The sequence below is a fragment of the Diabrotica undecimpunctata genome, chromosome 2 (assembly GCF_040954645.1).
Source record: "Diabrotica undecimpunctata isolate CICGRU chromosome 2, icDiaUnde3, whole genome shotgun sequence".
NCBI classification, from domain to species: domain Eukaryota; kingdom Metazoa; phylum Arthropoda; class Insecta; order Coleoptera; family Chrysomelidae; genus Diabrotica; species Diabrotica undecimpunctata.
In genome coordinates, this window is record NC_092804.1 from 68,523,165 (window position 1) to 68,667,343 (window position 144,179).

Genomic DNA, 144,179 nt, shown 5'->3' on the forward strand with positions numbered 1-144,179 from the left:
TACTGCGTTGGATGGACCTGCCATTTTCGTTAAACTTTCACAAACACTGCGGTGGTACCAAAATGACCCATTTTAAACTTTACAGTTATAAACTCAATACCACACTACTGTAGAACTACTGTAAAATTTCCCCGTCAGTAGTAGAAGGTTAACAAAATAATAAATCTTCAAACAATTATGTTCTAACATATCTAACATAACAGAATAAATATGCACCTATATCGCCATCTGCTGTCCTATCTAGCTGAATAGTAAAATATTGGCCTTACCGAGCATTTAAAAGTTCATAGATAATATCTATAACTATGTCGCAAATTCTTTAACAGGTAAAATCTGGTACACGTAAACTCATCAGAAATTAGCATAATGGCACTCGTATATGCTATAAACTCATCACCGCAATAAAACCAGCGATTTTAAAATATACTAGGAGAGATTTGCAAACTGACCACTGGCCTACCTGCACCCCGTGGCAAGTAAATGGTTGCAAACCGCTAAGGTTTGATAATTTGAAGGAAGAATCCAACTCCGAATGCAAATAAAATAACGAAGTTGAGGACTATTTTCGATATAAAAGGAAATGGCATATGCTCAAAAATACTTTCATTAAAAAGTTTACTATCAAAAACCTATGCAACTAAATTTTCAGATCTCAAATCCGATTCTGAATTTAATAGATTACCGTGTAAAAAGGAAGTATAACAGGTAATAGGCAATCTTCCGCATTAGAAACTAGCGGCTTGTGGTAAAAATGCTGGTGATGAGTTTACCTATCTGCGGTGATAAGCTTAGGAATCTCCAAAGGATGCCGGTGATCAGTTTACTACATCTCGGAGAGTCTAATAATTTTATGGAGGCTATAAGGTCATGAGTGCATACACGTCCGTAAAATAAAATTTTCTTCAAATTTCATGATGCTTTTTACGCTGTATAGATTGTCTGGGAAATGTCTGGGAGAAAAATATCTGGGAATTGAAGACTTTTTTTGTATTCTGCTGGTAATTTTCTTGCGAAAAAGTCCTTCGGTTTACCAACCTTACTCGGGTGAAGAGCACCTTCATGCAAAGTGCATGTTGAATATGTTCTTTATCATTTACATCCAAACAAATCTAAATATTTTTCGTCATAATTTTTATATTTTTGCTTTGGCAACCTTTTGCCTATACTTAGACTTTTCGCTCATTCTATATTCACATTTTAGACCTGTGAACAAACAAAGACGGTTCGGATACCTTTTGTACATTTTATGGCTGGTTACAGAATTAATTTAATGTATTAAAAGTGTATTGCATAAAGCCTAATAAATACGAATATTATGATTAGGTTTTCAAATTTTGCTTAAAATTTAGAATATTACCAAACAGTTTTAAACATCTGTTTAACCAAAGTCTACATAAAACATTTTCTACTTAAAAAACTGACGAGGTAGTCGCTACTTCTTTTAATTATTAAACGTTCCTACATAACGATTTATCATCTTCTTCCAAAGACATATTTATCACCTACATAAACAATCTCGCCTCCTAAAGTAATAAACATTTTTCAAAATCCTCTGGAGACACCATTACGAACAAGTGTTTCAAGACCGGACACCGAGCATTTCTTACTCCGATTCCGAGAATTCTACATAAAGACAGGTAGAAAAGAAACCAAAAGAATCTCATTAATTGTTTAATTAACATAAAATATATAAAAGTAAACAAACGGTATAATAAATTGGAAGAAAATTATCACATCGTTAAGTCAAAAGCACCTGAAATTTCAAAATGAAAAATAATCATTTTTTTCCGGTCGAACGACGTTTTTCAACCGATATAAATGTCGGCCTTAAGACACATAGATTTTTTATGTTTTCAACATATCGTTAAATGTTCAATCTGATTTTGTGAGCATCAAATCACACGCCCACTCCAATAATATGCTGGATGTTATGTGCAGCTACCATGTATGCGTACAAAAACATACGTATGAAGAAATATGCATACAAATAAATCATGTTTTTTTTTAATAGGATTTATTTAGCAACATCTAACTGGTTAACTGAGTATCACTAACTAGAGATAGAGAAGTAACACCTGTATAAAAACTAAGGTTCAGCTGGCCCAGCTGATAGCACCTTTTAAGGGCTTCTTCTTTAGCCGATTAAGGTTACAACGACTATGAAAGAGAATTCATTCAAAAGAAGTGAGAACATTCAAAACGGCAAATTCAGCGGAAATATCAGCCATTATTTTAGGCATAGTAGAGAAGCATGGGATTGTCGTAATTATATTCCAACTATTTCTGATATAAGCAATAGCCAGTTAATGCCTGTCTATGCTAGAAGAGCTAGCGCATTGTAGGACAATCGTTTGTTCTAAAGTCGAGAAATCGGCTCCGAAGAAGAACGGATCATAAAATAGTCAACGGTATAAGGATGCAACAGGGAGACACTGCGTTAAAGACTCCTAAAGTACTCCTAGGTATATCATCATTGCAGAAATGAATAAACTTACTATTACTGATCATGGAAGTCGGAAGCCAAGATCCGTCAGAGAAAGAACATTTTAAGACAATAAGGTTTTTTCAGTCGTAACTTCAAGAAATGCTTGTATCAGGAACAAGAAAAACACTTGTAATGAAGTAAAAAGTTCTGACGTATAATGGTAAATATTTAATATAAAATTTAAATTATCCAAAAGAATTAAAATTTTTGGAACGTTTTCAGTTTTATCAGACCATCATCACTGAAAACATCTTAATAGTAATTAAAACTAAGACCCAAAGACCCAAAGAGCCGTGGGAAGGCAAATGCTGAACATCAGGCTATCAGACAAGAAAAGAAATACTTGGATCCGCAACAAAACAAAAGTGACCGATATATTAACGCAGATAGTAAAACTTAAGTGGAAGTTCGCTGGACATACCATAAGACAGAAAGACGATAGATGGAATAAGATGATTATACACTGGATACCATATAGTTACAAACGCAAAGGAGGAAGGCCACAAACGAGATGGTCAGATGAGTTGAAGAAACACGCAGGCCCGAAGTGGATACAAACTGCCTACAATAGAGAGACGTGGAAAAAGGAAGAGGAGGCCTATGTCCAAAATTGGACAGCAAGGGCTGTATAGGTATATATATATATATATATATATATATATATATATATATATATATATATATATATATATACATATATATATATATATATATATATATATATATATATATATATATATATAGTAATTGAAACAAGCCATATAGCAAGGACTAATAACCCTTACTAGAAAATATGGAATGTGTAATATATACAGACGGATGCTAAGAATTTCAAGGTTACAAAAAGTTACTAATGGTGAGGTACTTCGGCGCATGAGTAAACAAATAGAATTACTCAGCATATTCAAAGAGAGAAAAATACAATACTTGTGTTATGTGTTGAGGGGTGAAAGATATGAATTACTCCAAATCATATTGGAAGGTAAAATGCAGAGACGGCGCAATAAGAAGAAGAAAATATGGATAAGGCATGCAGTAGTTACGGTATATATATTATTATTATTATTACAATTCACTATTTTTTTCGGAATTAACCATAACTTTAGTTTAATTAATACCTTTAGGGCACGAGTAATTACGCCAAAATTTTTAAAAAATAAAATCAATACTCCTCTATCGATTCATAAAATGACATAATGGAAAAAATCGTGTAACCAAACAAATTTTTTGTAATAAGGAAAATTCGATTTTCAGAGAAACGCACCCTGGTTCAACTCTAAATTTCTTTTTTTCTGCTTTTCTCGTATGACATTTTTAGTACATAAAAATGCATAAGGGACAAAATCATGGATGAAATGTAGCTGAGTTAATTTTGAATAAAAATATTATTTATTAGTACTTTTTCTGTAGAATGAACCGTTCTCTTGAAAACAACGCTTGAAGCGGACAGCGATTTGGAATGTCAGTTACACGCGTGAAATTTGTATCAACTCAGCAGTAAAAATTCGATATCTTTTGATCAGAGTGTAATATCCACAAAAATTAAAATGGGTTTTAAATCTGATGAGTGCAGTTTTTGTATGCAATTTTTGTATTTTGTCACAAATAAAGTCAGTTTCTACAAAGCTGTTAAATAAATAAACGTTGCTCGATTTTTGCCATTTTTTATGATTCACATGAGATCAGAAAAATTTATGACTCCCATTGATTGCTCAATATGGAATTTCCATTGTTAGAACATATAACATGAAATAAAAATTTTGAGTTTTTGCAACAAATATAAGGCACTTGAAATGTGCCTAAAAAACGCTGAATTTAAACTTTCACATTACAAACAAGCTAAAACATTTAAAACTTCTTCTTTTTAATAGTACAGGTATGCTTTTTAGAACTACACAACATCAGCTACAAACTTCACTTAATGCCGTCTTTGTGGAAGCATTTTTTGTGACATGAGATAGTTTGTAATATAAAAGTTTAAATTCAGCGTTTGTAGGCCTATCTACAATGGCTTATATTTGTTGCCAAAACTCAAAATTTAAATTTTATGACCTAAGTTTCGAAGACTCTGCTCTAACAATGGAGATTACATAGTGACCGACAACTGAAAATGATAAATTTATTGATTTTTGTCGATAGGACACTTTGATCAAAAGATATCGAATTTTTACCGTAGAGTTGATACAAATTTTATTCAAAAAATTTTCACCCATACAACTGATATTGTAAATCGCCGGTCGCTTCGAGCGTTGTTTTCGAGAGAACGGAAACGGAATTTCTTTCTACGGCGTACAGATTCTTGGTAAATCGATGTTTTCTGTCCCCCTTTTGCGAGGGGGGTTTTAGGGAGAAGCCCGTTAATAGGAGTGGTAAACTTTTTTGCATCTTTTTTAGGGTCCTTGTAGGGCGTGCGTAGCGCAAGCGGTGGGATGCTTGCCTCGCACGCCGGTGGTTCGGAGTTCGAATCCTACCGCCGGCAAGAACAACTAGACATTTTTAAAAATGTCTATAGGCCCCAGGTCGACTCAGCCTGAATAAAATGAGTACCTTGGGTAAAACCAGGGGTAATAATAGGCGGTTGAAGCGTAGCACTGGCCATGTTACCTTCCTTGTATACCGTAGGCCCTAGATATAGCAGACTACCCTGCTATACTCCCAAAGCCGCGAAGCGTTATAAAAACGGGAGACTATTATTATTTTTAGGGTCCCAAAATTAAGATTCTGTGTAAAATTTAGCTTGTTCCTATGATTTTTAGAGATCACATCTCTGACAATTAGACTAATAGTTGAATGATAAAAATATTTATACTGAAATCTCCATTGTTAAAAATACAAACTGCATGTTTTATCGTTTTCTCCGATAATCGAAACAATTTAGTGTACATGATACGTTCTTAGTAAGGTTTCACGCGGGACAACGTGACGCGGGACAGGATCTTGCCCCGTCCCGTGTCACGCACTTTTCCATCTGTCCCGTCCCGCGTAGCGTCCCGCAGCTATTTTCGCTGTGCCAGAGCAAACTTAAATTATGTTTCCTAAATAAGTAAATGTATTTTCAAGTAAAAAATTACTGTTATATTTTAACTCACGATAACAGAAATTTCAACCAAACACATAACCGTTATAGCAAGCGAGCAAGAGAATATAACCCATCCGTGGAGACTTGTACAGCCCTTAGAATGACATTCGGGCGATACAATTCATTGGGGCGAGGAGGATTAATTCGTGTAACCAGGAATCACTCCACCCCTCCCCCATATTTTAGACCATCCCCTACCCGACCCTTCCCGTCGATAGTACTCTGAAGCGCTATAGGGGTTCTCTATCAGCAAAGTGCTTGTCGTGTGGAAGTTCTGGGTACAAGGACCCCTAGAACTTAGTATATTTTTTTTTATTGCTCCTTTTGTTAATATTTTATTAATTTCTTTGTGGCCGAAACCGTTTTTTGGGTTTTCGTGTTTTTTAGGGCTGTCTGAATTGCCCCAGTGCCATAAATGCCGGGTTGTCTTCTGTTGATCGAGCTACGATTATCTAATCTAGCTTCGGGCTCTAGCTCAGCTAATTTCGTTCTGGATTTTTCTTCCATTGTGTCTTTTATTCATATTTGTTTTAGTTCTCTGAACAGGAATCGTTCAGCACGTATCGGGGCACATTTGCTGAAGCTGTTGTGCGCTGCTTGTATTTTTTTTGTTGGTATGACTTATGTGTCCCCATGCGAGAGATGCATATGTAATTATGGGCAGTATGATGCTGTTGATCAATTTTAATTTGGTTTTCATTCTTAATTTGCTTCTTCTACCTATGAGTTCTCTGATTGCTCTGGCCATTTTTGTTTTTTGGATTGTTGCGACATACTGCGTGAATTTCAATCCTTTAGACTCCTGGGTATTCCTTTTTTTTCCCATTGAATAGGGCCGTTTTGCACTGTCAGCTGTTTTTCTCGGTTATCTTTTTTTTTGAAGATAACTGCTTATGTTTTCTCTGGGTATTTTTCAATAGATACTCCATTCTTCTATGGTATCCAGTACCGTCTGTAAATTGTTTACCGCTATATCTAGATTTCTATTTTTTGCCGCAATTGCGTATTCATAAGGGGTGACAAGACCGCTCTGCGATACTCCGGCGATACTTCCGGGGCCCCGTGCTCACACAGCACTTGTTCTATCTGGACCCTGAACCTCCGGTTGTCCAAGTACGAAGAGATTAGTTTCATCATGGCCCAATTGAATCCGTAATAACCTTTATATCTCAAAAACGAAATCTTTTATATATATATATATATATATATATATATATATATATATATATATATATATATATATATATATATAGAAATCAGGGATTTATTTTAATAAACTAAAATGTGTGTTCGTTAAACATTCCTATATTAATAGTAATCTTACAAAAATAACTACCCTACATTTTTTATGACCTACTTGGGTTGGATGAAGTGTTGGATATATATATATATATATATATATATATATATATATATATATATATATATATATATATACATATATATATCCAACACTTCATCCAACCCAAGCAGGTCATAAAAAATGTAGGGTAGTTATTTTTGTAAGATTACTATTAATATAGGAATGTTTAACGAACACACATTTTAGTTTATTAAAATAAATCCCTGATTTCTTTTTATTTATCACGTTCACGGTTAGATTCAAGGGTATCATCATCTGGTGGTGTCGCCATAATGTCGGGTGGCGGTTTATTAGAAAGACCTAAACAAAAACAAGGTTTTGCATATCAGGCGTGCATCTTAATAAATCAAAAAGAATTGTCGAAAACACTTTAAAATTTTCTGTTATTCCTAATCTATTAATTATGTTTCATCAACATGACTTTTAAAACATAAAACAAATTTTTATAAATATTTTTACGTTGCAAACATAATGCAGATACTTGTATAACTTTAATTACCAAATCATTCCGATAATAAATAAAGTGCAGTTTTTGCGGGACATGCGGGACGTCCTGCAGGTCAAAGCGCCAGTATCGTCCAGCAGAAAAATCGTTGTACTATCCCGCGCCCTGTCCCGTGTCCCGTCCGCCCCGAGGGACAAAGTGCGGGACGGGGTGTCCCGCGTGCATCTCTAGTTCGTTTACAATTCAATTAATTAATAAGGTGACTACTGGAGATAGTATCGAGAGTCAAAAAGTAAAAATCATTAGAACAAAATTACAAAAAGTTGTTACCGTATCGAAAAAAGAAATATTATTTTTATAAATTGATATAATTGCAGGTTTACAGTTGGTTTTTAATTCTGATCATTTTTCTTATTGTAATATTTAGTAATTATAATAGCATTACCGTGCAGATTTTTTATTAATATATTGATAACTTAAATATCAATGTTGCAAAATCATTGTTGGTTAAATTAAAGTTTTTAATCAATATTGAAACCTTTTGTAAATCAAGACTTTTAAAGTTATACTTAGACTTGCAAGTTATACTTAGGTTAGTATAACTTGCAAGTCGGTTTCTAAAGAAAATGTTAACAAATGTTTTGTTATAAATCCCAAAAGAGAAAATATGTATCAGAAATTTATTGCATCATCTCTCTTGTTTAGATCTTGTTTATCTCTATTTCAATAAAATTAAAAGAATAAAACTTAAAACTTTTCATTCTAATATGGAATAGTTCCCTTCCGAAAGCAATGTCGTTGGTCTAACATGCTGTTTTTTATAATGTTCTTCGAATCATAAAACAATCCATAAAGAGCAAATAGAAAATACATAGTTTATGGGTAGAAGGCAACGTTATTCATCACAAGGATATATTTCTAATCAAAAGTAGATAAAAAAGCTGTAAAAAGTAGAAAGGTATGCGGGATACAAGATAGCTAAAAAATATTAATTCCGTTTTGTGGCGGTATTGGCCCAACAGTGGCAGCATTCTCGCACACAAACGATCACTCTCAGCACGCTTGATCTTATCAAGTCTCGAATTAGATTTAAGTGGTGTCGTAAAATAGTGGATTTGATAACCTGAACCCGAAACTTTCAACGCTTATGTGGCCTTTTTTTGGCTTCTTCTCGACGACCGTTATTTACACGGGAAAGGGCTTCTGTGTAATAAATGCCAATTAGAGGAAAATTATGTACATTGATTTTTATTATCTTAACGAAAAGACTGAAAATGTTAGCTGGATTGCCGTATGAAGCATGCAGGAATTACATCAAATAATTATTCTCTTATAGAACTGAAGGTAAAAAAATATTTATAGAACTATTAATAGATATTCGTATTTATGGAATACCTTTGTAAAATATTTATAAAGGGTGTCCCAAAATTTTTACGAAAGATTTGAATTTAATAAAAAACACTGTACTCTAATTACACACTGTAACTTTTTTAATGAATCATAAAGTACCTAGGATAGAGTTAGGTACGGTATAGTATATCAGGCAAATGGACTCTTTTACCGAAATTTTCCATGATTATTTTGATTAAATGTGGCTGAATTTCGATGGTGCAGCGTTGAATTTATACTCCTTTAATGCCTGGTTAGTTGTATGCTTGTTGGCATAGACCTTTGATTTAAAATAACGCCATAAAAAAATCTAATGGTAATAAATTACACGATCTAGCAAACTAATAAGGCACTTTTGACGATTAACAAAGCCACCAAGGTGAAAATGTGCTTCATCGCTTAGGATGATTTTGCTAGAAAAATCAGCATGCACTTGTTGATGTTCAATAATCCATTCAACGAACTCTATTTGCTGTGTATGGTCATTAGACTTCAGTTCTTGTGTCAATTGAACTTTGTAAGCATGAAGATGCAGATCTTCTGTGTGTATACTCCGTCGAGAGCTTTTTGAAATTTGTAATTTGTGCCCACGAAGCCGAATTGATGTTCCTGGACTTTCACCAACACTCTCACGCACTGCTTCGATATTAACATTTGAGCAGCTTGTTTTTGGACGGCCAATGTATTTAGCGTCACCAAATGATCCAGTTTCTCTGAATTTTTTAATTACTTTCTTCAGAGTTAATCAATATTCTGACCATATTTTGTACGAATTATTATGTCATATTATGTCATAATTTTTAAAACATTGACATCTCTGTAACTCTTCTCAGTACTCTCATCTCTGCCGTTTCCAGTAGCCTTCGTGTTGTGGCTGTGTCAGGTCTTGTTTCTGAGGCATATGTCATTATTGGTCTTACACTGGCTTTATATGAATTGTTGACCATCTCACTATTAATGTGTTTATTTCTCTATATAGTGTTATTAAGGCATTCTGCCAGTCTATTTGCTTTTTGTACCTGATCTCTCACTTCTTTGACCAGGTCTCCATAGCTGGACAGCGTAAGTCCAAGGCATTGTATTTCCATTACTTGTTCAATACTGATGCCATTAATTTATATTTTACATCTGGTTGGTTCTTTGGTGATTACTGTTGTTTTAGTTTTCTGAGATGAGATTCTCATATTCAATTCTTTTGCTCTTAAGTTAAATCTATGGACTAGTCTTTGCAGACTATCTTCATCTTGGGCTATCAACATTGCATCGTGTGCGTAACAGAGTATTTTTAGAGAGCAAACAATATGAAGAAGAAGAATATCTGGAATGTATTGTTTAAATAGAAAGATATTCGAAAAATAAAAAAAAGTTGTCAAAAGGTATAATTATTCCTATTTCGTTCGCAATAGGCTAATAAAACTGAATATTCCTATCTCTTATCCTTATTATATTCAGCTATACTGCAAATAACTTTACATAAATAGTTATGTAAATAAACAATTAGCTGAACAATGGTAGATCCATTTTGTAAATAAATATAATCTGCCTAAAATAAACAAGCGAAGGAGCGTGCTTGCAATTGTTTGTAGATGCGATTCTCATAAGTCACCTGTGATCTCAGAATTCGAATCGTGAGATAGAAATGGACAAGAAACAATGGCGTAGAATCGGGTTACAAAATAGAAGGATATGCGTAGGTTACTTAATGAGAACTGATAAATTTGCTGGCTTATATTATATATTGCTTAAGCTCTAAAAGTAGACAGAATGATGCCTCAAAGAACCTCAATTTTACATTTGTTTAAAAGATCCGTATCTCTCTTTTGTAATGTCGTTAATGATGGATAATGAAGATAGGGTGACTTTATGATTATATGGTTTTCTTAATTTCTGGCACACTACACTTCATCTTAAGTAAGGATATTGTGAATTTATGAACATATTGCTTCCAAAACGATTGAAAAATTTAGAGATTTTACGCGATATCAATTAAAATAAATGAAACCACAAAATTCCATACCTTATTCTGCCTCTTTTAAAAAGATATCTGCACAGATATCAAGTGATTCATTCAGAAAAGATCGTAGGGCGTACCAATCTCTGGGCCAATATGTGTTAAGTAAGCGGATATTTTTTTACGAACACTTGACAATAAAAAAAAATTTAATGCATCCAGTAGTTAGTTACATCTAGAAAACGTCACGGGATTCGTGAGCTTACTATTCAAGGCGAAAAGATCACGGACAAGCAATGGTATAAATTTGATATGAACTGCACACCATAATTATAGGAAATAATCTACAACTTTCTCATACTTATAATGTTGACAAAACAGGGTTATAATGGCGTGTAATATCTACAAAAAACCTTAGCTGATAGAAAAAGTAAAGACCGGTTAACTGTGTTGTGTTGTGCTAATGTGTATGGCATTCACAGACTGTAGCTAGACTGAAAGTCAAAAAATCCTCGCGCTTTTAAAAACATGAAACTGTAGAATCTCCCAGTTTACTATTACATCAGCAGCTATCTGCTGATGGAAAACTTTTGACTTGGTTCCATAAAAAGTTCATTGCTGAAGTAAAGTCTTATTTGAAGAAGGACAAGTAACCACAAAAGCTTTTTTCAGCAAATATTACATTCATTGCTCAACCAAGATGTCAGGTTGTAGTTTATACAGTGGTAAATGCATGGAACGGAGTAAAAGAACAAACTTCCAAAAAAGCTTTTTACAAAATAATGATGCTAGACAAATATGAAAGCATTATGTAGTTAAAATAATACCACAGCTGAACTAACTGCATTAATTCGCAATGCTGATGAGTTTAAAGAAATTGATGACACAGACCAACTATTTTTGAATCAGCTTGATACGTCATAACTTGACTCTGTTACAACAAAACGACCACCTTCCGACCAAGAATACCGGTAGGTATATCCAATACAATAAATTTTCGGTATTTGACCTATTTTATAGTTTGTTCAATAGTTTAATTCTCGTTAAAAAATTAATTTGTTCGTTTATTAAGAGTTGTCTATTTTCAGTATTAACTTGGTCTGGTCGCGGTGTTTTCTTTTTGTTTTTGTTTTTGAGTTTTTAGTTGTGATTATGTTGTTTCAGGTTATACCTTTAAGTATTGTAATTTCAGGGTTTGTTGTGACTTATTTATTGTTGATCGGAAAACAATTCTTCTACGTAAACACTAATGTTTGTATTTTGAGAACGATTTCCGAAGTGGAAATTGAAACGTCAATAAACGTATTTTAACCTTTAATTGTGGCTTATTCCCATTTAAATAGTGGTATTTCATATTTTGCTCCTCTCAATATGTGCCCAAGGTAACTGTTACGTAAAAATATGAGTCATAGTTTTAACCTGTAAACATGTTTTTATTCACATGCTTATGTTTTAGATTTTACGAGAGGCTTCTATTTACCTGAACGACCTTCCAGAAAAAGGTCGAACCGATGCGGGAAATCCAGTTTGCCATTACCGTTTCGCCGTCTACTCAAGAATGTTTTGGACTTTTCGAGATAACGGCGATTTATGTATAAAAATAAAACATTTTTATATGGAGGAACAGTTAAGTCTGAAGACTCGCGGTCGCGAATTTAATTGTACCGTTCGGATACATAAATTATGTAATTATTAATCAAATAAATTGTTGATATAAATTATCGTGCTTTTCAATAAATTAAAATAAGGACCTTTTGATAAAGACATTATAAATTAAATAGACATAAATAAATATCATTTCAATGGTGTCGGAAGTGAAATAAAAGTAAATTAGACTTATAGTAATCATAACAAGTATTGTTCCGAAGTGAATATAAAATAAATTGTGAAAATGGCTACGATTTATGAGCTGACAGTGACTAATTTAAGAAGACATCTTGAAGACAGAGAATTAGCTTCTACCGGAAAAAAGGCTGAGTTAGTCCAACGACTAAAGAACGCTTTGCTAGAAGAAGGACTAGATCCAGAGACTTATATATTTGAAGATGCTGTCCTCTCGTCGATTTCGAAAGTTTCTGGTGACATCGCATCATTAGAGAATAAAGTTTCTGACGATATTTCGAAAGTTTCTTCTGATGTAGCCAAAGTTTCTGGTGACATCGCGTTATTAGAAAACAAAGTTTCTAACGAGATTTCCTCCCTGGAAAGCAAAGTTTCTGCTAACATCTCTTCGGAAATCTCTAAAGTCACTTCTGAGATGTCTGCCCTCGACGATAGAATATCTTCGTTAAAAAACCAAGTTGCTGCCGATATGTCGGCCTTCGAAGAAAAGATGAAAGAGATGGAAAAGAAGCTGGAGGAAACAGGGACAGCAGAGAGAGGAAACAATCCAATTACAGCAGAGACAAAAGAAGACGAAACAAAATGTAAGTTGGAGATACGGCCGAAATTTGAAGGAAGTGGAGGTTCTATTCATGTTAAAGTCCCAACTTTCGACGGAAAATCATCATGGAACAACTACATGAAACAGTTTGAATCAGCTGCAAGAGCAAACGGATGGTCTAAAAAAGAAAAGGCTGTAAACCTGACTATCGCTCTTCGAGGAGATGCCTTAGATGTACTGCAGACCATAGCCGTAGAGGAGACCGATGATTTCGAACAACTCAAGAAGAGGCTAAATATGCGATATGGCCACGAACATTTGGAGCATGTATATCAGTCACAGCTTAAAAATCGTAGACAGAAGAAAGATGAGGCTCTTCAAGAATACGAGGTAGATATTGCCAGATTAGTACGATATGCTTATCCAACAGCTCCCGAAGATATGATGGAAAAGTTGGCCGTTCAAACGTTTATTGATGGTCTTCGTGATCATGAAATGCAGAGAACACTACGATTAGCTCGTCACAAGACGCTGGTTGATGTCTTATCCGCCGCCCTCGAATACGAGTCAGCTACGCAGGCCTCTGGAGGATACAGTAAAGTTAGGACTGTAAAAGAGGAAGGAGATGAAGATAAACTTGACCAGCTCGTTAATATGATGAAAATTATTACATGCAAGAAAACGAAGACCATAAAATCAAGAAACTCACCATCAGGAAAACCAGAACGAGTCGGCTTTAGGGGAGCAGCTTCGACCCGGAACTTTTCCAAAGACCCTCTTATACTAATAGCTTCTTTGAAATGTCGTGAAGATAGTGTATATGTAGATGGAGAAATAAATGGTAAAAGACATACGTTGTTGGTGGATACCGGAGCAACCAGAACCATTATACGCCCGACAGTTATAAACAACCGAAAGAAACTGTTACCAATGAGGTTGCGACTTCGGACCGCTACAGGTGAAAATACCAACATTCATGGAGAAATCCAGGTACAATTGGGAATTGGAGCAGAAAAGTTTGTCCATACTGTTATAGTTGCTGACATCGAAGAGGATGTTATATTAGGAATGGACGTAATGAATATGCATGGATTCCAATTGGATTTTAAGAATAAGGTAATCAAAGTTGGCAACGAGGAAGTATTTCTCCATCCACATAATGACAACACTGTGCAAGCAGCCATTAAAGAAGATACAGTCGTGCCTGCGAGAAGCGAAACGATCATAGTAGCGCGGCTACAGGGAATTGTGGACGACGCGCTATCTCAGAGTATGAGGTTGGCCGTGGAATCATAATTGGAAAGGGATTGGTGACTTTGGCTAAGGAAATTCCTGTGAGGCTTATCAATGTCAATGACTACCCAGTGACCATCAAGAAAGAGACAAAGGTAGGAACTTTGTGTACGCATGTGACATCCATAATCCGTCAGGCGACAACATCTGATAATGCCAAACGACAAATTCGACCAAATGGTTGCAGTTGCAGGACAGTCTCTAAATCAGACGGAGAAAAGGAAATTAAGGGAATTTCTTCGGCAGTATCGTGATATTTTCGTACCGAAAGGAGGAAAGACGGGAAGAGACTACCGTTGTTAAGCATAAAATTGATACTGGTAATGCTAAGCCAATTCGTCAAACAGCTCGACGATTACCACAGGCGAAAAGAGAGGAAGCTGAAACGATTGTTCAGGAAATGAAGAAAGACGGGGTGATAGAACCTTCTACAAGCCCATGGGTCTCTCCGGTGGTCCTGGTTAAGAAGAAAGACGGAACGACGAGGTTCTGTGTAGATTACCGTTTGCTGAACAACTTTACCAAGAAAGATAGTTATCCTCTGCCTCGGATCGATGACACATTGGACACATTGGCTGGAAGTAAAATATTTTCTACTTTGGATTTGAAGTCTGGATACTGGCAGGTAGAAATGGACCCAGTAGATAAAGAAAAGACAGCCTTCACCACAGGATCTGGATTGTGGCAATTCAACGTTATGCCATTTGGACTCTGTAATGCTCCAGCGACATTTGAGAGGCTTATGGAAAATGTGTTGAGAGGGTTATCTTGGAAAACATGCCTGGTTTATTTAGATGACATAATCGTCTTGGGAGAGACATTCGTAAGAACATTTGAAGAATTTAGAAAACGTTTTTAATCGACTTAAAGCTGCCCAATTGATGCTAAACCCCAAGAAGTGCCAGCTATTACAGGGTAGTCAATTATCTGGGTCATATAGTCAGTAAAGAAGGAGAGGCCGTGGATAAGGGAAAAATCGATTCCATTAAGGAATGGCCAAAACCAACTGACAAACATCAAGTGAGAAGTTTTCTTGGACTATGTACTTACTACCGGAGGTTTATTAAGAAGTTTGCAGATATCGCTAAGCCATTAACGCGACTTACAGAGGAAGCAAGAGAATACCGCTGGGATACAGACTGCAAAATGCCTTTGAGACCTTAAAAAACATCTAATAACAGCACAAATTTTAGGGTATCCACTGCCAGAAGGAGAGTTCATCTTAGATACGGATGCAAGTAATGTGGGAATTGGAGGAGTGCTGTCTCAGATTCAAGAGGACAGGAACGAGTCCTCGGATATTTTAGTAAAGTTCTGTTCAAAACCTGAGCGGAATTATTGCGTCACGAGAAGAGAACTTCTAGCAGTAGTTAAATCAGTAGAGCACTTCTATCATACCTCTATGACAGGAAAGTTTCTAATCCGAACCGACCATGCCGCCCTTAAGTGGTTGATGCAGTTTAAGAATCCAGAGGGTCAGATAGGCCAGGTGGATCGAGACTACTCCAAGAATACGATTTTAAGATTGAGCACCGGGCCGGAGTTAGCCACAGAAACGCTGATTCTCTTTCCAGAAGGCCATGCCCAGCAGAGTGTCTAACTGCAACAAAACGGAATCCAAGGAAGCAGCACTGCTAAGAACGACGATTGTCAACGACGACTGGACGCCTACTAAGATCAGGAAGAACAAGAGAGAGATCCAGTTATACAGAATATCCGAAAATGGAAAGAGGAAAACCGTCGACCACCTTGGCAGGAAATATCAAACCTAGTGCTCAGTAGTTAAGACGTATTGGCCCAGTGGGACTCATTTATCATCGAAGATGGCTTGCTCAAACGAGTCTGAAAATGAAGACGGTTCCGAGAATTGAAGACAGTTGGTGATCCCAAAGAGCAGAATAGCCGAAGTACTTCGTCAGTTACACGACAGTCCATCGGGAGGCATTTTGGTGTAAGGAAAACCCTTCAGCGAATTCGGGAACGGTTTTATTGGATGAAACAGTTTCGACGACGTAAAAAGACTGGTGTAAGAAGTGTACTATTTGTGCTACGAGTAACGGGCCTCACCGAAAAAGGAAGAGCTCCTATGAGACAATATAATGTTTGGAAGCCCGTTTGAAAGAATAGCTTTGGACATTGCAGGGCATTTCCAGAAAGTGAAAATGGGGGCAGAGTACATGTTGGTAGTAATGGATTTACTTCACTAAGTGGGTCGAGATTTACGCACTTCCAGACCAGAAGGCCGCCACCGTTGCAGATAAGTTGATCCAAGATATATTTGGATGCCGATTTGGAGTGCCTTTGGAGATACATAGTGACCAAGGCAGGGAACTTCGAAAGCGATCTATTCCAAGGAATATGTGATAGACTAGGCATGAAGAAAACAAGAACTACCGCATATCATCTGCAATCGGATGGTATGGTAGAACGAATGAATAGGACATTTGCAAGTATTTGACAAAGATGGTGTCCGATCATCAGCGAGACTGGGACCAATACCTTCCGTTCTTCACAATGGCCTACAGATCTGCTGTTAACGAATCAACAGGCCAGACACCAGCCAAAGTCCTATTCGGACGCGAAATGCGACTACCTTGTGATCTCGAGTTTGGATGTCGACCTGGAGAAGATGTAGCAGGTGAAGATTATGTGATCGAATTACGAAGAAGAATGGACGAGGTACATGAGTTGGTCCGTTCCCACCTTCAGATCGCTAGCGACCGAATGAAGAATTTGGTACACTAACACAAGCCGGAAAGGTTGCTTTAAGAAGAACGACAAAGTATGGCTGTATAATCCCAAGAAGCGAAAAGGTTGTTCTCCCAAATTGCAGCAGTTTTGGGAAGGTCCATACCTCATCATGGAGAAGATCAACGATGTCATCTACCGAATAAGCAAGATTCCGAGGGGAAAGCCGATGATAGTACACCATAACCGGTTGGCATCTTTCGAAGGTGACCACGACGTAGATGGAGAAGTGGAAGTAAACCAAGTCCACGATGTGTCTGACCTCACGTTTGAGGAATTCATGGGTGCCGTATGGAGGTACCGGTAAAGCGAGACATGGTGTTACCACAGAAGAAAAGCAAGATCTACTCGCGCTCCCGATGACTACTCGCTGGCCCGCTTACCATCCCGGCCAGTATCAAAGACGCACCAGGGTTGGCATCCGTCTTCGAAGGAAGTTTGGTCGAGTTGCAGAACTTCATACCAGGTGCCGAGCTCCGGTAAAACCTTGAAACCTCCAAGATGTATCACGTTACCTTTTCTACCTGGTAACAAAAGACACTGCCGCGTGACCAACCTACCTACCGAGATGTATGGGAAGCCTTACTTCAATTGAGAGAGCACGTACTAGAGTCCGACGTGCAAAAGTTAGCCATGCCAAAGTTGGAGTGCCGCCAATTAGATTGGAGGGGTTATCCGAAATATGGTGGAGGAGATCTTTAAAGACACGAAGTCCAGGACACCGAAGTCCAGGTGTTAGTCTGTTGCAATCCGCATAGTTACTGGTGCGGAGAGAAAACCGTCCCTTGTCATTTTTATACAACTGGAAGTTGTAAAAAAGGGTCCAGTTGCCGATACCAGCATACCGTTCCAGTTCTAGTCCCGACAAGGTTCCAGGAGGAACCATCTTTTGAGAGGGGGGCAATGTTACGTAAAAATATGAGTCATAGTTTTAACCTGTAAACATGTTTTTATTCACATGCTTATGTTTTAGATTTTACGAGAGGCTTCTATTTACCTGAACGACCTTCCAGAAAAAGGTCGAACCGATGCGGGAAATCCAGTTTGCCTTTACCGTTTCGCCGTCTACTCAAGAATGTTTTGGACTTTTCGAGATAACGGCGATTTATGTATACAAATAAAACATTTTTATATAGAGGAACAGTTAAGTCTGAAGACTCACGGTCGCGAATTTAATTGTACCGTTCGGATTCATAAATTATGTAATTATTAATCAAATAAATTGTTGATATAAATTATCGTGCTTTTCAATAAATTAAAATAAGGACCTTTTGATAAAGACATTATAAATTAAATAGACATAAATAAATATCATTTCATAACCAATCTTGCGTTTTTTAATTAATTCAAAGAGTTCTCAATTCAACGCCGGCTCTCTTAAGGACGTCATCGTTTCGAACTCTATTCACCTAAGGTATGCGCATCATTCTTCTCAGTGACCACATTTCAAATGCTTCAAGTTTGTTGATAGATGTTTTTTTCAAAGTCCACGTTTCCATGCCATAAAGCAAGATGGACCATATGTAGCACTTGACCATTCTGTAGCCTATTTCGAAATTTAGGTTTTGATTACATAGGAGCGGTCTGAATGTCACAAAAGCTTGTCTTGCCATTTGTATTCGGGTTTTGATCTCTTGTTGTGGATCCGATTGGTCATTGATTGTGGTGCCAAGGTATTTAAAAGTTTTCACGCGTTTTATGCGATCGTCACCTATGCATATTATCGGGTTTTCTGGAGGGTTTCTGCTAATGACCATATATTTCGTTTTCAAAATGTTGATTTTGAGGCCATATTTTTTATCTATGCTATTCACCCTATCAAGTAATAACTGCTGATCTTCCAAATTATCAGTTATAATCACTGTGTCGTCCGCATAGCGTAGGTTGCTAATTGGTATGCCGTTCACCTTAATGCCTAATTCCGTGTCTTCTAATGCTTCCGCAAATATATTTTCAACATATAAATTAAAAAGCATCGGAGAGAGTGTGCAGCCTTGGCGGATACCTTTCCGGATTTCAAATTTATCCGTATATTGGTCTTGATCAATCCTCACAGACTTTTTTAAAATATGAACTCTCTTGGCAAAAACTGATCGGTGTATGTACAGATGGCGCGCTTTCGGTGCTTGTTTCTCGCTCAGGCTTTGTGCAATTAGTAAAAACGAAAAATGCTGATGTGAATATTTATTTAGAAAATATAATTTAAGTTAGTTCTAACTTTTAAGACATTAAATTTTGATTATTTTGTGTAATTCTCTATTATTTGTTTGTGCATTATTAATTTTGTATGTATCTTCGTCTATTTTGTGTTCCATATATATTATGTATAAAAATTGTGTACGATATTTGTCCAAATTTCTTAATCCGCTATTGTTGGTAATTCTTATTGTTGACTTTTTTTTTTAGTATATATTAACATCCAAAGCCCGCTACATTCTGCTCATGGATTTGCTAAATATGTTTCTTTATTAAATAGGATGAGAGCTGCTTCTCTGATAATTGATGCATCTTTATATTGTACTCTGTGCTCATTGTGCCAAGTATGTTTGCATGTATGTGATTTATTGCATATCTGTGGTTTGCAAAACATGAAAGAAACAGACCTGAAAAAGAGAAAAATCAAATAAGCAATTCTACCAATCCTACTGTTCAACACAAAAGACGCAAACATGATACAAACATAATACAAGAACTTACTTACGCACACGCACAATATAATAAAAATAATAGGGAAACACACAAAATAATCAGAAGTTGATGTCCCGCCGTCACAAGCACTGGCTGTTGCTTTCAAAACGGTGGTGAAGTAAGTCAATTTTGAAAAGACATAATCTCTATAACAACTTCGCGGTTATATTCTTTTCACATAATTCTTAAATCATATTTTTTTGAAATGAATTTCGGAGTCAAGATCGAAACGTCAAACGTTAGTTAAAAACGTACTTAATTTTCATTACAATCAATTGTGACTTCAATCAATGCCATACAAATACAATATTAACCTTAGGTGTGCCACAAGAAAACAGTTTCAGAACTTTATTTGCCAAATTATTTTGAATAAAAATGTTGTAGTATCCAAATAGCTTATCATTACTCATTAAATTTAGTGTTAGTTGCAGTTTTTGAGTTTTTTCCATGATTTTTTTATTAACCATAAGAATTTAAATATTTCTAAGCAATTAACGTTAATTGATTACTATTTAAAATCCATATATTGTAACTATGACGCTTCCAAAATATAAGACGAAGTTGTATCACGCAAATTGTTAGAACTTCAGTCGACTTGTGATTAGTTTCATAAAATATATTAAAAATGGATGTCTAATATCCTTGTTCTGTAAAACATGCACCAAAACCATTAAAGCAATTCACAATCTTGTTTTATTTTGTCGAATGAAATTCTTGGCACGCCTCTGCCGGTATACCTGCACCGGTTGACATTTTTTGTGTGACTTTTTGTCCGTTGTTAAAACATATAGGCAGCGTCAGCAATAGATTTTGTTTCGTGTTCAAAACATTTTCAACTGTTTGGGAGGGAATATGGGATTCTCGGAATCGAAACTACTTGTTAGCGATTGTTTTATGACACAAAATGCAAGGACGAAGGACGATAAATTATCCAGGATGGTTGCGTCTGCCAGTTTTATTTTCACTGTCCTCGGTTTTCTTGGTTTTATTTGTAGCAGAATGTTTTAATTAAAGACATTTAATTAGATTGTTTTACAAATAAAAGAGCATAACAGTAGAAATATGCACTTTTATGCATTCTGCTTCTTCTTGCGACCAAAAGTTAAAAGATTATTTGAGTTCTTGCAGGAATTTCACTAAAAATGGAATTCATATTAAAGTTATGTTTTACTTTAATTTAAACAAAATAGAATACTAAAATCTATCTCTAAATACCTGTAAACTTTACAGTACAAATGAAAAGAATGTTAGCCAGCTGTCTTGTTTCACAATTCACTAATAAATACTTCAGTCACTCGGGGTATTCAACTCCCAATTTTTTCGGACTAAAGCGATTCACTTGAAATCAAATAAAGTTATATAACGCCGACATGTGCTTCCTCCCCAAGGATGGTTGCCACCTCTTCTCGGAGGTGGAAATTCTTTTGCTCAAAATAATCACGGGAATCGATAGAGGATTGAATCCTAACCGACTTTTGCCTAATAGAGTTGTTTCAGAAAGTTAACCCTTAACTGGAGAGACCCTATTTTAATACACTCAGAGAGACATGCCATCTCACAGACTACAATGTAGGAAGGGAATAAGAACTCAACTTACAAATTTTTTTAATATATTTAATAGTACTCTAAAAGCTGTTTGTATTTGCAATTGAACACAGTAAAGAAACTCAAAATATTGTCAGAGAATAAAAAAATAACTACGACTTTCTAACAGCTAATCATTTACAGTTCGTGACAGTCACATTTTTTACTTTTCATTACAGTGAAAAAATAAATATACATCAAGTAAGTTTTTTACTGGATTACGTAAAAATTAACTCGCAAAATTATTTTGATGTTGAAAAAAATGTCCAGCAACTGTAAAAGTTACATACAATTGGTAAAAATGATTTCGTACACTGAAGACACACAGGTTTTCTACATCGGCCATAAAGGTATTTTGTTATACGGTTCTTCTTGCGACGGCACAAATAAAATATTTTTCGCTTCTCTAGTACTAATGGCTCGTTATCATCTACGTGGTTATTCTCAGGAATTCCAAGAATACTCGCTATACTAGCACGAATTAGCCGCGGTACATGAAAATTACCCTTTTTTGCTTCATATGATCTTCTTCTAATTGTTTTGCTAATATTTTAGCAAAAGCAGATTTTTCTTGAATTTTGGAATTGTTTTGGTAACTTTGGTGCAGTATGTATGCATTTACAAGAGCAATATCTATTATAGGAAAGAGATCAGCATGAGTCCATCCGCGAGTTCTTCGACTACACGAACTTTTAGCACATTTTTCGTCCATGCAGTCTACACCTTATTTGTTGGCATAATAATATGAAATTATTTCTGGTTTTTCTATTGAAGAATCATTACAAGCTCTATCATGCATTGATGATATTAAAATTGTAGCTTTGTTTTTTCTGGCCACATAAGATACCATTGTACACTCTTCTCTAAATCCATAAACACTAGAACCAGGTTCTCTGGTTTTATTGGCCAAAAATGACGGAGGTATTTTACGTTTCTTCTTTTTCAAAGTTCCTACTTACGTAAGATTATTTTTCTGCAAAACATCTATTAGCTCTAATGACGAAAACCAGTTGTCCGCAGTAATGTCTCTGTTGCTGCTCATTAAAGGTTTAGTTAACCGCAAGACTGCTTGTGTTGGTTTTGAGTATTTTTTTTCTTCGGGTAAAAGACTTAAGCCGTCCGAGTCTTTGCCACAGTATATATACCCGTTATAGAAATAACTGGTTCTTGCATCAGTAAGAGCCATTATTTTGATGCCATACTTACATGGATTATTAGGCGTATACATTTTAAAACGGCACCTTCCCCTAAAACTGACAAGCATTTCATCAACAGTTGCCGATTGACCTAGACCATATGCGTTTTAACAATTTTCAATAAAAGAATTGAATATATAAGAAACTGCTGTTACTGGATCATGTTTTTTTCTTTCTTCTCGATCACCTGAATTATCAAAACGAAGAGCTGATAAAATGACTGCAAAACGCTTTTGATTCATGACAGTTCTAAAAATTTTCCTGCCAGTTCCATCTGTTGCAAAAAGCGTTTTTATGTTCTCATGGTTCGATTTGAATACCGCAGAATGTACGAAGAGACTATGAAAGCTTTCATCTCCGTTATATCAATATCCTTGAGGTCATGTTTATTTGGATCATTACACTTTATTTTCATTAAATTCAACTTATGATTGCTCCACTGAATAACACATTATAACATATTTACGTCAATCAATAACTGCCATACCATTAGAGGATCAGCTTTCTCTCCAAGACTTCGTGCTTTTGTTTTTAGGACGGGAATTTTTGTTACTAAATTATGTTTCCTTGTACGAGATACTGGCCGAACTTCAGATTTACACCACCTGAATCGGTTTTTTTCCGTAGAAATATATTTTATTATTAGTCTCAACTATATTTTCTTCCAAAATATTTTCTTCATCACTTTTCGTACAAATGTCTGAATCCGTCTGGCTATCAGATTCGAAATAAACATCACCTTGTACTTGATCAACATCACTAGCGTCACTATCTAAGTCGTCAAACCACTTCAAAGCTGTATCTTCAAAATCAGCTTTATAAAAGGAATTTTTTTTATGGACCGGCCATGATTGTAACAAATATGCGACGTTTTCAATGAAACAAAATGTAACCTGAACCGAGACGTGCCGTCTAACAGACTAACTAAAACTAATTTTCGGTTACAACTATTGCAAATATGCGTATTTCTTCACCTAAGTCGGGTCACTATCACTAATAGTCAACTAATAATATAAAGAATAGATGAAGTGATGTGCCGATGGGCGGAATTATTTGTACAGGGTGTTAAAAATTCTTTATGCTGTAGTCTGTCAGACGGCACGTCTCCAGTTAAGGATTAATACTGTTTGAGCTATTTATGGTTGAAAAACGCGAATTTTCATTGAAAAAGTTATGTTTTCTCACGAATAACTCAAAAAATATACCTTTGATCGAAATAGTATGCAAAATAAAAATGATGCTTATGAAAGAAAAATGAGATTCATTTTTACTAGTTATTCTAAATAAAATACAAACTAAGATATGGTCGATGAAAGTAGACATTTTTTGCGAATAGTTAGATCAATATATTCAACTCATATATTCAATTGTAAGAAAACGATTAATTTTTCGGGGGTAATGATATTAAAATTTTTATAATTCATGAAAAGACCTTTAAAATGAGCACTACAAAAAAGCATTTTAATGTAAACTGAGTAAGTTACAAATCGTTAAAGATGGACTCTTCGCATATTCTTCGAAGAAAAAAGGGCAGTATAAATAACCTAATATTTACCAAAATCAAAATTAATCATTATATTTTAGTGTTCTTTATTAGATTCAGGAATCTGACTGGTTTAAAACGCATTATTTTACAAAAAAAATTGTATTAAATTGTATCGTCTGTTTTGAAAATTTCTAAAAATTGTTTTTTTCTTTTAATAACTTAAAAACTATAATATATACGTGAAAAATAATACAGCACAAAAATATGTGCACTCTTTTCAATAAATATTCTCGTTTTTTATAATCTTTTGTACCGTAAAAAACAATGGAAATATCTTCGAATAAAATGCAGGTCTTGGTGTAAACACCCCTGTTTCGAATGCTTCAAACCTTAATGTTTCAAAATTGAAAGGTAGTTTGGCTTTGTAATGAACCTAGCTTTATACTACTTAAAATTACCTTTCAAATGGCTATGTATACATATATCAAAGCTTAAAAATGAACTGACTTATTGAAGAAAAACCAATGATATTTTTGGGAGGGAGCGAGGAAAATATACGTATAATGGAGCTCTCACATATCCAAAGTACGCATAATAGTTTTGTAGATGAATATCTCGGCACCAACAAATAATATTGAGCTTCGTACTGTTATTAGCATAGAAAGTAGTTTCTTAAACAAGTTGAAACAAAAGAAATAATGGTTCATAAAAAAGGAACAAATTTTGATTGATTTAAATAAATAAGTTTAGAATTTTAATGTCTACAAAACTATTTTTAACGTTGTAGTGGTCTTTAGTAGTGATTTTTAGGAGTTGAAGAGTTTAAACTAAAGAAATATCATTTCATACGCAAAAAATGAATATTTAGTTATGTAAATGGAAAATTAAAACATTTTAAACTATAAATAGGTATTTGGATAAAGAGATGCTTTCTAGAGGTTAAAAACTTGAAACCAATGAAGCATAATTTCACAAGCGATGAATGAATTTTTATTGATTTTAATTCATAAGTTAAGCATTTTGCATCGTAAAAAAATATTTTTTAATGTTATTTACATCATAAGCAGTAGTGTCTAAGGGTTTAAAATTTGTATTAACTACAAATAATTATTAAATATGTTTAATTTACCTAGTTTAATAAGATTTTAATGAATAAAACGCTTAAATACATGTTTTCCTATTTTTTACACTTAGGGGTAGTTTTAACCTCTTGAAAACAAAAAGCGCACTTCGCCCATATATAACTTTTGCAAAGGAAGGTAAGACAAGCTTATATCTAAATTTTAAACTAAATCCATGCAGTCCGATAGAATCGGGAGGTAAAGTCCTATTTTCCGCCCGAGTTATTGGACTATTAGTCGTACTGTTATTTTTTTCATGACTCAAATCTACTCAATTTTACCCACTAGTGTTTATCAACTGTAGGTACATCAAAACTCAATAAATCATTCAAGCATTCAGTGAAAATAATTAGAGCATGTTCTAAGCCCAAATTTTTTTGATTTATACTTTACACAATAACAATGCGTAAATCTTCTCTTCTATAAACAAACATTACACTTTTCCCCGCTTGTTGATCTTTCCGTTTCAGCAACATGATCCTGAACACCCTGTATCCTTTATATAAAATTGTGTATATCTTTAAGACATAGCTGTTTGTAACTCAAACCCTAATATAATCTTTAATAAACTGGAAGATCAATTTTTCTAAAAACTTTTGCTGTCAAATATTGTAAAACGACTGTACATTTCCCTTATTTGTTACTATAGATAGATAGATACATAGATAGATAGTTTATTTGACTGTAAGTTACAATAAGGTTTACAGCAATTCAAAACTAAAATTATAAATATTAAACATTACAAAAAAATGGAAACAATACATTAAAAATATTTAAAACATTAAAATACATAAAAACGTACAATATAGACATATAATTAAAATAATATTAAATTTGGTTATGTTGCAGCTTGGGCATTCACACATACACTCTCGTAATATTCACCTAATGTATAAGGACACATTAGGTACTCTTTGACTTGGTTTTTAAAAGCTGAAGTTGAATTAATATTTTTAAATTTTTGAGGAAGTTGATTATACAGTAATAAACTACAGACAGTAGATGAAGGCTATTTATTTCAGCCACATATAGTAAATCACTACAATAACAACTATTGGCCAGTGTTTTATATGTGTGCCATAGTTATACCTAGATGGAACATTTCTATTACATCGTTGCCATCTTTTATGCTGTTGTAAAATGTCATAATATCTGGCTTATTTTGATCACTAGAAGAAGGATCTATACTTCCTAGTAGATAAATACATACTAGAAACTAAAAGAACCAGTTTTTTCTTTCTCAGGTATGTAGGATACCAGAGTACAGCATGGATAAAAACAAACATAATGGAACTCGACTAGTGCAATCTAAAAATTTGGTGATAGTAAAGTTTGTAATAAGACTGTAGCATTTTTTGTTCCACTCCGTATAAAAGTTTAAATTTTCGTCTTACAAAAATTCGAAAAGAGAAACCCACAAAATCTTCGAATGTGAAGGAGTAATCTAGATGTCAAAAAAGATGGTTATTTATACAGTCTAAATTGCATTAGTGTCAATATATATTAGAAAGGATTGTAACAGCAAAGATAAGAATGCAGAAGGAAGACCTGAACATCATCGGAGTATACGGCGCAGAAAATAACAAGCCTTTAACAAGGGAAACGTTTTATGACGAATTACAGCAAGTAGTAGATTAAGGGAAGATGATAATATTGGGGGATTTTAAGAAAATTTTAACGCTCGAATTGGCAATCAAGTAGTACCCGAAATTAAGCAAAAACATGAGCTTACGAGAATGTTAAAAACGAAAACAGAGAACTGATGATAAACGTCTGTACGAATAACGAACTAAAAAAAAAACAACACATTTTTGCACACAAAGACAATACAAATATACATTCAATAACACCCGTGGATAAAGATCTATGACAGATTATGTTATATTCCACAGAGATATACATCCATCAAAAATAATCAACGTAAGATGCCTCAACTCAGCAGATGTAGGTAGCGATCATAACCTAAGGAATCATTATAAATACTTCAAACCCAAGAGAACGGCGCCAACACAAACAAAAATCAGAGTCAAAGGTTTAAATGTGGAATCCACGGAATACATATCCAGAAAAAGAATATCAGAGAAGATTGCTGAGAATGAAATATTAGAAAACGATAATATTGGGAAAGTTGGAAAAAAGTGAGTTCTGCGCAACCGCGAGAGAAAGAGGTGGAGGTTAAGATATCTCGTAACAAGAAAACCTAAAACAAGAATTCCCAGTTGAGACCTTGAAGGATTTAGATCAAATTTAACGAGTCAAGCTGTACTTGCATTGCGCCGGTACGTGCGATGTTTGGGTGTTTGAATCACCTTTGGAAATCAAGTGTATCTTGGACAGTTTTTGTGATTTAATTTTAAGAAATCTGTTATGGTTTCCTTGTTGTGCTACCTCTCAGTTTCCATGGATTCCTATTTTGGTCCAAAACGAGTCCTGGGATGCAGTTTAGCCTTGCTGAAAAAATCCGCATTGGTGCAGAGAACCAAACAAAATGCGGTGCTTAGAACTAAACAAACTCACAATTTCCTGTAAGTTTTTAAGTTTTATTATATCCTGCTACAGCGGATTGAATAGCTGTTTTGTGTAAAACTTAAGAGGTAGCTGGTTAAATGAAATTTAGAATAATAATCGAAGAAAAAAATGCAATATTTGGCCTGTAAATAAATTAGCTAAAATAGCAAATAATAATTGTGAATAAATTACGAAAATTAGCTGGCTTTAACTCATTACTCTTATCTGTGGAAAGAATAGGCTTACCTTTTGAAATATTGCTGTATTCGTAGCCAGTGAAGTAGCGTTGGTACCATATCGCGACACCCGGGACGCCGATGCTCGATAGAACGAGACCGATAAACTCGATATGCTTACTGTACGCTGTCTCGGTAAAGAGTGTATTTCTTCCTGTATAAAAGAGTCCGAAACTCTCTGGCCATATTTCTAGGTAGTTCCTAGGGTAAGATAGTCAAGTGCACGCCAATAAATCACTCTATTGTATTGCGATTTGGAATGGCAATAATTTTAACTAAATGATCACAGAAATATGATACTTAACAACCGTTTCTGTGTTTGCGACGTATTTCCAAAATAACAAAGAAAGTCGAATCTTCGAACTTAAAAACAGAGCAATAATAATAATTAATGCAATAGGAAAAACACCTGTTGTTATTTTTATTTTCTTCAATATATTATGTACCTTGAGTCAGTGCAGTATTACAGTGTTTTTTTGAAGGGGGTATACGCCCTTAATTTTGTTTACATGTTTTAATAAATATTATTTTTCTATACACGACACTAAATTTGTATGTAGATTTTAACAAGATATTAAACGAGGAGATAGTCTCAACCCTTTGCTATTCATTATAGTAATGAACGAATTGATAAGAAATACTAGACTAAGAACCAACCAACTACACAACAATAATAGGATACCATAGATTACAACCGATAACAATAGAGTCCTTAATGTATGCCGACGACATAGGACTAATAGCAGATCCCGAGAATAAAATGCAGAAAATAATGGATGCATGGGTAGCACAAATAGAAGAAATTAAAATGGAAATAAACGAGAAAAAAGTAAGATAATGATAATTAGCGGTAAAAAGGATAAGGAAGATAATAAAATAAAGATAAAATGTAAAAACTCAGAGTTGGAAATAGTTACAATTTAACAAATATCTGTGAAGTATAAGTACTAACGATAGAAAAATAGACTGGGCAATAACAAATAGATCAAAGGAATCAAACAAGTTATACTATACGCTAGCCCTAATACTGGGAATAAGAGAACTTACACGAGAGACTGTGCTCTATGCAAGTGAAAACTGGACAATTCTGAAAAATCATAAGAGCATGGATAAATGCAATGGCGATAAGACACCTCAGAAGAATAGTTAGAAAGACAAAATGGGATAGATTAAGCAACAAGACTATTAGGAGAATGGCCAATCAAGAACCAATAATGAATAAAATAACAAAAAGACAAATGAATTGGTAAGAAAAAGAGGCAGACCAAGAAAAAAATGGATACAGCAAGTAGTAGAGGCGGGAAAATTTAAACAAAAATCACTCGAGGAATTAAAAGTAATGGCAGGAAATAAAAAAGAATTGAGGAGATGGGTGAATGGAAATTAAAATAGCCATCCCAATCCATAAGGTAAAAGTAAGGGGAGAAAGAAAAACAAAACTATGTATCTGTTCTATATTTTAATTGTTATTTCTATTCTATATTTTAGTTCTTATTTCGATATATATTCATCTTAAAAATTATTTAAAAAGGTCTGTTTTGCCTCAGTTTTTATTTCCTATTGTCGTTATGTATCAACAACCTGTCATGGTATCTTGTCACTGCTGAAAATTTGATAATAAATCATGGCTCCGTTACATTCAGCATTCTACTGCTATTCAACAATGTCAACTTGTTCGTAATAATACGACTTTTCGAGCATTGTGTTGTCACATCAAAAAATTATAATAGGAAGATAATTAGTTGAATAAACAAATGATGGGCCGTGATTTGGATATAAATAATTGAGGTATGCTGTGTTACTAAGAAAAAAGGAGGAGCAAAATAATGTGGCATTGAAAAACATTTGGTAATTTGATGGCGTATTGAATTAGCTTCATAAATATTAATAAAATTTATAATTTAATTGCAATAAAATTATATCTTTAATATGTTAATTTCCCACATGGTGTACACATATAGAAAATATATACAGTGGACCCCCGGTAACACAACAAACATTTTGAAGGGTGATGTCGAACTCTCTAATTTGTCGGAATATAGAATACTGCCAAAGACACTTTATAGTCGGAATTTTTTTTGAAAAATACTATTCTGTACTCCGACAAATTACAAATAAAAGTTATATATAAATGCATTATATTAATAAAGAGTTGCTGAATTTTTTATGCACAATGACAAAGTGATAGGCCTGTCGGATTACAGGGGCGGATTAGACAGGATCCGGATTATCGGACGTTCACTGTATCTTTTTTATATAAAAGGTCGTATTAAGAATAGCTTCTTTAGATTTCCTCATAATCTTAATCATAAAAGTTTTTACCTATTTGAAATGTACTCACACAGGCAACACAATTATGATTTTCATATTCTATTTGTTGTACAGAAATCCAGGATGCAATGAGAGTTTACATTATTTGCATAGAAGTGGTGCAATTCAACGAATCTGTTATTTGCACTTGAACAATTTGTACCAATACCACTCCATATGATAACAGGACCCTGCTTACTATAAACCTTTTCAATGCCATTATATAGTAATTGCGGCCTTGCGCAATTTTGAAGTTTGTGACAAAAAATGACCAGGATAGTCAATACTGACTTTAGAGAAAATGGTCTACAGATTTGAACTGGGCCTTTGTGCATATCAGTCATCATTTGAGTAGAAAATTTCAAAAGGTTGAATATACTACTCTGGATTTTCTTCCAGGAAATTTGTTTTTATTCAAATTAATTGACACAGTTATAAATCAGAATGCCGTAGTCAACTATTCAACAGAGTTTTTGAATTCATTGGAATTACCTGGACTCCCACCTAAAAATTTAAAGTAGGATCAGTTATCACTATGCTGCGTAACACTAATCAACTTTGACTATGCAATGAAATGTGACTGACTGTGAAAAGGCTAAAGAATAATATCATTTTGACAACGATCGTCAAGGAAAAATACAAAGGAGTGTTTTGATGAATTACTCGTGCTTTAGGTTTTAAGTTTTTGCAATGGCAATAAACAAATAAATAAAGTTGGAAGTATGCGGAATTAACTAAGAGTTTCCATGTTTCGCGCATCGTTGTATATTTAGTTAACGCAAAAAAATTAAAATATTTTTATCAGAAAGCAATAAATTGATTAAACTTTTTTCATGCGTAATATGTTTGAGCGTTTTTTATTTGGTTTTATTTTCTGTTAATTTTTGATGATACATCATTTAATTCTAAGGCGGTATGAAGTTGGCCGGCCAGCTAGTTTATAAATAAATAAAAGTATATATGTATATATATATATATATATATATATATATATATATATATATATATATATATATTGTCATACTTTTTCTTTACCAACCAAAGAAAAAAATAAATAAAAAGATCCATCGGAATAAAATTTTAAGATATCATTAAAAACAAAAATGTATATAGTAATTTAAGATAAGATTTAGTGTAGATAAGAATAGAAATTTGTTTGGCAAACGACCTTTTTCCGTTTCAAACAAAATTATCAAAAAAAAACCTTTGTTTAGAATTAGAAGACATTTTACCTGTAAGTTAATCTTTTCATTGTTTGTATAGTCGAGTATTAAATGACCATATTCTAATCTTTTGAAATATGTATAAATGGTGTATTGACAAAACCAATTTTAAAGTAAGCTATTTAGTTTTTCTCTGAAACCGAAATTAGGCTTTTCCAAAATCATGGTAAACACAATTTGAGCTTTTGATTGGACGGTCGTTTTTAAATGGGAATTTTGTGAGCCGATCATGAGACCGGAAGGAGTTATAATTTGGTCATTGACAGAAACAGTCGTTTGTCTCAAGATAGAGTGTGGTTCGTGAGTTTGGATACCGGCGTAACGAAAAAAGTGAATAGTTCTGCAGAAGGAGATAACAAGTAGATTAAAAGAGGTCCTTTGTATCTACCGTGGGCATTTTGTAAAGTATATGTGAAAGTATTCTTACGGCATCAAGTTGACAAAAGGAGGTCCTTGTGTCATAAATAAGTAGCTGAGTTTGGAGAAGTGAATCAGGTGTTTTTGTGTAGTCTGCAGGAGGTTTGCAGAGACGTTAGGAAGGAGCCGAGGTGCCAAAGAGGAGAGATCACATCGTGAAGGAGACTGGACTTTTCTGGGTATGTTCCAACATACAACTCAACAAGAAAATAAGCTGTAAGTGTTTGTACAATTAAATTTTATATCTGTGAAGGATCGGTTTGACATCATGGTCATTAGCATTCAAATTTAAGAACTGAGGGTTTGTTAGGCTAATCAAAAGTTTAAAGTTTTGTTGTTTCTTGTTTCAAGTAAAGAAAATTTTAAGTAAAATTGGTTTTCACGTAATATAAATGTATGTAGCTTTATAATCTTATAATTATAAAAATTTGATTTATTTTCTTGTATGCTGATTGATAAGATAACGACAGAATTTAATAATTGTTTTATTCGTTCATATAAAATAAAGAAACGTAAATCTTTGTAATATAATATATTTGTATTCTTATCCTTTCTTCTCTATCCCGATAAAAGACAACTAGAAAATCTTTTGAATCCATCGAACACAGGTAATATAAGGATTATTTTACTTTTGATAACAAATAAGTTATAATTCTTTCTTATTGGCTCAATAAACTAAGATTAAAGTCAAAATAAACAATCATAACAATATATATATATATATATATATATATATATATATATATATATATATATATATATATATATATATATATATATATATATATATTATTGTGATATTTAAAGTCTTGGTGCGCCAAGCAATAATTAGCTAATTAATTTTTTTTGATTAATTAAAATTATTTAAATGATATGATTATGACTCTATCACAATTTTTAATTCTTTTATCTCAGGGTTAAATTCGTGCTTCAATATCTATGCTATTACATGTGAAAGGTAAGGTCCAGAGAATACCGGAATAATAAAAAACACATATGATCTAACACTATATATTGAAATAAAAATAATGAAATAATTCACACTCAAAAGTTTTCAATAAACAAATCTCATATAAGGATTCTCAAAATTTTGTTCTCCGTACGTGAACAATCAAAATTAATGGTACAAACAATATTAATTGAAAACTCAAAATCCCAAACTATTCTAACTCTCCTAATCAAAATATTTATATCCTTTCTAAATTACGTGTAAAAATTGTGTTATCAATAAAAGAAAAAAAAAACTGCAGAAAACAAAAATATCTCTCTCTGATGATGAGTGGTCCAAATCCTTGTTCCTTGTAGACTGTATTATCTCCTCTCAACCGCTCCCTATGTAATCAGCAATCTTACAACAGATTGTTGCAAGTATATCGTCCTTAATGATCTCCTTCAAAAGCAACAATCATTCAAATTATGATAGCCTTTCTCCTCTCGATAAACTGAATCTCTCGTTGGCCCGAGTGAAAAATGACTCTTGGAATATCTTCTCTTTACGATAAATTGAATCTCTCGTTGGCCTGAACAGTGACTCTTGGAATATAAGTAGGAAAATATGACTTACAATATTTTGCTGCTTCAGCTTCTGTCAGATACACTAACTCCACAAAAACTCACTAACATTCAACACTACTGCTTGCTACTTCTTGGGAACCACCAGAGAACAATCACTGTTCGTCTTACAGACTTGGAAAACCAACTGATTATCTTTTCTCTCTCGTCAATCTCGCTAAACTTTTTCCTACATACTTATCCCACCTTTTTCAATCTCCGCCAATCAAAACTCGTCACAATTCCCCCATTTTTTCATTTCGATAACAAACAAATTTTTACCTATAATTATAAAATTTCCTAAAACTTATTTACAAATAATATTTTCTATAATTCTTAAAAACTAACAAAAACCTCTTTCTAAAATCTCTTCTATTTGTCTCTAATCACTGCATTAATGTATTTTGGAAAACCCCGTTCAATTGTCTTTGGATTTCACTTAAAATTATGCGGGTCACTCAAGTATAACAAAGAAATAATTTATGCAAAGCTTACATTTTGTTTAGTACAGGTAATCCAAGAATTTAATAACTTTCCTTCTTCGAAATGTTTGTTGGATATTATCCTACTTATCTGAATTATTTTAATGTTTTTGAACTTTGAAATATTTTTAAACAAACCAATATTTTTCTCGATTTTACATATCCTAACAATATATATATATATATATATATATATATATATATATATATATATATATATATATATATATATATATATATATATATATATATATATATATATATATCTACGGCATTAAGTGAACTCCGCCCATGTTAAAATTCAGGTTCAATTGAGCTCCGTGGTCAAGTGGATACCGATATACGGAGCTCACTTGACAATTCCGTAATATTGGTTCAGTCGATTCATCAACATGTAGAGTTTAATAATTTATAAAAATTTTTTGGAGCCCGTAAATACCCCTGTATCATAAATGTATATCGCTTAGTTCACGTGTATATATTATAGGGGTCGTTCAGATCTTCTTCATTGTATATTTGAACCATACGTTTATCGGTTTAAGTAAGCTCTGAGAGTTTGGCAACTGTGCGATTATACCGTATGTTTTCAACATATACCCTGAACGGTTTATATGGGCTCCTTATTTTTATCTACTGTTTGTAGACAGTGGAATGTCATACGCATTACACTGTGTAACAGAGGATATTATATTACCTGGTATAACTAAGTACTAAAATGTAACTGGTTCTTTAAAAAACAGGTATGTAGATACAAAAGGATTTGGGCTTATTATTGAATGGAATGTTCGCTTGCATCGAAAATTTTATTTTTTCTGTATTTTTAAAGATGTTGTTTTTTTATTTAATATAATTTTATTAGTTCAATTAGTTCAAGAAATTTCGTAATATATTTTGTTTACGTGAGTATGTCTTTGTACATTTTATGTAAGCATCTGAATAATAAAAACTACTTTTATTTTATCCAATCTTCTGCGATATATTGTATAAAGCTTTTTTAATATTTTAGTTCTGGTCTTATTTGTGTACTACATATGATATCTTGATAGAAGGTTATCTCAAAATAAATATGGTTAAGTGCTACAATAGATATTTTTGTGTTAAAATTAATAGACAGAATGGTTAATTTGTCTAACAAGGTATATTCGGCAGCAGAAGCATATAGTACAAGCGTCTATGTTTTAAGGGCGGAAGGACGTGCGCCTCATTTTTAGCTGACAAGCTTGCGAAGAATATTATTTCTGGTCCTCAATTTACCTTTTAGTTTTAAACAATAATCTGTGACTGACCCGGTGTAATACAAACTATTTTCAAGGAATTTATAGGAAGTCTACAGTTCAATGATTTTATGACAAGATTGGATGTTCAGTTTTGTGAAAACGTCTATGTCGAGGAAATTGAAGGAGCACCCACGAGTTTTTCAGGGGTTTTGGCTGAAAATTGATTCATAGTTTATTTTTATTGTGCAATAATAGGTGTCTCGTCTATATAATAGAAGTCCTAGTATCTACCGGTATGGATCGTTTGTTTGTGTAAATGTTATACAGTGTAGGTGCCTTTATGCTACCCCAAGCGAGACCGTTCTTCATCTGCTATTCTTAACATTGAGTGATACAAAAAATATTCTCTTGTGTAGGCATACGCAAATAATATAAGTGAGTTTGTTATCTAAGGGGATATCGTATAGTTTTTCGAGAAATATTTTGTAATTTAAGGTGTCGTAAGCGGCATTTGGATTGAAAAATACCACCCCTGATACCCGATATTTTTCGTACCCGTCTTTGATGTGTTGGGTAAGATTTAGCATTTGTAATGTACCTGATCTTCCCTATCTATAGCCACTTTTGTCTTTTAATTTGAGCTTTTCTTCAAATATCGGTGAAATCATATTAACGATCTTGTGCAAAAGTATTTTAAATAGCTGACAAAATAAAGATATTGGCCGATAGTTTTTGTGGTCGTTGGAGTTTTTGCCAGGTTTAAGCAAGGTAACAACTTTGGCTTGTCTCTAGATTTTGGGTGTTTCCATAATTTGAATACAGTTGTTCATCATCCGGATAAGCCATTGTGGTGTTTTTGGTCCAGATTTCGTAATAAGCTTTGTGCTCAGATCCTCAATGTCGGTAGTTGTATTATTTTTCATTAAATATGTAGATGGTGGATCCAAGCTCAACATCGTTGAAAGTTTCTCTGAAAGCTGACTGGTTTTGTCCTTTCTTACTTTGAGTTATTCTTTGCTTTTTTTCCGACAGAGATAGCATGTCTATATCTATAATGTGGTTTTCAGCGATAAGCTTTATTCCAAATACCCTACGTTAGGCCCTATATGTGTTTCCTGCACTAGAAATAAGTCAGATTCGTGTTTAGCGCATATGTCTGATAAGTTTAAGTAAAGTAAAATTTCTTGATCTCTAGATATACCCTTAACAGTTATAAACATTATGTTATTAGAATAGTTGGTCCTAAAAAGGACCAATTTGACAAAATCATATTAAAGGGGTGACTGAAGAATTAGCCGATTAATTATTTAATCATTACCCTGGGTATATCCGATTGTGGTGGTTTTCTTAGTACTTAAATTTTCGTAAAGGCTCGTTATTTGAACCCCATAAGTAATGCCTAATATTTTACTTTTTATTGAAAATTTAAATTTTACATGCCGTGTATTACTTTTTGACGATATTTCGAATCAGATTTGTATAGTAATAATTTAAGGTATTAAAGAGCCTGTTTGTGGAAAATAAATAAGTTTGTGATATCGTTCGCAACTCATATATAGATAATAAAAAAATAAAAACAGTTAAAATAGGTGTAAAAAATTTCAACTTCATACATCGGCGTCATTTTTCAGGTGATGGGTTTATCACAGATATCAAAGGTTACATTTTAATTCAAGGTTCTATTTGCGTATTTTCAATATTAAAAGAGTAGGAAAAGACACGTTTATGCTTTTTTTTAAATCTATTCTATTTTCTTTCTAGAGTTCCGTCTTTTTTGAACGACCTGTGGTCTTTTTTCAATTGGACACTTGTCCAAGGCTATGACAAATACTTTGTCCTCTGCTATTCTAAATTAATATGACTGATTCATTATTTTCTCTAAACATTCTGTCCTCTGCTATTCTACATTAATATGACTGATTCATTTTCTCTTTCTTGTAGCTATTTTAATGTTTATCCTGTGTATCTTTTTCTACTTCTTCTTCTTCTTCTTCTTTTTATATAGCCATGACTCTGTCTGTTTTTCAATGTGCCTCCAGTAAGTTGCCGTTCCATGGTTTTCGTGGTCTTCCTACTGATCGTCTTCCTATTGGGTAACCGTCTCTTGCCGTGTCTACTACTCTATTTGTTGTCATTTGGCTTATATGATCGTTCCATTCTACTCTTCTATTTCTTAACCAGTTCTTGATGTTCTTCACCTTGCATCTACATCGTATATCTGTACTTCTAGCTCTGTCCCATAGTGTCTTACCATCAATTTTTCTAAGTGTTTATATCTCTGTTGTTTCTAACATCCTTTTTGTCCTGTTTATGTCAGGTCTTGTTTCTGCTGCGTATGTCATTATTGTAAATTTTGTAAATTCTGCCTTTGGTTTCTTTCCCGATATTTTTATTTCTTCATATTGTTTCATTTAGGCAGCCTGCGGCTCTGTTTGCTCTATTCAGTGGATCTTCCACTTAAGTTTCGAGCTTTCCGTAGCTAGATAATGTGATACCTAGATATTTAAACTTCATCACTTGTTCTATTATCTGACCTTCCAGCTCCAATTAACATATTAGTAAACTTGCTGTTGTAACCATGCATTTTGTCTCTTTTGAGGAAATTAACATGTTAAATTTTCCGGCGGTTATATGAAATTGGTGTAGCATACGTTGTAAATCATCTTTACTTTGAAAGAATAGTACTGCGTAGTCTGCATAGCAGATTATTTTAATTTGTTTTTCTCCCATTTGGTATCCTCTTTTATTTCTTACTTTTTATTATTTCATCCATAATCCGGTTGAACAATAGAGGACTCAGGAAATCTCCCTGTCTTATCCCATTACCAGCTTCAATAGGGTCGGTTAGTTCTTCTTCTACTTTTACTTTTATTGTGTTGTTTTGGTATATTTTATATTTTCGATTGTTTTGATTATTCAATGAAATTGACATTAATTTGATAGTTTCCATTTTATTAGTACTGATGGTATATAACTAGCATCTGTTGGTACTATATATCAATTTGAACATGTGGAAGTAAGAGCACTCTCTTGTTAGTAATTTCAGTGTAAATTATGACGAAACCAGAAATAACCCATAATATTATCCCACACCTCAAAGGTCTGCCTCGCTGTATCTGGGAGACGCAATAATTCGCTTTTGATAGATATAAACAAAAACCCACTAAGACGAACACAACATAAATCAAAAAAATCCGTCAACCTGTCAATAGGGACATACAATATTAGATCGATGTCTACGGATGAATAAGTACATGAACTGAAAGAAGAATTAACAACCATAAAATGAGATATCATAGGCCTATCAGAAACTCGACGAAAAGAAGAAACCCGAATACAGCCTATGTCATACTTAAAATAAGAAGAACATTAATTAAAATTATCTAGGTATATGCCCCCACGACAGCTTATGATGACGGAAGATATCGAACTATTTTATGAAGATATATCAAAGACTATGGAAGAACATAAAAATCGTCTTATACTAGTAATTGGAGATTTCAATGCCAAACTGGGTAGAAAACTAAACAATGAAGAAACTAAAATAGGAGATTTCGGCTATGGTCAGAGAAATGATAGAGGTGCTACTTTGATGAACTACCTAGAAGAAAAGCATCTATACGCAATGAACTCCTTTTACAAAAAGAAGCCCCAACGAAAGTGGACATGGGTCAGCCCTAATGGATCCACAAAAAATGAGATCGACTACATACTGTCCACGGAACGATATATCATTAAAGATGTAACAGTTCTTAACAGATTCACAACAGGTAGCGATCACTGGATGGTCAGAGCAAAAATTAGTGTTGACGATAACTATGAAATGAAAAGAAAAATAATTAAAAACTAGGATCTAGTAGATAGAAACAAACTAGGGCAATATAAAGAGATATACAAAGACCTATTAAAAGAACAACTTACTTAAAAATTAGACAGTGATGACAAAGATATAGATGAAATAGACAACATACTTACAGCAACGATGATTACATCAGGAAAAGAAATAGCAAAAAAGGATCTAAAAAAGAACAATTATATATCAACAGAAACAAAGAAGCTTATGGATAAAAGAAGGAAGCTATAGAATATGTAGAAATCAATAAAACAATAAGCAGAATAATAAGAAAAAATAAGAGAAAAGAACAAGAAATAAAAAGAGAAAAAGTAATACAAAACAACAAAAATATAAAATGCTTAAGACCGAAATTAGGTAAGTGTGAAATAAACAAAAAAAAAGATGAAAACGGACTAGAAACAAACGTTAAAGATGACATTATAAATATTATCCACCATTTCTACTCAGAACTATATAAAACAAAAAAGGAACCACCAGAAACAATTAAAAACCAACTTAAGGCTAAAGTAAAAAATGTCAACTCAGAGCTACAGCCAGAAATAAGCAAATCAGAAATAAAGAAGGCATTGAAAGAAATGAAAAACAACAAATCGCCAGTAAAAGATGGAATAACTGCAGATATGCTGAAATATGGTGGAAAAGTGGTAATTAACAATCTACATTCCGTTTTTACCAAGATATTAAAAGAAAAAAGAATCCCAAACAACTGGAAGGAATCCGTAACCATTATCCTACACAAGAAAGGGGATAAAGCAGATATAAAAAACTACCGTCCTATAACACTCCTCAATGTAATGTATAAACTCCTAACAAAAATTTTAACCAATAGATTGACGACAAAATTCGATGGATACCAGTCAAAAGAACAAGCTGGTTTTAGAAAGGGATTCAGCACAAGTGACCATTTACTAAGTATGAAAATACTTATAGAACGAGCAAATGAATAATGAAAAATGAATAAGAAAATGAATTGACCACAGATATACGGAACTAATAGCCAATATATATAAGGAAGCCAAAACAATAATTAAAGTATATGAATAAACAAAATCAATACAAATAAATAGAGGCGTGAGACAGGGTGACACAATATCACCGAAACTTTTCAATCAGGCTCTGGAAGATATTTTTAAAAGATCAGAATGGGAAGAAAAAGGTATAAAAATTTATGGACAACGCTTGAACCATCTAATATACGCTGATGACATCGCATTAATAACAGATAAATGAGAATAATTATTTGAAATGATGAAAGAACTGGACGTAGAAGCTGGAAAGATAGGCCTTAATATGAATTACAGCAAGACCAAAATTATAACAAATACAGATGAAAACATCACAATGAGGATCGGACAAGATGAAGTAGAACAAGTTCAGGATTATATATATCTGGGTCAAACTATAAAACGTAACAAAGAAAACCAAACAGCAGAGATAAAAAGACGAGTTAGACTGGCATGGGCGGCATTTGGCAAACTAAGCTACATTCTTAAAAACAAAAGATATCCACAGCATCTTAAGACCAAAGTATACAATCAATGCGTACTCCCTGTTCTAACTTATGGTTCCCAAACGTGGACATTTACAAAAGTAAACATGGACATAACCATAAAAACCCAAATAGCAATGGAAAGACAAATGTTGCACATAAGACTAATGGATAAAAAGGGAAACGAGTGGATAAGAGAGAAAACAAAAGTGAGGGATGTTAGATAAGAAGTTGCAAAATTGAAATGGAGATTTGCCGGTCACAATATAAGACAAAAAGAAGACCGATGAAACAAAATTCTTATAAGTTGGAGACCGTGGGAATATAAACGAAGCAGAGGAAGGCCCCAAATGAGATGGGCAGATGATATCAAGAAGCACGTGGGCTCTAGGTAGATGACTATACCGACAGACAGAGAAGAATGGAAAAGGATTGGGAAGGCCTATGTCCAAAGATGGACCGAAAAAGGCTAATTAGATAGAGATAGATTCTTGTGATCTTAGTATTTCCGTTGATTGTATAGTATAGGGTATCCAATATTTTAATTAACGGTATGTCAGAGTTTTATTAATTTTTATATATATTTGCAAAATGAAGAAGAAAGTTCAGTACAGGCAGTTAAACAGCTCATCTGTCAATTTAGAAGTAAGAGCAAGTACCAACTTGCTGAAAAGCATACCATACACAAAAGGGATAATAAAATGTACTGCACAAACTATAGCGATATAAGCTATATATAAGCTATATATCTATTAATTATTAGGATATACAGTATTTTTTCTAATACACCTGGAACGATTGAGTGAATAGGTGAACTATCAAATAGGAGACTATTAGTGTGGAATTAGAAAGACTAATAAATCGTTGATCAATTATTCACTATTAGGCAGTTAATGAGAAATGTTGGGAATACAAAAAAAAAACATTAAACTAGTTATTTATAGATTTTAAACAAACACTGATATAATCATAAGAATAAAACTATGAAATACCATGGCAGAACTAGGCTTACCTAATAAACTAATTTAACAAGGAGTAATCTACAAGTAAAGTATCTTACTGTCGACTTATTTTCAAATGTACTGCAAAGAGCTCTAAAAAATGTGAACGAATTATTAACAGCTGTTTTGAAAACTAAATATTATGAGACGAATTGGGGATATTATATTACACAAACTAAACCGCTTGCCTACAAAAAATATTAGGAAAATATGATACGACGGAAAAGACTAATGACTTTACAGCTAATTGCCACATAAGTATCAATGTAACTATAGCTCACAAAATGGGTTCAATTACATTGCAATTTTTAAATTTTTCGTGATAAAATGAAGTGATTCATTGTTGTTTTGAAAAGGTAAGTTGTTTTTTATTTTTGTATTCCTATCATCTGATATTGTAATATCAACAACATTTTTCATAATATATTCTGAAATGCGCTTTCTATTACTGATAACGAACAAAAGTTTTTTTAACTTCTCGTTAATATAATTATGTAGGAATTTAAATTTTTATCTTGTTCTTACTATAGTGCTAAAGCACAAATGAATTTATAGTCTACCGTATTTTTTCCTAGTGGTCATAGTTTTTAATTGTAGTATAGCTTATGTGTTTATAATAACTGGCACATAGAAAATAATAAAATTTTGTACCCTGTGCTTTATGTTTATTATCCTTTATTGTATTGGAACATCTAGAAGTATAGTAATACATTTTAATTGTTGAACAAAAGAGAAAATAAAAACACTTTTTGTGGTGTGCCACTTAACCATACACAAAATCGTACACAAATAGTCAAATGGTAGTAAAAGTTTCCGATATAGGCCGCCAGACGGCAAAGGCATCGCCGCGCTCGATGTCTATACTATGAAATGTTTTTCAGATAGTCTTCGAATCAGATTTTTTCAAAACATTAAATTACATCTTTTTGTCTTTCTTTATTTAGGCTAACCGCTACTGTTTTTTTTCTTCAGCGTTTCTTCTTAAATTACATTAATGTTATATTTACAATTCTTTCTGGAACGAGCTATAATTTTTCGCAAATAACCATTTTGTGTGGTTTAGTCACCTTACGGTTTAGCGTGCTTTGGCTCTTTAAAGTCCCTTTTAATATTAATATCGTTTGAGAGATTTTTCCCAGATGACTAAATAAATTTCTTTAACATACAAGAGAGAGGACGTAGAGTAGGGCATAACGTAACTTAGATGTTGAATGAAAACTGCAAATTGCTGCTTAGATTGACAAATACCACTCCTCATACCTAATATCTTTTGTACCCATCTTTGCTGTGTTGGGCAAGATTTAGTATTGGTGACGTACATGATCTTTCCTGTCTATAGCAACTTTTGTCTTTTAATTTGAGTTTTTCTTCTGTTTTACCTCTTGAGAAGTATTTTGTAAAGCTGACAAAATAAATATATTGACCGATAGCTTTTGTGGTCGTTGGAGTTTTTGCCAGGTTTAAGCAAGGCAACAACTTTGTCTTTGCTTGGTTTGTCTGAAGACTTTGGATATCAGTAACTGTTGTATTTTTGGTCCAAATTTTATAATAAGCTTTGTGCTCAGATCTTCAGTCAGTGCCGTACTATTCTTCATTATATACGTAGATAGTGGATCCAAGCTCAACATCGTTAAAAGGTTCCTTCAGCTGATGGTTTTGTCCTCTCTCATTTTAAGTTTTTCTTTGCTTCTTTGCCGGCAGAGATAGCACTTTTACATTTATTATGTGATTTTCAGCGATCAGCTTAATTCCAAATACACTATTTTTTGCCTTCTATGTATTTTCTGCACTAGAAATGCGTCACATTTGTGCTAAGCGCATATGTCTGATAAGGTTAAGTAAAGTAAAGTGTCTTTATCTTTAGATATGCCCTTAATATTTATAGACATTATTAGAATAATTGATCCTAAAAAGGACCGATTTGACAAAAATCATATTGACCGGGTGATTCTGATTAGCCGATTAATTAATTATTCATTACCCAGGGTACAACTGATTACGGTGGTCTTATTTGTACTCAAATTTTCGTAAAGGCTTTTCTTTTGAACCCCATAAGAAATGGCTAATTAACTTTTCATTAAAAATAATTTTACACACTGTTACTTTTCGACGATATTTCGAATCAGATTTGTATAGTAATAAGTATAGTTAATATGAAGTCTCTTTGTGAAAAGTAAATGAGTTTGTAATATCGGTCACAACTCATATATGAATGATAAGGACATAAACGGTTAAAATAAGTGCACAGAATTTTAACTAAATATATCGGCGCCATTGTTTAGGAGATGGATTTATCCCAGAGATTAAAGGTTAAATGTATATTCCAGGTTCTATCTACGTATTTTCATTACTAAAAAAGTATATTTAAAATAAAGGCCTTAAGATATATTTAGATTCTATGGAAATTAGAATCTATGGAAATTAGCAAATTAAAAAATACAGACATAATTATTCTGAATGACAAAATTGAGACAAACAGTTGCCTCAAGTATTGTTTATATTGTAAAGGTTATCGTCATAGTATAGTCAGAACGCAACAAGGTTCTATTGGCTTTTCTGCTTTTTGTCTCCTCATTCCTATTGAAAACTTAGCCACGTAAATAACGTTTTAAAAATATGTATCAATATTTCTTTAGTGCCTTTCCTAAGATAACTTTTTTTAAGCCTACTTCGTTTGACTACATGTAATGGATTTGATAGTTCCCAACAGATAAGTATTGATTGTAGGTTGGATAGCAGTTGGTTGTACAGGCATGTGTTGATAAATATGATGGGTCGGTAGGTAGTTCCATTATTCCTAAATCTGACCATATGTTACCTCCCCTGTTGATTCGTGGACGTCCTAAGGGCATTTTTTCTCTCGGGGCATTCTCCCAGTTTAACTTGGCAATGCAGTTATTAGAAAGCCTTTGGATGTAGCCAGCGTAACTTTGGCGTTGAGATTTAGTCTCTTGTATGACGTTGCTATCTTTATATATCTGTTAGACCTTGGCATTAGTTCCGGTTCGGTATTGGTTAGTATTCGGACCTTTGTAAGTTTGAAAATAATTCTGATGGCTTTTCTAGTAATCCTGATCTAATTAATACCTAAGTTTTACTTACATTGTTTTGTCAGCGTTCTCGTCACATTTAAGTCAATAGCACTGGTTTAATCACTGTTTTATATATCCTGATTTTAGGGATTTGTATTAGACTTCTGGATTTAAAAGTGTTATGTGGGTTATATTTACATCAGTTAGCTACCTGAATATTCCATTTTATTTCTTATGTGACAGCGTTATCTACGATACCTAAAACGCTGCAATCTTTCAAAATTATATGGGTTTATTGTTACGTTATGCCCTACCCTACGTCCTCTCTCTTGTATGTTAAAGAAATTTATTTAGTTTTCTCATTACTTACTATCAGACCGTTTTTTGCTGCTAATAGCATTATTTTGTAGCATTCTAATATTTAATCTATGAATTAAATCCGGATAGCAAATAGATATTTTTCACTTTCTCGGAGAAATAATATTCTAACATACAAAATCCTATTAAATTGCCAAAACCTTTCTTGCATATTATATTTACTTATGAGGGACAGCAGCAATATCAGTACCATAATAAGACGTATAGTCCTGGACTGGCTAATCGTTGGATAATTGAAAGCATGAGTGTAGCAGTTATAATGTTTTCGGAACTGCTACCTGGTATCGGGGAGCAGAGATATCAGTACCAAGTTAGTGCATATAGGAATTGTTGCTTGAACTTTATTATTATTAAACAGCACTATATTTCCTAGTAAAATCCTCATGACTTTACAGTAAGACAAATTTTCGAACGTTGGTTATGGAAACATCATGTACATACCACCGGATTCCCTAGATCGACATTCAGCAAAATTCTTTTAATAATGATGCGGGAGTAAAAATATAAATATCTGGGAGCTTACATCAACAAAGAATTAGATTCAGACTAAGAAATCAGGGTACGAATAGAAATGGCAAGGGCAGCGTTCTTAAAATTCAAGCAATTGTTCTGTGACAAAAATCTTAATACTGCGCTGAGACTGAGGTTTGTTGAATGTTACGTCTGGTCTCAACTATTGTACGGAGTAGAAATATGGACGGTAAAAGCGCAAATAGTTAGGAAGCTTCAAGCCTTTGAATTTTAGATATACCGGAGAATGTTGAGAATTCCATGGACTGCCAGGGTCACCAATGAGGAAGTGCTGAGAAGGATGGGTCGAGACAAAAAATTGTTGAGAACAATAAAAGTACGCAGGACTGCATACCTGGAACACATACTAAGGAATATAAAGTCTTCTGCAGACCATCATGCAGGGTAGAGTCGATGGCAAAAAGGGAATAGGTAGAAAGAGGAAGTCATGGCTGCGAAATATTCGTGACTGGACAAAGATGACTGTAGACGAATTATTCCACGTTGTAAAAGACAGAGATACTTTTAGAAATGTGGTCGCCAACCTCCGTTAATGGGGACGGCATAGGAAGAAAAATAATGATACGCTAAACAAAAAAAAACAGAGATGAAGATAGGCGCCAAGAAACTCTGTGTTATAAAACAGTTGAATAAAATACAGATTCTCGATTCAAATATTCAAAAATTTAATGAAGAGCTTACCAAAATAGAAATAACGTCTATTTAAAATGCAATTCATTAATGGCTCAAGGTACAAAGCAGTCCTAGCATCTGCTAATGATATTGATCTTATAAGAAACTCTCTCCGCAAACGACATCTTCAACAAAGTGAAGAGAGCACGAAAAATGTTTTACTTAAAATCAACAAAATAAAAACCAAATACAAGCGAATCAACAGAAGAAAGCAATTCAATACAGAGCATAATTCACTTAAGACCTATTTTAATACATGAATGCGAATCATGGACAATGACTAAAACAAATAAGGAAGAACTCCGAATATTTGAAAGAAAAATAATAAGAAAACTTTTTTAACCTCATTATCATATTGCTACAAATCCGTATAGAATAAGAACACGTACTAAATAAAGAAAGCTCTTATAAATATATTGTTTAGGAAAATAAATCGCTTAAGGTAGATCGGACACATGCATAGACGCCAAGATGTCAAACTTGGTTAAAAAACGTAAACTAATTTTTGAAACCAAATTCAGTATTTTGCTTTAATCTGTGCCTTCTAAGAATTGCAAGGAAAAACAGACGTTGATAAAACTGTTATTAGAGACATGGGGAATCTAAAAATTGCATTCCACAACATGTCTCCTCAACTAAGCAAAAATCCTTAACGAATTGATTTCTAGTACTCGTACAGAGTATATCGGAATAAAAGGAAAAAGACAGTTAAGCAAGAAGAAAAGTGCAAGCATTTACGTTTTAAGGGTGAAAGGATGTGCGCCCCATTTTTAGCTGACAAGCTTGCGGAGCATACTATTTCTGGTCCTTAGTTTGCCTTTTAGTTTTAAACAAGATTCTGTGATTGACAACGTGCGATATAAACTATCTACAAGGTATTTATAGGAAATTCCGAGTTCAAGGATTTCATCACACTATTGGATGTTCAGTTTTGTGAAAGCGCCTGTGTTGGGAAAATTGAAGGAGCGTTCCTAAGATTTTCGGGGTTTGGCTTAAAATTAAATCGTAGTTCATTTTTATTATATTTAAGGCATCTATTAGATTTTTCTCCACTCCAGCAACAAAAGTTTTTGGTTGTGCAATGTATGGTCTACATGAAAATCCTAGTATCTACTGGTATCTGTTGATCATTTGTGTAAATGTAATACAGTGTAGGTGCCATTACGCTACGCCAAGCGAGACCGTTTGTCTGCGTTCTCCATATTACCATTGAATGATATGAAAAATCTTCTGTTCTGTAGATATACGCGGATAAAACGATGTTTACAGTTTGTCATACAGTTTTTGAAGAAATGTCCTCTAATTTAATGTGTCGTAGGCGGCATTTAGATTGACAAATACCACCCCTGATACCTGATATCTTTCGTACCCGTTGTTGCTTTTTGCAACAACGGGTACGTTATTACGTACGTTATAAGTATTACGAATAAAAATAAATAAGCAAGAAGAATATAAGTGAACCATATTTAAAATAAGTGACAGAAAAAAGAATATTATATATACATTTACTTCTAAATTAAAAATAAAATACTCGTATGCCTGATCACGAAAGATACAAAATTTACAAGCTAAAAAGTATTTTTTAAAACAACCGATCATATTATATGTAATAATTGTAATAGATATGTTGGCTATAATCAAATTACCATAAAGTCACCGAAATATTTTATCTGAGTAATGATTCACTACTGATTGCTACGTTACGTTATACGATACATTTATAGTTAAAGCGAAATTAGGTCTTATGCCTACTTATTATTTTAGTATCTGTTACAAGTTACATACTAAAGTATTATAGTAAGATATTGAATTCCCTACATTTAAAAATTGAAATATTGAAATTAGACAGTAGAAAATTGTAATTTTAAGATTGATTTACAAATTATTATAATTTAAATTTTACTACTTTATGAAACAAATATTGTACATCATAAAACGTAGCAATCGAAACATCGGAACGTACATTTATATAATAAATTTTTCAGTGTCAATGCATTAAAAAAATACTAATACATAAAAATTGCCTTTTCCAAGCTTATAACAGACACTAACTTTAGTTTAAAAATAATTAAAGCAAGTAATATAAATTACCACCATAAAATATTTAACTACATTAACCAAGTATTTGTGGAATTTCAGAATGAATAAATTGATTGATATTTAAATAAATTTCAAGTTCCAAAACGTACCTGCTATAAAATTTAAAAATCTACGACTAATCAAATTATTGGCAACATCGGAGGAGTTTAGTTGTGTACGGGGAAGAATACATACGGATCCCAAAAGTGTTTTACCCTATTACGGAGTTCATTTAATCCTACGTGTTGGTCGGAGTGTACATAAAGCGCTACCCAGATAATAATATACACGGTGTATATTCTCCTGGAGTTAGTATAATACCGTTTTAGTACGGGGCCCACATTAACCGCTAGATCTATATATATATATATATATATATATATATATATATATATATATATATTATATATATATATATATATATATATATATATATATATATATATATATATTGTATATATATATATATAATATATATACAGGGTGTCCCAGACTAATTTACCCACCCTGTATCTCTTAAACTAATAGAGATTTTCGAATAAAACAAAAAGTGATCTATTCTACTTGTAATACACTTTAATATGGCGTAGAAAAAAATCATCCCCTAAATATTCATCCTTTAGATCAGTTTTTGTCCCTTTAAAAAATCTCTATTTTGTTAAGAAATATAGCCTGGATAATTTAGTCTAGGACACTTAATTGACAAAAATAAAAAATAAATTGATTTCTTGATTATTTACAAACCGATTTTATTATTAATAAATCTGTTGAATTGACGATAGAAGACCACATCCAAAACTATAAAAAAATATACAGGGTGCCATTAAAAAAAATTCAAATTAGGGGTTGTAACTAAGGGATGAATATTTAGGGAATGATTTTTTTCTAAGCCATATTAAAGAATATTACAAGTAGAATAGATCACTTTTTGTCCCATTCGAAAATCTTTATTCGTTTAAGAGATATAGCGTGGGCAAATTGGTCTGGGACACCCTGTATATGTATATATATATACATATAATATAATATATATATATATATATAATATATATATATATATATATATATATATATATATATATATATATGTATATAAAATATAGAAATATTTTTGGATGACAAAAAAAATAAAAGTATCCTGTTTCGTAATAAAGGAAGTAGTTTGATATACTTTTCAATATTAATTATTTTCACCGTTGTATCAAGTACTCTAATAGCATATCGTCTAATTGTTGGTTCCCATTTAATAAATAACTTTCTTTTCTTCTCATATGATATGATTAACACCTTCGTAGTCAAGACTGTAATAACTTGAGACTCGTGATCCGTGTAAAAAAGTACTATCGATTCATTAACAAAAAAACAATATTAGCCATTTGGGAGATGATCGAAACCGATTAAAAACGTACCTTCTAAACTATGGAGTATACCAATTACTATAATTTATTAGATTACGGTATATCTTGTGCAGAGACGTATCTTCAGGGTGGAGGACGTTAAGTAAACTATATACTTAATAAAATAATGTAGATCGTCACTAGAACTTGATAAAAAAATAAATATTTAAAAAAAAACAATAAGATATGGTACCATACCAGAGGAATGGAGAAGTATAACAATACCAATATACAAAACAACAACAAACAACAACAATATACAAAAAGGACAAAAAAAACGACACATAAGGAATAACGTTTTTCTATTCTTTATTTAAATTGCCAAAAAAAATCTTGACACAGAAGTAAATTAACACCGTAGGTATATCAGAAGAACAACAAGGATTCAGGACTAATAGATCTACAACCGACCTTTATATTACGATAAATAGTAGAGAAGTCTATAGAGTTTCACACACCCATTTTCCTATGCTTTGTAGATCTCACAAAAGCGTTTGACAGAGTCCAACTGACGTAATCCAAATCATGAAGCAGAAAAATGGTAATAAAAAACATATAACAATAATCAAGGAACTTAACAGTAGCAATAAAACAAGAATAAAAAAGGAATAAAAAAGAACAGAATTAAATATTTAGCGCGGCGATAAACAACTTTGACTGGAATGCGCAATTCACTGCACTTAAATTTTATTTTTAGCGAAAGTTTTCTAATAAAAGCGAGATTTCACTTGTAGATAAATTGGTTTGACTGGTTCCTCATCCGTCTCAAAGTGACCAACAAAAGTGGCAGAAATAAAAGGAAGATTTGCTCCACAAATTAGGATGGCGATCTTACTACCGTTTAGAGCGTACTAAGTAAGGTCATTAATTCCAACTTAAAGGACCACCCACTAACGTGGAAAATAAGAACAAAAGCATTAAACAATACGTAATTTAATGATTAACTTTGTTACTAAAACTAAGTTAAGATCTAGCCAAAGTTTCTGAGCAAAGTTTTTATATCTTAACCGCCGATCACTGTTCAATTTACACGAGTCCGCGAAACACCACACGAGAGCACTGTTACAGTTTAAATATGTTACTAATAAAATTGTCGCATGAACCAAGGATGTTTTCTTCAGTACTAATATACTTGACTAATAATGAGCGTTTTTGAAACATGTATCCTTTAAACTATAAGCTATATAACAATAACTAGGTATACTCAATACGCGAGAGTCTAAAATTCTTAAACCAGAAATGCGTCGATCCCTTTGATCGAATACTAAACTGACACCAACTAATATTCTAGAGTTGAAAACTCTAACCAAGACGGGACCAGCTAAACTGGGATACAACTTAACACTGACTAATATGCGGGAGTTGAAAACTAACCAAGACGCTACCAGCTAAGCTGGGATACAATGTGACACTGACTACCTGACTATTTTCAAATTATTACTGCTTCACCTATCAGGGGTCAGGAGAAATTTCTTCTAAATTTCTATTAGGTAATTAAAACCCCCTTTTGAATGATTGCTAACCGGGGATTTTCTAGGTACCATTTCAATGGTTAAAAACAGCTTTTGAATTCTTTATACCAGCTATTTCTTTGGAATTTGTTCGGAAAAAGTTAACTCGGTAGATCTTATGAAATTAGAAATTGCTTGCTACAGAAATTTCTTACAGACTGACTGACAATGGACTTACCGAAGAAATAAACTGCAGGAATCAAGCAAAAGGATAGTCTCAGTCCAAATCTCTTTAAGATGATTATGGACAAGATACTGGAAAGCGTAAGAAAAACCAACATTTGTTACAAATGGGAAACTGAGATTTGAGTATCATCTGTTTTGCATATGATGCAGTAATTACGGTAGAAAATGAAGATGACTTCCAGCACCTACTTTATAGATTCAACAAAATAACTAAAAGATACACAAGTTAAACATGTTATTGTCTTACGAAAAGATCCATTCAACGGTTATAGCCAAAAAAACCATCAGATCTAAACTAATGATTAGTGATATCGTATAAAGGAACAAATATATGAGCATAGAGAACAAAATCTGGATAAATAATACGCAGCGGAAAAAAGAGCTGAAACGTAGCTTACAAAAAGATTGATGAGAAGTATAGAAATGATAGTGTTAGAAATGAAAAAAGTTATAAGAACCATAAGAGGAATTTTTCTCAAAGATAGAAAAAGAAATAGGGATACATTAAGAGAAACTGGAATTCAGGATGTGGTAAGATGAAGACGAGTAAGACGAACGACGAAAATAGAGAGATCATATCGACAAAATGGATCTTGCCTTTTACTATGTGTAAAAGATTATACCTGTCCAAATGCCTCATTATATGGCCGAAATATTTTAAGTTTAAAATTTTTTTTGTTTTCGATATTTCTGTGCTCTTTTTCATTCAGTGTAAAACTGTTTTATTTCTTGTTCGATCACATAAAACTTATCCGTAATATTCGTAGGTAAGGGTCTCTGTAAGGGTCCAGCTCTCCATGTCATAGAGCAATATGGAGAATATGTAGCAGCCTATCAATCTGATTCTAAGTAAACATCCTGTTAGTTTTGGGTTCCTAACCGGATTGAGAGAATTGAGATCTGACCCATTAGTTTGGCCCGATGCGGGCCTCACCGCTCTTCCACGCCTTCCAAGCTCTCTCACTACAAGCAACGAAACGGGAGAATCCACTTTGGACATTGGACATTTGGAAAGTGTGGAAAGCACTTCCGTTATATCCATTCACTTCAAATTCTCAATCGTGCAACACAACAAATAACCAGTGGCCTCCAGCAACTGTCACTGTCTGTCAGTGACTGTCATGTCGCCAGTTAGCGCCCTAATCTATACATCTTATACAACTTTTCACTACCTGTCACCCAATACCGTTCTCTTCACTGGATACCCCACAGACTCGAATCCCATCTCACATTCTCCCTCAAACTTTTTCCTTTTACTTGCCGTCTGATACATTTCCGTATTGTGTGAATCACACTATCTGAATAGTAAAGGTATATGGTAGATTCTGCCTTCCCGAACTATTGAAGATAATTCTACGAAAGCCAACATGATCGAAAATAGCTTGCGTCAGATAATTATCTACATGCCTGTGCTCACAGTCCATCCAGCTTTCCAGGTCCGGGATCAACGACTTCGTTCACTCGTCATTTCCAATTTGGCCAACCACATCGTTTCACGCGTCCGAACATGCAACCAGTAATCACCCACAGAACCCTAGTTGATAGAGTCCTGAAAGCACAAGTTACTCGCAGCACACTAACTGTGTATACGAGCAGCATGGTCCTCGTAGTGCCCCACACAAGACTTGGACCGCGTAAAGAACAATTGACTGCACAACCAAGGAAGAGCCTTCTTCTTCTTCTTTTCAGATTTGGGTCCCCCAACATTAAATTAAAATGTTTCCTAGCGCAGCTGATTTCTAAGTACAGCTGCAAACGTTTACTTCTGCTGCCATTCTTATGCAAAATCGCTTTCAAGTGTTTCACTGTTTTCTTAGAGCAAACTGCATTCATCTAATCCTAAACAAAGACGTTCGCACTCTATGCTCGATGCATAAGTTCGTCCTTTTCCCGATGCTGCACCAGCTAGCGAAATGACCCGCAAATGCGAAGGGGATATTACCTTTGCCATATTTACAGTTCATAACCCCATCATATGCTAGATTCCATATCGTTGGACTAAAGACAGACCCCTGAGGCATCTCAGCCATAACATCCACAACCACACCCTTTTTAACCAAATTATTTCTCTTGGCGAGATAATCCGAGAAATTATTCTCAAGTGACCCGCCACGCATCTCCATTACAATGTTTTAAAACTCCCCCCACCGACTTTCGAAATACCTACATTAACTCACTGACCTTACATTTATCTTTAAAGGAATCATACTGTCTGTGGGATAAACCGATAAACCCTCTAATCTCTCAATCACCTTCTTGATATTACTACGCAACATTCTCTCATAGAGTCTACTCATGCATGACAGAAAGCAAATCGCAAAAGGGCCGATACTTCCCCGTCCCTTTGTGAAGTAGAGCTTCAGTCTTCAGTCTTCAGTCTTCAGTAGAGCTTCAGAAGGTCTTCATCCTTACAGCATCCTTATTTTTACCGGGAGAGAGGTTGAGGCTCTTGAAGAAGGCCCCCATTCAGTTGAAAGTAAATCTAACTTTTCCGATGCGCGCTTTTATCTCCTGATTGTTGGTCAATTCATTATTTATTATTTTGCCCGGGTAGTTTTTACGTTTATATTGGGTCCATTGACTATTGTTGACTGTAATACATGATTTTTTTCATAAGGACTTGTGGGTCTTCTAGGTTGTCCGGAAATACTCTGGTGCCATATGCATATCTAATGTTGTTTAGCCGGTACCCGTTTAGTAGAAAGCCTTTTTTAATTTCCTGCAAAGCTTCGATAAATATTTTCTCAGAGTAAAGATTAAAGATTAGAGAAGACAAAATACAGACTTGCCTCACTTCTCTCATAATTTTCACATATTTAGTGTGGTGACTATCAACTCGGAGATTTGTGGTCTGATTCCATTAAACGTTTATAATTATTTTTAGATCTTGGTTGTTAATTCCTACTTCTTTTAGTATTCGCATTATCTTGGCGTGCTGTACTTGATCAAACGCTTTCTGTATACGTCAGAATTGATGTCTTTGTATCTCTGGAATAAAGATTTGTATTGAGAATTAAGCCTCTCTTGTACCAACAGCTTTTATAGGCCCGAACTAAATAGAGAAAACATCTTAGTTTTTTCAAAATATCGACTGTAATAAGCACTTAGAAATGATATATTAAGGCAATCTAATAAAAATAAATATAAAATAGGCTAAAAATCGCTTAGGATAATTTATTGTCAGATTTGGTGTAATATTCATGATATGAGTTAAAATGGCAAATCACAAAGCAGCAGTTTTAGCAAAATAATATAAAAGTCAAGCCACAACCAGTAGTACTTTGGACCAAACTGCTTGGAAGCATCTTGGTTGTTTAAAGTTTAGACAAATTCAATGAGTAAATGAATAATGCTTATTAATATATTTCTTTTTCTTCCTTTCCGTATCGAATTTTTATTGTAAAAAGAAAACTTGATTCCACGTGTGCATCGCATCTTTCAAACTGCAAAATTAATTAAGTCTTTCTATGTTGGTTGTTAATTTTAAATAGTCAAATCATTTATGCCATTTAAAAATAATTAAAAAAAAATTAACAACAAAACTAGAATGGTAAAACACACGTTACTGCCGTACGTGGTTACAGTTTGTCGATTTAAATCAAGTTGGCTGTCGAGAAGACCACTAAGTCATCGAATTTATTAACAACAGTATCCGTTTTTCTTATCAAGATTTAAACCCACAACATCTTCACACCTGGTATAAGAAATTCTTATGAAAATGTTAATAACATGTGTCATAGGTAATTTGTGATAATCACGACTAAAATCGTGATTGGCCATAATGGATATTATGCTTATTTCATATAAGGAATGAAAATAAATTAATATCAGTAAAAACACATTCTTTATTAAAATAATAGGCACAGATCTCTATCTGAACCCTATCGTCGTCTAGGAAATCTAAAATCTTTTTGCCTACTCATACATTGCTAACCACTTAATCAGTTTATCCGGTAGCTAGGCTATCTATCTTATATTAAACATTTTACTTACAATCGGTTATACCCCAGTCAATGAAGAAAAAATCTCTTACAGATATTTGAAGGTTTTAAAAGGTATATGAGGGGTAGCTGATGAAAAATCTGTGAAGACGTATAGCTTATTTTGTTTTTTTTTAAACAATCTTAAAAAGTAAAAAACAGTTTTTTGCCTATAAAAAGTTTATTATACATTCTAGAGAAAATATTTCAAATGAACGTTGTAGATCTTAAAAAGTTTTTTATTTTGAGGGTAGCCAAATAAGAAAACGTAAAGGATTGATCGAGATAATTGTAAAAAAACACTTAATTTGGAGTAATTTATAAATGTTAATAACTTTGTTTTTGGATAACCACGTGTAGTAAAACTACTTAAAATTGTGGCAGTTAATGAATTAATAAAATATCTCAAATTGCAAACAGATCGATTAAATAATTTATAAGTTATTCAATTTGTTTTTCCCGGGGAGCAAATATTTTAACAACTGTGCTCGCCCAAACAGCCACTTTAGAAGTAGTTTATAAATCGCAATTGATTCTTTGAGGCTTCATTTATAAGGTTTATTAGAGAAACTTTAAAATTTTATTAAATTTGTTATTAAAAATCAGTTTAAAAAAGGCTGACTTATTAGCTTAAAAACATTTATAATAACTTTGATACTTTTTTATGTCACACGGTTGTAAGTAGGCCCAATAAAAAGCTTGTGAAAAAGCAGACTTTAAAAAAAGGAGAACCTTTTATAACTAATAACAAGAAACAAGCTGAAATATTGCAGCGGACAGTTCTCTCGTCCACTTTTCAGTTGCGGTATTTTATGTTTACTATTATTTTAACTGTTTTAAACTCCTTCACTGTGTGCCATTTATCCGTTGTGTCATAAAATCTAGATCTTCATTTACAATTTGTTCAAGTTTCAGCTCTTAAGGTTAATAAACAATGGAAATATGGTTTTAAGAAAACAAATACTATCTGGTTTCCTATTGGTGATAGAAGGTTCTGGTTTTTTTGAAAAGTGTGTCTTTTATCAGCTTTTTATTGAGCCTACACACAAGTGTATGACACAAAACTTTTTCAAACTACTTGACGATAACTCGTTACAGTAATACTTTCCAGATGTTAGATATTGTATGACCAGCATTTACCCACGTTTTGGCTAGATAATAAATCTTTTTGTGGGCAGAAGTAACCTCTCTGATAGAGCGAAGATATCTTCGTCGCAATCAGACTAAATCTTCTCTTTCTATTAAGACATCTTTACGAGATCATATTTTTTGTTTTTTTTTTTTGGCATATATGTTTTAAATCTCCCTTTATTATCTTCCTTAACGTCTCTTTGCTCATTTTTGGAATGCGATCATTCTCCATTACCTTTGTCCTAAAGGATTCGAGGGTTTGCGCTTTATTCTCAAATAAGAAAAAATGAATAGTAGTGCTAACAAAAGTTTTGTGGTACCCGTTCAATTAAACTTTTTTTATCAGGACAATGTACTTTTGGAGCTTGCACAATCCCAGTTACGTTTTTTTTTTCACGTACAATGTATGTAGAATTTATATTGTTACGGGGCAAATTTTATAGAACCATCTTACTTTTCACTTATTCACATTGGCGAAGCATACATAGTAAAAATGACTCAGGGAAGTACCGGTAAAAATTTACTTCTGACATTTAACATTGTTGCCGTTAGTTCATAGTTCAATTTGTAGATAATTCACCTTTAATTGAAAATTGTCGTAGCATAAATTCATTTATTAAAAACGAGTGTCTCAGAGATTAAAATTTCTGTGTTTTTTTTCAAGCATTTATAGAAAGAAATAGATCTCAGTAAGATTATGAATGTGTGATTTTTAATTAGTTATGATCTTCTTCAGCAATATATGCTATTTTTAAGACAAACCTTTTCTCTAATTTGTATTCTTTTGCTAAAATTTTCACTTCATTTTTGTGATTTAGTTGAAAAACATGTTTTGCCAGAGAGCACCTCTCTGCATTGTATCTAATACCATTTTTATGAGAGACGATTCGATTTTTCAGGTATCTCGAAGATTGACCAATATATTTTTTGTTACTATCATTATATGGCTCAAAATAGAAATACAAAATAAAGGATTTTCTTAGTGAAATCTACTCCTTTCTGTTATTGATTGAAAAAAAAAACAGAAATTAATCTTTCAGACATTTGTTTTTGAATAAATGAATATATTAATAAAATCTAAATATGAAGTAATACTTAATTAAATTTAATTTTAATTTAATTTAATTTAATTAAATTTGATTAAAATAAAAAAAAATTAAAAATAATTTAATTTTGAAAATGATTTATTTTTCCACACATAATTTTTTTTTAATAAATATTTTCCAATTAATAATACAATAACAATATGTTTCACTTGTTTATATTTTCAAATCTCCCACTATATTAAATAAATACCACAGTTCCATAGTAACCAAAACACTATAAACATAAATAACAATAGACAAACTAAAGTCCAATAGCCATACAAAAATAAAACTTGGCAGGAAATCAATTTTTAATGATTAATAGAAATCCACCATAGCCAACCAAGATAAAAAATTGGCAAATATGTTTTTTGAAATCACACCAGCACAACTACGGCGTTTAGCGTACCAGTTTGCTGAAGCAAATAAAATAAAACACCTTTTCGACTCAGTAAAGAAAATCGCTGGCGAAGACTGGTTAGATCTTTTTTTAAAGTGTCATACAGATATTAAGGCGCATCCACATTATGCCATACCTTGCCGATCGGCAAAACCGATTGGTGTCGCTGGTGTACACACAATATTTGTAGTGTGTACGTAGCAGTTGTACAGTGTTGCGTGTCAATAATGAGTTCAGAAGAGGATGATATGATTCTTGCGGCTGCAGCTGTTGTAATAATTGCCTCTACTTCATATAAACGTCCCAAGAGGTTTTGGGTTCGCCCAAGCCTCAAAAGTCGTAATAGGTACAGGGCCACGGATCTTATGAAAGATTTGATTTCTGACGACGCAGATGAATTAAATTTGGAATATAGATGTGATGCAGGATTCAGAAATTTTTTTCGAATGACCAAAACAGATTACCAAACATTGTTAGATTTGATTGGACCTGTTATTTCAAAACAAGATACGTCATTTAGAGCAGCAATTCCTGCCTCTGAACGACTTGCAGTTACGCTAAGTTTTTTTGCCAGTGGAGATTCCTACCATTCTCTCATGTATACCTTCAAAATATCTAAGCAAACTATTTCAAAATGTGTTGCAGAGGTATGCAAAGCGTTCATAGATGCTCTTCAAGATTACGTAAAGGTAAGAAAAAATAACTATTCATCGTAGTTTGTTATATATTTAAACATATAAGAAATTACAACTGCAATAAGAGAGTGTGAATGTCCTCATCTTGATTAATAGTAGAAGTTGATGTCGAACTCCGACCACTTAAGGTATTGGGGTAATGTCCTGGAGATGGTATTGAATTATGGGCAACATTGAATGATTGCAGTGGATATGCTTGTGGAGTAGATGGATGAGAATGATTTATGAAATGAGGATTATCGTATTTGCCCATTTCTGCTTCAAATAGAACAGTATTAATTATATTCTGAACGGAAAATCTAGCAAATGGCGACACAATTTTTCGAAGCTTCATTGCAACTTGTTCACCAAACAATGAAAATTCATCCTTTTCAGCCCCTTTAGTAGTAATAGATCGCATAAGATTCACTGCCTCGTTTACAATTGGTAAATTAGTAGCCATACTTTTTCGACCACTGGACTTCGCAATGTTAATTGAGTTTGATTTAGATTGAGATTGAGCTGTTGTTCCAACATCATTTTCGGAACCATCAATGCTCTGTTCCAATACTTGTAGCAACTCTTCTCCATCGTCTGTTTCTACTTCTTGTGAATCTTCTTCCTTTCGTTTTTGTTTACCCTGAAACAAAATATTAATTTCTAAATTAATCCACTTTTTTGCTTTGCAATTTATAGTTCGTTCGTCTGTTTATGGTATGTAACTTTTATTTTCAAATGATTAAAACTAACGAAAGTTGGTACTTTATAGCCAAGCAGTTCAACGACAAATGGAATTTTCCAAATTGTGTCGGAGCTATGGACGGCAAACATATATCAATACAAGCTCCTATAAATTCAGGAACCGATTTTTTCAACTACAAGAGCTTCTTTAGCATTGTCTTGTTCGCTGTTGTAGACGCAAATTATAATTTTATATATGCAAACGTGGGATGTCAGGGACGAATATCGGACGGGGGCGTATTCAACGATTCATATTTCAAAGAGTGCCTTGAAGAAAATACCCTAAACCTTCCACCTGCTTGTTCATTACTAGGACGAAGCACTGATGTTCCATTTGTTTTTGTGGCGGATGACGCATTCCCACTATCAACAAACATAATGAAGCCATTCGCAGGACATCAGGAAAAAGGTTCAAAAAATAGAATATTCAACTATCGATTGAGCCGCGCAAGAAGAGTGTCAGAAAATGCTTTTGGCATTTTAAGTGCTGTTTTCCGAGTGCTTCGTAGGCCCATGTTGTTGGAACCAGAAACTGCAACGAACGTAGTTTTGGCCTTAATTCACCTACACAATTTCTTGCAAAAAAACACTTCAAGAAATCTTTACACTCCACCTGGAATGATTGATGTAGAATGTTCGGATGCTGGAGCAATTAATCCTGGGCTTTGGAAACGAAATGCTTCCTCTAATGAATTGCTCAGTTTTGGCAGAAGGGCAAGAAGGAGTGGAGCTGCGGCACAAAATGTGAGAAACGAATTGGCCGAATTCTTCATTTCTCAAGAAGGAGCATTGCCTTTTCAATATGATAAATGAAATACGATATACCAATATGATTATATCAATATTTTCAAATTTATGTATAAATATGAACTCAATTATTAAGAATGAATAAAGTATCTACTACAGTGTAAATATGATATACATACCTCTGAATCTTGCGTTACAATAGGTTTATTCTTATCCTTCAGAAATTCCATTAACTTATACGCAAACCATTTACTTTTGTAAGTTTCTTCGGTTCCATTACCACTTTTTTCTGAATCTTTCTCTTTTTTTACTTCCCGTGCAAAGTGACTTAAGAGATATCTAATCTTTTTTTCGATTTCCTCTTTCTCCACTCCAAAATATACGCTTATTTCCAACAATGCATCGCGACGTTTGTTCCGGTCTTTATAATCTGCCAATCGGCTGTTCCACAGAACGGGGCGCTCATGATACATTTCAAGTAGGTTTTGTGTATTTTCTTCATTCCACTCCATTTCCCGAATAACAATAAAGCACGCAATTATTGTGAATCGACAGGCCACGAGATGTCTTCGTGATCAATTGCACTGATCCCTCACTGAATGCCGACGAGGATTGCCTACATACAAACGTACACACTACACTGATCGGTACGGTTCTCTTTCATCGAGACCGCCATCAATCGGGTTTGGAATCTGTTCGGCTTTCGGCCCCGAACCCAAGCCGCAATTGCGTCCGTACTACATGCGGCTTTGCCGATCGGCAATACCGATCGGCAAGGCATGGCATAATGTGGATGCGCCTTTAGTGTTAGAAAACCCGAAACTACCAGTCAAAACCGCATTTCTGCATTTAATAAAGATGAGGTTGAACGATTTTTTACAATCTGCTCACAGTTATGGAAATGTTCAAATTTCCTGAGAGTTGGATTTTTAATGTAGATGAAATAAACATTTGTACGGTCCAGAAACCATTAAAAATTTTGGTATCAAAAGGTCAAAAACAAGTAGGATCCGTAATACCTTTAGAAAAAGGAAGAAATGTTACCATAATATGCGCTGTAAATGCTTTAGGATAGTTTGTCTCTTTTATGTTCATATTCCCTCGAATACGTGTAACTCCACAATTATTGAGAGGAGGCCCAATTGGAACAATGTACAGATGTTCAAAAAATGATTATATAAATGAAGAGTTATTTTTCGACCGAATAAAACATTTTTGCCAGCATATAAAGGCCTCGAAAGAAGAAGATCCAGTGCTTCTGTTTCAGATATTAATGTGAGTCACATTTCTTTGAAGATTTATACTTACTGCAGATCACACGGAATTGTTATGGTTTCACTTCCCCCTCATACCTCACACAGGCTTCAACCTCTTGACCTATTTTTTTTTTGACCCATAAGGAATGCTTAAAATCGTGAGTGCAACCTTGTATCTAAGAACTCATACTTATGAAAAGATTACACATTTTGAACTAGCTTCCATTTTTAACAGAGCATATCTGAGAGTTGCCACGATGGACGAAGGAATATCCGGGTTCTGTGCTGCTGGAATATGGCCCATAGACCTTAATAAATTCTATAATTCTCTAAATATGATTTTAGCTTAATAGATCACTTTGAAGTTTCAGATATACACACTGTAATGAACTTAAATAAAACCGACGATCCAACGATGACAGTGCTCTTGAGCAGCCGAATGTAAATTTTGAAGTTAAACACAGAACGATACCACAAACAATACAGTCGAGGTGTGACGAAACTCTGCAGAGAACTCCATCTAGAAATACCAAACCTCAACCAACACCATCGAGATTTGATGAAACTATGCACAAGACTACGTCTAATAATGCGAAATTAAAATCAAACCAGCATACTGAACCGCAGCCTGGAACGTCCGGAAATGTTAAAACTTAGTCTAGTGTACCTATTGAAAAGCTAGTGCCAAAATTGCAAAGAAAAGTTCCAAATAAAGTGCAAAATAATACTTAAGTTTTTTGAAATTTTCACTTCCACGCCACTAAAACTCAATTAGAAATAAAACAAGAAAAGTGAAATCTTAAGAAAAAAGCTGAAGAGGTCAAAAAACAAAAACCAGGAAAAGAATGACAGGAATCGTAGGAAAAGTGGCTACTAAAGCAAAGAAACAACCTGTAAGCAAGAAATCTAGAGTTTGAAACTTACATTTTTATGATTCTGAGTCTGAAAGTTATGATAAGAGTAAGCTTTGTGATCATGATGAACTAGATGATGTAGATATAACATTAGAAAATGGGCAGTGTTTAGTGTGAGGTGAATTCGTACGAGACAAAGAGATTTGGTACCGTTGTGTAATGTATTCAATTTGAGCTTATTCAGAATGTAGTGGTTGGGATTCAGCAGTTAATTACATGTGCGATATGTGTGCCAGGGTCGAACGGAAGACAGCCAGAAAATAAAATTTTCTCTTTAATGTGTTTTTTAAATTTTGTATTTAAGAAATTTGTTTTGCTTACAATACTTGCTTTATTACAATAATTTTTTTTTCGCATACAGTTCTATTTAAGTTCTGCGCAGAATTATCTTGTACTTTGGGGGAATACCGCGCAATAACAGTTTTTTAACGTATTTTATTTTTCTTCAAAATCCGTAAAACTTTAAACCTTTTGTTTTATAAGAGTAACGTTATCAATAGATACTAGTTTTAGTTGTTAAATTATGGAAATTTGTGTGCACATAGTAAATTTTTTGTAAGTATTTTCTCTTTTACCTGAGCAGAATTACCCCGGTCTCCCCTACTTCCCTTAATTTTACTCTGGACCTTATTTGCTAGTTGCCGTTGATATACGAATTGCGTAGATGCTACTTTAAGACTATCTAAATTATATTGTGGTCCCAGATGGACGCTGTCTAAGGTGACTTTCTAATTTATATTCTAAAAAATCCTCGGGTAGAATATAGCCTCCCCTTCAGCCAATCCATAATCTGATCCACATAAGGCTCTACGTTTACACTCTTACTTCGTTCCATCTAATTTTTGTGATCTGTTTAACGACTATATAATCAATAATCGATTTTAATTATCTAGTGGGCTGTTTCCAAGTGAATTTAATATCTTTATAAAATAATAAAAAAATTAACCTAACATATACAGGTGATCTGGTGCAGAATCCAAATAAAGAAGTATAAAGCAAAAATTAAGAAATTATAGATCATTAAAATTAAGAAATAATAGAAAACACGACTATATGAATGTGAAAGAAAAATATTGGCACAAAGAAATTGGATGCTGTAAGAAAAAGGAAATGACTAACAAAAGCTATATATCTTATAAGACAAGGCGAAAAGTTCGGGTTCGTTCGGAAAAATATTCCCATGAGATTTTTTTGCATAATCACTTTCATGAGATACCGCAAAATATGGTTTAAGTGGTGACCCAGGCAAAAAGTTGTTAAATTTTTTTTAAACAACTTTTTTTAAACAAATTATAACTATAACTTTTTTCGGCCCAGACAATTTTTTTAAAAGTTTTTGGACCATTCTGAACAAAATAGTTTCTTAAAATTTTTCTGTAAACTTGATAGTTTTAGAGTTATAAACAGTTCAAAACTGAAAAAATAAAAGCCAAATTACGATTTTCAAGGCTCAAAAACACAAGTAATAAATATTATTTTGAATTCACTAATGATCTTAACTCAAGTGCAAACCATGTTCTGGCATTTCCCAATAAGTATTTTGGGCTTATTTTATTTTACAACATTGTTTTTTAATCGTTAATAAAGCGCTTATGACAAGACGGTCGCTGGCACTGCGAGAGAGCAACAAGATCTAAGGCACATATTTTTTATTTATAACGTGAAAACGATTAACTTTAAAGAAAACTTACAACAGACCTTTTTTGTTCATAATTATCCAAAAACCCAAAAAAATTGTTCAGGCCGAAAAAAATTATTATTTCAATTTGTTTAAAAAAAATTGTTTAAAAAATTTTGAACAACTCTTGAATTTTATTTTTGAATATTTTTTTGCTGTTTTTTTGCAAGACAAAATTGTTTAAGAGATGGCTGTTTAAAGTTTGCATATAGTCGTAATTAGTGATTCGTTCAAGCCCATTCAACTAAAACCCTTTCAAAATTAAGGGTTAAAAAAATTTAATTTTAATGATTTTATTATCTTTACAAAAATCGTCAAAACAAAATGGTTTTATTTAAGTACTTCATGGCTCAAAAGCTAACCGAGTTATGAGTAAAAAACCAATGAAATATTTTACGAGATATAAGAACGCGTATACTGGAGCATTTATAAGGTGCTATCAAGGCACAGACATACTTTTACCCATCGTTACCAACTAATAAGGGTAGCTTTTTTAAGTTAGAATAAAATAAATTATGTGGTAAATGTATGTAGAAATTATGTGGTAAAAATCAAAACAATAAGGAAATCTGAATTTAATGTCACTGTCTTCTTCTTCTTCAGCCTGTATTCGGATAGTGCTGGACATAGGCCTCTTCAATTTGCTTCCATTGATTTCTACTCTTGGCAATTCTCATCCACTGCTTGCCCGCGAATTGTTTGATATCATCTGCCCACCTCTTCTGTGGTCTGCCTACTCCTCGCCTGTTCTCTCTTTAATCCAGCATCCAAATCTCATAGGAATATTTTTCCGAACGAAACCGAACTTTTTGCCTTGTCTTATAAGATATATAGCTTTTGTTAGTCATTTCCTTTTTCTTACAGCATCCAATTTCTTTGTGCCAATATTTTTCTTTCACATTCATATAGTCGTGTTTTCTATTATTTCTTAATTTTAATGATCTATAATTTCTCCAGTTTGTTAATCTCTGTGTCCATTTTTCGGGATTATCTCGGGCAACATGTCCGACCCATTGCCACTTGAGCCTTGCTATACGTTCTGCGACATCAGTAATCTTTGTTCTTTCACGAATATTAATGTTTCGAATCCTGTCTCTTAAACCAATCCCTAGCATGACCCTTTCCATCGCTCTTTGGGTTGTACTGAGCTACTCTAAGGTTTTATTTGTAAAGGCCATGGTCTCCAGTCCATATGTTATTACAGGCAAGATACATTTGTATCTTGCCTGTAATAAACTCTACGTTTTAGACACATTGATATATCTTTATTCTTTAAGATAAAGCTTAACTTGCCGAAAGCTGCCCAAGACAATTAAATGCATCTTTTTATTTCAGCTATTTGGTTTTCTTTGCCGATTTTAATGGTATGTCAAAGATATATATATATATATATATATATATATATATATATATATATATATATATATATATATATATATATATATATATATATATATAGTGGTCTACATTTTCAAGACTGACGTTGTCAATAACAATATTAGTTTGTAAATTACTCATTGTTTTTGTTTTCTGAAGGTTAATTTTCAGACCTATTAATGGATATCTGTACTAAATAATACTATGTCGTCCGCAAACCTCAAATGACTCAAACGTACACCATCAATGTTTAGACCTTTTTGCTCCCATTCGAGCTGTTTGAATACATTTTCCAATGCTAAGGTAAAAAGCTTTGGTGAAATAGTATCACCTTGTCTAATACCTTTACCAAGACGCATTTTTTCAGTTTTTTCGTCTTCGTTGATTTTGATGTGGAATGTGGCCTGTTCATAAATGTGTTTAATAAGTGTAGTGTACCGTGAGTCTATTCGAGCATCCTTCAGTGCTGACAAAAAGGACCAATGTTTTAATACTATCGAAAGCCTTGTGAAAGTCAATAGATGCCATATGTAGAGGTACATTATATTCTGTGGTTTTTTCTACCAGTGTTCTGATGGTTTGTAAGTGATCGTTAGTACCAAACCCTTTTTTAAATCCCGGCTGTTCAACCAGTTGATGTTACTGTATATTTATTAAATACACAATTAAAAATAATACAAAGTCACAATTAAACAATTCCAAATTGCTTGAACTTATAGTTATATGATTTTTTCCAATATGATTTTATCCCTAAAAAATAAAAAGCGGCAAACGGCATAAGTCCAATTTTGAAGTAGAGGATATGTTTAACCTAAATCCAAATTTCCGTGCAATTCATTGAAGACAACGTATTTAATCAAGGATATTGTTTTAAATATAACTATTCTAGGGGGTGAGATTGAGGGATTAAACTGTAATACAATTTTAAATTATGTTGTTTACTGTTAATTGACATTCATTAACTTCATTAAAAGATGATTTTAATCAATTAACCGCTTTAATTTACAATTATACGATTTTTCACCCCTAAAAAATAAAAAGCAACCAACGCACAAGTTTAAAAGTGAAGTAGAACCTAAATCCAAATTTTCCTACAATTCGGTGGTGACACGGAAAATTACACGGTATTGCTGTATTTCTCGTTTATTTACTGGCCTATACAGTATTAAGCATTAAAAAAAACATTTAAAAATCGAATACTGATACTGATCTTCTTCTTCTTTAGGTACCGTCATCTCTAAGAAGGTTGGTAATCATCACAGCTATTTTCACTTTTGAGATTGCAGCTCTGAACAAGTCGACGGAACTGCAATTATACCACTTTCTCAGATTGTTGAGCCAGGAGATGCGTCTTCTTCCAATACTTCGTTTTCCCTGTATTTTTCCCTGCATTATGGTTTGTAGCAACACATATTTATCCCCTCTCATAACGTGGCCGAGATACTGTAACTTTCTTATCTTAATCGTATTCATGATTTCCATTTCCTTTTTCATATGATGATACTGATAAAAATAATTTAAATCTAATGACTCCAAAAAAAGAACTTTAAAAATCGAAAATTAATAATACTAGAAAAGACAACTAAAGTAATGCGAACATATTGGAAAAAATATACATGATAAAGTATTTATATTATAAGCGAGGGCCCTAAATGTAAAAACAGAAATGTTAGCCAAAACTATATCTCGAGACAGAAAATAAAAAAACAAATCTCAACTTTAATATAATCCTCCACGTCACTGCTCTTAGGTTCCGCTAAAAAATATTCAATAAAAGTATAAGCTAAAGATGCTATCATTACCACAGAAATAAATGAAATAATTAGTAGTTTGTCTAATCCTTACATCTCGGAGAGAAAAGCCTTTTACTAGTTAGTTAAAAAGTGTTTCGAGAATTCGAGATACGGTTAACATTGAGGTGTTGAATTTCTTCCATTAGAAGATAATATCTACAAACAATATTTTCTGACAAATTAGATTGTCAATATTTGTAAACTGAATATTGGAAACTTATAATCTAATAGTGTAGATTAATTTAAATTTGGGCTCTAATACTTTCACCATGACCGCAATTGAATATCTGTGATATATTATTGCACGGTATCACCCATTTTAGGTTAAAGAGAATTATTAAGGTATTGGGGTCCTTATACACATATGGATGAATGATATATTTAAGAACAAAAAAAAGAAGAAGGGACCATCTCGACAAATATATCGCGACACGAATAAAAAATTGCACCTTTATAAAGAAATGAAAAAATACGCACAGAAGAAATAAACTTAATTAATAAATTATAATAAAAATAATAATAAGTAACTGATATACATACAATTTAATATAGTACTTACACCAATGTGCAACTTTTTTTATCTTTTGTTATCCTGTTGTGCCACCTGACATCTACGCATTTTATTTGAGCAATTCTTCCAATTACCTCTTCCATCTACATCCTGCTTTGCACATCTTAGTTTCGTATATGTTCTCTCAGAGAAACTTCTACTTTATCATTTATTGGCTGATAACTCTGTAAGATCACGGTCTACGTTCCATAGGTCATAATTTGTAGGATACAACTATTCAATTCTTTTTTTTAATTTATTGGTATCTTTTTGTTTTTTTCAACACAACTTACACTTTAACTTTTCTTAGTGCTGCCCAAGTTATCCAGAATATTCTACTGATCCCTGACAGTTGATTGTGTTTGCTCAATTTGATCGTATGAACTAGGTATATATGAACCTCGTTATAAATGAACACACCTGTCAAGACGATGTTAGCCTTGCGGAACTCATGAGAGCCGCAGATTTCATTAAAGTAGGTAAATCTTCTGGACCAGACCGTATGCCACCAGACGCGATAAAACTATTAACTACATTACAACCAGAATCAGTAAGAGAAATCCTTAATCAGCTACTGACAAGACAAGAATTTTCCGATCAGCTTAAACTCGCGAGAATTACACTCGCCTAAACCCGGCAAAGATCCGGACGAAGCCAGCGCATATCGGCCGATTTGTCTACTTGACTGTTTAGGGAAACTCTACGAGAATCTTGTCAAAAATTGCATTGAAGACAAGTTGAGGAAAAAAAACCATCATCTCATCTAGACAATACGGATTTAGGAAAGCAAAATCAGCTGTAGATGCGGTTAAACATATTACAGATACTGTTAAGACCACAATTAAAAGATGGGTCGTTTTAGTAATGTTTGATGTGAAGAATGCCTTTAACTCTTCCAACTGGGCGCACATCATAAGCAAATTAGAATCTGCAAAAGTGTCGGGATATTTAATAAACATCATAAAGAGATACTTAAGTGATCTTTCAGTGGCTAGAAATACAAAGATCAGATTAACAGCCGGCGTACTACAAGGCTCCGAATTAGGCCAGACGTTATGGAATGTACTATATTAAGGGGGTACTAGACATCGATTACGGTAGAAATAGCATGGCAATTTCCTATGCCGACAACCTAGCTATATTACTAACAAGTGACATGTATTGGGAAATCGCAGATACTGTAAATGACTGCTTTAGTAAAGTAAATAGGTGGATGACGAATAACGACCTGGAACTTGCAGGCAACAAGACTGAAGCGGTCACCCTGAAAGCCCCTAGAGCCGGGCCAGATTTGATATTCCAACTAGGTAGTAGTATTCTGTGCCGTTCTCGTGTCTTCGTGCCTTTCTGGTTGAATCCAACAGTACTAGGGACACCTTCCCTAGTCGGTTTCGAACCTTTCCACCTCAGTCCAAAAAAAAGGTATATATACACTTAATTTTTTACATTGTTAATCTCACTTCTATTTAAGTCTATTATGATATTTTAATTAGTCATCACTTTTGTTTTATTAAAATCATTTTTAAATCGATTTTTCAAGATTCTTCAAGATTAAATCGAAAAGTACCTGCGTATTTTGCCAAGAGGTTGCAATAGTACCCCCAAAGAGGCATGTCTTCATTAGGAAAATCCAGCTGTAAATATCTTTTTTATTATTTCGATATCACCAGGAGTTTTTCTATTTTTCGTCTGTTTGAAGACATTTTTAACTTCCTTTTAAGTAATGTCTGGAAGTGTTTCAGATTCTGCATTTACAACTTTTAGTTTTTAAATCTGGTTCTCGAGTTTTGCTACGCTGGACGAGTGTAATTCGGTATAGTAGTCTTATAATTATTAGTAATATTTTATTATATATATATATATATATATATATATATATATATATATATATATATATATATATATATATATATAATAAAATATATATACATATATATATATATATATATATATATATATATATATATATATATATATATATATGTATATATATATACATATATATATATATATACATATATATATATATATATATATATATATAAATATATATATATATATATATATATATATTTCTTTGTAGTACCAATTGACTTCTGGACGAAAAGTATTCCCATTTGGCATCCGTGAATATTCACGGGCCACAATATACAGCGAATTCTGTTGCGGTACCAATTGGCATCAATCGCTGTTGCGGTTTCTTTGGCATCGATTGGCTTTGGACCTTTAGCATCCATTGGTTTATGACTCAAGTCGACAATAATACCTAAAGGTTTCGGTGGAATTCTACCTGAGTCAATTCATCTGTTCAGTCATTGTAATATTTTGTTGTCGAAACGGATGTTTAAAAATTTAACTTGTTAGAGTATATTACTCTGTATCTATAAATTGTAGGCAGGTAGTTATTGCTTTTTTCGAGATTGAATATTTTTCTTTTAAAATTATGACAGCTTCAAATTTGATTTAATTTGCTAAATACTTTTATTTTACATTTTTTAAGCTCAGTAATTTAAAAATGTTTTATCGTCTTTTAACAACTTCTAGTCTGATTATTCCCTGAGTAAAAGAGCTCTGTTGTAATGAATTATTTGGTATTACTAAAGAAATTCTGGTATAGTAGGATTAAATGTTAAAATTAAATGTTACAATGATTGTAACTTCATGTCTTGGGCTGTTACGTCGCATTATGGGCTATATGGGCTGTATTTTCTCGTTCTTGTTCGTATTTCTCTTCGATTTGCATTTTCGATGACACTTTCCAATATTTTAGCAAATTCAAAGTCCATGAAAAATACTTAGAAAGCAAACAAAAGTACTTATAAGAGTATACGACCATTTGATAACACTCACTGTGAAAATTTTTGCAAGTGAAGATGTTTAAGACAACAGGCACATTATTGCCGAACGCAAAGTGCACATAACTTTCTCCTTTATTTTTTGGTATCTGACTTCTTACACCAAGTGTGAAACACTAGACAGCTGTTTCGGTCCACCCAGACTATCATTAGTGACGTTTGGGTTCACCATTGGAAAGTTGTCCGTTCTGCTTTGGGGACTGTGTCCTCTGACTATAAAATATAAGCGAAAAATTGCAATACACTCTTAACTGCTCAACATATCAAGGTGTTATAGCAGGTGTTCCGCGTGCAATGCTGCCATGTTCACATGTACAGCGTGGAAAACAAGAGTCATTTGCTGTCGGTTAAGGTTACCGAAAACCCAAGCAAAGCTTAACTTTTTGGATCAATAGCAACAACTACTCCAGTGACTCCAATAGTGAACATGGCAGCATTGCACGCGGAACACCTGCTATAACACCTTGATGTGTTGAGCAGTTAAGAGTGTATTGCATTTATTCGCTTATACTAATTGAACATCTTTGGGATATGTTAGATAGATGTGTCCCGAGGCGCCCACATCCACCTCAAATCCTTCAACAACTAAAAGAAACTCTAATCGAAGAATGGGAAAATATAGGTACCTCAACAAGATATCGACAGGCTTATACGCAGCATGCCACGTAGATTTCAAGCACTAATTCGCGCTGGTGAAAAATACACACGATATTAAGAATCAATTTTTCTTCATATCCTTACGTTAGAGATGTGGAACAACTGCTTATTCCATTTCATTTGTTGTAGTGTTTTCAAGTTGTTATGATTATCTTCAAAATGGTATGTAGAAATGGTTTTAATTTATTAAATTTATTTGAACAAAACATGATTCCTTTATTCAGGTAATAAGATTTCTATATTATTAAAATTATTAAGACGCAAATATGTGTGAGGCAAAATTAATAACAAACTATGAACGAATAAATAAACGAAACACAAATATAGAGATATCAGCAGGAGTGGTAAGAAAAGCAAAGAATAGTAGAAGGCAGGAGAGTAATAATATCCCAGTTAAAGACAAAAAATGATCCAGAAATTAAAATTTCATAAGACACTTTAATAAAATATAGGTAGAAGAGCGAGCACTAAATCCTACATATCTGATCTACCCGAAAATGTATTACTTTGCTATACTATAAAATACTAGTTATGTTTGGATCAACAGAAACAACTACTCCGAGGGCTAATACCCCTACCGGCATTGAATTATACTATTGATCCTATAGTCGCAGAACAACACAACCCATCAAGTGTGAAACGCCAAACAGCTGTTTCGGTCCGCCAGACCTCATCAGTGACGCTTGGCTTCTCCATTGGAAAGTTGTTCGTTCTGCTTAAGGGTACAAGGTCCTCTGAATCTCAAATGTAGATGAGAATGCAATCCACTCTTAACTGATCAACATTTAATATGTCATCACAGGTGTTCCGTGTGCAATGCTGTCAGGTCACCCATGTACAGCTTGGAACAACAAGAGCCATTTGCTGATCGGTTTAGGTCACTAAAACCCAACCAATTATGTTTGGATCAACAGAAACAACTACTCCGAGGGCTAATACCCCTACCGGCATTGAATTATACTATTGATCCAATGGTCGCAGAACAACACAACCCATCAAGTGTGAAACGCCAAACAGCTGTTTCGGTCCGCCAGACCTTATCTGTGACGCTTGGCTTCTCCATTGGAAAGTTGTCCGTTCTGCTTAAGGGGACAAGGTCCTCTGAATCTCAAATGTAAATGAGAATGCAATCCACTCTTAACTGATCAACATTTAATATGTCATCACAGGTGTTCCGTGTGCAATGCCGCCAGGTCACCCATGTACAGCTTGGAACAACAAGAGCCATTTGCTGATCGGTTTAGGTCACCGAAACCCAATTAATTATATTTAGATCAACAGAAAAAACTACTGAGAGGGCTAATACCCCTACCGGCATTGAATTATACTATTGATCCTATAGTCGCAGAACAACACAACCCATCAAGTGTGAAACGCCAAACAGCTGTTTCGGTCCGCCAGACCTGATCAGTGACGCTTGGCTTCTCCATTGAAAAGTGTTCGTTCTGCTTAAGGGGACAAGGTCCTCTGAATCTCAAATGTAAATGAGAATGCAATCCACTCTTAACTGATCAACATTTAATATGTCATCACAGGTGTTTCGTGTGCAATGCTGCCAGGTCACCCATGTACAGCTTGGAACAACAAGAGCCATTTGCTGATCGGTTTAGGTCACCGAAACCCAACCAATTATGATTGGATCAACAGAAACAACTACTCCGTGGGCTAATACCCCTACCGGCATTGAATTATACTATTGATCCAATGGTCGCAGAAAAACACAACCCATCAAGTGTGAAACGCCAAACAGCTGTTTCGGTCCACCAGACCTTATCTGTGACGCTTGGCTTCTCCATTGGAAAGTTGTCCGTTCTGCTTAATGGGACAAGGTCCTCTGAATCTCAAATGTAAATGAGAATGCAATCCACTCTTAACTGATCAACATTTAATATGTCATCACAGGTGTTCCGTGTGCAATGCTGCTAGGTCACCTATGTGATCAGTTAAGAGTGGATTGCATTCTCATTTACATTTGAGATTCAGAGGACCTTGTCCCCTTAAGCAGAACGGACAACTTTCCAATGGAGAAGCCAAGCGTCACTGATGAGGTCTGGCGGACCGAAACTGCTGTTTGGCGTTTCACACTTGATGGGTTGTGTTGATCTGCGACCATTGGATCAATAGTATAATTCAATGCCAGTAGGTGTATTACCCCTCGGAGTAGTGGTTTTTGTTGATCCAAACATAATTGGTTGGGTTTCGGTCACCTAAACCGATCAGCAAAGGGCTCTTGTTGTTCCAAGTTGTACATGGGTGACCTGGCAGCATTGCACACGGAACACCGGTGATGACATATTAAATGTTGATCAGTTAAGAATGGATTGCATTCTCATTTACATTTGAGATGCAGAGGACCTTGTCCCCTTAAGCAGAACGGACAACTTTCCAATGGAGAAGCCAAGCGTCACTGATGAGGTCTGGCGGACCGCAACAACTGTTTGGCGTTTCACACTTGATGGGTTGTGTTGTGCTGCGACCATTGGATCAATAGTATAATTCAATGCCGGTAGGGGTATTAGCCCTCGGAGTAGTTGTTTCTGTTGATCTAAACATAATTAATTGGGTTTCGGCGGCCTAAACCGATCAGCAAATGGCTCTTGTTGTTCCAAGCTGTACATGGGTGACCTGGCAGCATTGCTCACGGAACACCTGTGATGACATATTAAATGTTGATCAGTTAAGAGTGGATTGCATTCTCATTTACATTTGAGATTCAGAGGACCTTGTCCCCTTAAGCAGAACGGACAACTTTCCAATGGAGAAGCCAAGCGTCACTGATAAGGTCTGGCGGACCGAAACAGCTGTTTGGCGTTTCACACTTGATGGGTTGTGTTGTTCTGCGACCATTGGATCAATAGTATAATTCAATGCCGGTAGGGGTATTAGCCCACGGAGTAGTTGTTTCTGTTGATCCAATCATAATTGGTTGGGTTTCGGTGACCTAAACCGATCAGCAAATGGCTCTTGTTGTTCCAAGCTGTACATGGGTGACCTGGCAGCATTGCACACGGAACACCTGTGATGACATATTAAATGTTGATCAGTTAAGAGTGGATTGCATTCTCATTTACATATAAAATACTAGCTTTTATCCTCGATTCGATTGTGATGGCGTCTTCTGCCGAGAAGTATCCCTTGAAAATACAACTTTTTTTAATAAAATGTATCATCTGTGCTTATTTGTGTCCCTGTCAAAATTGCAAAAATAATCAATATGATCGGTTAAAAAGTTAAACAGGGAATGCGAAAAAAAACAAGCCGACAAACACCTTACACTCACATTTATAATATTAGTTAATATTTTCACAGAAAAAAAGACAAAGCATAACCAGAGATAGATAAAAACTAAGCATCTTAACGAAAGAATCTTATTAACACAGCGCCAAACCACATTTTCAAAATTCACAACATTTTTAATGCATTTACAACCCCTAACATTAAATGCTTTTTAATACACAACGTTTTAGCAATGTGCTTCAAAAAATTATACACATGGCGCTGAGAAATAAGGTTATAAAACCTTTCAAAAAGAATAAAAGACTGCAGATAACAAGAAAGTAAGATAAAACCAATAATATATTGTAAATCCAAAAACTAAACAAAAAATATCCATTCTAAGAATTAAACTCAAACGCGAATCGACCAGATGTTACTCGAACCTTTATAAACCTGGAATCTAAGACAATCTAAGTGACTGACTGGCTTCCAAAATCGTATCACATCCTGTAGATGCCAATTGAACCGCTAAGCTGTAACGACATGAATATCGCTTCAACTCAATATACACAAATCGATGGTGGCGCTGCTTATTTTTTGCCTCGAACTACGATTTATTTACGAATCAAAAAACGGTCCAATTGGATTCCGGGTTCATATCGCGTAAAGAGCCTTATAATATCATCCACTATGCGTTTCTGATATTATTTTGAAGAGGTCAATTGGCATCCGAATACCGGATGCCAATTGACCAGCGGAAGCCAATTGAACCTACAACTTTACATGTGGGAAGTCAATTGTTACCGTAAATAAATATATATATATATATATATATATATATTGATATGATTGGTGTTTAAAGAAAATAATTTATAAGTTATATACTAGATAATTTTAGATATAACAAGTATTTGGTTATTTTAAGAAGTTATATACTAGAGAATTTAATAAAAATATATTTATGTGAGGGCATTTTTAAGAAATTAGCATATAAAAAGTATTTTTTTAGTAATTATGATGTTGTAGATATATTTAAGTGAGCCATGTGACTAGGCAACCAGATATACATACTCTGAAGTGACGTTTAAGAATAATTACGAATATAAAGTGGGGTTATAATGATAATATGTTGTTTAAAATGTGTAATTTATTAAATTAAAATGTTTAATTTATATAAGTTACTGATTTAAATGTATACTCTGATCTGAAAAGCCTAAATGCCAACAAAATTCTCGATAGATAAGTAAGGAATTCTCTAGATAACCGGAGATGGCTTTGTTTGCGAAATGGTTTGTTCCAGAAAATTCAGACATGTATTTAATAGAACAAATGGAACATGATTTCTTACCAGATGGTTCTGGAACATCCAAAAAGATATAAATACCCGGTGATTTGGATTCAAAGCAGTCAGAAAGTTTAAGTCAAGCAGTCAGAAAGTTTAAGTCAGTCAGTCAGAAAGTTTAAGTCAAGCAGTCAGAAAGTTTAAGTCAGTCAGTCAGAAAGTTTAAGTCAAGAAGTCAGTCAGAAAGTTTAGTAAGAAATATGAAAGTTAGTGGAGTCAGTGAATCAGTTACAAATAGTCCAATTGTTTAATATAGTGAGTTAAATGAAGATTAAAAATTATGCATATATTTTTAATGCACATTTATAATTATACACAAATAATTATTGAAGATTAAAAAAGTATATTAGAAGAATATTGGTTGGATATTGGAAGAAATTAAAATTATATTATGATTGGAGATTAGTATAAATCAACTTATAATAATTGGATATTGGTATATTGAAAAGAAGAATAAATATAAATGCTGTTTGCTGGTTTGCTTGGTGGTTTATAAATGCTGGTGAAGAAAAATATCTTAAATTGGTAGAAGCTGATAATTGGAAAAAGTAATTTCACAAAAACAAGGATAACCGAAGTACGAAGACATTCAGTGGTGATTAGAATTGGAACAGGGAACAGAAATTGGAAGAGAATCATAGAAAATTAGAAAAGAAAATAGAAGATAATAATAATAAAATTGTAAAACAAATGGAAAAACAAATGGATAAAAAACTTGAAGCTGCAGAGAAAAAAGTAGCAAATGAAATAAAAAGTATACGGAATGACTACAAGAAAAGGATAGACAATGAGAGGACAGAAGTAAAGAGGATTATTCAAGATAATAAGATAGATATAGAACAGAAAATAGAGTTGCAGAAATGTAACTTAGAAGTAAAAATTAACGAAGACAGGAGAAACGCAGAAGAAAAATTAGACGATATACAACAAAATATCCAAATAAATAGTAATCAAATAAGAAATGTGGAACAGAGAATAGATGATATTTCACAAATGAGAGACATAGGGAGACCTTACTTAAATTTAACGAATAAGACTGGGATTAAATTCTCTGGTAATATAAAAAATTTGCATCCTAGAGTATACATAAATAGTTTAAAACATAAATTAAGATTTGTGAATAATATTAATGATATTAAAGATTATATTAGAATGACATTAAATGACAATGCAGCAACTTGGTTTGCTAGTATTGAAAATGATTTAGATAATTTTCAAACATTTGAAAATAAATTTTTAAATTATTATTGGGGTGAACTAGAGCAAGCTAAGTTTAGAGAAATTCTATATTTTGGAAAGTATAATCAAAATTTAAAATCAAATATGGTAGATTATGCATTGAAACTGATAACAGTTGCAAAATATTTAGAACCACCGCTTAGAGAGGATGAAACGGTCTTAAATGTATCTAGACATTTTGATGCTGATGTTGTGCAAACAGTAACTGTACAAAATATTCAAACAATAGAGAGTTCTATTAATTTTATTCAAAGAATACAAAGAGGTAATATGACAAGTAATAATAATAACAACAAAAAAAACAATAATAACTTTCAATATAATAAAAATGATAATCAACAATATAGACAATCATATAACAATAATACTAGGTATGGTGATAGTTTACAAAATTTTAATAATAATAACAGTAATCAAAATAGACAGAACTTTAATAACAATACTAGTTATAATAGACAAAATTTTAATAATAATACTAATTATAATAGACAACATTTTAATAACAGTACTAATAATAATAGACAAGATTTTAACAATAGAAGAAATACAGAGCGACCTAACTATAACAGACAGGTAAATTGTGTTCGAAGGAATAGAAGCTGCGAAGACAGGGAACGAAGTAGTACAAGGCAGGAAAATGTGAGTAGAAGTCATAGTAGGGAAAGACATAGGACATCAGATCCAAGTGGTCAGATACAATCTGACAATTCTAATAATCAAAATTTTGTTCAGTAAACTTTCTGAATTACAAGTTAGGCCATTGCTATTATGAAAAACCTTCTGAATTTATTTCTCTAGATGAAGATAAAATTATTGAATCTATTAATTTAATTTATATAAATGCTTTGGCCAACAATAAAATGATTAAAATTATGATAGATACTGGTTCAGAAAGTACTTTAGTCTCGGAGAATTTTATTTTTAATACATTAAAACTATCAGATATAATAAAGATGCCAAAAATTAAAATTGTTGGTGCAAATAATAAGAAGTTGGGTGAAATTGATAAACTAGCCAATTTTAAAATTAATATTCTTAATAAAGAAATTAATATGCAAGGATTTATTGTCAAGGATTTATGTGTTGATATATTAATGGGAAATGATGAATTGGAAAAGAAGAAAGTAAAGATAGATTTTGAAGAAAAAATGGTAACTTTGGAAGGGCAAATAATTAAATTTATGCAGAAAGATGAGGTGGAAGAAGGAATAAGAGTTGATAGGATATTATTAAAAGAAAATAATGATGTTTATGAAGAAGAAATGTATTTTGATGATAGGGAAATGTCCCAAAAGAATGTAAAGAATAATTATTGTAGTGAATATTTAAGGAATGGAAATTTTAAGCAGATGGATGCCTACGAGGTGGAGTGCGTAAAATTGGAAGCAAGGAATAATGAGTACATAATGAAGAATAATTTTATTTGTAAAGAAGAAGATGTGATAAAAGTTAATTGCCCTGAAGAATATAAATCAATAGTCGTTTCCATATTGCAGCAACACAAGGGACTTGTCAATAAAGAAAATAGAATTGCACAAAATTATATCCATAGTATAAAAGTTAAAGAAGAAAAAGATTTTAAAACAAAATCATACCCAATACCATATAAATACAGAGAAGAAGTAAACAGAACGATTAATAATATGTTAGAAGATGGAATCATTGAGAAGGCAGATACACGTTTCATAAACCCAATAGTAGTAGTACGTAAAAGATCAGGTGAAATCAGGTTATGTTTGGATGCAAGGAATATTAACAAGATCACTGAAAAGCAATTTGAAGCACCAATGAGTATAGATGGAATATTAGGAAGAATTACAGGAATGTCATTTTTCACTAAAATTGATTTACAGCATAGCTTTTGGTTAATACCTCTAGAAAGAAAAAGTAGACAGTATACAGGATTTCAGATAGATGGAGTAGTATATCAATTCAAAGTAGTACCATTTGGACTTCAATCATCTTGCAGTGCTCTATGTAGATGTCTTCATGATATTTTGGATCAATATGAACATTTTGTAATTCACTACATTGATGATATATTAATTTTTTCTAAAACGGCTGAAGATCATGAGAAACACCTAAAAATTATAATAAATAGATTAGACAAAGTTGGACTAAAAATAAATCAAGAAAAATGTACATTTTTTCAAAAAGAAGTAATTTATCTAGGTTATAAACTTAACACTAAGGGAATCGAAATGGATCCAGAACGGACACAGGTCATTCAGGAATATAAAACACCACACAATTTAAGAACTTTAAGAGGATTTATTGGAATAATTAATTATTATAAAAGGATGATACCAGATCTAAGTATAAAAGAAATTCCATTACTTGAACTACTGAGAAAAGGTGTAAAATGGAGATGGGATCAGAGAAGAGAACTAGCATTCCAAGAAATTTAAAACATTTTTCTGTCAAATTTAAAAATATATTATCCTGACTACACACAGCCATTCATATTAAGAACAGATGCATCCATAGAGAGATTATCAGGGGTATTATTACAAATACATGATGGGGTCGAATACCCAATACAATTCATTTCAAGAATTACAAAGCCACATGAAAAGGGTTACTCAGTTTCAGAATTAGAACTAGCAAGTATTATACATTGTGTCACAAAATTAAGATTTTATTTGTTGGGTAATGAATTTACAATAGAAACAGATCACCAAGCTTTAACATCTATATTAAATAACAAATATGGAAACAGTAGAATACATCGGTGGAGTCTAATATTGAGTGAATACTCCTTTGAAATCAAATACATTTCTGGAAAATCCAATATAGTGGCAGATGCTTTATCAAGGTTAGAAAATACATCACAAAAAGGGCAGCGAGCAATAAAAATTGGATTAAATCAATTAGTAGAAAGTACAGGATTATATTCTAAAGAAGAAATTATAAGAGATCAGATCAATTTGAGTGAAAAACAAAAAGTCCTTAAGAAAGATGGAGTTTATTATAAAATAATAAATGGCATAGAAGTATATGTAATAACTAGAACTTTAGCAAGGAAAATATTGAAAAATTTACATAATAATTACATGCATATTGGTTCAAGAAAGCTATGGATGCTATTTAGGGACAATTATTTTGCAAAGAATGACATAAGTATAGCAAAAGAAATTACTACCCAATGCCCAATATGTCAACTAAACAAAGAAAAGAATTTCAAAAACCAGAACACATATAAATCTAATGTTGTATATGAAAAACTAAATACAGTGTCCATGGATTTTATTTCAAATTTAGTTCCAAGTCCAACAGGAAAAAAGCATATACTAGTGATAGTTGATTTATATACAAAATTTATTAAACTATATCCCTGCTCAAAAACAAATGTTAAAACATTGAAATTATATATTAATCAATTTTTCGAAGAAATAGGACCATTTAGAAATTGCATAATAGATAATGCTACATATTTTAACAACCAAAAATTTCGAGCATTTTGTGAGAAAAAGGGAATCAACATTCATTTTACAAGTATCAGACATCCTCAGGCAAATCCTGCAGAAAGATATATTAAAGAAGTTATAAAATATTTAACAATAGTGTGCCAAGATCAACATGAAATGTGGCAGCAACGTATACCACAAGTAGAATATTTTTTAAATAATACACATAATTTAAATACAGAGGAAGTACCAGAATATTTAATGTTTGGCCATATAGGAAACAGAAAATGGATTAGTGAATATAATCAGGATATGTTAGAACAAGTAATGCAGAAAGTGAATAACCGAATTAGGAGGAAAGCTGAAAAATATATCAGAAGACAAAATCGAAAAATAAAAAAACCAATCACATTTCAAAAGGGAGATAAAGTGTTAATTCGTTTAGAAAAAGTAATGTTAAAGAAAACCGTTGTAAGAAATTACAACCAATGTTTGAAGGTCCATACAGAATTAAAAATCAGAATGGACTAAATAGTTATGTGTTAATAGATGCAGAGAACAGACTAAGAGGCATGTTCCATATCAACGACATCTTTAAGTATTATGAAGAGAATGAATAATGTTTTCTATACTTTTAACATTAATAATAACAACTGTTACTGATATATCCATTTTATTCAATAGACTTGATTTGTTAAATAAATGGTAGATTTCATTATTGTGAATCAATTTGACATCATACTTGTAGTCTTGTACATATGGAAATTATTTTGTACCCTAAAAATCATAATTTGGGGTTAGATACAAAATTGATTTTATAAATGTCTTTCTAATATAATAAAGTGTAAAACTTACCAATTTATATGGATGAAAGCCTTTTGAATGGAAATAATTCCTAGATTTGTATCCTAACATCCATGGTAAAATGTAGTAAACACAAAAATATAAACACAAAAACTTCCATTTGACATGACAGTTTGACATAGACAGTGAACAGGGATGTATCTAATAGAACACATTTTAAATAAAAAAAAAATTGAATTATTAATTTACTAAGGTATGTAGATAAGAAAATTAATATTTAAAAAAATAATAAGTAAATTATTTATTTTAAATATTATTTTGGGGTATTGATATGATTGGTGTTTAAAGAAAATAATTTATAAGTTATATACTAGATAATTTTAGATATAACAAGTATTTGGTTATTTTAAGAAGTTATATACTAGAGAATTTAATAAAAATATATTTATGTGAGGGCATTTTTAAGAAATTAGCATATAAAAAGTATTTTTTTAGTAATTATGATGTTGTAGATATATTTAAGTGAGCCATGTGACTAGGCAACCAGATATACATACTCTGAAGTGACGTTTAAGAATAATTACGAATATAAAGTGGGGTTATAATGATAATATGTTGTTTAAAATGTGTAATTTATTAAATTAAAATGTTTAATTTATATAAGTTACTGATTTAAATGTATACTCTGATCTGAAAAGCCTAAATGCCAACAAAATTCTCGATAGATAAGTAAGGAATTCTCTAGATCACCGGAGATGGCTTTGTTTGCGAAATGGTTTGTTCCAGAAAATTCAGACATGTATTTAATAGAACAAATGGAACATGATTTCTTACCAGATGGTTCTGGAACATCCAAAAAGATATAAATACCCGGCGATTTGGATTCAAAGCAGTCAGAAAGTTTAAGTCAAGCAGTCAGAAAGTTTAAGTCAGTCAGTCAGAAAGTTTAAGTCAAGAAGTCAGTCAGAAAGTTTAGTAAGAAATATGAAAGTTAGTGGAGTCAGTGAATCAGTTACAAATAGTCCAATTGTTTAATATAGTGAGTTAAATGAAGATTAAAAATTATGCATATATTTTTAATGCACATTTATAATTATACACAAATAATTATTGAAGATTAAAAAAGTATATTAGAAGAATATTGGTTGGATATTGGAAGAAATTAAAATTATATTATGATTGGAGATTAGTATAAATCAACTTATAATAATTGGATATTGGTATATTGAAAAGAAGAATAAATATAAATGCTGTTTGCTGGTTTGCTTGGTGGTTTATAAATGCTGGTGAAGAAAAATATCTTAAATTGGTAGAAGCTGATAATTGGAAAAAGTAATTTCACAAAAACAAGGATAACCGAAGTACGAAGACATTCAGTGGTGATTAGAATCTATATAGTGGAAAACAGTTCATTTAGGCATTCAGTGAAAGAAAGGTACAAAATTTTGTTAATATAATTTAGTTAGTGTCATAACAGTTTCAATTTTGAAGATAGTTTGTTTAAATTATACATTGTCTATAGAATTTAATTAGTTTTATAAAAATATCAATTTAAAGATAGTTTATTTTAAATTTACATTGGCTAGGTTAGATATATATATATATATATATATATATATATATATATATATATATGTGTGTTTCATAATAGTTATAATAAAGATAATTTAAAAAAGTACTTACAAACTAATTCTTTGAGAACCGCGATAAAAACCCTATATTATTAAAAATACTCATTGCTCATCATTCAAACAAACAATACATCATAACAATATATATATATATATATATATATATATATATATATATATATATATATATATATATATATATATATATATGTATATATAAGTAATATTATTTATTATTGGATTTTTCTCGTTTATATTGGTTCCATTTTTGTCTTTTCTCTGATTTTTTTGAGATCAGTCTTTGCTATTTATGGACTACAAGCCCATGGGACATTTTTAAGGGTCATTAAGGGTTATTTCTGGGTCATTAGACTCAGCATGTATCACATATAAATCAATACTACAATATGTAAAACAATTTTAGAAACTATGCCATCAATTTTTATCGGTATATGTGACTGTACTGGTAAGTTAAGGGAGACACCGAAAGAGGACATTTTGGTCAAACATATTTGTACGGCATAAACGTTATACATTTTTAACTGATGGATTTTGCACAGCTGATATAATTTATTGAAATGTTACATTTTTAGGGCTTAGCGTGCATTTCTTAGAGGACGCAATTTTATTCTTTTGAGGTATTAGGAGGGTAAGTATTCAAGTTTGAGGGGTCACCACACTTGTCCCGCAGCTGCCATCTTGGAAAAAGGGGTGCAAAGGGTTTTCGCAACTTATCTCGTAAACTAGCAACCTTACCGAAAATTATATTTAATATTATTTGTAGTAAATTAAATTGTCTACAACTTTATTACGACTACTTTTTATCATAAAAATTTTATCATAAAGAGGATTTTTTAAAGAAACTTTATTTATAGCAAATTTATTTGTCTACAACTTTATTCCTATTATTTTTTTAGTTATTTATGTCTTTTTCTTTTAATTAATTTATTTGTTTTAGATTATATACATGATGTTTCTGGTAACTGGTACTGTTTGGCATCAGTTCTTGAGTAGTTAGGGTTCTTTTTTGTATAATTAGTTTGTTTCTTTCCAATTTTTTATCAATTACCTACAAGTTTTGCTCTAATTATTCTGTGGTCACTTCCCAGACTGAATCTATTGATTACCTATACATTTGTTACTATGTATCTCTGTTTGGCTATGTATTTAATTTCGTTTTTTGTTTTTTCGTCTGGGCTTATCCAGGTCTATGTTCTATTATCTAGTTTACTCAAAAATGTGCTCATCAGAATAGATTTTGCTACTATGTGTAGGTTAGTAACCGTTTTTCACTTTTATTTGTAATTACTAAACCGTTTATTCCTCTATTTGGTATTTTGCCGGTGTTATGCTTCCTTACTTTGGCGTTAAAATCTCCTATGAATATTTTGAAATAAGCTCTTTCTGCATTCGCTTTAAAAACATCTAAAATTGCCCTATTTCTTCATATGCTGATCGGCTAGTGGGAGCGAATACTTGAATAATTTGGATGCTGTAACTTTCTAATACTTTAAGAACTCTATATAAGATCCTCTTTGAGATTGCAGCAGTTTTTGTGACGAGGTGTTTAATTATTTTATGGACTAATACTGCTACACCGCCGATATATGTATTGGGCCCTTTAAAGTAATGGTAGGACGTATGTCCAAACTGAAGTATTGTACATTGTTCTACCCTAGTTCATCTATTCCTTCAGGTGATTTAAGGTCTATAGCATTGAAACTAACAATATACATACGCTGCTCTTGATGTCTTAATGAGTTTTTGTTTTCCAAAAATTCCATGAGGCTGACCTCCTTTAGAGGTGTGGGATTGAGCACTCACCTGGGGATCGGATCCTGTTGTCTCAAAACTCATTTAGGGTGTGTTAAGCTACATGTCACGCTGGCAAGATGGGTTGACGAGTGTTAGTGGGGAATATAGGGAAAGGATTTAAGATTTGGAAAGGATAATACTGAGATTTAGGCCTGGTATCTACGAAGTAGTCAGTGGGGAAAAATCATCAGAAGTTCGCGTAGGCAGGAAAGCTAAATCCCTGAAGTAGGTTTAATCTCTATCGCAATCATGAGCACCATATCGCGATACGCAATATGTTATCGCGATTCGCGATATACAATTTATATAGTCAAATGATATACAAGAACATGCCGAACCGAGATGGAAGCAAACAGTCCCAGATAAAGATCGTATAATTCTATACTTTCCCTTGTAAGAGTAATTTTTTGTGCTATTTTTATTATTTTTATCTTCCAATTCTTCTAGAAGATATAAAACTAAAGCTTAAATCTGTATAGTAAAAAATTGTTTTCCATATATAAAGAAAAATAAAAGAGGAAATAAATTAATAGATTTTAAAAGAACTAATTAATAAACTTACATAATTAATAGAATTCTGTAAGCTTATTTACAGAATATGGCTTTTAAAAACGTTTTAAGTATTCAGGTCCTGTTTACAACTAGTTATACAATTTAGATACATAAATTGAAATGATAGAGTTGCAATTGAACATTCATTCAAATTGACTGCCTATAAATGTAGGCAATAGATCCAACAGTATAAATAAAGTCATTTGGAAGATTTAGTACAAAACAAATGTAGTATGTAAAAATATACATATTACTTTGATGTAAAACCTACACTATGATTATAAACTAATTATATTAAAGGTTAGTTAATTAGAAGCAAGTTAGTCCATATATATTAAAATTGGTAATTTTTAGTAATTAAATGAAATGAAATGCAATGAAAAATGTTTTTCTCTTCTCTGATTCATTTATTTTATATTGCTTACTTACGTTTATCATAATTTTGTCCTCCTTCTAAATTCTTTTCAGAAATGTTTTGATTTCTTGAAGCGTGAAGGCGTATGAGAAATATAAAGATATTTCAAATAAAAGAAAATAAATAGAAAGCCTCAGAAAGTTGGAAAAAATGATAAAAAATTACAAACGATAATAATACCACAGATAGTGAGTAAAAAATAAATAGAACTGGTATCGCATGTATAATTGCTGAAGATGCAGAATGATCTTTTAAAGGACCCTTAAGCTAGCAGGGACACATGAGCGGAATCCAATTTAACCTACGTAATATTTTTTCACCCATTTTTCACTAATTTATTACCACCCTAATAATTTTTCACCACCAAACCAACCTTAAGGGGAGCGATTCTGCTGGTTTAAGGTTCAAGCTAGCAGAATTCAAAAAAAAAATTTTGTTGATGGCATATTTCTTCACCAATTTTTCACTAATTTATTACCACCCTAATAATTTTTCACCACCAAACCACCCTTAATGGGAGCGATTCTGGTGGCTTAAGGTTTAAGCTAGCAGAATTAAAAAAAAAACTTTTTGTTGATGGCATATTTTTTCACCCATTTTTCACTAATTTAGCGGGGAGCGGTTCTTCTGGCTTAAGGTTCAAGATGGCAGAATTAAAAAAAAAAACTTTTTGTTGATGGCATATTTTTTCACCCATTTTTCACTAATTTATTACCACCCTAATATGTTCACCATCAAACCACCGTTAAGGGGAGCCATTCTGCTGCCTTGCGGTTCAAGCTAGCAGAATTAAAAAAAATATTTATGATATACCACAGTGTTCTGCTAGGTTTTTACGAATTTATTACAACTTTAGTAATTTTTCACCCCTTACTGCCCCTTTAACAAAAATTAAATAAATTTGTTTTTTCAAAAATACTTCAATACATTTACACTGTGTGTGTGTGCGAGTGTGTGTGTGTGTGAAAAACACTTCCGTTGTAATAATTGGTATATTTAATTAAAAATTACTACTTACCTATTACTTATTAATTACTTACTAAAAGTAGGGGAGAGGGGGGCAAGTTGTTACACGGGCAAGTTGTTACACAATTATTTTAAAACGCAGCAAGTATCATGAGTTGCCGATATTTTATGGAAAGTTGGGTCAACCGACCCGTCATCTGTGAACGGATATTGATACTTAAGTCAGACATCCATCATAGTGTTATTGCTTAGAATGTGGTTTCGGGTCTAAAACTGTACCGTTGTCAGGTGGCTTTTGTTTTTATTTGTGAGAAACTGGTAAGTAGTATAAATATGTGTATTATATAGTTTTGAAGCGTATATATTTCTCGTTATTGGCATGCTATTGTTAGTAATTGATTCTCAATATTTACCAAAAAACGTTGACTTAACCTCATTTCGTACACGTGGGGCCAGTTGTTACAATAATCTGGGGCCAGGTTGTTACTGTAACAACTTGCCCCGAACACGTTAATGTAAGAATATATCGAAATACCTACAATGGTTACAATATGGTTACCATAATTTATGATTTCACTAAAAATCCAATATTATGATCAGACATATTTTGTAGATAGTAATTTGTTTGTAATGAATAGCATACCTACCTACATTTATTTTCGCAAAGCATGTTAGAAACACAGATTAGGTTTTATTAAATTTTTCTATCATGAAATTGTTTTGGTTGTTTTCAGATAGCTTAACATGGTGCGAACGTATACCAAGAAAACCACAAGGGGTATTATTTCATCCGAACAATTTGAAAGGGCGGCGCAATCGGTTTTACAAGAACACTTGTCAATTAGGGATGCTGCTACTCGCTATGGAGTTAATTTGATGACATTGCACCGCTATATGAAAAGAAAATCAAACTTAGGTGCTGAAAACAGTAACAAGAACTTAGTCGGCTACGCTACGGCCAGAAAAATATTTAACAATGCTGAAGAAGAGGAACTTGCCGAATATACTGAGCATTCTGCTAAAATTTATTACGGTCTTACAACTTTTGATTTGCGAAAATTTGCATTTCAATATGCAACAGCCAACCAAATATCTGTTCCGGAAAATTGGAAGGTTAATGAAATAGCTTCCAGAGACTGGCTATATGGATTTTTGAAGAGGCATCGAACTTTATCAGTCCGGACACCTGAAGCTACTAGTATGGGTCGAGCTACCACGTTTAATCGTCATAATGTGTCACAGTTTTTTAACAATCTCGGCGAAGTTTATGATAAATATAAATTTGAGCTCCAAGAAGTGTACAATATGGACGAAACTGGACTTACAACTGTCCAAAGGCCTACAAAAATCATTGCAAAAAGGGGAACTAAGCAGGTAGGTGCTATCACATCTGGAGAAAGAGGTCAACTTGTTACCTTGGCATTAGCTGTCAACGCAACTGGAAATTTTGTACCTCTATTTTTAATATTTCCGAGAAAGAAATTCAAATATGTTATGGTAGCCAATGGACCTCCTGGTTGTGTAGGTGCGTCTCATTCCTCTGGATGACATGTGATAACTTTTTGTTGTTTATGAAACATTTCGTCCAGTTTGTACGATGTAGCAAAGAGAAACCCGTTTTGATGGTATTAGATAATCACGAGTCTCATTTGTCTCTTCCGGTGTTGAATTTTTGCAAAGAAAATGGAGTGGTTCTTTTAAGTTTCCCGCCACATACATCACACAAGTTGCAGCCGCTTGATAGGACGGTATTTGGCCCACTTAAAAGATATTTTAATAGTGCTGCAGATGCATGGTTAAGATCTAATCCCGGTAAAGTAATGAACATTTACGATATACCTATCGTTCTTAAAGATTCATTTCCTCTTGCTGTTACACCTCTCAATATACAAAAAGGATTTAGTGTGACAGGAATTTGGCCATACAACAGAGAAATTTTTCAAGATGATGAATTCTTGCCTGCAGAGGTAACAAATAGGCCAATAACAGAAAATATAAACGCAACAGTAGTCATAGATCCGGCACCTATTGGCACCGAAACACATAGAACTCCTTCCCAACAGCAACCTTCTACAAGCACAGATTTTAACTTGGCGATAAATGAACCTGTCGATTCACCTACTCATATAACGCCCCAGGAGTTGAAGCCTTATCCAAAAGCAATGCCAAAGAAATCCAAAGTGGGTCGGAAGAAAAGAACTTCCGCTGTTTTGACTGATACTCACATTAAATCAGCTTTGGAGGAGGAAGAAAAGGCAAGACAAAGAAAAAAAAATGTGGGGGCAACCAAAAGAAACATATCAGGTGAATCAAGAAACAAGGTAAAAACTACTGTTAAAAAATGTAAGAAACGGACCGTCATTACCAAAAACACCTTCAAAAAATTAGATTCTGAAAGCTCGGAAGAGGATGAGGAATCGACGTGTCTGGTATGTTTAGCTCCATTTTCGAAGTCCAAAAACGAAGAATGGATTCGTGTGTCAAAAGTGGGCACATATTGCTTGTGGAAAAGACGATGATTTTTATATTTGTATTCACTGCTCGTCCGATAGTGACTAGTTTAACATTCTTGTAAACAGGTTTGTTCAGATTTTCATTTTTTATTTTATTTCATTTTGTGTTATGTTTATAATATTTTTTGTAGCTAAGCAATTGTTCTTTCTGTGACCACTAAATAATGTTGTGGGAAGTTTTTAGAATTTTTTTTTCTATTGTAACATCTTACCCCATGGACTGTAACAATTTGCCTCATAGTGGGGTATGTTGTTACAATTTACAAGTTGAGTTAAATTGATTATAACAAAATGTTAAATATGATTTTTTAAATAAATTAAAATTAACATTATTTGTGTAAATGTATCAACTACCTAAATCCGATTTTAGTTTTTATATAAAAGATCTACTATTGCCCAAATAAATAATAGAATCAATTATGTAACAACTTGCCCCCCTCTCCCCTACTACAAATTTCACTGAAGATGGACCGATAAGTCCGAAAACGTTTTGAACTTAATCCTTTAGGATTTTTAAAATTTAATTAAATATATCAATTACAACAGTATTTTACTTCAATGTTCGAGTTTTTTAACTATATGATATACAGCCAACTCACGGGAATGATCCCTTTTTAAGTTGTAAAATTTTGTTAAAAAATAGGCAATGTACAAAACAACAATATTGCAATGTTTAGCATATAAAAAGTTAGTGATGTTGGTGTTTGTGTAAATTCTAGCATTTAAAGATGTAAACTACTTTCCTTATTTGAATTTCTAGTATTTATGGGAATTATCTTCCACACTGGCACATACGGATTTCAAGATTGGAGGGGTATTGGAAAACAGATCCACTATTCAACTTAAAATCTTTTTTGCAGAACATCGGAAGAGATCTTTTTCTTATAGTTTTAAGGTGCTTAATCTTCATCCATAATCCAATGAGACAGAATGTTATTCCTGAAGATCGGTTTTATAGAATAAGAACAGTTATAGACTTTTTAATAATAAAATGACTGCTCTGCATTATCCAGTAAAAGAATTATCACTAGATGAATCGATGGTACCGTGGAAAGTTAGACTTAGTTTTAAACAATATACAAAACAAAAGACATAAAAGACGATATCAAGGTTAGAATTAATTCGTAAATTAATTTATAAAAAAGCAAAGAAAGACGAAATATCGCACGCGAACATTTACCTATAAATAATTGCTTATAAATCGGACAAACGCGAAACGAAAACGAAAAGATGCAGAGTATGTTATATCCTAAAAATAAGAAAAAACCCAATTTATGAGTGTGTGGATTGTGCCGAGAAACCAGATCTCTCCGTGGGCGATTCTTTCAAACATTTCCATAAACAAAATAAATAAGTTAATATTTTTTTGTAATAAACTTTAATTTTTACCTATATTCAACTGACAATGAATGAAAAATCGACAAAGAATTAAAATACAAATATCTTTAAATTTTTAAAATGCTAATATAAATTTATTTTACTACGCAAATAATCTATATCAGCTGTTCTGACCAACCCGTAATTTCGGTCTCATTTGAATATACCTACTTAAAATATTTATATCCTAAAATGTTTTCCAATATAAATTCTTTATGTTATACACCTAATCTTAAAATTATGTTTTGACCAATCGTTAATACTCTTCTTATACTTATACTCTTCTTATAATATTAAAATATTAAATACCTAAAATTATTTTTCAAATTTTAATCTACCTAATGAATACAAATCTTTTAAAAATAGGTGCGCACGGTCCCGACAATCCTTTACCATCAGTTAAATAATGTAATAGACGTAATAAAATTATTTCAATTTGAACATTTCTTACCTGGTAATTTATTCTGTGAAATATAAAAATTCCATTGTATTTACTAAAACTCAACTTGATTTCAGTTATTTTATATTCATAAAAGGGACTAACGATTTGATTTCGCTTAGCCATGTAATACGACTCGAATCAGAGTCAATTTTTTAAAACAGGTAAAATTTATAATTTTTGGAATAAAGTGTTTTCATATTTTTAATATTTAAACAATAAAAAAATAAATATTAGTTAGTATAGAATAACATTTGAAAATGTTTTTCAATTAGGGTAGTTGAGAAAAACATGACTAGGCTGGTAAAAATATAGTAAAATTCTAGCAGAGCACTCTTGTGTTTTCAAAAAGATTTTTTATTCACCTAGCATCAATGTGTATCTTGTTGAATGTTTCCCATTAACTGAGGCTTAGGGGGTCAAAAATTATAAGGGTGGATCAAATTTAGTAAAAACCTGGCAAGCAATTTATATTTTCAGTTACAAGTAGAATACAGTAAAATTATAAAAATAGATTTTTTATCACCTTAAATTTTGGGTACACGTAAACTCATCACCAATTGCCATAAATACCCTCATACATAGTACAAACTCATCACCGCCATAAAAGTAAGGATTTTCAAATAGACCCCCAGAGATTGGTAAACTCATCACTGGCCTACCTGCACCCCGTGGCAGGTATACATCATAAACCTCCAGCAAACCGCTAAGATTTGGTAATTTAGAAGAATAAATCTAAAATAGATTTATTAAATGCAAATGTAATTTATTGGTTTTTATTTGGGAATTCCACAAAATTCTATTGATAGCTACCTAAAACTATACGCCTAGAAAAATGTCTATGCATTTGCCCTTGTTCCTTTAACATGGATAGTGAGCTGCTCATTACGTTTTCAGCCAAAGCGGACGAAAAATGATAGATATCAATAATTTCAAATTTCAATTGCGAAAGATTCTAAAATCCAATTGTTTTGTTGACAATTGCAATAAGAATAAGAAAATTAATATTTACAAAACTGTTAGATACAAAGCAAAGTATGTATATAAAATATGAATGTCACTTTTGCATTATCCATTTCAGAAAAGTACGGTTATAATAATAAGTGTGAATCGGTGTAATATTGAAGATGTTACTCTATTAAAAACTGCCAAATTCTATTAAACTACCTAGAGAACTTCCCTATTTTTTTTACTTGACACAATTTCCATGTTTCCTGAACGGTGATAGAGTGAAACACCCTGCATAGTAGTTTAAATCCAAACACAAATGTGTGTTAATATTGTACTTTAAAGTTTGTTAAGAAATACTCTACATTTCTCTTGCTAGATATTTTTAATAAAAATTCAAAGTGCCAGGATTGGAAAATCATTTAGTATAAATAACTAATTTCTGTGTAGATTTGCAATTGTACTCTTATAATAAGTTTTGCAATACCAGCTGAAGATCCAAATATTTTTTTAACTTAACCATAAATGGATCATTTTTTATAATTCAATCAAGCAATTTTTCACATGAAATGTAAAAGTATGCAAACAACTTATTAAAATTTTAAAACTAAAGAAGACTTTATTTTATGTAATAAAATCCAGTTTTCTGAAAATGGCCAGTATGTGTTTATATTTTTATAATTATTTTAATTGTGGAAAATATTCTGCACTGCTCCTTGGGACACAATCATGTAAGCGACCTTCGAAAACTAAGTCGTCAAGTCATTAGCAACTCCTGCAAGTTGAAAGTTCAAGAGAGACCATCAAAAATCATTCACCAAAAGATTGCAACTTCTTCTTTCAAAGAACACATGACAACAACGGACATCTCTTGTATTCGGAGGAATATGAGCAACGATCGTTTGATGTCACCTGTACCTAAGACAATTGGAAAACGCATCAAGCAATCCTACAGATGAAGCTAAAGACGGACCGCGATAAATGTTTTGTGTTGGATAACGATTCGCAACAAAATATTATTATTTTTGGCATTCTTGAGAGTTTACAATACTTGGCGAAAGTAGAGGCATATTACTTGGATGGTACATTTCAATACGCTCCAAAATTTTTCTTGCAGTTATTTACCATCCATAGCTTATTAAATGGGCATTCCTCAATTAATTGCTCCGAAGAAGTTGATGTCGTTTTAAGTCCATTAAGACTTGTGACTGATTTCGTAATTGCCGTTCGACCACCTGTGAACTGAATTAGGTGTTTATTTCACTTGACTCAAAATTGGTTTTGCAAAATCCAAAAACTTGGTTTTTGGGGAGGAGAGATTCCAACGGCAAGTGGCTGCACCACTTATTTGGCTGGCCATTTTTGGACTCAGAACGAGTCGACGATTGTTTTGTCAATGATTTCATGCGGATATCCCTAACCTGCCTTTATTTATAAAAATTGCCGATTATATGATAGAGAACTGCGAAAGTAATGAATCTCTTTTTCCTTTAAATGTTTGGACATCCCAGTCTAGCTATATACGTTTTACCACAAATCCATGGGAATCCTTTTATTCCCATTTTTCCAACCATTTTTACCATTCTCATTCCAATATCCTCACTTTTGTATCTACGCTTCTACAGTACTATACAATAGTGTACATAAAACTGCAGAGTTTATATGTACTTGCCCTGTTTTCACGGGATAATTTTTCTTTAAGTAGGCTTTAACCGTTTATAAAGGCCAGAAGACAGTACTTACGCATTTTGATTCATTCTCTTATAATAAATAGATTTTTAATTAGTTAATAAGTCGAGGACTATTTCCGATATAAACGGAAACAGCACATGCTTATAAATATTTTCATTATAAAGTCACTATCGAAAACCTATTAAACTGAATTTTCAGATCTCAAAACCGCTTAGTTTTTCAGATACGTCGAATAGGCCACACCGTAAAAAAGTCGATATTAATATCTATTTTAAAGCAATTTGCTTAAAATAATTTCTGAATTAAAAAAATTACCACATAAACGAGAAGTGTAACAGGTAACTGGCAATCTTCCGCATTAGAAACCAGCGCTTTGGCGCAAAAATACTGGTGATGAGTTTACCTATGTGCGGTGATGAGTTTACCTATCTCCAAAGGATGCCGGTGATCAGTTTACCATATCTCGGAGGGTCTAATAATTTTATGAGGGGCTATAAAGTGATGAGTCACGTCCTAAATTTTAACGTAGTAGAATTATTGACTTCTCATAGAGGGTAGTTGAAGGGTGAAAAATTACTAGGATGGTAAAGTATTAGTACAAATCTAGCATAATACTGTAGTATCTCATATTTCCGAAAAGATTTGCTTTGCATTCAACCAGCGTAAATGTGTAGATGGTGGAATTGGTGAAGTTGGTTAAGATTTAGTAAAAACTAACCAGAGAGTTTCTTATTTTATTTATAAATAGTATTTAGTAAAATTATAAAACAAAACTTTTTCACCTTTAATTTAAACGTAGCAGAACTATTGACTTCCACTAAGGGTTAGTCGAGGGATAAAAAATTACTAAGTTGGTAATAAATTCGTAAAAACTTAGCAAAACCCTGTGGTATATCATAAATAATTTTTTTTAATTCCGCTTGCTCGAATATTAAGCTATGAAAAAAGCTTTGAGAAAACATCCTGCCAGGTCCATCAACGAATTGAAGAAAAAATTGTTTATAGCAGGAACGTTTCGAAATAAGATTGGTTTAGAGATGGAAACTTATCAGGGTAAAAATACTTTTTTATGTCAGTTATAAGCAGAGTATAGTGAAATTGTAAAAAAAGATTTTTTTCACGTTAAATTTTAACCTAACAGAATTATTGACTTATCACAAGGGGTAGTTTAGGTGTGAAAAATCACTAGGGTGGTAATAAATTAGTAAAAACTTAGCAGAATACTGTGGTATTTCAAAAATACGTTTTTTTCTTATTTTGCTGGTTCAAATATTCAGCTAGTAGGAAAGTTTTCGAATAGGTTTATGGGAGCAAAATTATCAGGATGGTCAAAGTTTAGTATAAACTTAACAAAACATTTTTTTATTTCAGTTATAAGTAGTGGACAGTAAATTTGAAAAAAAAAATTCTCCTTAAATTTTAATCCAACACAATTATTGACTTTTCACAAGGGGTAGTTAAGGGGTGAAAAATTACTAGGATGGTAATAAATTCGTAAAAACCTAGTAAAACACTGTGGTATATTATAAATATGTTTTTTTAATTTTGCTAGCTTGAACCGCAAGCCAGCAGAATGGCTCCCCTTAAGGGTGGTTTGATGGTAAACATATTAGGGTGGTAATAAATTAGTGAAAAATGGGTGAAAAAATATGCCATCAACAAAAAGTTTTTTTTTTAATTCTGCCATCTTGAACCTTAAGCCAGAAGAACCGCTCCCATTAAGGGTGGTTTGGTGGTGAAAAATTATTAGGGTGGTAATAAATTAGTGAAAAATGGGTGAAAAAATATGTCACCAACAAAAAGTTTTTTTTTTAATTCTGCTAGCTTAAAACTTAAGCCAGCAGAATCGCTCCCATTAAGGGGGATTTGGTGGTAAAAAATTATTAGGGTGGTAATAAATTAGTGAAAAATTGGTGAAAAAATATGCCATCAACATTAAGATTTTTTATTTTATTATTCTGCTAGCTTGAACCTTAAGCCAGCAGAATCGCTCCCATTAAGGGTGGTTTGGTGGTGAAAAATTATTAGGGTGGTAATAAATTAGTGAAAAATGAGTGAAAAAATATTCTTCTTCTCATTGTGCGGTCTCCTTTCGAAGGTTGGCGATCCAAATGGCAATTGTAGTTTTGGAAACTGCTGCGCGAAAGATCTCTGCGGATGAGCGGTCGAACCATCTCCTCAGGTCTTTCAGCCACGAGTTCTGGCGTCTTCCTACTGATCTTTTGCCCTGTACTTTTCCTTCCAGTATAACTTGAAGTAATTCATATCTTTCGCCTCTCAGCACATGACCCAAGTATTGCATTTTCCTCTCTTTGATTATTCTTAGTAATTCTTTTTGCATTTTTTTACACATGCGTTGAAGTGCCTCAACGTTAGTAACTCTTTATACCCATGGAATCCTCAACATTCGTCTGTATATATACATCTCAAAGGCATCTATTCTTTTTTCTATTTCAGAGTCCATTGTCCAACTTTCACAGCCATACAGTAAGACAGAAAAAACGTAACATCTGATCATTCGGATTCTAAGCTGTAGACTAAGGTCTGATCTTGTAAAAAATGTTTTAATGCTCATGAATGTTTTCCTTGCTTGTTCGATTCTTGATAGGATTTCTTTTTTTGGATTACACTGACTATTGATATTTGTTCCCAAATATTTTATGGAATTTACCGGTTCTATTATTTGACCCTTGGCAAACACATGGTACACATGTACGTTTATTGGTGTCTTTGAAAATACTAAAGTTTTAAAAAATATTACGTAGGTTAAATTGGATTCCGCTCATGTGTCCCCGCTAGCTTAAGGGTCCTATCTTTTAATCAAAAACGTAATTTGAAGAAGAACGAAATGCAGAGAGCAAGATAGAGATTATATTATAGTGTATATAACAGATAAAGCAAAGCAAATATTGCAAATTGAAACAAGAAAGGAATCTAATATGGAAACAAATCACAGAAAAAATTGGTTCAATGTAAAATAAATGACATAAAAACAAAGAAAAGGAAAAGTTACTGCATAATGCAAGTACATAAATATAATAATAATAAACACCACGAAAAATACAAAAAGTTGGGCGGCCTTTAAAAAGCTTGTAACTATAACGGGAATTACAACCTAGATTGAAAAAATTAAATGTGGAACGACGATTTAAAGGAAAAAGTAAATTAGAAGAAAAAGCTTTAGAAAATATGTGAAGAAATTATTATTTTATTGGGAATAAGCCTCTATTCAAGTTTAAAATAAGTTTATTGACGTTTCAATTTTAACTTCGGAAAGCGTTCTCAAAATACAAACATTAATAAATTAAACAAATTTTGTTTTTTGATCAGATTTATATTATACATTTTAAAGTAGATGACTTTAAAATAATAATGCCACTATTGCTGAGTTGCGTTTCTGGACTTTGTAAGATGGTTCATTCGATTACATAAAATCAACTTTAACTTGAGAATATCCACCAGAAACAATACCTTAGTCTTACAAGTCTTAACCACGTGCCATGTCGACTGTAGAATTCTCCTGTTAGTGATTGCATAGTAAATCATGAGGAAAAAACCAGAAAAAAACCTCACAATACTATCCCGACATGTAACGGTCGAATCCATCACTAGTTTAAAATTAATTCAATGGAATAGTCGTTCTACTCTATGTAATGTGCAAACTTTTAAACAATTTATGTATTCTAATGCTATTGATATTGCAATTCTTTCTAAAACCTGTTATAAGACAAAACACACCATTGTTTATAGGGGATACAATATTATTATACACGGTTCACAATTTGTTGATAGCTCACTACAAGTTTAACCCTAATTAGAAAACTGAAATACAGAGAGGATAGGTAATACGATATAATAGTAAAAACCAACCTAAAACTGACGGTTTAAGTCGTTTTCGACTAACCCACCTTATATCTGAAGGAATACAATACCTTATAATCCTATTACGGGGGTATTTTGAATGGTTAGCAATGAACGACCAGTGTCGTAGAGTATATGATTGAAACATTTATTTGAACTAAATAAATATATTTTTTAAATTGTACTTATGTAAGTTGTATTTTTTAATAAAACTTATTTATTTTATTCAAAAATAAAAAGTTTCTTGCCATTTGTAAAAGATACATTTATTTAATTAAGGAAAAAGGCGCCAAATGTCGCCTGGCAAAATTTCCAATGTGTTTTAAATGTATCCATTATTTTCGAATCCGGAGAAAACTAATAAATATTTTTGAAAAATTTAAACGCAGAATGAAAGATTACATTATTACTCAGGGCAGAAAGTCCCTGAAAACTTCTACAATGTTTATTTTAATATGTTATGTAACAGGGGTGAAAATAAAAGAGAAAATATAGTATAATTTTTAATTGAAAATATTGCATGCAAAAGAAACTTTTTATTTGTTCTAAAAAATATTTCATTCTGCCTTTAAATTTTTCAAAAATGCTTTTTAGTTTTCTCAGGATTTGAAAAAAAAAATGGATACATTTAAAGCACATTGAAGATTTTGACAGGCGACATTTTGCGCCTTTCCCCTTTAATACCTTACGATTACAACTACTATTACTTACCTTATATAATTACGATTAGAAAACTATTCAAATTCAAAATAAATAGGATCAACTTCGGAATCCGAGTCGTCTTGAGGGTTAATAATTAGGTTAATAATCTCTACGGTCGCATCAATTATGTTATCAAGATCCCACATTTTTTGTTCTTCTTCTATTACATGTCTTACTGCATCTTTCCAGTTTTGTTTTATAATATGTTATAAAGACTCGTATAACAATTCACGTACAGCTTGTATTTTATATGACGTATTTTTTCTAGCCACATAACTTTTCATTTGTGTCCAAATGAGTTCAATTGGATTTATTTCGCAGTGGTAGGGTGGAAGTCTAAAGACTGTGATGTTTCGCCTTTCCGCCATTTTGTCAACTACGTATTTCTTGAACTTAGATTTGTGTTGCCGGGCAATTTTTAAAAGTTCTGCTTTTACCATTCCATCTTCGTAAGGCAGATACTTATTCCGCAGCCAGTCAAGAATATCCTGTTTCTTCCACGCATTCGTTAGAAGTCTTTCTACTAGTCGTGAATGATAAGGTGCATTATCTAATATTATAATTGAATTTGGTGGTATGTTTTCAATCATTTGCTCAAAATACTCTTCGAAAACATCAGCTGTCATCTCCTCGTGATAGTCTTCTGTGCTTTTGGAATGAAATTCCAACAAACCATGCTTAACAAATCCTTTTTCACTGCCAATGTGAGAAATTATTAATCTACTGTCTTTACCAGAAGGTGGGGAGATACCAGTAGACCAACCTTCCATAAAGGCTTGCCTGGAGCTTAATATATTTTTACCTGACCAAATTTTTTTTAGAGTATGACCTGAGTTTACCCACGTTTCATCCTGGTAGAAGATGGGCCTTTCTTCAGCCTGGAATTTTCGTATGAATCTTAGATAATTTCTTCTCCAACATCATCTTCTCCTCCCGGTCAATCAAAAGTGATTTTTGGTCTGATTTCTCCCACCGGAAATTTAATTCTTTTAAAACTTGCCACAATTTAGTTCGTCCGATATGAGGCAAATCCGGGTCGTCTCTAACTTCTTGTAAAATTTTGTTTAGGTTTGGTAGTTCTTTTTTGAAAAAAAATCCATAAATTTTCCTTCGAATACCATTTTTGGCAAATTCATCAATTTCAATAGGCTTTTTCCCTCTCTTTAAGTTTTCGTTTGTGTTTGGGTTAGCTATACCGTGTTTTTTTCTTTCTGATAGGAACCTTTATAAAGTTGACTCTCCTACGCCAGTCATGTTGGCACAACTTTCGACTATGTTGCGAACAGTGTTTGTGGGATTCTGAGAAACCAGAGCATCGTGAACATTCAGGACAATAGTCTTCTCTCTTGGTGAATAGACAGACTTACTGACTGTACGCAACAGTACCGGTGTAAAACTTGATGATGAAGCCATCACAAACAATCCAACAAAACGAGCACGAGCGAAAGGTACGTATATGTTCGTAGGTATATGGAATAAAAAATCACTCAAGCACTGCATATAATTCGCAAAAGAAATATTCGAGACGCTAATTACTGCCGTAGACGCGGAAACACCGACGAGCCGTAAATTACATGCGATCAAAAACGTACTAAACAAAAAAATTGTTTTCGTTCGTTATAACTTCACCCTTTCAAGTTAAGTTTCGAATATAATTATATTATTAAAAATCTTGGGAATTCCATCTTAATTATCTTGCAACGAATAGTACATTTGGATATGAATTCCAGGTTTTCTAGTAAAGTGATTAAACGCGAAGATTAGTATTGAAATATCCAAAGAGATAAGGTATTCTTATTTACAAAATTGTTAAAGGTTAAATTCTTATTTTTATTAATATAATATAATAACCAACATTAGTCGTGAAAGTTTTAATTGTTTTTTTGCTAAATATATTAGTATTAAAATATTATCAATATTATATATAACAGTATTAAAACATTATATTATTATTTAATGAATAAACACCTTAGGAACGCCTATGATTTACGACCGTTTTATGAGTTTGAGGCATATTTCGTGCTCTCAACAATTTGTGAACAGAGAATAGATGAGATCGTCAAGGTAGCAGGTTTGGAGGTGTAGCTATATTTTTAGGCTACTGATGAATAATTAAAAAATATTGGTTATAATGTTATAAATGTTGAGACAATAGAAATATGTGGTGTAAGAATTAATTTTAATGGCAAATTAATTAAAAATATTTCGTTATATAAAGCTGAGAAGAATGTAAGCACCCGTGAGGGTGTTAACTTTAATGCTCATCATGCGGTGTGGGGTTCTCCAAAGAATAATACTGATGGCAATAGGATAATTGAGGCACTAGCTGATATAAATTTAATAATTTTAAATGATTCTATTTCAGCAACCAGAATTATTCCTACAAACTCCTCAAAATCAGCTGTAGACGTTAGTAACTCCTGAATTAACTGCAGTAGCTTATTGGCAAACATTGGATAGAACTCTTGGATCTGATCATTATATTATTTACGTTAAATTAAATATTGATGTTCCTTCTACTATTGTCTATCCAACAAGAAAATGGAGATTAGAGAAGGTCAACTGGTCATAAAATAGCACTTACTCTAGATAGAGTAATCAATACAAGCGCCGAAGCTTTTATTTATGAAAACGTACCCTTCATTCCTAAATATAAACAAAAATTGATTTGGTGTGATGATGAATGTGTCACACAGTTACAGCTTAAGGTGTACAAAACCCTATACATACTGAATAACTTTTTTGAATATAAAAAGATAGAAGCTACAACTAAAAAATGTTTAAACAGAAAGCCAGAAGCACATGGATTCAATTTTGTTCCAGTCTAACTCCAGATGCCCATCAACTCAAATATGGAAGATGGTGAATAAATTGAACAACAAAAACACCAAAATTATACATGTTCCCCCCTCAGTTGCAGAAGATATTATACAAAAGTTATGTCCACCTTTTGTTGACAAACATATACCTTACCCAGATAAACTTATAGAAGAAAATTATTTACTAAAAGAAATAACATCAGCTGAACTGAAATGTGCTATTAAGATATCAAAAAACACAGCCTCAGGTCCAGATCAGATTTCGTATATTATGTTACGAAAAATGGGTATGCTGGCCAAAAGATTACAATTTTATTCAAACAAAACATAATACTAGAAAAATCGTTGAACATTTGGTAAGTATAAAGCAATTATTATGTTTATAGGGAATAAGCCACAATTTAAAGTCGTCTAGTTTAAAATGTATTATATATTTAAAAATGTATTATTAAATTATTAGAATAATTTTTCACTAAGTAACAAAAAACAAAATTTGTTTAAATTATTACTGTTTTATTTTCAGAACGATTTCCGAAGTGGGAATCAAAACGTTAAAAATAAACTTATTTTAAATTTAAATTGTGGTTTATTCCTAATAAAAATAGTAGTTGGTTACTAAATTTCAAGAAGTGAAAGCAGATACTAATGAAGAGTTGATAAAAAAAGAAATGAATAATTTTCGAACATGTTACAAAAGGGAATTAAAATTATTTGGATATAATCGCAATTCTTCTAATAAATGTACGTGACTATGTATGTCTTTTCAGCAACCAATCTTTGCACAATCATCTAATATGTATATCTGACGTTATATGTTTCTGATTTGAAAGTAAAACTCATACTGCAAAATCGGTACGAGTATGTTTCCATCCGATTTTTAACATTATTGCACTGCAATTGCATTCGACAAAATCGTGCTGCGACGTTGGAACGTGAGTGGCGGGCTTTATATACTAAGTATTTTCTGCGACAAACAAAACAGCGTTTCTCAGGTTGTGAATTGGTAATGAATAAATGAAACTTTTGAAATACTGCTTACTATTCTTTACTCACTTCTGTGTGTTGTTTGGGTTGGTTTTGGAAAGAACAGATCTCAGTGTGTTGGTTGTGTTAAATGTTGTATTAATTTCCGATCCCTTCTATTTTTTTCTGATTAGCCTTTTACATTATGGTATTATTGTTCTCTCCAAATCTCTTCCTTTGAGCATTTCTGGATCGTTTGTGGGTATTTTGTTGTTCCCTTTCTTCATTCTTATAAAATTTGTTTTTTGTTAAAATCGTTGGTAGCTGGTTTTTTCTTCCTGAAATGCATTTTCGCCGAAGCAGATGTTTTGGGCTCTATATAGTGATTTTATTATTCCCTTTTTGATATTTGTGTTGTGGTTTGAGTGGTTATTTAAATATCTGTTAGTGTAAGTTGGTTCTCTGTAGACTTTAGTGACTTTTGCTTTATCCTCCTTGGTGATTAACAGATCTAGAAATTGTAATAAGTTGTTGCTTTTTTTTTCATGGTGAATTTGATTGATTCTTTTTTACCGCTGATTTTCATCAAAAATTTGTTCAGTGCTTCTGGTCCATAAAGCCAAATAGAAAACGCATCATATACATACATATCTCCACCATATTAATTTGTGTTCATGTTTTTACACAATATTTTTCTCAAATTCTTCCATGAATATCTCTGCTATTAATAGAGATAATGAATAGCCCATAGTTAATCCAAAATCTTGTTTATATCCCTGAAAGATCGAGGCCACGTAAGTCAACTGTCAAATTGGTATTACCATCCAGCGCTAATTTATAAACTTTTACATATTAAGATTATTAATAATTTTTATTTTAAAATTTTTTCGAAAACGATTTTCGGATTGGAAATCTAAACGTCAAAACAAATGTAAAATGTAATTCTCATTACAATTATCTTGGGTTTAATCCCATAGAAAATAAGATTTACCCGCTACTTGTTTAATGTCTTTAGTCTTACCTATCTGTGCTTAAAACCTTTAGTATCAGTTTATACTTTTTTTGGGTATCAATTAAATTTCTTTTCCTAGTTTTTTTTATATATTTCGTCTTGTTCTTCTTTAGTAACACACTCAGTTGGAGCATATGTTTATCATATTTTATATTGAACTGTTTAGCTTAAATTCTCAGATATGGCATTCCGTTACTTTAAATGATTAAATACGATAAAGAAAGATTATATATACTTAGAATAAAAGTAAATAAACAAATATTGTCTATATATAAAACTCTCAGTTGATTAAATCTAGTACCAAACGTGTCCAGAATGTACTCTAGTTGTCCCACACAAAAAAAGATTATACTGCCGTCTTAAACCGACCTTAGACAAAGCGGCGTCTTTGATGCTCCGGAGTTTAGACGGTGACAATAATCTGTCTTAACGGAAGACTGATGTAACAATCTAGGTATGACTAGAGATTGTCATCTCGAATATCGCGGATGTTACAAATACGAGTTTTTCTTGCTCAAGTTTTTAGTCGGTAACGTAAAGAATGGAAATTTGAAATTTGCCTCCTTTTTTGAATTTATTACTTTTATCTCCAGTTGATGTGGTCACGGCAAGGTTAGGGGTCAGTGAGATTTTCTGAATGAACGTGCTTGACACTACAGTAGATTACTCTCATTTGATAAAAGCAAACTATAAAGTTATGTAATTTAGACTGCCTGTACACATTATTTTATAGAGACGAAATATGTTGTGTACGAAACATTTGAACTGTAGATCACTGATTGCGGAAGGAATAAAACTTATCCGAAAAATTGGTAAGAGGTAATATTGTACCAAAATAAACATATTAAAAAGATCGACAATATTACCTTTTAGAAAAGATTATGGATGGAAATAAAAATTTTATTTTCAGAAGAAAGATTCTTGAACAGGTAGATTTCTATTTCTAATAAAGTATATAGATAAAAAATATCAGGATATTAATACTTACATTAGTCGATGTAAAAATACAGAAGCTTGAAGGTTCATAAGTTCAGTTCAGAACATGACACAAAGAAAAAAACAATTAACTCTGTATGTAATGTACCAAAGAGACTGCTTAATCTTCTTCTTCCTATTTTTCTTCTTCTTTTTATGTAGACATAACTCTGTCTGTTTTTCACTGTGCCTCCAGTAAGTTGTCGTTCCATCAGTTACGTGGTCTTCCTACTGATTGTCTTCCTATTGGGGAACCATCTCTTGCCGTTGTTACTAGTCTATTTGATGTCATTCGGCTTATATGAACGTTCCATTCTACTCTTCTATTTCTTACCCAGTCCTTGATGTTTCTAGTTTACTATCAAGTGTTTTATCTCTGCTGTTTCTAATCTTCTTTTGTCCTCTCTGTGTGAGGTCGTGTTTCCGCCGCATATGTCATTATGGGTCTGATAACTGTTTTGTAAATTCTGCCTTTTATTTCTTTTCCGATATTTTTATTTCTCCTTATTGTTTTATTCGGGCAACCTGCAGCTCTGTTTGCTTTATTCACTTTTTTTGTAGCTAGATAATGTGATGCTTAGATATTTAAACTCCATCACTTATTCTATTTTCTGACCTTCCAGCTGCAATTTACATCTTAGGAAATTTGCTATTATAACCATGCATTATGTCTTTTTTTGGGGAAATTAACATGTTAAATTTTCTGCCGGTTATATTAAATTGGCAGCATACGCTGTGAATCATCTTTACTCTGAGAGAGTAGTATTGCGTCGTCTGCATAACAGATTATTTTAAGTTGTTTTTCTCCCATTTGGTATCCTTTTTTAGTGCTTATTTTTTTATTATTTCGTTTATAATCAGGATGAATAATAGAGAATCAGGGAATCTCCCTATCTTATCCCGTTGCCAGATTCAATAGGGTCAGTTAGTTCTTCTTCTACTTTTACTTTTATTGTGTTGCTTTGGTAGATATTTTCGATCGTTTTGATTATTTCTAGAGATATCTCCATTGCGTACAATAAGTGGATAACGTCCTTTAATTTGACCCGACCAAATGCCTTCTTAAGGTCCACAAAACATAGATATGCCAGTTTATTGTATTTTAACGATTTCTCTTTCACTTTCCTTATTATAATTATAGCGTCGGTGCATAATTTTCCCGACCACAAACCTTGTTATTCTTCTGTTAGTGCTACAATTCCATTCAATTTAGTTGTTATTACTTTGGTTGTTAATTTTAGTGTTGTGTTTAATAAATTAATTCCTCTGTAATTTTCCGGGTCCGATTTTTCTTCCTTTTTGAAGAGGTATTGGGATACTTGATCTCCATTCTTGAGGAATTCTGTTTTGTTCTATTATTTTTTGGATTAATTTTAATAGTTGTTTGGTCAGATCTTACCGAACAAACTTCTTAAATCTCCGTATTTAAAAAGTTTGTTCGGTATTCTGTCCTACCCTGGTGGTTTTCTATTTTTTAGTTTCCTTAATTGCTTCCTTTACCTCTTCCTCCTCAATATTTTGTTGGTGGTTCATTATCGTCAGCTTTAGCAAATATGAATTGAAAGTAGTTTGCCATGTTTACTTCTGAATGTGTTTTGTTTTTATTAGTTCGTTCATCTCTTTTCTTTGTGCTCTGATCATTCTCCATATTTGTTTTTGTGTTTCATAGAAGTCGTGCTCCATCTGTTTAAGAAGCTCTGCCAGTGTTGCCTTTTTATTTGTCTAACTAAAGTATTCGTTTTATTTCTGATTCGTTTATAGTGATTGTATGCCTGTTGAGTTTGTTGTGTTCTGTATTGTAAAAAGTATTTCTTCTTTTTTTTCACATTTTGGCTTTACTTCCTCTCTAAACATTGAGGTTTTCTTTCTTGATATGTTAGTGTTTGTTACTTTCCTTTCTGCAAATGATTCTGTTGCTGCGTCACTTATGATATTTTTGAGTTTTTTCCTGCAATTCTCAGCAATCTTCTCTGATATTCTTTTTTGTATTAGTATTCCGTGGATTCTGTATTTAGTCTTTCGACTCTGATTTTTGTTTGTGTTGAGGCCGCTCTCTTGGGTGTGAAGTGTTTCATGATGATTCTTATTTTATATAATACTAGGCTATGGTTGCTACCTACATCTGTTAAGTTAAGGCATCTTACGTCAATTATTTTTGATGGATATATACCTCTGTTGGTTATAACATAATCTATCAAAGATCTTTGTCCACTTGTGCTGTTGAATGTATATTTGTATTTGTCTTTGTGGTCAAAAAATGTGTTGCCTATTCGAGCGTTAAAATCCTCCAATATTATCATCTTTCCGCTTACTTGATCTAGTAATATCAAATAAAGTGTATTAAGATCTATAAATATATGTTGTAGATATAAACATTTCAATAATTTTTGACAGCTTCTTGCTTTATGTTAGCAATTGTTCATTGGCGGGTTGTTGCCTTTATGGAAGATTGTCACTCCATCTCTTGCCCGGTCGGCCGATACCTCTTTTGTCACGTGGTAATTTGTCCTTTGCTATTTTAACGACTCTTGTGTCCGCGATTCTACTGATATGATTGTTGTATTCTTTTTCTATTTAGTGTATACTCATTTATAACCTGTACATTACATTACAAAGTTGACATTACAAAGTTAAATAAAATTTCGTATAAACATAACACACAAGTTATTTAAAAGTGCAATATGTCTGGTGGTACCTCTGCCTACAGTAGTTCATGAATGGTACCGGATCAACAAACTATCTTTCATTCTACCTTCTCTAAACAACAAATAATTACAGCTTTTCTTAGCAATCAATAATTGTTCCATCAGTCAATACTTAAAAACTCCAAAATTTAAAGAATATAATATATCATGTTATTAGGAATACTAATACAACCCAGAATCATACCGCTCTCGTCAAGAATCTCTAATGGTCGAGTTTACACCTACCTTTTAAGTAATCAAGTGGTGGATAATTTTCTGAACGATCACCAAGAAATTAAAATTGGGGAGAATGTTATTCAGGCAAAAAAACTAATTTCTCCTGCCAAAAGATTACTTATCTATCTCTAATATTTACTCAACTATCTCCCATAAAGCCGGAATCAGACAACTCGTGGAATGGTGCTCTTCGAATTGGCGCGTTAGTGTGAAATTGATAAATATTTACTGTTGGGAGACTGATAATTATTAGTCCCACATGTGTATGAAATTATTAATTAATATAAGGTTCTGTACGTCTGGTTCACTAAGAATAGGTAATTAGCTGTGCACGTAATGTACCAGCAAGATTGTTACCTACAAGACTTAAATCTAGCCCAATAACTATAAAGAGAAAGGTAATTTTAACACAATATTTCTAACTAAAATCTAACATGAAGTATTTGTAAATTGCTTGGTATATATTGAAATCCCCTCGTATATGTATTAAAACACCAAAGAATAATTTCAGTGTATTTCTATTTCTTTCGTACAAGTTAAAATACCGAAATATTCTTTCAACTCCTCTTTGCGTCGCCGAGTTGATATAAACTATTTTATGTTTGTTTATATATCACGGACGCGTATATTCTTTGGTATTTTGCTTTGATCGAAGCCGCTTAATGTCCTGCGTTTCAAATAATAAATATTCCCGTTTATATGTTTTGTTTATACCAAGTTAAGCGAATAATTTTTAAGAATTTACTCACTCTCGGTAAGGCCGGCCGCTGTTAAAGGCGTGTTTAGTTTTATTGGATTCCGAATTTAGCATCAAATTCATAGTTTTTTCGTTTTTCGCCCTTTTTCATGGAAAAATGTGTAGTTTTGTTGCAGTTAATTGGGCAGTTTAAGGAGGTTTGAAATGTTGGCCATTGTAAGCAGACGTGTTTAGTTGAGTGGGAAAAAAACCGGCAAATTTGTTAAAAAAGTGATTTTTACTCAACGTAATGTGTCTGATTAGATAAGAGTAATCACTGGTTTTTGTTGTAAGCCGTCCCTCATCTGAGATATTTGTAAACGGCGTCTGCAAGAACTTTGATAGATATCTAGATAGATAGATTCCTGTTTTTAAGAAGCCGAGTCCAAGGTTTGCGTTCAGTGCCAATTTCAACCTCAAATTTGCTTTGTCCTATCTAAGAAGCCGTTTCAGAACATAATTCGCAGTGTGAGATGCAGTTTCCAACCCCAGAAATCTTAAAGTGCATTTTAGTGAAATCCAGGTAACTTTTTTTGTTTGAACTTTTAAAGTAAAAATATACATTTTTTTCTAATAATAATTGCTTTCATAAGAGTTTGTAAAAAAATTGTAATATGTAAGATGTGTGGCTAGGCTGTCATTTTAGTTGTTCTCCGTTTAAGATTTAGTTTTGACATATGACAGCTAGATTTATTATTTTGGACATCTAGTAAATATCTAATCATATTTTAGACTTTAGACTTTGTTTTTGTTTTGTTTTTAGAAAAAAGATAACCTCTATGCATAGTTTTATTTAAAAAGATATTATTTTCATGTGTAATCAATTTATTTCTGCTACAAATTATCGCCCAGTAACAATTGTAAGTATTGTAGTATCTCCAACTTCAAGAGATTGTAAACTGATAGGACGTAGTAAGTGTTTTTTTCTTTGTTATTTTTGGTATTTATCTTTGTAACTAATTATAAAGTATTTTTTGTGGGAAGACAACAATAAATATTTAATTTTTTTCCGTAAACCATTTTGTCTATTTATTTTAAAAAATATTCTAACTCTTTTTCTTGTATTTGTTTATTAAGAAAGCACCTTTTTCTTTCATCCAGCGAGAAGTTTCCTCAAAGCGGCGTCCCATTTTAAATAGCTAGAGGACTTTCTTGTGTTTTGTTTGTTCCAGAAGATTTATGTAAGTACCCCTTTGTTTCCTTTTTTTGTAGTTGCCCCAATCCAACCCCCTTGTCATTCACTTATCCACAACCCAGTTCTCCAAATAAACCCTGAGAGCCATTCCCAATAGTTTCGTTTATTTTGCTTGCCCTATCTCTAGCACCATAATTTCTGTCCCCAATTTTTAACCCCTTATAGTTATACCCTATGTGGTAGGCAAAATATACGTTACAAACAAAGGGATACGTAAATATATAAATGCTAAATAAGAATGAAAAATATTATTAATACACTACAACTGACGAAAATTACCGCAAACTAAAACTACGATAATGTATCTGTATAAGTTCTGTACACGAAAACAATTTTATATTTTCTTGCTTCAGACCTTTACCGGTAAATACTATACGAGCTCATAAGACATATGCCCTTACCTTATCTGCCGGATTCTTAGGTATCTCTTGCCTAGATATACAGCAGCTTATTTGATAGTACAGCCTCCAGCTAATTTTCCAAGAAACATATATAGCTTAAACGTACACTCACGAGTATCGGGTGCTATTGATAAATAGCGGATAGAGATAACCTTTAAAATTTCTGAGTCGCGTTATAATTCCTATTAAAAACCTATTCATTCTAAAATATTGATTATGTACATCTCCTGTAGAAAATTTAGAAAATATATATTTTTTTCCATAGTCAACGGTAACAGAGAACCCAAAAAACAAGTTTGTTGAAGAAATGTGGTTTATACTAAACATTGAAGACTTTTTCAACTTTCCCGTGTATGTTCATGTTTTTTCTACTCGATAAAAAAGCATCTCTTTTAATTCAAAGAAGCGGTATTAAAATAGAAATACAAGAATTAACATGAAGATGCTCCAAAAATAACTGCAAAATCTCAGCTAGATGAAGATATAGATAATTCTTAAGATAGTTTATATTAACAAAATCTATTAATAAGTATGCAGTACAACTTTATAACGCCTTTATAAAGAACATACGATCGTCAGCAACTGATGGAATACCAAACGAACTCTTGAAACATGGGGGCCAGGAACTCGCAAAGTGCCTCACAATATTGTTTAACAAAATTTTAGAGAGAAAGGAGATACCAAAGGACTGACATAAATATATATATATATATATATATATATATATATATATATATATATATATATATATATATATATATATATATATATATATATATAATAACGGATTTATTACGGCTGTCGCCGCTTCTCCGCCCCCAATTTCCATCTTTTTCTGTCATATGCAGTTGCCTCTTCTAAGTCTCTTGCCGCCATTGCTTCATCAATATCGTACATAAATATATATCAGTAATATAATTCCGATTTTTAAGAAAAGTCAAAGAACATGTCCGGACAACTACAGAGGAATAACTCTCTTAGATACGAGAATGAAATATTCACAAGCCTATTATCACAAATAGAGGTTAGAGAAGAACAACAAGGTTTCGTAAAGGATAGCTCGACGATGGACGCAGTATTCATTATTGACACAAGTGAAAGAAAAGTCCATAGAATTTAACAAGCCGCCATATGACTACGTAGTACATCTATCAAAAGCATTTTATAGAGTCAAACTAAACGATATATTACAGAAACTGCGGCAGAAAAGAATTCCAGCAAACATCTTTGAAATTATAAAACAAATGAACAATAACAATAGGACGACAATTAAAACAAACGACATGACTATGGCTAACATAGTAACCACAGGAAGAATATGACAAGGATATAGTCCCAACCTGTTCCTGTTCAACATACAAATGGACGAAATAGTAAAAAGGTGGAATCGTTACGATTACGATCCAGACTAGGACCTAGCAGAATTGCTATGGTATGCAATGCGGATGATGCATCCCTATTTACAGAGAATGAAGACAACCTACAAAGATTGTAGATTCTTCTTTAAGATTCTATTAGGCCTGCCGTTAGCTTCATATGAACCTATCAACGCAGAAAGCGAAGAGAATTACTATAGCTAAAGATCCAATCAGCTGTATATTCTTAGTGTACAGCTTAGTTTGAATCTCGGGAAGACACCAATAAAATCAACAGTATGCTACCTATAATAGAAATGACGATATTAAGAGCAATATCAATGAAAACAAGAACGGATATAATAAGAAACAACATCATCAGAGAACAATGCGGCGTAAAAGATTAGTGAGATGGGGTAGGCAAAGACAAATTGAATGGTTCAACTATGTAAAAAGTTGGAAGAGCACAGATTACCAAGAATTGGGCTAGAAGGAAAACCAGCTGGTAAACGAGATCGAGATATAGCTGACAGTCTACCTCTCAAGAAATACTTCAGAAACGGAATTAACAGATCGTTAGATCTACAACAAGTACAATAGAAGAAGAATTTTATAACGCAAACTACTGTATAACTACTGTTTGTGTTATAATATTTTATAACACAAACTTATTATGGTTGATGCAACAAATCTCAATAAAAAAAATCAGATTTGATTATAAAGTGATGGTAATGTTACTTAATTGGTTTCTTTTGAAAGTGAAGAAATACTAGTTAATTTATTTTCATGAATAGTAATAAAAATTTCAGCTAAAATAAAACATGCAAACAAAAAACCCTATATATCTATTTAAATCACTAACAAAATGTTTAATTCATATAAGTCTACCTTAATTTTAATTTCTTTAATGTCCTAAGCAACACTGTTGTTGTATAAAAAATATTTAAATGGATATTTATGGCGACCACCATTGCCGGAAATGTTTAAATCCGAGTTCCTGAGCGATCGTATCTATTTTCCCTTCGTAGATCTCCATGAGCGGATCAACAAAGTAAAAAAGTTAAGAATACTGTTGTTTACTATTATTCAAGTATCTGTTTAGGACAGATTTAGAAGAGATTTATAAATTTTATGTGAAATTAGGATTTTCTTAAGGCTGGGGGCTTATTTAATCTCATTAATGTTGAATCACACAAAAGGGAAAATCAATGAGGATATGTGCAGTAGAGAAGAAGCTGAAAAAGGTGAAATGCAGGAGATACAAGAGTTAAATCCTTTAGAGAGACAGAAAATCACGAAAGAGGAAATCAAATATGCTATCAAAACCTCTATATATAATAGGTAAGGTAGCTGGATTAGACGAAATTCCTGAAGAACTGTTAAAACTAGTGAAAGAGAATAACTTGGAAGTATTGGTAGATTTGTTCAACACGGTTTACGATACGGGAATAATACCACACAAGTGGCTGAAGTCAGCGTTTATACCCATCCCTAAAAAACAAGCAGAAAAAAAAATTGTGCTCTAACTATAAAAATTGAGCCTAATGAGTCATACTTTAAAAGTACTGCTTAAAGTAATACATAAAAGTTAGAGGTGGATATTAGTGAGTCGCAGTTTGGATTCCGAAATGGAATGGGTACTTCAGAGGGACTATTTGCCATCAACATACTGATTCAGCGATGTCGTGATGTAAATATTGACCAACACTTGTACTTTGTTGACTACGAAAAAGCTTCCGATAGAGTGAGACATAAAAAGCTTATGTCAATAGTTAATTAGTACTGAATAAGCACATTTGCAGGAAAATCATAAAGATAGTCCAAACGTTATACTGGAACCAAAGTGCCATAGTTAGACAGGGATGCGTTTTATCGCCACTTTTGTTTAACTTATATGCTGATAAAATTTTCAAAAACACGCTCAATAATATGAAAGCAGGAGTAACAGTACAAAAAATTAAATAACACCTTACGATCTGCAGATGACACTGTCATCATTGCAAGGAGTATAGCAGACCTAAAACATCTAATCGAAAGATTACGTATTAATAGTGCGGAGATGGGAATTACTATAAACGTTAAAAAAACAAAATATATGCTCATTACAAAAAGACCACACAATATACACCATATATTTACAATAAATGGTAAAGTGATAGAACAAGTAGAAAAAAATCAGTACTTGGGAACTTCAATCAATAAAACCAATGATCATACTGCAGAAATAAACAGGCGAATAGAGATTGACAGATCACCATTTATATAGTTTATTTCACGAAAAATGGTTAAGTGCTTAATGATTGCAATAAAACCCGACCGCAGGTACCCCAGCTTAGTCAACATTAGTTGAGCAGGTAAGTATTCAGGTAAAATTAAAGCTACTGTGGAGTGTCGTTATCTTGTTTGTATAATAAATTCCTGGTAATATAAAAACGATTCAAAAATCGTATAAAATTATAAAAACGATTAGAATACATTTTATTTCATAAAGTTGTAAACATTTTAACAGTGAGTTTCACTATCAATGGTTGATCTTTTAATGACCACAATAAATTTGTTGATCGTTAAGTATTTCCTGGAATAATTATACAGGTTCCCTCTATTCTGTATAATTTGTAAAAGTATATAAAACCGATGAGAAATCATCGATTCATTTAGTTGAAAGTGTTACTTACAAGAGGACTTACTGCTAATACTGCTGCCAGTGAAATATCTGATTTAACGAAAATACCTCTAACCACAGTGAAAAGAATTACATCAAATCCCATTAAGTCAAGAAGGAAGCGTAAGGATGCCGGTTCTACCAAATGTATTGACGAAAGTGATAAAGACTTAATAAGACAAAAAATTTACACAATGTACGAAGAGCAACGGATACCTACATTAGATGCTTTAAAACAACGGCTCACTAATGATGATACACAAATAAACTGGAGCCGCATTAGTCTTTGGAGGATTTTGTCTAAAATGGGCTTGAGATATCGTACAATTGACAAAAGGCAAGTGCTTATGGAGTCCCATCGTTTACAAAAGTGGCGTACTGAATATATAACTTCCATAAGAAAGTAAAGTACAGAAGATCGACCAATAATTTATCTGGACGAGACATGGTTTGACACTCATGAAACACCATCCAAATGATGGTCCGATTCTTTCAACAGGTGTCAAACAAAAGCTCCATCAAACAAAGGGAAAAGAATAACAATTTTACATGCAGGATCAGAAAATGGTTGAGTCCCAAATGCTTTATGGCTTTCTGCAAAGAACATTAAAGACTCCTGCGTGGACTACCATGAGGGTACAACGGCAGAGCTTTTTGAGCAATGGTTTAAGAATTGTCTTATACTTAACCTTCCTCAAAATAGTGTGATAGTAATGGACAATGCAAGTTACCAAAGTCGTCAATTACATAAGTCTTCAAGTGCAAATAACACGAAAATGGAAATTCAAAACTACCTGTTAGAAAACGATATATATTTTGAAGAAAGTTATTTAAAAAATGAACTGTTTGTGACGCATTGGCCGAGGACATGGGACATACAGTGTTACGGCTTCCGCCCTACTATTGTTTATTTAATCCCATAGAGCATATGTGGCACCAACTAAAGTCAAATGTTAGGTCACAAAATGTTTCTCCGACTTTAAGTGGTAGTGTAGTCGAATTAATAAGGAAATGTGTTGATGATATCTCCCCAGAAAGTTGGAAAAATTCAGTACGCCATGTAATGAACGTAGAAAATTCATATGTTACTTTGAATCACATAATTAAACCAATTGTTATTAATCTTGAAGAGGATAGCGACAGCGAGACAGAATTAACTGATGAAGAGAATGTAACTGATAAATTACAGACTGAGAGAGCATAGTTTACATATAATAGAAAAAATGCTTTGGCTCGTACTAAAAAATGATCTGAATCACCAATCACACATCAATCTAACATCATTTATCTTTTTACCTGTTTTTTGTTTATATATATATATATATATATATATATATATATATATATATATATATATATATATATATATAAGGTTCGTACAATAGAAACTGTGACAGTAAATAGCGGCTATATTGTGAAAACTACATCTGTCATCTTTTTAGTCTTGTTTTTTTCAATCACAATGGATGGATATAGCATACAAAAACACATGCAAATAAAATTGTTTTATCAAAATGAGTATTCTGTTTGCAACGTTACATGCGTTTCGCATATTTTACTGTCGCCATAATCATCTTATTGAGAGGACTATTCGTAATGTGGTGGATAAATTTTGAGTTCACTGGTTTATTATATAATCAAACAACATACGTACGTCGACGAAACGTAAGATATGCTGAAATAATCGTCGCTATACGTAAAAGTGCAGGAAAATCGAAGCCAATTAATTTTAAGTCGCTTACAAGAATTTGACCTTTCACAGACCACAATTTAGAACAATTGATACTGCAGCACAGAGATTGGATCTATGACCCGTTACGGATAGAATCATGGCACGTTGCTATAATACTCAAATTAAAAACCTGTCAAATCAGACTAACTTTGGCCGATGGCATGGATTATGTTGGCTTTGAGGAGCGATGTGGATTGTGGCTAGTTTTCATAGAACTGTGACCTAAGAAATCTCCACAAGAAAAAAATGTCCAATGTGACATGAGCTATGTGGCTTTTTGAGATGCACTAGAAGTTCTAGGATCTCATCTGGATTTGTATCGTTCGAAATTCGGAAATTATGTTTGCTGACGTACCCATTTTCCAAAAATAGGCCCCAGAGCTGAAGATAATTTTTCGATGAAAATTAGAATAAGTTTCCAACTGACCCAAAAAATATATTTTTAGCAAACATAAGTCAGTTTCTATGGTCGTTTACCTTTAGCTCGTCGGTCATTTAAATTTTGTTTAAAATTAATTTAAAAAATTGTTTGTTTTTGCGTTTCATGAATATAAAGCGACGGCAAACTTCCACCGGTTGGCTTTGTGATTTGCTTATTGTCATTGCAAAAGCCAAAATTACGGGAAATTATAAACGTTTAAAATCAAATGGTACGTTCGTTGAAATCGTCGGTGTACGTGAGATCAATACATCCTCTCCTTTATATTTTTCCTTGATGATCGTTGCCTCAAAGATGATATTCATTAGCCTTTTCACAGTCAGTTACGTTCCATTGTACAGTCGAGGTTAATTAATGCTACGCAGCACAATGACAACTGATCCATTTTTACCTGTAAATGGTTACAGGTAAATGGAGTCCAGACAACTCCAATGAATTAAAAAACTCTGTTTGACTACGCCATCCTGATTTATAACTATGTCAATTGATTTACTAGAAAAAAACTTTCCTGGAAGAAAATTCAGCTGAATATATACATAAAATTTCATAAAAATCGGTCAAGCTGTTTTATAGAAGTATGGCAATTACCTTTGTAACACAAATATAGTTCTTAAAAAATAGGTAAAATTAAGGGTTGTATATATTGTTTAATGCCACATAATAAACAAATAAAAATAAAAAATTTTAACGAAAAAATTTTAAAAAATTTTTGGTGTGAATCACCCTTACCCCTTGCACTTACCCTGGGGTATAAAAAATAGATTAGGACCAATTTTCAAAACTACTAATATGCATATAAAATTTCATAAAACTCGGTCAAGCCATTTCGGAGGTGTATCGCAACGAACGCTGTAAAATTTCTATTAAAAAATAGAGGTTAGTAATAGAGGGGTGAAAATTAAGAGCTATCTGTATTTTTAATGCCAAATCATAAAAAATTTGTCCAAAAAGTAAAAAAATTGTTTGGCTGAACCAATGTTACCCCTTAAGGGTATGAAAAATATATTACGACCCATTTTCAGGCCTATCGAATTTATATACTGATGACCAAAAAAATGCAATATCTAAAAGAACAAATATATTTTAAAATATTTATTTATGGAAGTATACATTACAACATTCTTATTACTTATTTGATAATATTATAAACTTTGCAACGTGATTTTTGTCAAAAAATTAATAATGAGTGGCTCCTCCTTCTGAACCATTGATTTTTTATAGACTTAGTTACTCTATGGGGCATTTATCGAATTAAGTGATCTATATTATATTGCGTATTACTCATCCAGATTCTTTTTATGGAATGCTACACAGGTCTTCTCAGTTTTCTAGAGGATGTGACAATCTATTTAGGTTTCGATCTACCATATCCCACACATGTCAGGAGGGTGACAAATCAGCTGATCTTGATGGCCACTTTAAAGTCTCTATACTTCACCAATAGATCGTCGAGCTTTCAGAGTATCGCTAATAAACACAAGAGGTGATTTGCTTCCCAAACATATAGCTCCCCGCATCATAATGTTTGGTTATCTTGCTGTATGACGTTCATGCTGACGTTCATGCATCTTGCTGTCGATCGGATTAACCAAGCGGGCTGGGCGGCTGGCTTCTCCTTCGCTTCAATGCGAGATATGTCAGTTCAATCCCCAGCTCGGTGTACAGAAAACAAAAAGGCTAACGCAGCAGTTTAAAATTCTAAAATGAATCTGCGGCTTAGTCTAGAATATGCTGGTATCTGATCGGCCTATGGTGGAGCAGTAAGGCAAGAGATGAGGGCTTGCGGCTAGGTGATACTCCTCCATAGATCCCTACCGGAAGGGCGGCGAACGCCTAAATACCGGGTATATATATATATATATATATATATATATATATATATATATATATATATATGTATATATATATATATATATATATATATATATATATATGACGTTCAACAGCCAAGTCTATATTTAGTCTCTCACATCGAAATCGTCTTACTCTTATGCGCCCATCAGAGTCTCCCAAATAAAACCTTGATTCATTACTAAGGCAGAAAAATTTCCATTGGCAATTTCAATTTGGCCGAGCTCTGAACCATTGTAAGCGTCGAGCCTTATGTTGTGGTGTCAAAGGTAATACCAAAAGAGGACGGTAAGCTCTCAGTCCCATTCCAAATTCCAACTAATCTTTGATTGTTGACGAACTCAAGAAGAACTGTTCTTCTTGAGACGACTCTTCCTGAAGCTGCAACTAAATCATCTCTTACTTGATGTACAGTGTCCCGTCTATTTCTGAGAACAATAAGTCTAATATGGCGCAAATCAAGGCGTTGCATAATTGTAGGGCGTCCAGACCATCCACGACAGCGATAAGTCACATCATCACCACCTCCTTAAAACTTTTAACACTGTTGATAGATTAGCTTCAACTCTTCTGGAAATTTCAAGTAAACTAAAACAGGCCTCTTTCGTGCTTACAATGCGTCCTTTTTCGAAGTTGCTTAAATGACGAAATTGTCGAAGTCCGCGAACTTGAGGCATTTTACATTCTTTGGGTAAATCAAAAATAATCCAAAGTAACTAAAAATTACAAATAAACTAATGTTAAATACATAGAAATATAATAAAACTTTATTATCATTTTTGTTTTTTTCGAAAAAAAAAAAGAAAAAACTTCAGTTAAAGTAAAGATAGAGTGGTAATAACCTTATCACATAAATATATATTTTTAGATAATACAAATAAATAATTTTGATACAAATAGATAACCGTATACAAAGTGTTTCATAAAAATCGTTCCAAGAACTTCAGAGGAGTATGGCAACGAAGTCTGTGACACCATAATGGCTATTAAAAATAGGGGTAAGTAATAGAGAGGTGAAGATTAAGAGCTGTATGTATTTTTTATGCCACATCATATAAACAAAAAAATTAAAAATAGTTAACCACACTTACCCCTTAGAGGTATGAAAAATATATTGTATATATATATATATATATACCTATATATATATATATATATATATATATATATATATATATATATATATATATATATACCTATATATATATATATATATATATATATATATATATATATATATATATATATCTATCTATATTAGGATTGCAAGTAGAGTAAAAAAATATTGCAATTGTGTAAAATCATAGAATAGGTAATATTTGAACTTTTGAAATACTCTATTTTCTTTGTTAAATTTACAAATCATTTCTAAACAATAAAAGCTACCAAAAAATCAACAAAGTAACAATTATCACGTGCATTTGATATAGTTGGTGTATTTAGTTTTTGTTTGAATTGTTTCGATCACTCTAACATCATCTAAAACTAATATTGAAATACTAGTTGATCGACTCAAAGTGATGAGTTTATAGTTTGTTCAAATATATATTTATGTTTCAGCTTTATTAATTTTTTGAATGCCTTTTTCAATAGCTTGTGCATCATATTCTGACTGCTCAGATAAACACTCAAACACCATATTCTGGATGTCCTTGATGTCTGAATCCATTACACTATCGCCACTTTTAAAAATTTCATATAATATACGAAATAATAAAACAAAATAAATTTCTGTATGCCACTGATGTTTAGTAGAAATCTCGACAGCCTTAAAATATTTTTTTATACGCAGAAAATGCATTGTATTGTGTTCTTGGTCAATTTAAATGAAAAATCGCTTATGTGGTGTTGTTTTATTCATAAGAAATAAGGGTGGCCTCGTATTTTAAAATTTCTTGTTGTTTCCTTATTCTTCGTGAATATTCAATTGCTACTTAAGTTAGATCAACAAAATTATTATTTGACGCTTACAATCCAAGATGTTATCAAATAGGATACAAGTATACAAAAGTGGTGGATGATGAACACGTTATTCAAGAAAACAGACTCTAAGAAAACAATCAAAAGTTTGTGTATTAATCCTACACATTTTTAAACATACATAGAGATTTTCACTTCGTGTTTTTTGCCAAAATATTGAATACATAAACATTTTATTTTGTTTTTCGAAATATCAGAATAAAAAATAAATGGAATAGAAAAAAAACCAAAAAGAAAAATATTTAAAATGCGAAGGGAGCAAACATTTTTAATAAATGAAAAATGTTTAGAAAGTATTGAAAACTTTGATAAGAATTTTTGATTATTTTTGTTTTCAAAAGCAAACTAGTTAATTTAAAATTATATAAGTGATATTTAATCCTGTTTAACCTCCACTACCAACTTAAAACGTTTGAGAGATTTGAAGGAACTCATAAACCGTAAGTACCTCTTTTTCGAAAGAGACTGAGATTATCACTTTCAGAATTTTTGTTCATTGTATTAGAACCCTTGTTGATATGCAACATCTCAAGAGAAGTACGTTTATGATCGTTTTTTTTTCTGTGTTCAATATTTTTGGATCATAAAAATTCATAATGGGGTTATTTAAAGCAACGTGCAGGGGCACATGAAGGTTTAAGAATGTTAGAATCACTTTCGTGAACATTGCTGCGGCCAGATAGATTTCTACCAGTCTTAGCAATATAAACCAAATCGCAGTTTGTACCTACATGATATGGAGTATATAACATTGCATTTTTCTAGAGTGTTTAATTTTTATTTAGTTTTAGTGTATAATGAACATATAATTTTAATATTTTTATTAAACATCTTAACTCTCTCATATTTTCAAAAAATCCCATTTAATTTTGGAGTAAGATTAGGTATACATAAAAAAGAGTAATAAAGACTTGTTATGGGATTATTTGCAGTGGTTGTTGCAGTTTCATTTATTTGCAACTCTATTGTTAAATTATTAAGAGACTTTGTGTTAGTTTTGATTCTCCCTGTATATTTAGCCAAGATTCTCCGTACAAAAACACAGACGCTATAGAACCATAAACGGTTGTAATACATTGTTGCAGACAAAAAGACTGTTCTTTCATACATTGTATGTTAACAAAGAACGATAGAAAAATTAACGGCTTTTGGTAAAAGTGCAGAACGCTGGGTAATTATCGCCCACACATAGCGTCAACTAGTACACAACAACTTCTGACCCAACGGCAGTCTCAGTCAGTATCAGTCTGTTACAGACAGTCGTTTAAGCCAGTGGGGGTAGAGACTGCTCAGTCAACAAAGACGAGTTCCATCAGAGAGTTACAGACAGTCGTTACAGCCAGTAGGGATGAGGGCTGCTCCAACATCAACAACACTTTTGTTCCTGACCTGCCAATTACATTGTTTGCTGTTTCATATCAAGTATGGGTGTACTTGTATAATTGATAGTTATATTTGCTACAAATTCATGTTTTTCTGTGTTAAACTCTATTAAATTTTGTTCCGCGAATTGAGACATTTTAACCTTTATTTACTCTCTAAGAAGAATAACCTGTGTCAATAAGATTAAACTTTTGTGTTTGCCGGCCCACACATCTAACGATTTGCAATCCTTAATGTGGCGTAATGTGTTAAAAGATTATGATCGTGCTACGGGATGCAAAAATGTAGAATTTTTTTCCTTCACTGCTTAAAATATTCGTCGAGACCGTATACTTCTCTAGAGCAAATGCAATTGGCGGATTTGTAGGGTCAGGTATTTATCCTTTAATTGAGGATAACATATTACAAAAATATGAAGTGTTATCAGCACTCCACTCCAGATCTACAACAAGGAACAAGAAGTGCTCTAATTTTTCCAGAAAAGTTAGAACTTCTGGTTAATCGAAACTTTCAGTCAGATGATGTAAATTCTACCAGTACGTCTAGCCACCATACAGAAAGATGTGACACCGAAAAAAATCTCATTATTATCAGCACTAAAGAGGCAAGGAAAAACACCAAACACACTGCAATGGAATAGAGTTTGAAGAAAATTTGCTAAATGTCTTACTAGCGAGGTTTTGGAAAGAATTCTTTCAGAAAGCACTGCAAGAAATTTGAAACAAAAAAACAATAAAAAGCCGATAATGGCGAAAAGGAAAACAATTGAATCAAGTTCTGAGACCTAAGTTAGTTTACGAATGGATGACGATTCAGACTTAGATTCGCCTCTATTGGAAGATGAAGATGATATTCCCAATGCAGTGGCAAAAACGAAAGAACACTATTCTACCAAAATAGGGAATTAACTCTTGGGTTTTGGTAAAATTTACAGTTGATAAGCGTAGGAGAGATATCCATCATTGATAGGCAACAGAAATTATTTTTAAAGGTATTGAAGTAGTAGTGACTTTTCTGAGAAAGAAAGAAAAATCATTTGTATTTCCTACCGTTTCTGACGAAGCCACAGTTTTGCTTAAAGATATAGTAAGGGTCCTGCCAAATCCTACAACTCAGCTTGGGATGCACGTAATTAATTTAGATTTTGCGTTAATAGAAGCGATCACTACACGTTAATTTTGATCCTTTATTATTTTCGAATTCTTTGGGTTTTGAATAAATTTTGTACCAAAATGCATAATTAACTTAATATATGTCAATATTACTCGACCATTAGTAAATATTGGCATATAACGTAGTTAATATGGAGTGTCAATGTTTTCTTAGAGTGTGGATAACATTGACATCCGACACAGTTACAAAAATAAAAAAGTTTATCAAAATTATATATATATATATATATATATATATATATATATATATATATATATACACCGGTATTTAGGCGGTACGCCCTTCCGGTAGGGATCTATGGAGGAGTATCACCGAGACACAAGCCCTTATCTCTTGCCGTACTGCTCCCCCATAGGCCGATCAGACACCAGCATATTGTAGTCTAAGCCGCAGATTCATTTAGAAGTTTAAACTGCTGCGTTAGCTTTTTTGTTTTCTGTACACCGAGTTGGGGGTCGAACTCACATCCACTGAACCACTCGCAGTGAAGCGAATGAGAACCGGCCGCCCAGCCCGCTTGGCTATCTGACTTGTCATTGTCAAGTCAGATTGTCAAGTCAATCTGACTTGACAATGGCAAGTGTGATCTTGCCGAAACGTCGCCAAAACAATGGTTTTTCAAGAGAGCAGTTTTAACATTTTTTTAATTTGTAGTCAGTAAATACTCAAATGTTTGTTATATTTAACCAAGATTAATATATTATTATTGTTGTGTACCTATATAATCGTTTTTTCTTCCATGAAGTGTTCCATACCTGAAGTTTACCGTTCATTATATAAATTTTTTTTAAATATGTGTAGTTGGATAGAGTGTTGTTGATATAATATGGCATTGCTTGTTAAGGTCTCTACGAAATAAATAAGACAAACATATTAAGCAGTCTATACTATTATTTTACTAACAACAAATATTATAATGTTATATTTAAGTAAAATTTATAGACAATAAGTCTCAAAATTGTTAAAGGGACTCCATACCATCTTCATCTTCTTGTGGGTAATCGTTTGTGGTTACATCGCTATGTGTTAAATTTTGATAAAACGCATGACAAACCAACGGAACAAAAGGCAATAGTGCAATTAAGTCATTGTACTTTTGTTTTGTGATTCATAATGGGATTATTGAGACTTAAATTAATTGGGATGGAAACGCTGTCTTCGTTACCTCATGAAGTCCACCTTATACATATTTTGATTATTGAAATCGGTCTTATAAAAGAGCTTTCCAATGTGTTCTTGTTTGGACTTGTAGGAAAACACATGTTGACAGTGGAACAGGCTCTTTGTTAACATTTTTTCTACTTGCAAAAGGAGGATTAGGTGACAGTTTCTTATCGAACAGCGTTTTGAAGTTTTTGAAATCTGCAAGTTCTATATTGTGCACTGTGTATTTACCTGATTTTTGCCTAACTAGCTGTTGCCAGTCCCATGGTATTAAAATGCCCACATTGGAGAGTTTGTTTATTTTTCTCTCGATTAAAGCATGAACACTGTCTGTTTTCGTATGTGTATGCCCTTTCAGTAAAAACTTTTGAGTGATGGTCTTTATTTGAGGGTACGTATGCAGTATCCAAAAATAGCACATTATAATACTTACATTTTTATTTTGTCCATAGCAGTTATCGGTACAAAGAGTGATGCCCTCTTTTTGACTACCTGGAACTGTATCGTCAGCCCGTTTCATTTGCACCACGGGCAACTCTCGATTGATCCCACATCATACATTGTACAGAAGAATCACAGACATCATATAATGTAAAATTTATTGTCTAAAGCTTCTTTTGTAAAAACTAATACATTTGTTTGTTAGTGGTGAAGGCAAACATTTTTGCAAATAACCAGATAGTACTTTGTGTTTTGGCGACTTTTAGCTATTATAAAGTCCAATTGTTTTAAGTTATACCGAGTTTTAGATTCAATTAGGTGAGCATCATGATCAGCTTGTACACTGGTTAGTTAATCTGCAGTAAGATTGTATAGCAAGTGTCTATTTCGGCCGGTTTAAACGAAAACTTGATTCTTTATTAAAAATATTTGCGAACAACCACGTTTTTGTTCTTAACTTTGGATCCACATGTCTTTCATTGAGACATCTTTTCATACATCTTTTCTATTGTAAGTTCTGTGCAAAGATTATTTCTCTTACTTGTTTCTCTGGAATAATGAGTCTCGTACTATGTGAAGGAATTGATATGTTGATGTATACTTTTTATAGTGTCGGTAGGAGTTTTATTGATTGGCGTGTGACTACTTCTTTGATCAGCTTTTATTAAACCTCCTGGCTCCTGGCTTCTTCAACATATTCACTACTATTAAATTAGATATACAAAGCGTGTTTTTTATTCGCTTTTTTGTCCGGCTGGTAAATAACAGCGCACACATTTAGTAGAGGTAAACAACACCAAGTCCACATGGTGTTGTTTACCTCTGACTGGAAGTGGACTTAGTGTTTATTAAAAAGTCGGTAGCTTGCCGTAAAATTGTCTCTGAACATAGTACGGTTTACCTGTGGTTACCTAAGGTTTACTGTAGAGCCAAAAAGGTTATATTCAAAAGTGTAATAATCCCACAATAATTTTTATCGCACAATTGCTACTGTGAATTTTAAGCGATCTTCCCGAAACATCTTTTCTATACAAATATGTGCATAGAAAATTTGTTTTTTTTTTGTTCTAAATTTATTTTACTATTCCGAAGACTAAATATTTGACAGGTCGTACATTATGCGATTTTGAACTTAGAATGTTACAAAAAAGAAATTTATTAATAATACGAAAAATAGAAAAGTCAGCATACTTTCTAGACGGACCATTTTATATCCGATCTATTGAGAGCATTATATAATATATATTGGTATACAATCATTCTATAAATATATAGCTATTATAGCAGTAGTTACTTTTTATAAGTTTAATAAAATTTTCAAATTTTACGTATTATTCTTTCAGATTACACCTAACTACCAAACTGTCTTTTTATTTTAGATGAACAAACCATTCGCACACTATATCAAAAGTGTCGACGACACGTTTACAATCAATGTAGTGAATAACAAAATTATTAATTTCTAAGAAGTACGTCTGGGTCTCTTCTCTAGACCTTCTCTAAGAAAGAACAAATACGGGTGGCGCATATTGGTATGATCAACGTGTATCAACTCTTGACAGCCGGAGATTTATAACCGTTATTTGAATTATAAAAAGCACCTCGACAATCGTAAATATCGGTCTGTAGGTATAATCGGGAGGTACAAGGATGTTAACTTGATGTTAATAGCTCATATTGGAGGTTTATGATACAAGTGGAGGTATTTACATATTTACATTATGTAACAAAGTTCACTGAATTAATTCGTAAATTATAGCATGACTGTAAATAATGAATAAAGCAAAATAATAATTTTATTTTTTTTTAGGAACTTACTGATAAAAGTATATTCACAAAATGTATTTTTGAAATTTCAAAACATTTTGCATATACGAAATATTTATCTTTATAAATACATCTTAAAGTGTGCGTTTTTTATAGCGAGCAGAAGGTTGTGATACTATTTTTAGTTGTCTTTGATATAAAATATATTCTGAATAAAGTGAGATAGAGAATAGAGATATATTCCTTTTCGCATTTAGGAAATCCCACGATATGACTTTTTTGGGATACTGCAAAATAGAGTATGTTTCAACTGTAGTGGCGAAAATTTTTAGGAACAGTAAAACCTCACCAAACAAAGCAGTGGCGTTCCAAAAAAATACTTATGATTCAAATCAAATTGTTAAAGATAGGTACACACAATTTATTAAACAACGATATTAGATTATATTCTTGGCAATATTGTACTACATTTTAATACATATTATTATAATATATCACATAATATATTGTCTGTATGTGAAACCATATATACGTATTACAGATTACAGTATTAATAAATATTAATGACAAAAATTGTTTTTACTTTCTCAATATTGTTCTGAAGCTATTTTCTTGTGGCATTTTAAATTAATTACTATTTAAATATGAATAAGCCACAATTAAAGGTTAAAATACGTTTATTGACGTTTCAATTTCCACTTCGGAAATCGTTCTCAAAATACAAACATTAGTAAATTAAACAAATTTTGTTTTTTGTTACTTAGTGAAAAATTCTTCTAATAATTTAATTTTATCTGACTCATCTATATTGACAATTCAGACATACATTATACATTTTAAAGTAGACGACTTTAAAATGATATTGCCAATATTGTTGAGTTGCGTTCCTGGGACGACTTTACTTATAAGATAGTTCATTCGATTACATGAAATCAACTTTAACTTGAGAATATCCGTCAGAAAAGATCATAACATGTAATTCGTCTTTAAAAAGACAAATACATGCCATGATGACAGTAAAATTCTCCTGTTATTGATTCCATAGTAAATTATGAGGGAAAAAACCAGGAAAAAACCTCATAGAACGTCTTTCGACGTTGTCCGATACCTAAACACCATCTCTTCCTATCTTCGCAGTCGTTTGTTGTTAAATTTCTTTCGCTCATGGAATTGTTTACGCCGTGTTGGCATTCTAATCTGGGTCTTCCTCTTTTCCGTCGACCTATCGGTTGCCATTCTATTACTTTTTTGGGGAGCCTTGTTGCTGGCATCCGTTGAACATGGCCATACCACCTTAATTGTTTCTTCTCTATATCTTGAGTTATATTTCCTTCTATTCCCATACGTTGTTTTATTACATCATTTCTGATTCGGTCTCGTCTGGAAATACCTAAGGATCTTCTCATTGCATCCATCTCTACTGCTTCTATTCGCTTTTTGTTCTTTTCACTAATTCTCCATGTTTCAGCGCCATAAGAAGAGTAGTTTTAATCATGGTCTCATATATATTAAATTTTCTTCCTTTCGTTATCTCTTTACTCCACAGTATACCATTGAGACATCCTAAGACTTTCTTTGCTTGAGTGATTCGTTTTTCTATTTCCCGTGTATCAGTTCCTGTATTGTCAAAGGCAACACCCAAGTAGTCATAACTCTGACAGCAGGAAATATGTTGTCCGTTTTCGAGGTCTATGTTATCTGACTCGTTTCCAATACAAAGATATTTGGTTTTTGTTGTATTGACATTCATTCCCCAGTCGTTATATTCTTCTATCAGTTTTCTAAGCATGTACTGCATGTCTTCCCTGTCGGTCGCTAGCACTACCTGGTCATCAGCAAACTGGAGTGTATATATACATTCATTGCTAAGCTCAATACCCATCCTATGCACCTTTCTTTTCCATCTTTTCAATGCCGCTGCAACATATATCTTGAATAAGGTTGGTGAGATACAGCATCCCTGTCGCAAGCCTTTTGTAACCAGGAATTCTTCCGTTATTTTCCTGTTTTTATCTGTGCCTTTGAGTCTCTATATAGTTCTTGTACAGCATTTATCAATGTGTGATTGATGTTAGATCTTTTCAACGTTGTCCACAGTTTTGTTTAGGGGGATGTTGTCATATGCTTTTTGCAGGTCTACAAAAGTAATATGAGTTTCTAGATTCTTAGCCGATCTTTTTTCTATTATTTGTTTAAGACAAAATACGTTATCCGTGCACGATCTTCCTGCACGGAACCCGCTTTGTTCTTCCTCTTCATTGTGCTTATATTCTTCCTCGATCATCTTTCTCAAAATTCGTCCATACAGTCTGCTCAGGGTGCTGGTTACCGATATGCCTCTATAATTATTACAATTCCTTTTGTCCCCCTTTTTGTGTATTGAGGACATGTACGCCGTTCTCCATTGTTCTGGTACTGGGTGTCCATTTAGACACTGATTGATCACATAAGTTAATTTTTCAAATAGTTTATGAGTTCCATTCTTAAGCATTTCAGCATAGATTCCCTCAGGTCCAGCGGATTTACCATTCTTTAGGGTCATTACAGCCTTCCTTACTGTTTCGATGTCTACCCTCGCTTCCTCTCCTTGTATATGTACTGACTGTGTTGGGGAGTTCGCTAGGTATTCTTGTCTTGTCTCTGTCAGCAAGCTTTCATAGTGATCTTTCCATTGTCTTGGTTTTATGGTGTGTATGTGTGCTTTGTCTTTTCCTGTATTTTTTACTGATTGTATAAAATTCCAAACCTCTGTACATTGCTTCCCTCCGATGTATGTATTGATTTCTTGACATTTCTGATCCCATGTTTTATTCTTTTCTTGTTTTATCATTTTTCGTAGTTGTCTATCGGTTTCTTTGTAAGCTTGATGGTGTTCGGTATTTTTTGTATTTATCCATTTTAGATGCTGTTCTTTTTTCTGTTTTACCATATATTCGATTTCTTCGTTCCACCATATTTTGTTACTAATTTTGTTTTGCTGTGTCCCGAGTGTCTCCTTAGAAGCCTGATGTAAACTAGCAATAATATTCTCGTAAATATCTGAAAATGTTTGTCTCTCTATTTCTCGTAGTTTTTCATTCAGTCGTCGTTGGTATAGCTGTTTAGTACTACCATTTATAAAACTATTGAAGTTGTACTTTGGAGTATCCACTGTCGGCAAGTCTTGCTTGTCTTCTAGGTTTTGGTCTCCGTGTATTATCTTAAGTGGGAACAAAATTTTCGCTCTTACTAAGTAGTGATCGGATCCACATGTTATTCCTCGTAGAACTCTTACATCATTCCACATCATTATATATATAATAATATATTATTATATATATATATATATATATATATATATATATATATATATATATATATAATAATTTATTCATATTGAAAGAGGAAGTTATTAAAAGGAAAATACCAGTAGTCATAAGTCAGTAACATATAGAGAATACACCATTAATTTTTTTTCAATAACAAACATATAAAATCGGAATTTGGTGTTTATTGAAGGTAAACTAAATGCACGATCAAATACTTACCATGTCGGGATAGTATTATAAGGTTTTTTCCTGGTTTTTCCCTCAAAATTTACTATGGAATCACTAATAGGAGAATTTTACTGTCATCATGGCATGTATTTGTCTTTTTAAAGACAAATTACATGTTATGATCTTTTCTGACGGATATTCTCAAGTTAAAGTTGATTTCATGTAATCGAATGAACTATCTTATAAGTAAAGTCGTCCCAGGAACGCAACTCAACAATATTGGCAATATCATTTTAATGTCGTCTACTTTAAAATGTATAATGTATATCTGAATTGTCAATATAATTGAGTCAGATAAAATTAAATTATTAGAAGAATTTTTCACTAAGTAACCAAAAACAAAATTTGTTTAATTTACTAATATTTGTATTTTGAGAACGATTTCCGAAGTGGAAATTGAAACGTCAATTAACGTATTTTAACCTTTAATTGTGGCTTATTCCAATTTAAATAGTAATTGTTTTAACTTTTTTTTTTATTTAAAATTAACGTGCCTCGACAGCTTATGGTCATTGACACGGGTACAGTTTACAACATTATACATATTTTATATAGGTACAAGAATTTGATATGAACTTTTTTTAAAGGTTAAAACAATAAAGCTTATCACTGTGCACTGTTTATATTAGCTGAATTAAACTTGTTTCTTTGAAAAATCTAAGAACATTGTCAAAACGGTTTGGAACACTGAGAATGTCTTTTAGATTTCCTTTTAGGCTGTGCTTGTTTCTGGAAGAATCATACTGGCAGCAGTCCACTATCATGTGTTTGATGGAAAGGAGGCTATTACAGTAGTGGCATACTGGAGGGTTTTCTGATGCCATAAGGTATCCATGTGTGAGACGTGTGTGCCCTATTCGTAGTCGGTGAATACCTGATTTTTCTTTCCTGTTCATAGAGAAGATATTGACGCGAGATAAGTTGGATTGAACGTCATGCAGCTTAGGTCCGCCCATGTTTTAACTTTTAAAAACTTTTTTTTTTAGGTTTTAACTTTTTAAAACCTTTATTATTTATATTATTACGTATAAGAATATACGAACTATTTGTAATAAAGTAAAAAAATAATACACACATACCGGACAGTTTGGAAAACTTATATTCACATAGGTTACATAGGTACATCGTAATGTTAAATTATATTATTAACTTTCATAATCAGATGCACGTCGTCACTAGAATCATTTAAATCAATCCTCAATCCTTCAGTAATTACATCTATGCGACGTTCACTTTCCAAATATTTATCTTCAACCGTAACAACATGTTCACACAATTTCTTCCAGTTATCTACAATTGCTCTAGCAAATTCCTGTTTCACCGACACTTTTACGTCTTTTAACTTAAAATAAATGTTTTGTTTTGGAACTTCATTTTTTATTTGCTCCCAAACCATTTCTATAGGGTTCAAGTCTGGATGATATGGCAGAATTTTTAAAGAAACATGTCCACATTCTTGCAGCACTTTGTCAAATTTATATTGAATATGATCTTGTTTGTGTCGTTTGATGATTTCATACAATTGCGGTTTTAACATTGACGTTACAAATGGTGAATTTTTTTCTGTCAACCAAGATATCATATCCATTTTTTTAGAATTACTGGTGGGTTTTTTATTAATTTGTACATTATGATATGATGCATTATCAGTAACAACAAAAGATCCAACAGGCAAATTGGGGATTATCTGTTCTTTCATCAATTTTTTATAATTTTCTGAATTCATATTATCATGATAATCTCCTGCCTTAGCTCCTGACTTAAAAATCAAAAGGGCATTCTGTATGAAAACCATCTCCTCAACACCATGTACGATAACCAACCTACTTCCTTTTGAAATGTTTTTGAACAATCCTTTGCCACTGTCATCTGTCCAGCTATTTGGCATAGTGTGTCCTGCATGTACATAGGTTTCATCAACATATACAATTGACTTACCTTCGCTTCTGTAATATTTAATTTTGTCCAAATATTTAATGCGTAGAGCACAAATATCATTCCGTTCAATTAATTAACGTCGATTTTCTTTCGTTTTCTTCCATTTAAATCCCAAATCTTTTACAATTCTGTAGAGAGAACTCATACTTCCAGTCCACTCGTACACTTCTTCAAGCCTTTTCTGCAAAAGCTTTAATGATACACGACAACGTTCAGTCTCATATTCTATTTCTAATGAACTGTTTGTCATATTCCCTGAAGTCTGTCACGGTTGCTTTCCTTTTAGCAGGTGTTGTAGCTGGAAATTTTAGTGTATTATTTGACTCTGCGTTTGTTAACATACTCGCTTGTTGAATGATCCTTTCCACTATACGTAAAGATACTCCAGTAGCTTCACTCACACGTTGTTTAATACAGGTTCGATTATCTTTAGGAAATAGTATATGCATATATTTAAATACATTGTAAATCATTCCTTTGGATTCTGGTGTCAATCTGATCTGTTTACTCGTACTGCACTTAACCATCTCCATTCTACAAAATAGTTCTAATACGCGTTGTAGCACCTTTCTTGTTGGGACTCGACAACATAATGAGACTAAATTACGAACTCGTTTGAAATCCAGTGACTAAAAATTCTTTAATGACTTTATAATTACGGTTTTAAGGTAACTGATACTAAATTAGAAATTAACTTTTACCAAACTTTATAGAGTATCAAATATTAAAGATGATATTATAAAAAATAAAATGTTTGGTATCTATAAAACAATATGTGTACAATCAAACTCCATTTATTATTTAAGTAAATAATAATTTTGTAATTATTGCGATTTCAAATAATTTAATTTGTTTAATATTTCAACGCCACTGCATGGGTCTGGGTCTGATCATAGATATTCTATTATCTGCGCGATTAACTATTTCATGGAAGGGCTCGCCACTCGATTTGAAATAAGCTGTAGTTCTAATCCAATAAATCCCGTTAACAGCAATTCATTTAATCCCCTTTTTACTCATAACAAAGTTACTTTTTATTTTTCGACAAATATTCAAAGACTGCAGTTCTACGCTGTTACATATTATGAAGTTAAAGACTTCAAATTAAGTCCAATTCATTCGGCCTCAAATATTATACAGAGTAGGTCAAGGTGAAGTCGACTTAATAAAGATGATAAAAAAGAGAACTCGAATATTTGGGGCATATAATGACAGGAAGCAGATACAGGATAATGCAGTTGATACTCAACGGAAAGATCGACGGAAAAAGCGGAATTGGTAGGAAGAAACACTCATCACTCCGAAACCTTCGTCAATGGACTGGCTTATCAGCAGATGAATTATTACATGCCGCGCAAGATCGAAAACGACATCGGCAAATCGTCATGGAAGCTACCAACGCCTAAAACTTGGACACGGTATTCGAAAAAGAAATATTATAGGCGTATTTTCAAGTAATTCCAGGCCATGGTAATCTACCTTTAATACCATTAAACAATATTAAAATAAATTAGTCATTATGCAGGAGCTAATATTAAAATAATGGGTAAATGTTGTAGGCTCTGAAGCTTAGGTATTTTGTGAAAAACTTTATAATTGTAAATCTCCTTCTTCTTCTTCTTTTTGTGCATACCTTCCTTGCACTTCTATCTATGGTGGTTATGTCTTAGACCATGGGTGGTCGACATTTTCAGCAGGCGGGCCAAATTTTAGAGATGAGATTTGCTAGCGGGCCTCACAACAATTTTTTTTATTATTCAAATTAAACATTAAATAACTGTTCTTTAAAGAATATATAACAATAATGAGAATTAAACATATTTATTAGATTAGAGTTACATACAAATAATAATAAAAAATATAATAAATTTTAGTGCTGATTTTATGTTTCATAACTAAGTGCATTATTGTTGCACTCGATTGATGTTGTTGCCACTAGCAAAATGTTTTGCAAATGCTCATCAGTAATTCGTGTTGTCATTCGAGATTTAATCCATACAGTCCATACTTTCTACTTGTTTCCGTTATTTTGTTCATTAAGTTTTGCAGCTCTTTTATGGTATTGGAAAACACTATTGTATCATCTGCATACCGCAGGTTATACTTGACTCCATTTATTGAGATGCCTTCATCAATATCTTTTAGAGCTTTTTCAAAAATGTGCTCCGAGTACAGATTGAATATCAGTGGTGAAATTATGCACCCCTGTCTCACTTCCTTTAATATTTTGACCTGATCTGTATATTCTCCATCTATTCGGAGTACCGCTGATTGATTCCAATACAGGTTAGCTATTATTTTAAAGTCTTTTCCGCCAATCCCTGTCCTCTTCAGCACTTCCATCATTTGTTCATGCCTGACTCTATCGAAAGCCTTCTTGTAGTCAATCAGGTATGCAAAAACATTACAGCTGACATCTCTACATTTCTGAAACAATACCTGCGCGCTAAATAAAGCTTTCCTGGTACCAACGGCGTTCACAAAAGCAAAATGATTGGTTTCAGAGATGTACGCATAGTCTTTTATATATTTTTTTAACGATTTTTTTTATAAGAATTGAGACCCCTGATTTAGCGTGTACGTGTTTCTCTACTCCTGACCATATATGAATGTAGTCTTTAATCTGTTCATTTCCTTGGCCTTTCTTTTTGGTTTCAGGGAGCACTATGATGTCCATTTTTTGCTTTGTCATTTCAGTTAAAGTTTCCGTTGTCTTGTGGGTCATGCCTTGAGTACTTTTCCAATTTTCCAATAAGTACCAATTTTCACAGTCCTTTTCTTTGCCAGGTGTCGTCGTCGTAAGTTTCCATCCATATTCCGAGGCTCGGCGTCAGAATTTTTAGTCAAAAGAGTTTTTTCCACATGATGAGGGACTGGCTCATCGCTCCAACCCCCAAGCTTGGAGGACCAGGATTTTCTGTTGGGGTTGCTTCCCTTAGTCGACATAATTACTATTTAAATGGGAATAAGCCACAATTAAAGGTTTAATTGTGGCTTATTCCCATTTAAATAGTAATTACTTAAACATGCCACAAGAAAATAGCGTCAGAACAATACTTAGTCGACATGTTTCAGTTTTAAGGCGCCAGAAACTCGCCTTTCACCCTCTCTCCGCTGCTATATAACGCACATCCATTGTACGTCATATACCTGGTGGTTACGCGATATATATGTCTTCGAGGACGTGAGAGTAGGATTTACTGGCAGAGCCGAGCCGTTTCCAGAACCCCAACCCTTTCGTTGGGAAACGGGTGGACATTTCTCAGAGTTTTATTGCAATATAAAAGTCAACATCTCATATTACCTCCGGGGTCCATAACCAGCCATTAACCACTATTAGATATGTAAATATGGAAAATGAGTTTGGCTAAAACAAATAAACTAAGATATTAACTAATCATATTTATTGTACATAAATAAATATAAAAATTGAAAATTTTAATATTAAATTAAAATTAAACAAAACAAATGTTGCCTATAGCTTTATATAAAAAGAGTTTTAAATGATACTTATGGTATCTGATGTTGTTTGTCTTCAAGTAGCTGGACAGGATTGTAGAATATAGTGATTCGTTTCTGATGTAATTGAATTTTGATACTTCCAATTAATAGACAATATAAAATGAATTTTTAATCGAATGACAGAGCAGAGCAGAAATGCCTTTTTATCTTAGACAAGGAAAGAGAGAGGACAGGTAATGTTCATTTAATAAACATTTCAAAAGTGAAGCCTGTTTCGATGTGACGGTCGTGTTTTGTGACTGTACGTTGTCCATTACTACCTCTCGCAGGGTTACCAGCTCTACTGATTTTTCAGCAGATTTACTGAAACACTACAAATATATTTTATGATTGTATATCGATCTGCAAAAAAATATGTAATGATAAAATCATGTTCAAAAAGTGATCATTATGTGAGTGTTCAATTATAAATAAAAAAAAATCTATTTATTGATATATATCCATTATTCTCAATCTACTGAAGAAATAAAATATGACCTGGCAACTTTTTTGGTGTCGGTTGGTGCCAATTTAGGCTTCAGTAAATTCCATGCGATTACGCGTCCCCTCTCTTTCCTTGTCTAAGCTTTTTACAGATGAGCAATATTCCCTTTCGATTGAATTATCCCCACTTCAGCACTACAGTGTGACTGTCAGAAGTCGAGAGTTGTCAACTGACAAATAATTTTTGTCGACTGAAGTGAGGCATAGAAATTTAGATATGTTTTATCATCCCATAGAACATAATAGGGTCTGAATAAAGGAATTATAATATTTAGTAAAAACGAAAATTGGAATTTAGATGACAGAATATTTAGTACATCGAAAGTTAATCGAAGGATTAAGTTCAGCGCCAACTATTTTTAAAATAAAAATAGTAAAATTGAAGATAAATTAATAAATGAATAAAACCAAAAGAAATTGAAGTAAAATAAGTAATTAAAAGAAAAATGACAAATATTTGACGTTTATAATGTTACAAGGGTTATAATACCAAAAGAAGAAAAATCATCAGAACGATATTATTCTTACTACTAAGAGATGTAAAGGAAGAAGAAGACGACCAAGAAAAGATAATATTCAAGTTTTTGAAGTTTCTCCAATCAAACACTTTAAAAAAATATATCGTTTTTATCGAAACGTATATGCTAACGGATGGGAAATCCTAATCGAATAATTACGATTTACTTTTACTGTACTTTAAGGAAAAACACTACTTTTCTACATAGCACATATAAGATACTCTCTCTGATTTAGCGGAATATAAAAATTACTCTCTGATTTATCGAAATATAAAAATTGCAGAAGTTTTTATTCATCTTCGTTTTATTAGCTAACAGCTGTTTTCGTATATGGAGTATCCAGTCATACATTTTTTTCGTTGATTTTGATTTACACATGTTAGACTATTAGGAGTCGATATGGTAATATACAGAGCGTATCTGTCGGTCGGTGGCCCAGCGTCTCTAAAAAACGCCTGATATGAATACAAGCGGGGCGCATATAAGGCAATAAAAAATGCCGCATAATGGGCCAGCTTTGGACATTCATAAGTCAGTTGGGAAAATAAAAAGCGGCTGAGGCGGTGAGAGATGAATGTGTATTCGTATGCGATCGGCGATTTGTGTTTTGGCGCTGGTGAAGCGACGCATTCTGCACGGGGCGTTTTCATCGGACTGATCCGCGCGCGCCTCAGACCGCTTTTTGCGACAAAACGATCATCAGAACACAGAGATGGTTTAGGTGTTTTTCATCTATAAAACAGTCAATATATTTCTTCTAGTTTTTTGATTTCTAATTTTCTTACTGGCCTATCTTTTCATATGCCCTATTCAATGTTTTCTTCCTTGTAGGTGTAATTAAAAGACTATATTTTATTTACTAGGATTACCTTAATATTTTACTTTTTTCACTTTCACATTTATTCCTGCGTTTTATGTACAGCTGCGATAGACATCAAAGACGTTGTGGTAACTACCGGAGTATCGTTCGGACGTCATTACATATAATGAAACGAGAGGAAATATAGAATTCCTGTTATTGAAAATTTTTTATGTTTATCATTTCTTTGGTTAATAATACTATCTCGTTTTACTATATTATTGTTTCGTCTTCTATATCGATTACCGTGGTATAAATGCATCATTTACATTAAATTCCTTCTGCCTTCTGCACTGTTTGTATTTATTAGTTTTTACTTCATGTTACCTTTAAGTACAATTTAAATGTACTATTCAGAAAAAAATGCCTCTTTAAACCTTTAATTTTTTGGCCAATTGGTTGTTGTCCACTTTTTATTCTGAACTGTATTTTTTTTATTATAGTCATATTGTTCTGAAACTATTTTTCTTGTAGCATTTTAATATTATTCACTAGCTTTATTAAGAACTAACAACAATTTTAGTTTAATTATAGAACATCCAGTAGTTTGTCCTGTAACAAACCTCATCCATCAGGACAGTTGGACAGAGGTTATGTCCTGCCAGAAGAACTCAACGATTTTTATATGATCTGTCTTTTCAGCATGACTTAAAAGAAAGACAGTACAACGACATTTATCAGTTGCATACATATCGATTTTAAGGTAATCTTTAAGGTTTTTTAAGAACATAACTACTACTACTACTACTACTTGTCGGTTTATAACGTTCTCCGCCGTTTTCCGACTTCCAATCGCCACTTAGTCCGGTTGCTCCATAGGTCTTCTTCTATGGCCCTCTCTCTCAGTTCTTTATTTATTCCTTCGCTCCAACTTTTTCTTGTTCTACCTCGTTTTCTTTTTCCTTCTGGTTTTTAATCTTTCCTTCTTTCTTTTTAGTCTTTCCTTCTGCAATTTTAATATTTCTTTTGGTATTCGTTGTTCATTTATTCTTTGTATGTGTCTGAACCAGATAAGTTGTTTTGTTGTTAGGTCATCTGTGATTGTTCGTTTTGATTCCCATTATTTCTCTAATGCGTTCGTTGGTAATCCTTTCTCTTCTAGATCTTCCTGCGGCTCTTCTACAAAAATCCATTTCCGTCGCTTTCAGCGTTGCCAGTGTTATTTCTTTCAGTGGACATACCTCACAGCTGTACAAAGTGATACTTTTTACTATTGCCTCATATAAACATCCTCTTTTTATTTTCTTTGCTGATGGATTGGTCCCATAAAATGCTGTTTAACATTGTGATGGCTTTTCTCTCTGACGCATTTCTCTCTCTTATGGTTTTGTCTAATGTTTCATCTTGTGAAATAGTGATACCCAGATATTTGTAGTCACAGCAGTGCTTCATCGTGGTGTTATCGTGTAATATGAGATCTTTTTGTTCTACTCCGATGCACAGGTATTCGGTTTTCTTTTTATTTACTTCTAAAACCCATATATCTATCATACTCTTCAATTAATTTTCGTGCCATATAGTTTAAATCGTCATAATCTTGAGCCATTATTAGTTGATCGTCTGCAAAGTTCAGCATATATACCATAGTGTTGGTGAGCGGTATCCCCATTGTCCTGCATTTTTGTTTCCATGTGGGGGACAGACAACATCCTTGCTTTAGTCATTTTGATGTTATAAATCCTGTTGTTATTTGTCTCCCTGCTTTTATTTTAGTTATTGGTTGGTTGTATAGCACTTTGACGGCTCTTATTAATTCTATATTAATATTCGTGCTTTCCATTGATTGCTACAGCTTCTTCAGTGGAACGCTGTCGTAGGCTTTACGTAGGTCGACGAACAACATATGAATTGTTCTTGATTCCGTGCCATCTTTTTTTCTATTATCTGGGTTAAGGAGAAAATGTGGTCAATAGTGGATCGACCCGTACGAAATCCTGCTTGTTCTTCTACTTTATAATCTAAGTATTCTCTCTCCGGTTACAGCTATTCCTCGGTAACGGCTCTTCTAGAAAAATCCATTTCCGTCGCTTTCAGCGTTGCCAGTGTTATTTCTTTTAGTGGCTATACCTCACAGTTGTACAAAGTGATACTTTTTACTATAGTCTCATTATATCCTCTTTTTATTTTCTTTGCTGATGGATTGGTCCCATAAAATGCTGTTTAACATTGTGATGGCTTTTCTCTCTGATGTATTTCTCTCTCTTATGGTTTTGTCTAATGTTTCATCTTGTGAAATAGTGATACCCAGATATTTGTAGTTACAGCAGTGCTTCATCGTGGTGTTATCGTCTAATATGAGATCTTTTTTTCTACTCCAATGCACAGGTATTCGGTTTTCTTTTTATTTACTTCTAGAACCCATATATGTATCATACTCTTCAATTAATTTTCGTGCCATATAGTTTAAATCGTCATAATCTTGAACCATTATTAGTTGATCGTCTGCAAAGTTCAGCATATATACCATAGTGTTGGTGAGCGGTATCCCCATTGTCCTGCATTTTTGTTTCCATCTTTTTAAAGCACTTTCGAGGCATATTTTAAATAAAGTGGGGGACAGACAACATCCTTGCTTTAGTCATTTTGATGTTATAAATCCTGTTGTTAGTTGTCTCCCCGCTTTTATTTTTGTTATTGGTTGGTTGTATGGCACTTTGACGGCTTTTATTAATTCTATATTAATATTCGTGCTTTCTATTGATTGCCACAGCTTCTTCAGTGGAACGCTCTCGTAGGCTTTCCGTAGGTCGACGAACAACATATGAATATCTTGATTCAGTGCCATCTTTTGTTCTATTATCTGGGTTAAGGAGAAAATGTGGTCAATAGTGGATCGACCCGTACGAAATCCTGCTTGTTCTTCTGCTTCATAATCTAAGTATTCTCTTTCGATTCGGTTCTTTTTTCAAACCTTTCCATATATTCGACTCATCCGGTTACAGCTATTCCTCGGTAATTTTTACAATTATTTTTATCTCCCTTTTTATGTATAATACTGAGGTATAATATCTTCCATTTCGTAGGGATTTCGCTTGTGTTTATGCATTCTTGAAATAGTTGACGAAGATATTCGTACAATTTGTTCTTTTTGTACTTAAACAATTCTCCGGGTATATTCCCTGGTCCGGATGCTTTGTTCCTCTTCAGCTGTTTACATACATTTTTAATTTCCTCTGTTGTTAATCTTATTGGCGAGCCAACTATTGAAATTCTATCTTGGTTTTGATTTCTATGTTCTTGAAATTCGACTCTATTCTCTACCAAAAGTTCTTTGAAATACTCTTGCCAGTCTTCCGGTTTTATGCTCTTTTTCAATTTTTATTCTTTTCTTTTCTCAATTTTTTTAACAGTTTCTAGCTTTCTGTGTTTCTGGTTCCTCCTAGATAAGTATTTATTCGTTGGCAGTTTCTTTCCCAAGGCTCGTTCTTCTTCTTAAAGATTTTCCTTCGTACTTCTGCTTGTTTGTCTATATTTTATTTTGTCTTGTATTGATTTGAAGCTTAAATATTGTTGGTATAGTTGTCTTTTATATTTTATTTCTTCCTCCATTTTGTTATACCACCAGTATGGTTTGTTTACCTTGAGTTTTATATAGTATCCCATTGCTTCAAATGTTGCTCGTGTAAACAGTTTTTTATATGTTCATATAACTGGTCGATATTCTTAGGGACGGGATTTACATTAAGACGAACATAAACATTTACTAAATCATGTAAAATTTATTTAAAAAATAAAAGTTACACTTGACGTCCTACAAAATGTTTCAGTTAAAAAAAATATACGAAAATAAAATAAAAATTTAAACAAATTTTTTACTAATAATAATAAGAGAAAAGTAAATTTTTTTAAAATAAATATTTATTTTAAATTGTTAAAACAAATTACTTATTTAAATAAACAATTCCCAAATTAACCAATTAAACTTTTATAATCTATGCAACTAGGTAAAAACATAAATTTTTGTTGGTTAAAACCAGAGCAATTGCGATTTTTATTTTGAATTTATGAATTAACTTTTTGAAATGGTAAAATCGAGCAATAAAAAAATTATAACTCGGCTTCTAGGGTCGTAGGACATTGGATTTTGTTTTAAAATTCGTGTAAAAATGCCGACATTTCGAATAAAAAAACTATCTTCCTTATGTTGATACGTCTGAGTTATTTTAAACGTTTACACGCTGAAAATCACAGGACTTTTGTAAACCTATTTTACAACATTTAACATCAATTTTTTAATCATTAAATGATTTAATATAATAAAATAAGTCCTTCTCTTCAATTTGTTGTTTTCAGAAATTATGTAGAACTTATAGTTTACGCATAATAACGTTATAGAAAAATTCTGGGATTTTCATAACATCTGGAATTTTATGCATAACATTAAAACGATTATAAGGACAGATTCCTGTGGCATTAAATTCATTGATTAAATTTTGTTTTATCTCCCGGATAAGTTGTTTCAAAACAACTTTCAGTTACAAGAAACATACATTACTAATTTTTTTAAACAATCTTTTTTGAAAATGATTTCCGAAGTGAAAATTAAAACGACAAATAACCATTTTAAAATGTAATTTTTATTACAGTCAATTGTGCCTTAATCCCATATAAAAATAATTTTTACCTTAGACATTTCACAAGAAAATATTATCAGAAACTTTTTACAGATAAAAAATATATTGTTTACTCACCTCTTTGCATTCAAAGTTTTATCAGATTAGAATTTTGTATGTAAGCTGCTTTACTAGTACACTAAAATTTTGACAACACATGCAACAGCTAGACAAATTTTAACAACACCTCTCTGCTATGTGATTCGTCTTAATCGGCGTCCGTAATGCTTCAGGGTAATGTGCACAAAATTAAAGAAGTGAGAGGGGAAGTAAATATCAAAGAGTTTGTTCATTTCATTCTTCTAAACACTACTATACATACATTAGACAATTTTGTTTATTTTCCGAAGATGCGATCTGAAGTAATTTTAATAAATTTACCCTCCCTCACTTTGAAGCTAGTGTTCATAGAACACTTTGAAAATACTGAAAATAGACCACATGAATTCATGGAGTTTTGACTTTGAATGGTTTTGTTTATGACTTGTCTTATATTTCTGACAAATAACCCTCCTATACATCGTCGCTGTGAAATCAAACGCATAAATACAAAAGACATTTTTCACCAGGGCGTTCCAAAGTTTTTACAATTAATTTTTTATCGCTTACTAGATACCATTTGTTTATACTAGAGCTACTATTGGTATGGATAAAATTATAACAGGTCTGGGTTGTTGGAATATTCGTAACAAATTGCCAGGTTATTGAATAAATCCAGAGAAATATGCAGATATGTCACTACGACTTTAAAATGTGATTACTGTTTGCATTTAAGGTACAGTGACAACAGTATAAAGAACCTATTACAGACAAGTAAAAAAATTTAAAATAACGTTATAACTAAGATTGCTTCCCCAAGTTATAATAAATTATGAGGTAGTACGTAAAGAATGACATATTCAGATCCAGAATAATCTTTTGTAACTTGTTCGAACACAATTTAAACAAAAAATTACTCTACAAAATCAGAAACTAAATTATCTATCTGAAAAATATATTTCGACTTACCAATTTTTTTCTTATACTGCATTTTTTCAAAACACTGTACAATTATCTTCACTTTCGGTCAATTTTAATTGTAAAAATTAAAAATTTTAATTGTAAGTTGTAGCTCAGTATTTAACAAGTTTATACCTCTGTAGTTTTCTGACTTTTTTTTTATCTTCTTTTTTGAATAGCAGAATTAGTTCGCTCGGTCTCCAATCTTCCGGTATTTTATTGTGTTTTATAATTTTAATGTTGTTAATTGTTCTGTCATTGCTGCTCCACAATATTTCAGTAATTCATTTGGTATCCCGTCTTTACCTACTGCTTTTCTGTTCTTCAGGTTTTCAAGTATTTTCCGAACTTCGTGTACATTTATAGTAAGTTCTTCATTTGTAGTAATTTCTGGTGTTTCCGGTTCTAGCGTCGTTTGATCTTCCTCTGCATAGAGCTTTATTAGGTAGTCAATCCACGTATTCTTTTCAATGTATTTTGGTTCTATTAGTTCCTTTACCTCCGTTCTTTGACCTCTTATGAAGCGCCATATTTCCTTTTGCAGACCGTAAAAATCATGTTCCATTTCTTTCGAAAAGCGTTCCCAGTGATCATTTTTTTTTCTTCTTACAAGTGCATGTGTTTTGTTTTTAATTATTTTGTAATTATTTTCACATTTATTTACTTTACTCGTATACAGGACATAAATTATTTGTTTATCTCTCAGCATATTAGTTGGATATTTTGAATATCTTATTCTACCTCTTAACCTCTTTTTAGTACAAGTTTTAATAATCTGACTGTACAGAAAAAAAATATGCTTTGCTTAGTATATCGTACGATATAATATAAGGAAAATATTAAGAGCGAGCCGATCCTGGCCTGTTGGTGAATTTTTATCGTAGGTGGCCTGTTTTTTGTGAGCTCGATGCGCCACTTTGATATTTTTCGACAAGGATAGGAATCTATTATTTGCGATGGTCGGATCTGATTGCTGATTACATTAAAATTGTTGAAATTTATTGAAATATTCATTAGAACATGAATGGAGAATGCTTGAACATAGTTCTTCTGCAATTCTTCGAAAGCTCCCGTCCGGCAGAAAAAAGTATATCGAAGGTGATGTATTTATATTTCACACAAGCATTCGTCTAATGACAGGGCCAGTTTTTCAGGGTTCCGTATTGGTATGTCGCTTTTTCGAAAATTTATGCTGTCAGATATAAAGGCGTTATGCTTTTTAGCCCTTCTTAACTTGTAAAGTCGATTGTGGACTACTCATAATAAAGTATAATCGTATTTAATTTTTTGCTTAAAAGTATCTGAACTCATTTTTAAAATATAATTAATTGTATCTGCTGTAAAACTTTTACATTCATTATAAATCTTCTCGGGCTCTTTTTGATAAATGCTATTTAATATTCATCGGGTGTTTTTGTTTTCTTAATTAATAAAGTATTATTTATAATTATTGTTTGTAATGTTCCTTCCTTACATGTGATAAATACTATATTTTAAATTTGCATCATAGGTCCTTGTGTTTTTTGTGTAATATCAGTTTATTCTTATATGCAATGGGATTAATCAGATTAATCACACAGTACTACTACATTTAAATAAAAAAAGAAAAACGACAACAGATTTATGTTACCAAACACAAACAACACTATTTCACTAACCACTGCACATAAGTATTACAATATGCTTTATTTTTCCAACTTTCTGGTTCAGCAGCTTGCACAATTACGAGGTTCTTAAAACTTTGTGAACAGAACATGAAATATTATTCACAATAAAAACGACCAAAACATGATAAATATAAAAAGGCTTTGAAACTGTATTCACATGGCCAGTCTAAGTTACATATGTATATAGGATGGGGGATGATAAATATGTCTTATTGCAAAATATTATAAAAAATAACAGTAGCTCATTAGAAAAGTGGTTCATAAATGCAAATCATAATGTGCGTGCTTGTGTTAAATGTGTAAAAATCAAAGTTCGTGTCTAAATTGTAATATTTTAATAAGATGTTTTGTTAACCTTTTAGAAGTCACCTATCTGAAACCGAATTAATAGTTTCCGTTACAAAATTGAGTTACAAAGGGGAGAGGGTAGGAGGCAGTCTTTCTTTGTAGATATATCAATTGGTTGTAGAAATTGCCAATGCCAAATTGTAAATTAAGAATATTGTAAATAGGTAAAAAGAATTAAAATAAGACTTACTCACAATCAATTTAATTATACCACCAGCGACCGGTTTTGCATACTACAATTTGCTATGCATCTTCAGGTCTAACGGTACCTGGTAAATTAAATGCTGAAATTACAAAAACCCACATTAGGGTGTTGTCTTATAAAGAAAACAATTACAGCAATTATGCCAATATTATATGTCTGTGATTATTAATATGAATAAAAATTGAAAATTGATTAAAGCAGACAAAGCAAAACCAACAAAATGGCATAAGATAATCTAATGAAATGAAATAAATTAGTAAATAACCAATTATCTTATGCCATTTTGTTGGTTTTACTTTGTCTGCTTTAATCAATTTTCAATTTTTATTCATAATAATAATCACAGACGTATAATATTGACATAATTGCTGTAATTGTTTACTATATAAGACAACACCCTTATGTGGGTTTTTGTAATTTCAGCATTTAATTTACCAGGGATCGTTAGACCTGAAGATGCATAGCAAATTGTAGTATG